The sequence below is a fragment of the Ursus americanus genome, chromosome X, assembly GCF_024610735.1.
Source record: "Ursus americanus isolate L20-20 chromosome X, mUrsAme1.1.p, whole genome shotgun sequence".
NCBI classification, from domain to species: domain Eukaryota; kingdom Metazoa; phylum Chordata; class Mammalia; order Carnivora; family Ursidae; genus Ursus; species Ursus americanus.
The window spans coordinates 18,443,425-18,587,603 of NC_142164.1; the positions used below are offsets into that span (position 1 = coordinate 18,443,425).

General features: G+C 41.6%; 2 protein-coding genes across 2 annotated transcripts; one reads left to right on the forward strand and one right to left on the reverse strand.

Moving 5' to 3' along the window:
* Positions 1 to 41,633: 41,633 nt before the first annotated feature.
* Positions 41,634 to 66,353, forward strand: FRMD7 (FERM domain containing 7). The gene is made up of 12 exons (XM_045795968.2): positions 41,634 to 41,678; positions 42,071 to 42,175; positions 42,977 to 43,019; positions 45,653 to 45,731; positions 48,442 to 48,539; positions 56,596 to 56,710; positions 56,895 to 57,042; positions 59,849 to 59,944; positions 61,323 to 61,486; positions 63,082 to 63,150; positions 63,274 to 63,349; positions 64,424 to 66,353. The coding sequence occupies exons 4-12, from the start codon at positions 45,679 to 45,681 to the stop codon at positions 65,504 to 65,506; spliced, it is 1,902 nt and encodes a 633-aa protein (XP_045651924.2). The 5' UTR covers positions 41,634 to 41,678; positions 42,071 to 42,175; positions 42,977 to 43,019; positions 45,653 to 45,678; the 3' UTR covers positions 65,507 to 66,353.
* Positions 66,354 to 67,583: 1,230 nt separating this feature from the next.
* STK26 (serine/threonine kinase 26) lies at positions 67,584 to 119,186 on the reverse strand. The gene is made up of 12 exons (XM_045795966.2): positions 119,029 to 119,186; positions 118,779 to 118,929; positions 88,318 to 88,548; positions 80,453 to 80,509; positions 76,080 to 76,188; positions 75,841 to 75,998; positions 73,632 to 73,817; positions 72,334 to 72,482; positions 71,192 to 71,285; positions 70,685 to 70,747; positions 70,466 to 70,602; positions 67,584 to 69,368 (listed from the first exon to the last, which is right to left on the reverse strand). The coding sequence occupies exons 2-12, from the start codon at positions 118,818 to 118,820 to the stop codon at positions 69,344 to 69,346; spliced, it is 1,251 nt and encodes a 416-aa protein (XP_045651922.1). The 5' UTR covers positions 118,821 to 118,929; positions 119,029 to 119,186; the 3' UTR covers positions 67,584 to 69,343.
* Positions 119,187 to 144,179: the final 24,993 nt, after the last annotated feature.

Here is a 144,179-nt window from a genome sequence, read left to right on the forward strand (position 1 = left end):
CCTTCTCTTCCCTACTGGTCAGAACAGAAAATGGTAGCTGGAGGTCTAACTGTCATCTTGGACCATTAGATAACTCAGAATGGAAGCTACATGTGGCAGAGCAACAAGAAAGAACTTGGGCTCCAACTCCTAGGGTTTGGGTTACCATCTCTATGATGGTGACTTTCCACTTGGTATAACTAGCCCTGACCTCTGACCTAAATGCCAGACTTGTATTTCTTGCTCCCTGATTGACATCTTCATCCACAGCCCCTGTCACCACGAAACATTATGCCCCCATCCTGCGCTGATAACCTTAGGATTTATTGAACATGGAAGAGAAATGAACTTCTGTTATTTGGGGATTTTCTATCGCTTATAATAAACTAATCCTGATAATCTGGCATTATTCAGCTTTTCTCTGCCTTGTCTTAAAGACAAGATCTTCCTAAATCTCTGTTGGACTTTTAGAAATGTACTTTTCAGTGTGTGAGACAAAGCGAGTTGAGCCCAAAGGATTCTGTGGCTGGCCCGGCAGAGGACAATTCTACTCGGACAGACCCCTCTAAGCAGAGATTGCCAACAAATGTGTGCTTATTTCCGTATGGCTTCCAGTTTTACTTACGAAAGGCTATTTCTGAGGTCCACGAAGAGGAGTGCTTTTGATCATCACTGGGGAATATATTAGAGATGGATCTTTTCATTTCATTCATTTCCATTCATGTATTAGGCTCAGGGACAGATGTAGCAGTTAACAATGTGCACTCTGAAGCCCTGTTACTTGAGTTCAAATCCCAGCTCTATAACTTCCCAGCCACCTGACCTTAGGCAAGCTACTGAACCTCCCCATGCTTCAATGTCCTTGCCTCTCAAACAGTGGCAATAATAGCGACCACCTTATAGGATTGTTGCGAGGATTAATTGAATTAATATACACAAAGCACACACAGGAGCACATAGACCAATGTCTGGTGCCTGTAAGTGCTTGTTATTAGTGAATATTATGATTATTAACTTTATTACCTCCTAGGGATACAGTGGTGAACAAAACAGACGCTTCCCCTGTCCTCGTGGATCGCACAGTCCAGGACAGAGGATAGACATTATGCCATATTTAAATAATTGTTAATTGAGAGTTGTGATTAGTGCTACAAAGGGGCTTATAAGCATGTTTAGGAGGGACATCTGTTCTAGTCCAGGGCATCAGGCAAGAAATCTCTGCTGCAGTGGTGACATTTAAGCTGTGGCATGAAGAGTGAGTGAACTGGCCCGGGAAGAGGACCAAGAGAAAGGAGAAGAGGGTGAGCGAACCCACGGTGCTGTGGTGGGCTCTGGGATGTCTGGGGCACTCAGCCTGCTGGACCACACTGCATGTGCTCTAGAATTGAGAAAGAAGGGCCTCGGGGGCTGGGAAAAGAGAGTACCAGTGGCTTGACCTCGGGAGACAAATCCTCTACTCTCAGGAAATTGCAAGGCAGAGGGGCACGGACCAGGGGGAAGCTGACTGCCGGGGGATCCATTTTTTCAAGGTAGATGAAAGGATCCAAGAAGGCAATCTGCAAGGAAAAGTCAAGGCAGGGAAGTGCACAAAAATGGCCAAATGGCCTTTGCTGCTGAATTTTAAAAGAAGGCCCTTGAACACTTAAGAAATCATATTTACTGTACGTATGTGAAGGGTTGAGTCAAGAGACCTCAAATGCTCAAATGTATTCCTGGCATGCACAACCTTAAATTAGAGGCGCTAAATAAAGCTGTGGCCTGCCCTTCCTGAAAGTTCGCCAACCACTGATATAGATCATGTGGGACATGGGGCCTCATCTGGGCTGATCTTAGGACAGACGCTAGAACTTGCTTTCTCGCTGAAATGTCTGACATCAGCTCTAATTTTTAGTCATGTATCTTGTCCTCCAAGACAGAAAGTACCAGGGGCCCTCCAGGGGCGGGGGTGCAGGCTCAGTCCTCAGTAGGCTAAAGGGTTCCAAAAACATTGGTTGGTTTTTTTGTTTTTTGTTTTTGGGTTTTTTTTTTGCCTCTGCATAGACCCACCATCTTCATGGTTTTCGGAGATGCCCTCTGACTTTTGAGCAACACGTGAAGCCTTCTTGTAGTCTGGCGTTGGTAGACAGCGCAGACCTCCCAGGCGGCTCCACGTCACGCCCCACGTCACCTTGTTTGGAAACATCACCATCTGCTGGATTTCAGTGTAGCTGCTCTCAGCGACCTGGCTGCGTTCTGCCAATGGAGGGCATCCATTACTTACTGATCGCAGCTGCACACTGACTCTGGGTTGGTATTTGAGGAAGCCAGAGCTGAGGGGCAAATAAAGAAGAATGTACTATGCTTCGTGCTTCTAAGCTGAACCCTTGGCACACAGTCAGCTGGATACGCACTGCTTTCTTGACTTTTCTCAGCAACACAATATGCCCCCGTGTCCCTTCCCTTCAAGGGTTTCGTTGCGTCTCCATGAAGCTCGATTGTCTTTGCAGGGATCACAGGAAATTTTCAAGGAGTGAAAAGGAACTAATTAATGGCTGTCCTTTCCTTCGTAGCTGATTGAAATTCAATCCCTGGAATCTGACAGGAGGCAAGACTGCCTTCCTTCAAATACAGGCCCTCCCGGGCATGGTCAGTCCTAGGGGCCTTGGGCCCAAGGACCCGCGGAAAAGCCCACCTGAGACACATACGGTGGCATCCACACTGCTCTTCCTTTATTAGCCAAAGCTTTGGTGAAGTCTCTCGAATGCTGTCTTTCATTATCATCAGTGTAAGGAGCAGAAACACAGGTACATTTGGGCTTAAAGGAGAGGATCTACTCAAGTGAAAAATGTCTGGGCTTTACAGTTAAACACACTTCGATTCAAATCCCAGCTCTTCCACAGACGGGCTGTGTGGATGAAACACAGACACGTCTCCACCCAAGGCTGTTACTTCTGCTTCCTAGCAGCGAGTAACTCAATCTCGCTGAGCGTTCGTTTCCTTATCTGCTAAACGTGGTAATCATCGCAGCTACTTTATTCAGTGGCAATGAAAATTAAATGACAGGGCAATGTTGCTGTAATTAACCCTCACTCGGTAATTTTAAAATACAAGATTGTAATTTATTTGGGGTTTTGTTGCAGTTTTGACAATAAAAGAGTTCAAATTTTTTTCTCGCTAAGACAAAAAAAGCCTTTACTCAGAACTGATTCATACTTGGAATGATGTTCTCTGAAAAGAGCATCCATTTTCTTCCCAACAGAAGGAGTTTCTAAAGATCTAAAGGATGGTGTTTAAATTATGGATCTACTTTAGCTTTAATTATCTCATTTGTTTAGAGTGGCCTTGCTCAAACTTCATTTTTTTTTTTTTAAAGATTTTATTTATTTATTCGACAGAGATAGAGACAGCCAGCGAGAGAGGGAACACAAGCAGGGGGAGTGGGAGAGGAAGAAGCAGGCTCACAGCGGAGGAGCCTGATGTGGGGCTCGATCCCACAACGCCGGGATCACGCCCTGAGCCGAAGGCAGGCGCTTAACCGCTGTGCCACCCAGGCGCCCCCAAACTTCATTTTTTTAATCTAGGCAGCAAGGTCCCTTTTTCAAATGACTTCTCACCTGCAACCCAATATATTAAATAAATAAAAACAAAGATGGGGGGATTGGAGCTGGGGCTGGAGCGGGGCAAAGAAAGACAAGATTCTGTCTGGTTTCCACTGGAATGTAAGCTCTAGAACAGCAGATATTTGCCTGGTTTGCTCCCTGATGCATTTCCAGTGTCTACAACAATGCCTGACATTAACAGTGCTCAACAGATATTTTGGAATGAATGATGGACGAATAGCATATGAAGAAGTCTCTCACATAACAGGCAGCTGAGGAAATCTTAGTGCATCTTACCTAACTAACACCCTGAAAGAAACTGAGTGACATGTTGGTGTGACAATAAGAACTTCCAGCTGGGATAAGAAACATGTCCTCCTTTGTCACCCACCTACCCTGTCAGCCCTCTCGCCGTTCTTCTCCTAGGACAGGCAGCCTGATGGAAAAAGAACAAATTCAAACTTCGGAGTCAACAGGCTCCAAATTCCAGGCTTGCCAATTATTGCTTGGGTGATCTTTGGGTAAGACCTCCCTGGTTCTTATTTTTTTCATTTGCAAAACAATCTTTATTCCTTATGTGATAAAAATAGTACCCTTATGATAGGTTTGTGTGGAAATTAAATGAGCTGATTAGCTGATTAGCAAAGTATCTGACTCATAATGAACACTCAACAAAAGCTCATTTTCCTAGAAGTCTCAGAACAATCATTTAAAGATAAACTGTTTTATACAGAAGTCTCAAAGCAAAGATCAAGGATGATCAAAAATTCAGAGACTTGATCGGGGGAGAATGTCAGGATCTAAGGGAGGCATATTTTAAGTGATGAGATTCTGGGGAGGAAAAACAGGATTCCTGAGTTTCCTGAGCGAAAGGTAGGTGAAAAGTGAGAGACAGTATGTGTAACAATCAAGAGTTGGGCACTGAAGTCATGAATGTATGACCTGAGTTAACATCCCAGTATTGGTATTTGCTGACACTTATTTTTCTGAACCTCCATTTTCTCATCTATAAAATGGAAGTAATAAGAAGAATTCCTATTTTAGAGGCTGTTGTGAGAATAAAATGTGATAACATATTCAAACCTTCTGAATATGGTAAGAGCTCGATATGTATAAGTTATAACCATTAGTATTCTTGGGATTAAAATGCCTGGAAAGAGGGGGCACCTGAGTGGCTCGTTGAGCATCTGACTCTTGGTTTCAGCTCAGGTCATGATCTCAGGGTTGTGGGATTGAGCCTGGCGTCAGGCTCCACACTCAGCACAGAGTCTGCTTGAGATTCTCTCCCTCTCCCTCTCCTTTTGCCCCTTCCCCCCCAAAAGAACAAATAAATCTTTAAAAATAGATAAATTAATAAAATGCCTGGAAAGAAAGAATGGGTTAGAAAAAGTGGTCGTTTCTACAACTCGAAGCAGAGGCAAAGATTCAGTTCTAGAGAGGTAGTTCTGCATGGATCCTGAGAGTCAGTCCCCGTGTAGAATTCATCCTTGAAGAGGAAAGCAGAAAGGATGGTCACGGGAGCACCCGTGACCTGGCAAGGTCACTTTCACTTTCTTGAGTTATTTTAACAACAACCTATGAGGTAAGTAACTGGAGTGTTTTAGATTGGGTTCTCCACAAGAAGACAATGAGATGAAGTTTCTCATGCACGTCGTTTATTTAAAAATATCTCCTGTAAGAACCAGAAAGAATGGGGAAAATGGGACACAAAAGAAGCCAAAAATGGTGCAATTTTGGACTAAGTCCCAGCCTTAGCTTTATCCTTCAGGGGAGCTCTGGCATGTAAACTACCCATCGGAGGTGGACTTTTATACTTCTGCACTAGCCATTGGCTAATGGCTGCCCCGGGGGGATGCAAATGCCTAGACTTTTCTCATTTTCTGCACGTTTTAGGAAAAGTGGCTTTAGTCACCCAAGGGCCATCCTCTTAAAAAGTATTGCAAGTGCTGGCCTTTAAAAGCAAAATGCATAGAAGCTAGGAAGATGGGTACACAAAAGTAATAAAAGGTATCTGAGGGGATCTGTGCAAAGCACTGACACACTGTTATTGTTTGCTACCCAGTGTGTGTTATTCCTATCTTATAGGTGAGGAAACAGGTTCAGGGAATATCAAATGTCACCTAGTTGGCAAATGATAGTACCAGGACTGCTACCATATTTTTTTCAAGGTGGTTACTAAGATGTTAATGGTGTTTAATTAAATTCAGGTGACTCCAATTTCTTCTTTGTTTATGCTGCTTAACTTGGAAAAAAATGAACATTTATTTTTTATATGTTCATAAAAAACTATTTTCATGAGAGATACAGGAAATGAATAAATCAATACACCTAAGAAAGCTCCTTTCAGCCCTGACATTCTATTAAATCCATTGTAATAAAGTCAATTAACATCAAAAACTACTGCCACTTTTATAAGGAACTTCTGAATAAGGGAAATACAAAACAGCCAGAAAACAATTAATAAGAAGGCATTCATACGTTCTTACCTATCAACAATTACTCTAAATGTAAATAGATTAAATTTTCCATTCAAAAGTCATATAGTGGCTGAATGGATTAAAAAAAACAAGATCCAACAATATACTGTCTATAAGAAACTCACTTCGGCCATAAGGACACACATAGGCTCAAAGTGAAGGGATGGAAAAAGATATTTCATGCAAATGGAAATCAAAAGAGAGCAGGGATGGCTATCCTTCCATCAGAAAAAATAGACTTCAAGCAAAAAAACCTATAAGAGACAAAGAAGGTCACTATATAATGATAAAAGGGTCAATTCATGAAGAGTATATAATAATTATAAATATATATGCACTCAATCTCATATTAAGCAAACACTAACTTATCTGAAGGGAGAAATAGACAACAATGCAACAACAGTGAAGGATTTCGATACCTCACTTTCAACAGTAGATAGATCACCCAGATAGAAAACCAGTAAGGAAACGCTGGACATAAACTATACCCTAAACCAAATGGACCTAAAAGGCATACACAGGACAGTCGATCCAACAGCACCAGTACATTCTTCTCAAGTTCATGTGGAATATTCTCCAGGATAGATCATATCATAGGTCACAAAACAAGTCTTAGCAAATATAAGAAGACTGAAATCATACTGAGTATCTTTTCCAACCACAATGCTAGGAAACCAAAAATCAATAATGGGGAGAAAACTGGAAAATCCACAAATATGTCAAAATTCAACACACTCCTGAACAATCAACGGGTCAAAGAAGAAATCAAAAGAAAAAATACTTAAAAAAAAACAAAAATGGAAACATTATATTCCAAAAGTTATGGGATGTTACAAAAACACTTCTAAGAAAGAGTCAAAGCAATAAATACTTACATTAAGAAAAAAGAAAGATCTCAAACAACCTAACTTTACATCTCGAGTAACTAGAGAAAGAATAAACTAAGAATGAAGGAAATAAGGACCATAGCAGAAATAAATGAAACAGAGACCAGAAAAACAATAGAAAAGATCAATGAAACTAAAAGCTCTTTTTAAAAAAATATAAACAGGGGTACCTGGGTGGCTCAGTTGGTTAAGCGTCTGCCTTAGGCTCAGGTCATGATCCCAGGGTCCTGGGATCAAGCCCTGCATCAGGCTCCTTGCTCCGGGAGCCTGCTTCTCCCTCTCTTTCTGCCTGCTGCTCCCCCTGCTTGTGCGCTCTCTCTCTGTGTCGAATAAATAAAATCTTAAAAAAAAAATAAATAATGGGGCACCTGGGTGGCTCAGTCATTAAGTGTCTGCCTTTGGCTCAGGGCATGATCCCGGCATTCTGGGATCGAGCCCCACATCAGGCTTCTCCACCGGGAGCCTGCTTCTTCCTCTCCCACTCCCCCAGCTTGTGTTCCCTCTCTCACTGGCTGTCTCTCTCTATCAAATAAATAAATAAAATCTTTAAAAATAAATAAATAAATAAAATAAACAAAATTGACAAACCTTAGTGAGACTAAATAAGAAAAGAGAGGACACTCAAAAAACTAAAATCAGGGGCGCCTGGGTGGCGAAGTCGGTTAAGCATCTGCCTTTGGCTTGAGTCATGATCTCGGGGTCCTTGGATCGAGCCCCACATTGGGCTCCCTGCTCAGAAGGGAGTCTACTTCTCCCTCTCTCTCTGCCCCTCTCCCCTGCTCTTGCACATGCTCTCTCTCTGTGTCAAATAAATAAATAAAATCCTTAAAAAAACCCTAAAATCAGAAATAAAAGAGGAGACATTACACAGAAATACAAAGGATCATAGGAGATTACTAGGAATAATTACACAGCAACAAATAAGATAAGCTTGAAGAAATGGTTAATTCCTAGAAACATACAACCTCCCAAGGCAAAAACGTGAAGAAATAGAAAATCTGAACAGACCAATAACAAGTAACTAGATTCAATCCATAATTGAAAATCTCCCAACAAAAACTCAGGACCAGGTGGTTTCCCAGGAAATTTTACCAAACTTCTAAAGAAAAATTAAAGGCCATCCTTCCAAACACTTCAAAAAATTGAAGAGAAGAGGGGTGCCTGGGTGTCTCAGTCAGTTAAGCTTCTGGCTCTTGATTTCAGATCAGGTCATGATCTCGGGGTTCTGAGATCCAGCCCCGTATCTGGCTCCATGCTCAGTAGGGAATCTGCTTGGGGATGTCCCCCCTCCCCCTCTGCCCCTCCCCCTGTTCATACTCTTTCTCTCTTTCTCTCTCTCCCTCTCAAATAAACAGATCTTTAAAAAAATTGAAGAGGAGAGAACACTCCCAGCATTACCCTGTTACCAAAGGCAGATAGCAACCACAAAAAACTACAGGTTAATATCCCTGATGAATATAGGTACAAAATGTCTCAATAAAGTGTTAGCAAAATGAGTTCAACAGCACAATAAAAGGATCATATACCACGCACAAGTGGAATTTATCCCTGGGATGCAAGGATAATTCAACATAAACAAATCAATAGCTGTTATACAGCACATTAATAGAATGAAAGATAATAATTATCTGATCATCTCAATAGATGCAGAAAAAGCATTTGACAAAATAGATCATCCTTTCATGATAAAAACTCTCAACTAATTGGCCATAGAAGGACCATAACAACATATTAATGGCCATATATGACAAGCCCACAGCTAGTGTCATACTCAATCATGAATGAAAGTTTTTCCTCTAAGATTGGGAACAAGACAAGTGGTCCACTCTCATACTCCTAGAACACCATACTGGAAGAGTCAGCCAGAAACAATCAGGCAAGAAAAAGGAATAAAGCATCTAAATCAGAATGGAAAAAGTAAAATTGTCACTGTTTACAGATGATATGATCTTATATAGAGAAATCCTAAAGACTCCAAAAAACCATTCAAACTAATCAACAAATTCAGTAAAGTTGCAGAATATGAACTCAACATACAAAAAAAAGTTGCATTTCAATACAATAAAATATCTAAAAGAATAAAGAGAATAGTCACATTCACAATAGCACCTAAAACAATAAAATACTTAGGAATAAATTCAACTATGGATGTGAATGCTCTGTAAATTTAAAACTATCAAGACATTGAATAAAGAAATTGAAGAGGATGTAAATTAATGAAAACATATCCCATGTTCATGGAATAGAAGAATTAATATTGTTAAAATATCCATACTACCCAAAGCCATCTATAGATTCCATGCAATCCCTATCAAAATTCCAATGGTATTTTTCCCAGAAAGAGAAAAAATAATCCTAAAATTTATATGGAACTACAAAAGACCCTAAATAACACAAAGCAAGAGGCATCCCACTTCTTGACTTTAACTATACTACAAAGTTATAGTAATGAAAACAGTGTGATACTGGCATTAAAAACAGACACATAAACCAATAAAATAGAATCAAAAGCCTAGAAATAATCCTTTGCCTGTACAGTCAACTAATATTTGACAGGGGAGTTAAGAATACTCAATGGGGAAAGGATAGCTTCTTTGATGGTGTTGGGAAAATTGGACAATCACGTGCACAAGCATGAAATAGACCTTTATCTTACACCACTTATGAAAATCAACTTTATATGGATTCGGGAATCGGGGGCGCCTGGCTGCCTCAATTGGTTGAGCATCGAACTCTTGATTTCTGCTCAGGTCATGATCTCAGGGTCCTGGGATTGAGCCCCACTCTGGGCTCCATGCTCAGTGGCGAGCCTGGGATTCTCTCTCATCCTCTTTCTCTGCCCCTCCCCCAACTCGTGTTCTTTCTCTCTCTCTCTAAAATAAATAAGTAAAATCTTTAAAAAAATAACAATGCATGGATTCAGGAATAAAAGATAAGATTGAAACCATAAAACTCCTAGTAAAAAACATAGGGAAAAGCTATTTGACATTGATCTTAGCAATGATTTTTTGCATATGACACCAAAAGCACAAACAACAAAACAAAAATAAATGAGTGAAACTACATCAAACTAAAAAATTTATGCAGAGCAAAAGAAACAATTAACAAAACAAACAGACAACCTATGGAATGGAAGAAAATATTTACAAATCATATATCTGGGGGCGCCTGGGTGGCTCAGTCATTAAGCGGGTGTCTTCAACTCAGGTCATGACACCAGGGTCCTGGGATCGAGCCCCGTGTTGGGCTCCCTGCTCAGCACAGAACTTGCTTCTCCCTCTTCCTTTGCCTGCTACTTGCCCTACTTGTGCTCTCTCACTCTCTGTCAAATAAATAAATAAAATCTAAAAAAACTATATCTGATAAGGGTTTAAAATATAAACTATATAAGGAATTCATACAACTCAATAGCAGAATCCCTACACACACACACACACACACACACACACACACACACCCCTCAAAACAATTCAATTAAAAAATAGGCAAAGGAACTGAGCAAGCATATTTCCAAATAAGATTTATGAACAGTCAACAGGTACATGAAAATATGCTTAATATCACTAGTCATCAGGGAAATGCCCATCAAAACCACAGTGAGATATTATCTCACACCTATTAGAATGGCTATTATCAAAAAGGCAAGAGGTAACAAGTGTTGGTGGAAATGGGGGGAAAAGGGAATCCTGGTGCACCAGTGGTGAAAATGTAAATTGGTACAGGCGCTGTGGAAGACAGTATGGTGTTTCCTCAAAAAATGAGAAGTAGAACTACCATACGGTCCAGCAATTCCATTCCTGGGTATAGATCCAAAGGAAATGAAATCAAGATTTTAAAGAGACACCGCACCCCCATGTACGCTGCAGCATTATTCATAATAGGCAAGTTACGGCTGCACCAGTCTACAGAAGGTGGGTAAGGAAGACCTGGCATGTATATATAATGGAATATTACTCAGCCGTGGGAAAGAAGGAAATCCTGCCATTTGCGACAGTTTGAATGGACATGGAGGACATTACACTAAGTGAAATAAGCCAGACAGAGAACAATGAAAACTGTATAATATTGCTTATGTGTAGAATCTAAAAAAGCCAATCTCACAGAAACAATACAGTGGTAGTTGCGAGGGGCTGGGAGGCAGGTGGAAGAGAGAGACTTTGGCCAAAGGGTACAAACTTCCAATTAGAAAATGAGTAAGTTCTGGAAATCCAATGTACAGCATGGTGATTATAGCTAACAATACTGTATTGTGTACTTGAAAGTTACTGAGAGAGTGGATCTTAAATGTTCTCATTAGAAAGAAGAAATGGTTATTAAGTGAGGTAATGGCGGTGTTAACTAGCTGCTGAGGTAATCATTTCACAATCTCTAAGTGTATCAAATCATCACGTTGTACACTTTAAACTTGCACATCGGCAGGTGTGAATTATATCTCAATAAACCTGGGAAAGAAAAAGAAAAAAGAATAACTTAACCCCAAAGAAATAAGGCATTCATGATGAAATGACAGGAACTGGGGCCATAATTTTGGTCAGAATTCTTGACTTCTATTCCTTAAGCCATGCCACAGATCACTGTTTGGACCTTCGGAGAAAACAGTTGTGTGGTGCTTTTTATTTTTGGTTTCGGTTTATTCTCTCTCTCTCTAAACGATGATGGTAAAAGCTACATGGTATAGTCTTCGATTTCTGCCCTAGCTCACAAAGCCTGGAGTCCATTCCCCAATCTCCGTTCGCTCCAATCTGGGGCCCTGCTCAGCTCTCCCTCGCCACCTCCCTACGTGTGGAGGAACAAAGTGAAGACAGGCTGGCCAGGCTAATTTTTCCAAGGGTGAGCTCAACTTTGGATTTTTACTTTAAAGTAGAATCTGAAAATTTCCTTTAGGACAGTTTCCTGTTTTGGACCACAGTCTATTAGTAACACGTTGCCAGCAAGAACTGAAGGGATCAAGCCTAGGTGGAAAAAGAGAGGAAAAGAGAGAACTCCTTCTTCATTTACCGTTTGAAACTTCAGCAAAGAGTGATTTATTCATATTTATTTCCTTAATATTCAGCCACTCAGCAAACATTTGTTGAGTGCCAACTGTGTACCAGGCACTTTCTCACAACCCTATGGATTAGAACTGTTGCCTTATTTTATAGGTTAGGAAACTGAGGTACAGGAAGCTGAAGTGACCTGTCTTGGGTCACGTTGCTGGTAAGATTTAAAATAGATTCTTTGGTCACAAAGCTACTGTTTTTTCCACCAGCCTTGCAGCTGCCTCCCCACCTGGAGCTGCTGTAGAGACTGCGCTGTGAGCTGTCAAAATATTAGCAAAGGTATATACTCTTGTCCATCAGATGATGGCATTTCATTGGTCTAATTTTACCAGCCTATTTATTTAGTAACATAGAATAAGTTAGTTCAATATAGACAAAGGGTAGTGTTTTTGGGCTTCTTGCCCAATCAGGTTGACATGGACTTTTTTAAACGTCTCCTTCAAAAGCTAGTGTCTTACCTAATGGGGAAACACTGGGAGAATTCCCACTGAAGTCAGGAGAAAGAAAAGAATGCCCACTATTGCCACTACGATTTCATGTTTCATTGGCGCTCTTAGCCAATCCAATTAGAGAAAAGAAAGAAATTAATGTTGTAAGAATTGGAAAGGAAGAGATAAACCATTTCTGTTCACATGTAATCTAATTGTCTGATACCTTTTTTTTAAAAAGATTTTATTTATTTGACAGAGATACAGAGTGTGTACAAGCAGGGGCAGGCAGAGGGAGAGGGAGAAGGAGAAGCAGACTCCCCACTGAACAGGGAGCCCAGCACGGGGCTTGACCTCAGGACCCTGGGAGCATGACCTGAGCCAAAGGCAGACACTTAACTGAGTGAGCCACCCAGGCGCCCCTAATTGTCTGATATCTGAAAACTCAAGAATCAAGTGACAAATGACTATGAACATTTAAGAAAGTTTAGTATGTTGGGTGCCTGGGTGGCTCAGTCAGTGAAGCGTCTGCCTTCAGCTCAAGTCATGATCCCAGGATCCCGGGATCGAGTCCCATATTGGGCTCCTTGCTCAGCAGGGAGCCTGCTTCTCCCTCTGCCTGCTGCTCCCCCTGCTTGTGTTCTCTCTCTCTGACAAATAAATAAATAAAATCTTTAACAACAACAACAACAACAATAATAATAATAATAATTCTTGGGAGGTAAAGAGAGAGAAAGAAATGGCAAAATCTCAATACTATTTGTAGTAGTTTTCTAGGCCTGCCATAAAAGAATACCGCAAACTAGGTGGCATAAACAATAGAAATTTATTTCTTTCACTTCCGGAGGCTAGAAATCCAAGAGCAAGGTGTCAACGAGTTTGGTTTCTTCTGAGGCCTCTCTCTTTGGCTTGCAGATGGCTGGCTGCCTCTCGCAATGTCCTACATAGTCTTTCTTCTGTGCATGCACATCTCTGGTACCTGTGTGTACCAGTTCCCCTTTTTTATAAGGACATCAGTCAGATTGGATTAGGCCCCACCCTAAAGGCCCCATTCTAACTTCACTCTCTCTTTAAAGGCCCTATCTTCAAATACAGTCACATTCTGAAGAACCAGGGTTTAGAGCTTCAATATATGAATTATGGAAGAATACAGTTCATCTCATAACAGTATTTAATCTGGAGGATGAGTGTATAGGAGTTCATTGTACTAAACTCTTTGGTTTTGTGTATGTTTGAAAATGTTCATTACGTACAACGTTCCAGAAGAGGACATGAAATTCCAGCTGAGCAAATTGACATCCATGTCCCAAGAACAAGAAGACTCACCATCTGAGACATACCGACTTTCCGTGAGTAAATTTATCATTTTAACACATTTTTAACAAGCTTGTATGGCAAAATAAGTAAACGAGAAAAGCCAGGAAAAGTCTGTAAGTGAAGACCAATGTGGTGTGGGGCAGCCTTACTAGACATGGAGACACACTCCAGAGGGGCGCCTGGCTGGCTCAGTCGGTAGAGCATGTGACTCTTGGTCTCAGAGTTGGGAGTTTGAGCCCCAAGTTGGGTGTGGAGATTACTTAAAAATAAACTAATTAATTTTAAAAATTAAAAAATAAGATAAAAAAATAAAACACACTCTAGAGCCTCAAAAATTAAAACAGGGTAATAAACATTAAAACAGTGTGGAATTGGTGCATGAATAGAAGAGAATAAAAATCCCCAAAACAGACCCAAATGCATATGGAAATTTAATATATGATAAATGCATAGGGCACCTGGGTGGCACAGTCAGTTAAACATCCGACTCTTGATTACGGCTCAGATCCTGATCTTAGGGGCTTGAGGTCGGACTCTGTGCTCAGCGCTGAGTCTGCTCCAGATTGTCTCTCCTTCTGCCTCTGCCCCTCCCCCTGCACACTCTCACTCTCAAATAAATAAATAAATCTTTAGAAAATTTATGATAAAGGCAGCTTCTAAAATCAACGGGGGTAGAAACATACTTTCTAATCAACAACATCAGAACAACTAAGTGTCCATTCGGAAAAAAGGTGAAAGTTGATCCATACATCACATCATATATCAAGATAAAATGAAACCATAAAAGTACTAAAAGAAAACCTTGAAGTGAAGAAGACCTTTCTAACTAGGACTCAAAGTCTAGAGGCCATTCAGAAAATGATAGACAAATTTCATAACACAAAAATCAAAAACTTGCTGTGGCAAACCACACACCTACACCATAAGCAAAGTCGAAAGACAACAAATAGGGAACAATATTTGTAACTCATATCACGGACAAAGGGATAGTGTTAAAATAGTTCCTCGAGATTGAAGAGAAAAGGACAATAGGGACTCCTGGGTGGCTCAGCCTTAAAGCGTCTGCCTTCGGCTCAGGTCATGATCTCAGGGTCCTGGGATCGAGCCCTGCATTGGGCTCCCTGCTTGGGGGTGGGAGCCTGCTTCTTCCATCTCGCACTCCCCTTGCTTGTGTTCCCTCTCTCACTGTCTCTCTCTGTCAAATAAATAAATAAAGTCTTTAAAAAGAAAAAGAAAGAAAGAAAGAAAGAAAGAAAGAAAGAAAGAAAGAAAGAAAGAAAGAAAAAGAAAGAAAGAGAAAGAAAGAAAGAGAAAGAAAGAAAAGGACAATAGGCAATACTTTAAAGAGGGGCTGTGGAACAACATGAACAGAGAGTTCACACAAAAAGAAATCTTATAATGGCCCTTAAGCATCTGAAAAGATGCTTGACTTCTCTCGTAAAATGAAAAATTAAAATTCCGACTTAGAGCTGCACTGAGAGGGGCATCTGGGTGGCTCAGTCAGTTGAACATCCAACTCGATCTCAGCTCGGGTCACCATCTCAGGGTTGTGAGTTCAAGCTCTGTGTTGGGCTCCAAGCTGGGCATGGATCCTACTTAGAAAACAAAACAAAACAAAAAAAGAACTGGATTGAGATTCTTTTTCTTAGTGAGAAATTTGGCAGAAACCCCAAAGTTTGACACCACACTCTGTCAGTGAGCCTGGAGAAATTTGGCAGAAACCCCAAAGTTGGACACCACACTCTGTCAGTGAGCCTGGAGAAAATAGGCCCTGTCATACATTGTTGGTGGGATTGCATCCTGGTACAACCCTTGTACTAGTTTGGTAGGGCTCCCATCTGAGATGGAGTAGCTTATAACAACAGAAATTTATTTTCTCACAATTCCTGGAGGCCTGAAGTCTGAGATCGGGGTGCCAGCAGGGTTGGTTCCTTCTGAAGCCTTTCACCTTGACTCGTAAGTGGCCATCTTCTCTTCCCCGTGTCTTTACATGGTCTTCCCCTGTGTGTGTCTGTGTCTTCATCTTCTCTACTTACAAGGACACCAGTCACACTGGATGAGGGACCACCCTAGTGACCTCATTTCAGTTCAATTATCTCTTTATAGATCTTATCTTCAAATACAGCCACATTTCAAGAAACTGGGACTTACGACTTCAACACAAGAATTTTGGGGGACACAATTCAACCAGTAACAAGCTTTATGGAGGAAAACGTTGAAATCGCTATCAAAATTACCAACATGCAACTCCTGGCCCGTAGTCCTACTTCCGGAAATCTATCCAACCGCTATAGCTGCACGCATGTAAGATGACATACGGATGAGGAGATTCATTTCAACCTTGTTTATAATAGCCAAAGGTTGGAAACAACCCGAGTCCACCAATAGGGAACCATTTGAGTAAACTATGTTTTACCTCCTCGGTGCAAAATCACAGAGCCGTCAGAAGAAATGAGGAAGCTCTCCATGCAGAGCTGAAGTGATATACGAAGAAAGGGAAGGCACGAAACGGTGTGATAGCATGCTACCTACATAGGAGAAGTATGCTTGTATGTGCTCCTACGGTATTTGCTTAAAGGAACCCTGGAGGCCAAATAACTAACAGCAACAGAACTCTAAGAAAATTGATTACTGATAGGGGTGCATGGGGAGCCCAGAAGAGAGGGGGCAGAGGGGAATATTCCATATATTCCTTTTTACATAGTTTTCATTTCTAGATCATGTAAATTCAAAACCATGAAAATCAGTCTACCTCAGCTTCCTAGTTCGGCCATGAGATTTCTACTACCATAGGAGACTAATGTGAGTACCTAATCCCTTCACTTTGGAGAAGGGCTGTTCTCAGTCTATCCGAGCTTCATCTCGGGATTTCAAACTGTGCTCTTGTGAAATAAAGAAAATCCCCAGGGGTTGTGAATGCTTTCTCTCTTTTTCTTTTCCTTTGAAGAAAGGAACTAGTTTAAGAGGGCTAGAGAGAGTCCAGTTGGATTTGACGTTGACCAAATAGGAGATAGCCCAGATGCTATTGATCACCAGCGCTGCGCAGCATAAACGCCCTGCCGGGATAGGGGGGGCTGGGTGGGGGTGGGGGCCCCCAAGCGCGCGGCATCCAGCTGGAGAAAGCCCCTCTTCCTGTCACAGCTCCCACAGCACTCCAAGCCTGCTTGCAGCCCAACGGCCTCTCCGAGAATGCTACATTTAAAAGTGCAGTTTTTGGATGATTCCCAGAAGATTTTTGTGGTTGATGTAAGTGGAAATCACATTGCTATTATTCCTTTATTATTCATTCAGTAGTGGTCATTTGTGGACAGCCCATTAGCCGGCGATGTTATGTCTTCTTTAGGACCAAATGAAGGAGGACTGTGGTTTTTAGCTTTGGAAAAAGAAATCTGTACTTAATATCACAGTGTAGCTCGTGTTTTCCCATTAACCTTTCTTCTAGAACAGGTTCTTTTTCCTCAAGGGACAACAACAGCGAGTTTGGGAGAGACGCTAAATATTTGTAAAAAGACAAAGCAGCAATAACTTATTCGTCCTACCCAGAAAGGTATTAGTGCTCATTGAAATAATTTGGGGGTCTCACCCCATGAACATTTGTGGGGAGAAAAGTATGGTTGTGAGGGAAAGGAGAAGGGGAAGGCTACCCTCCTTTTCTGAAGGAAACTGCAGGGTTCGGCAAGGGGGGTAGAATTATGCAGTCGTAATGAGAACTTCGGGAAGTAATGACAAGTATGAAGAGAAAAATAGGATAAGAGACTATTTCGTTTGATTTAGTACTTATAGTTCAGGGTTCTTAATATAATTCCTAGCTACGAGATGATTGCGCACAATTATACCTCATCTCTTCAAGGAAGAACAAATGTATTAAGCACATCATTTGGGGCTCATCTTCCAGAATCTTAAGATATGTACATTTTGATGTAAGGATTTATGTAGGAGCGTTTTGAAATGTCCTATGATTTTATTGGAACAAAAGATGCTATTTGCTCTGATATTTATATTAGCTACTAACAAGGAACAAGTAGTTCATGTTCTTTGAAATTCGTACAAAATGCTCCTTGTTTTCTTTTATACGCAAACTAACAAGGCTGTTGGGTGTGTGGGTAACCCATTTTTCAAATGAGTATTTCATTTTCATTTGAATGATGTGCTTTGTGGGTGATGACTTCATGGCCTCAGCGGCTGTTTTGCTGTCTCTTCCTTTCACTTTTATTTGCAAAAGGCATTTCTAGGTCCACGGACCTGAATGATTTGTTTTTGCAGCAAATACCTTCCATTAGAGGTATGAGGCATTTCCTATTCTTTCTTGGAACTCTATTTAAAGGGTGGAAAATATCTTTTGAGTAGTTTACCCATTTGCAGGCTGGTGCTGTGGGCTCGCAGGGCTCCAGTACCCGAATGAGTGCGCTGGGTGTTCAAAAGACACTGCTTGAGGCTAAGTTTTTAATAGAGATTTCAAGCAACTCAAAGAGAAATCTGTGACCAAAAGTGACAGAAGAGCTTTCTGAATGTGTAGCTTCAATTCAGATCCAATTAAATGGGGGGTGGGGGGAGAGTACCAGAGCCTTCTAAGATTCACCTTCTGAGGAGCCAGTAACGGCAACTTGAAGCCAGCCTGATTTCGCTTCGAGTCGGTTTGTCTCTTTCCAGCTGCAGCACATTGTGTTCCTTTGGAAGATAATGGGAGAGATTTGATACCCAGCAATTCGGGTGTCACAGCATCTGATCCCTTTTGCCCTGGGAAGGCTGCTCTGGAAGTAGCAATCGTGGTGTCACCCAGAGTGGCAAGAGCACTGACGGCAAACCCACGGGCAGCTCCGTCCCGAGGGGCGTAGAATCTTAACTTAGCATCCGTTCGTCCAACTGTATCTTTTCTCCTTAATGACAGTAGACGGACGAAGAGGAGGGTAATGATGATGAAGATGATGGTGATGAGGACAGCAATAGCAGTGAGTCACCAATGGCTAACACTTCAGAATGGACACAGCAATCTCACATCCATTCGTTCCTTTGACCCAGCATTCCCCCCTGTGAGGGAAGGTAGGGGGAAGGTTCATCTTTGCCCATTTTGCAAATTTAGAGGTAAAGGCTCGGGAGCTGAAGTGACTTGTGCAAGATGACACAGCAGATAAATGAAGATCTGGGACTTCCAATCTAGAAGTCTTCTCCACTAGTCCATGTACAATCGTATCCGGAAGACTCGTCTGTCAGTAGCCTTCTAGTCCTGCATTATTGCTCAGGCACATTATTTATTTTCTGTTGCCCTCAAAGGGCATAGAATCTGGCATACAGTGAGCCTTCGGTGACTACTGTAAACCAATTAGTAGATCCTTCCTTCCTTCCCCATATGTGAGGAGCTATGAGAGAGAGTGGTTTCTAGAGGTCAGGGAGACCCTGGTGTGAATTTTTTCATTGATTCCGAAGCTGAAAAAGGTCCCTCAGGGGGGACCTGGCTGGCTCAGTCAGTGGAGCATGCGACTCGATATTGGGGTTGTGAGTTCGAGCCCCATGTTGGATGTAGAGATTACTTAAAAATAAAATCTTAGGGGCACCTGGGTGGCTCAGTGGGTTAACCATGCACCTTCAGCTCAGGTCATGATCTCAGGGTCCTGGGATGGAGCCCCGAGTCAGGCTTCCTGCTCAGTGGGGAGTCTGCTTCTCTCTCTCCCCCTGCTCATGCTCTCTCTCTCTCTCTTGCTTGCTCTCATTCAGTCTCTCTCTCAAATAAATTTTTAAAAAATCTTTTAAAAAATAAAATAAAATCTTTAAAAAGAGGAGGTACCTCAGCCCTATTAATAATTCCTTAAAATGCACCCCAGCACCATACTTTGGGGGACTTTGAATGGGGAAATGAAAAAAAAAAGCAACCTAAACATCCTCTTCCATTGGTACTAATATCTTTTATTTTTAAGATTTTATTTATTAGTTTGAGAGAGAGCACACACGTGCTCATGTGAGTGGAGGAAGGGCCAGAGGGGGAGAGAGGGGGAGAAAAGCGGACTCCCTGCTGAGCACAGACCTCCCCCCCAAAGGAGATCATGACCTGAGCCGAAATCAAAAGTCTGATGCTTAACAGTCTGAGCCACCCAGGCGCCCCCATTACTACTAACATCTTAAACAGGATGACGAAATGCTTGGAACCATAGTGAAGCACCATTACAGTGACAGAAAGCCACACGGATGGGCTTTTGATACCAAAGTTGACCGAAGTCTCAAGAGGCATGGATCAGTCCCAGGGAGAATTGTTCTTTAAGAGAAAATTTAAGAAAAGAGCTGGCTGCACGGGGAAAAACAACGGCGTCTTGGGCATTGGTGTTGATTTTAGAGAAAGTGCAGTAGTAGAAATACAGAAAGGACACATGCTCAGATAGAATAATGTCTCCTGGGTGAGACTAATTGACATCCAGAACCCTCTGTTTTCACTCCACCCCCGGTCACATTAGCTTGATGAATTTGCTGGTGTCCAAGATCTGACTCAGGGCTCCAGACTCAGAAGGCTAATTTGTCAGCACTTCACAAGGACTGGAGTCAGAGGCTGGTATTTACAGTTGGGATGCCAGTGGCACCATTTACAGTGGGACTGGGGGGGACTGGGGTCCTCCCCTCAGTTACATTGGATGCCAAGCAACAGAAGAGTTCAATTTAAAGGAGTTAGATCCATGATGCTAATATTTGATGGGCTGATAATGCAGTCATTTCCACAAAGGCCCTGTCACTGAGACTGTCCAGTCACCCATTCATTCATTTAGTCTCTGTTCTGGGCACAGGAGACTCTACCGTACGGGGAGGTAACGTTCTTGAACAAGGGCACGCTCTCCCCTGGGCAATGCTGCCTGGGAGCTACCAACTTTGGCTTCATTGATTCCTTTCATTCCCCTTGCATGATTGACAAACTCCCTCTGTTATTGACCTGTCTTTGACTTGTTAATGCCTTCAGTTAGCTTGCTGGGAAAAGTGGCTGGCCCCGGAGACATCCCGGCTCTTGGAAGTCTCTTTGCCTATCTATACTCAGAGGCGCTGTGTGTTGATTTTATAGATGAACTCTCTGAGAATATTAGCCTTTCCTTTATGCATTTCCAAGAGTATTTGGGGGATGCAGGATAGATCTGGGACTTCAGAATTGCTGGGATGTGCCTACTAAAATGTAATCCAATGAGGAAAATGTGTTTAGTGAAAAAAAACTTCATCTTACTTTTGAAGCTTGTCATATTTATTTAATAAAATTGATCGTTGTCAAATATCAACACCATCGCTAGTGCTGCACTGATCCTGGGCTGCTTCCTTAAATCATAGAGAAGGACTCTATCCACAGAATGATTGATGGACAGGCAGGAGGAGAAATGAAATAAGGTCATTCCTTTTTAAAAATAATTGCAGATTTTAGTGTAAATTCACTTTTGCTTTTTCAACATGAGGACTGGCACTCTTAGTGAGGGAAAAAGGGAGGATGAGACCAAAGCTAAGGCCTTCTAAGTTCTCAGGAAGAGTAGAGAAGGTCAGGTGTCTAGCTTGAGGCTGAATCCTCCCAACACCCGCAGGTGCCAGGAGCAGTTACGTCCTTGGAGGGTGACCTTCCTTTAAGCCTAAACTGTGTCTCCAGGTTAGATGGCGAGTTTCAAGGCAGTAATCCCATCACCATATCTGACACAGTTCTGTCTGATATCCCCCGACCCCGACCCAACGCAGTTCTGCCTTGGTAGAAGCATGGTGAAGGGGAAGAAAAGCTATTGTTGCTGAATTTCCAAAAGCACACTTCCTTTTGATGGTTTCTAGAGCCCAAAGGCAAAAGAAGAGGTTTGAAACCTCTCCAATCTTACATTTTACCTGATTGCTAAGTGACAGCATACTAAGTACTAAGTACTGCAGTGGGAACCTCGTGGCTTACCCAATGAGAGAATGTAATGAGTCAGCTTACCTAATTCCCTTGGGAACCCCTCAAAAGGCCACCGGGCCTCGCTCTCTGGAAGAGGTAGAGGGGAGGCAATGCCAGGACTGAGCGCTATTCAAGCTAAATAAGAAAGCAAAGAACTGTCCAGGGATTTTTTTTTTTTTTTGGTAGTGGTATTTACCTTTGCATTGTTTGTCCAGGAGCTGGTTTTTCAATTTATAATGATGAGGGATCTTTTGTACGTCTGTCAACAGTGAAATAGATATCCCACCCCTTCATAAGGCAAAGCTTTTCAAACTCCAATGAGATGGAATTGTTCAGGTGTAAGTAGAATGAGGCTGGATTTAGGGCTACAAAAACTGTATCGTTTTAGCTGTGTAATCTTGGGCCGGGCACTTAACCCCTTAGCTCCCTGAGTTGTTGTGAGACATCATATCAATGATACAGTGTGCATTCGGAATCTCATAAAGCAGGGTAAATTGGACTCTGCCACTTACAAGCTGTGCAACCTTGGGCAAACCACTTGGCCTGAGACTGAGTTCTGTCAACTCTAAAAACTTGGAGTTCAGGGGGGCACCTGGGTGGCTCAGTTGGTTAAGCGGCCGCCTTCGGCTCAGGTCATGACTTCAGGGTCCTGGGATCGAGCCCCATGTTGAGCTGCCTGCCCAGCGGGGAGTCTGCTTCTCTCTCCCCGTCTGCCGTTCCCCCTGCTTGTGCTTGCTCTCTCATGCTCTCTCTCTCTCAAATAAATAAATAAGTAAATAAAATCTTTTAAAAAAGAACTTGGATTGGGGGATATCAGGAAAAACTTTTCAAAAAGTAAGCCATTTCAGGGGCGCCTGGGTGGCTCAGTCAGTTGGGCGTCTGCCTTCATCTCAGGTCATGATCCCAGGGTCCTGGGATGGAGCCCCACATTGGGGTCCCTGCTCAGTGGGGAGCCTGCTTGTTCTCTTTCTCACTGTCAAATAAATAAATAAAATCTTAAAAAAAAAAGAATAAACCATTGCAGTTGCTGAGCACGAGCGAAGGTGCTGAAGAGTGGGAAGTGTAGGGGATGTGGGGTGGGCCACGCGAAGGAAAGATTGAGGATTAATATACGAAAGAGAACATGGCCCTTTCATGGGAAAAAAAAAAAGTCAATGTGAAAATCAAGCTGAAACAGAGGTAGTCAGCATTTGGGCCAAGTGTCTATATATAAAGTTTGGGCTCTATCCTAAAGGTGGGGAGGAATCACTGGGGAGTTTAAGAAGCTCAAAGTGGGGATGTTAGCATCTGCTTACTCATTAATGTAGTCATTCATTCCCTCACTCAGCCAATAGTTCCTGAAGTGCGCGTTCTACGTGCTGGAGGTGCCAGGCAGAGTCTGGACGATAGTTTTAAGTTCAGAGGTGCCAATGTTAGATAGTCAGCCTCTGTCCTAACCCATACTCCCCACTATCAGTATTCCAGCCTGTTAGGAAATGGTGGAGACAGGAAGGATGGATACAGAGATGCTAATGAGGTAGAATTTCTAGAAGCAATTGATGTTGGTCTGAATCTGGGAGATGAGTGAGAAGGCTTCCAGATGACCTTCACATTCCTGCCTTAGGTGACCGGTTGGATGGTGGCCCCCATTCCCCAAGACAGAGAACAAAATGAAAGGAGCACGTCTAGGGTGGGCAATAATGAGTTCTGTTTGGATTTATCGATGGGGTTATGGAAAGAGTTCTGGTACCAGCCCTGGCAGTCTTAAGCAGGGGAACCTCAGGTGAGCCCCCTCAGCCCTCCGAGCCTGTGCCCTTATCACTAAAATCCGGATAATCATAGCACCTACTCTATGAAGTCGCTGAGAACATAAGAAATGACCACATTCCTGACCCAAAGTATGGAGCCAAAGGACATTAATTCCCTTCCCTCTTGCTTACAGACCCCTTTACCTCTACGCTTGGCAAATTAACACGGAATGGTCTTTCACCCTTAACTTGGAGTTTCTTTGGATCAACCCTGATTTTACAGCCCACCTCCAGGCAAAGAGCTCTTTGCCCAGGTCTGTGCTTCCTGTGGGGCTTCCTGGGGTTAATTTATCCTGTCTTTCTAGAGGTTTGCCCTTTGTTTAGTCAGCAGCCCCCAGAGGGATTTGCTCTTCCCCCTGGAGCCATTAATCCTGAGAGGGTCTATAATAACTGTCTAGAGTTACCTAAAATAATGTTGGGCTTCCTTTAAGGAAACAGATGGAAATGGCCTAACCCTTTGTGTTTACCTACATTTTAAATTAGTCTGCAGTAACTACTCATAGTAATGCTAATGTAGTTAATAACAATGGTAACAGTACCATTGACTAATAACCACAGATCAGATTTATCAACAGCTTAAGTTATAGGTGTATTTAGCTTGGACTAATGCGTGTCATTTTCACATAAATCAAAGACAAAGCACTGTCTCGGGTAGTTACAGAGCCTCTCTGTGCAGTGGGTTTTCTCGTCTGTAACATTAGTAAGGATAACATTAGTAGGATTGCTGCACAGGATTGCTACAAAGGTTGGATGAATTCGTGTACGTAAAACACTTTGGCCATCAGCAATAGGTGCTATAAGAGTGTTTGCCACACCCATGCCTTGGGGAATCTGGCTCCAAACTTAGATGGTGAATACATGTCGTGATATTTATGTCCAAGCAGCAGTAAGGCCTGGAATGCAGATGAGGCCTGGGCTATATTATTATAAAAATAATAAAAATAATAAAAATCTCGAATTTACAAGCGTGTAAAGTGAGGCGCAGAGAGGTCAACTTACCCAAGGTCACAGTGCTATTTAAGTTAATGGGTGAGCCGGGGGTTCAAGCCCTAGTCTGTGTAGCTTGAAAACCTTGGCTGGTCATTCCTTAGTGGCAGGTTTATGGCTCAAGTGGGACCTTTCTATGTGTCGTGAAGTTTCCTGGTTTTCCAGAACCTCGTGATGTACCCTCCAGTTCCGAGCAGCCTGCCCCGCACTAGGTCCTTCATCAGTGTCGAATGACAGACTTGCCCATCTCAACTCATACCACCCCCCGGCCCCCCCACCCCCACCCATACAACGAACTCTGAGAAGGATTTTCTAAAACACGTCAGAAAAACCATCCTGGAATCATCGTAAAGGCCCGGTCCAGCCAATGGAGGCCTCTTCTTTGCCAGGGATTGATTTGTCATTGCAGGGAGCCCCAGCTGCCTGACGAATGCCTTTGTTTAAACTACTGAGTTTGCTTTGCCCCCCATAGCCTAAGGTTGGTTGATTCAGAGAATAAATTGAACTGAAAACGAAGGAAAGTGCTTGTGCTTTGTCTGGCCCGGGGCCAGGCTGAGCTGCAGGCCACGTGTGGTTTAGGTGTTACCTGGCCCACTCCTTTAGGGGCCTGGACCTTCTGCTGTCACCTGGCTGCCAGGCTGCCCTCTGGGAGCTCCATCTCAGAGGAGAGGCCTGGACTCAAGCCTTCCCACCCCCACTGCTCCCCTGCCCCTCTCTCCCCATCCCTGCAGCTGAAAGGAGGAGGGAACGTGAACTCAGGAGCATTGGAGGCGCTGGGGGTGGGAACTGGGAACTGTCTCTAGAGCTGGGTGGGTGGTGGTTGGGTGTTCGTTCAAGTCTGCACTCGTGGGAATGTCTGCAAAGAGTTTCAGTGAGTTGGGGCTTTGCCACCCCTTCACCTTTCATCACGGTGCACAGCCCGGCCCACCGTCTGCCCCCCACCACCCGCATGGGGAGGACTAGCTGCCCCACAGCTAAAGCCCTCTGCAGGGCTTCTCTGAGTGCAACTGGCTAAAGGGCAAGACTCTCCTGAATTCTATAGGATTTTCTCTCTTTCTTTGAAAGGCCCTTTAGCCCTTTACCCCATAGTTGCGCATTGGCCTCTCACAAATACAAACCCGTGACATGAGTAAGAGCTTAGTCCTCGTTGGCGCTTTAAGACAAGGCAGTTGTCAGTTGCACCTCCGATTGGGAGAAATTCTTCTAACTGACTGAGCTGAGTGTCTGGGGATCAAAAGGGGATGGCCTGAGGGGCAGAACCACCTGGGAGGCGGCCCGACTGAGCCAGCAATTTCCTAAAAGGACCCGGGGCCTGCCATCCCAGCTGCTGAGAGCGGGTCTGGCCTTTGAGAGACCAGGTGCCACGAAGCACTTTTGTGCCGGACTGTCAGAACTGGAAGAACATTCGCTAGACCAGTTCTACTGCAGAGAGATCCACCCTTAACAGATCATTTGCACCTCAGGAGATAGTGGGGGATTGGCCAAGGAAGTGTCTAGCGGAGGCACCACAGGGAAGATCTGCGAAGGCTGCAAAGCTCAGGAAGAATGGAAGGTGACAGGCATTCAGGGGGGCACTTCTCTGGGGGCTGTGGAACTCTCTGATGTAGAACTTGTCTGTTCTAAACACAGCTGCTCTGCAAAAGCTGCAATTATTTACCCCCACAGAATCTTACTCCAGCCCCCTTTTCTCTATTCCCTCTCTTCTCCTTTACCCACTTCCTCCTTCTCTTTTGGGTCCAAGGTGTGGGGCCAGAGAGGGGAGGTCTGTCTGGGTGAGCTGACCCCAGGCCCTGGAAGCATTTAGGCATGGCGCCTCACCACTAATCGCTGGGCTTAGCTGTCTTAAACAAAAGGTCCTTTGTCCTCTGAGATTCGTTCTATGATGACGAAATTCACCTTTCAACAGACTTAAACAAAGACAAAGGTTTTCCAGAATTTTACACCAGAATGTTTTAAGTGATTGCAAGAGAGCCGTCACAAAGTTACTGTCAATTACCTTTAGTGCTCTGAGATAGCATTTCCTGACCTGTGTTCCAGGAATTTCCATTTACATTATGTCATTCAATTGTGAGTTAACAAGTGTGGTAAATAGGTATGATTACGCTGCTTCGTTCATTCATCAGGCAACTGACAAGTTCTTAGGAGCCGTCCCTGCGCCATTTTAGCTGTTGGGGGTGCAGAGAAAAGCGAGAACTAGCGCCTGCCCTCGAAGTCCAGTGGAGGAACCAGAAATGTAAGCAGGCACACACACTACACTGTGACATATGCAATTGACAGCCGAAAAGATAGTTTTTTAATGGCACAAGAGAAGAGAGGCAACTAACCCAGACAGAAGTGTGCATGTTGAGGGGTTGGTCAGAAAGATGTCCTTGAGGGACCTGATGTCTATCTTAAGCCCTACTCATCAGTACTAATTACTGAGCTACAGGGAGGGAGTTGGACAAGAGTTGAAGGTTGGTCCAGACAAAGGGAGAAACACAAGGAAAGGCCCGGGGAGTAGTAGCTCAGTCTGACTGGATCTTGCAGTTGAGGGCAGAGGGTTCTCTGGGAGCTGTGAGAGACAGAGATGAGATAGGAGAGACAAGCATGGGCCAAGTCATAAAAAGGGATGTTTCCTATGAAGAAACTAAGGTTCAATAAGGTTAAAAATGAGCCCAAGGGCACACAACTGCAAGTAAGTCCTTGAGCCAGGAATTGAAGTGGATGTATTGACCGCAGAGCCCCCCACCCCTGCTCCTTCCCCTACAGCCTGCTGCCTCCAGGCTTCCCAGGCCCTGCAGCAAGGCTGGGTTCACGGAGTGCTTTCGGGGCTTTACCAAGCAAGGGCCTCGTTTTCACGATTTGTATTTGTATTTTGGTATTTAATTAAAATCTGACACAGAAGTTAAACTTTTTAGTATTTAATTTAAGTCTCAGACAAAAATAAGACAAATACCCAACAATGCAACCTAAATAAGCTAAGGAACTCAACTTCTGGGGAAATGTATCCGAAGGTCATGATAAAGTTTGCATGCCAAGATGGGTGTAAGAAGATGTCTACCTTCATGTTGTTTGCAATAACTAAAAGGAGAAAACCATGTGTGTGTCCAACATGTAGGGGGTTTCCTATACAGTAACTAATGATGGTATTTTTTTAAGATTTTATTTTTAAATAATCTCTACACCCAACATGGGGCTCAGATTTACAATGCAGAGATCAAGAGTTGCCTGCTCTACTGAGCGAGCCAGCCAGGAGCTCCTACTAATGATGACATTTATAATATAATGCTAACTTTCTAAAAAGTTGCTCACCAAAAAGTGTTATTGTATCACATGCATGGAGAATTATCTGGAAAGCTTTACCCTAAGGTCCTAATACTGTCTGTCTTTTGATGGGTGAGATTATAAACACTTTATTTCTTCCTCTTGCTTTTCTGCTTTTTTACCCTGATTTTTAAATGAGCATATTTTGCTTTCTGAATGAGGGGAGAAAACCCTCAAAAACAATGAAAGAGGGGCGCCTAGGTGGCTCAGTCAGTGAAGTGTCCGACTCTTGATCTCAGCTCAGGTCTTGATTTCAGGGTGGTGAGTTCAAGCCCCATGTTGGGCCCAGCATGAAAGCTCACTTAAAAAAAAAAAGCAAAACAAAGCAATGAAAGAAACTTGATTTCTATAATAATGGTTGCTGTATAAGTTCCATTTCCTGCATAAGCAATCAAACTAGGGGACTCCTCTCAAAATGGCTGGGTCACATGTTCCGATCTGTTCACACCCACACCTGCCTCAAAATATCAACCCCATTGCCTCTAGCCCACAATTACTACTCAGTTCCTTTCTGATCTAAAAAGTAATGATAATAGCTAATACATATCACAAGAATATTTAGTACATACTAGGGGCTAGTATCAGTATTTACGTGTATTAGCTCATTGAGATCCTCAGTGAAGTAGGTGCTATTAATATCCCCATTTGACAGGTGAGCAATCTGGGCAGAGAAATATAGTGAGTGGTTGAAACAGGATTTGCACGGGGCCCTCTGGGTTAAGAACTCATTCAGTTGACCACTATATCCAGTCTCTACAGCTTGTCTTTCAATAGTCACTGTGTTGGAGTTTTCATGGTATTGACGTCCTCGGCAGTTAGGGCCTGTGTGTGTTCGGAGTGATGATGCAGAAAACCAGGTCAGCAGTTTCAGGGGAAACTGACTTGGGGTAAGCAGGACCTGACATGGCTGTCAAGGGGCTTTCAATGGGACAGATGGACAATGGAGATGGTTCAGACAAATGGACAGGGTTAGAGAGATAAGGTTTAGGGTGTCTGAGAATTGCATGAGGCCAATAAGGATAGGTCATTCTTTGGGGTCCAATGGTGTGTGTGGGGAGGTATGCATCTAAAAGGGCACAGTGAGTTCTCTTAATTTGGTGAAGTCCGGGACTATCTGTAGTATATAGTCAGCACTTACCCGGAAACCTAGTAGATGGTCAATATCTGTCTGTTGAAGCAATGGAAGAATGAATTCTCTTCCTGTTCTCAGCTGCCAGGCAGCTAATCCCTGCTCCAACGAGCTCGCCGATAAAATGTCAGTTAGCTAATAAACCATTCTAGGAAGTCAAGTCTTAAGTCAGTGGGGCTGTGACACAGACATTTTATGTATTACAGTAACAAAATCTCCCTGGACCCAACCTGCACCCATATAAAACCATGTGGTCACAGGAAACCCTCACTGGCTGCCGGAGATGAGAAATGCTGTGACTCAGGCTCCCACAAAGTTCAACAAAGGAGAGTTCGTGTCTTCTCCTGATAGCCTACATAGGCTCCCCAAGTCTGTGTGGAGATGCCACTGTGAACATGTCTGTTCGACTGAGCATTTGTAGGAGCATGGGGTACAGCCTCCTCGGCTGGGCCAAGCAAATGTCAAATTCAACATTCAGAAGAGAGGAATATTTTTGGTTTTGATTTATAAACATCAGTGAGTCAGCTTAACCAGATCCTTCTGCACAGATAATTGCACCTAAGAAATTAGGAGCAAGATACGGGAGCGTAGGATTTGGGAGTGTGCAACTACTTTTAAGACCCAAAGGTTAGTATCTCTTGGGACCCCAGTTTCCTCCTGAAGATTGCTAGTAACAATTCCTGCCACTACTTCTTTCCCAGATTCCCCCAATTCTATATTTTGCGAGTGAGACCATGCTTTGTCTTTCATTCTTGAATGCTAGAATTTTAGAGGTAAAGTATTTAAAAACACACATGAATACAAATTGTCCTGGGCTTGGCTGTGCTTGCCCCTGGGTACAGGAAGACAATCCCAGACAACCGCATTGAGTTACGATGCACATCCTAACAATAGATCTGCCATATTGAAATAGCCTGGAGGAGGGAGGATGGCAGAGGTCTGCAAACCCGGGATCAGCCCCAGACTCAGCCAGACTGAGAATACGTAACCACCAGGCTTTGGGTTGTTAGAGCCCAGGTCACCCCCAGGCCCACATGTATGAGTCAGCACTCAGGACTTGGATGGCTGTATGCAGGGTAGACTAGGAGGGAAGGGGCAGAATGCCGCAAGCAGGCCCAGGAGTTCAGTGCTACCGCTATATACGTTCAGCAAATCTCACCTGTGTGCAAGACACAGGTGAAGATCGACCAAGAGGAGAGCAGAGCCTGGTGGAATCTAGCCAGCTGCCATGGTGGGAGCCAACAGCAAACATCAGAAACTTAAGTAAAAGACTAGGTGAATAAGGGTCAGGAACTCAGACAGATGTCTATGTAGGGAAAGAGGAACAAAAGAACAGGTCCTAAGTGACTTCTTCAAGGGTGGAGCTTGGCAAGAAGCCAAGTTGGGTCTGAGTCAGGAGCCCCTTATAGGTTTCTTGCTGCAGGGCAGAGCTGGTCCCTTAGTGTAGTCCGCAGGTGTCGACAAGCCAGCACACCTGGCTAACGTGGGGGTGTTGACAGGGTGTGGGAATGAGACACTTGGTGACAGGGAAATTAGCCTGAGTGATGGCTCACATGACCTTGCGTCTTGCTAATCAGAAGCCCTTAGAAGTTCGTTATTATTTTTCAATTTTCACATCCAGCTTTAATACATGATAGGACATACATTCATTATGGAAAGATTAGAAAATTCTGGCAACAAAAAGAAAAAAGTAAAATTCAAACAAAATGCCATCATCTAGATTTTAACATTTTGGTGTATATTTTATACACTGATAAAGTATGTTCTTATGGATCCCCAAACTTCACATGTGCCTCCCCTACTCCATTTAGTTTGGCAGAGTTTTCTGAATATATTTTTAAAAGTTTTTCTGTTCAGTCAACGCAGCTTCTCCACAGAAACCCTAATATGTTGTGTTTCATGGCCTCTTATTAAGTAGATGTTTTAAAAGGCATTATTCTTTAATGGCTTCTTTATAGAGTTTCTGTGAAATTCACAACCTGTCAGAACAGAGTGGCTTCCAACCAGCTCAGAGCCCCACTGGGCTACGTACTGAGCACTCCTTCTTAAGACAATAACACTAATTCTAGGAAGGAAGAGACCGGAATGGAGAGACATTGGAGTTCTAAGCAGCAGAGAAACAGGAGTCAACAGTACGGTCAAAAGGTGAGAAAAGATAAAAGTTAGGAAAAAACGGAGTGACCATGAAAGGGAAGAGTGAGTCAAAGGAACGAGTTTTAGGTGTTTATCTCTTTCTTGTCCTTCATACACCGGGACCTCAGTTTTTTCTTTATATTCAAGGACAGCCTGGTGTAATGAAATGGGTTCAGTCCTGGCCCTGCTTTTTTTTTTAAATGATTTTATTTATTTACTTGAGAGAGTGAGCACACGGGCAGTGGGGAGGGACAGAGGGAGGAGAAGCAAACTCCCTGCTGAGCAGGGAGCCCGATGCAGGACTTGATCCCAGGACCCTGGAATCGTGACCTGAGCCGAAGGCAGAAGCTTTGCCGACTGAGCCACCCAGGCGCCCCCCAGCTCTGCTTTGAGCTTGCTGAAAGCCCTTGGGTGAGTGGCTTCTTGTTCTGGATCCAAATCTCCTCACTTATAAAATGAAGGGACAGGACTACATGACATCTCATGGTCTCTCTTGTGTCCTGAGTGTCTCGCGTTGCTAGATAACGTACAGAATGTTTTATCGGCTTCAGGCTCAAAGGAAAGCTCCAGCTCCCGTTTGGAATCTGGTGCTGCATCACACACACCGCACGGTTAGTGCTAAAGCATTACATGGAAACAAACAATTATCATTGTTTTAATTACCCAGAGTAGCTAGCAATTTCGACAAGACTTGGGAGCACTGTCTTGAGAATGCTATTATTACCCCGTCACTTTTCAGCAGCCTTTCCAATATAGGCATGGTAATTTCAGTGTCCCAGGAGTGGGGGCAAGATTGCTATTAGGGTGGTACTCTTGGGTTTTTTTTTCCTTTTTTTCCCTTTAGTATGAAGGGTGACTCTGAGCAATGAGACACCATCCAGCAAAGAGTGTGAATCTGACGCAACCTGTCGAGATCATTGCTAGGCCTCTGTAAGGCCTCAGGCAACGACACCATCAATTCCCCTTGTAGCTTCAAAAAGGTGTCTGCCAGAAAGTATCATCTATCAGGCACTAGACTAGCTCTCTGATTCCAGAGCTCTCCTCCGAACTCAGTTGGGTCAGTATCAATATGGCTGCGGGTATAGAGGGTGGCAGTCAAGCCGCTGCTCAGTTTGAGTCCCCCAGACCGCCCCCCCCCCCAGGACAGCCACGTGGGCTGGAAATCTTTCTGAGCAGTTAATCCTAAGCAACTTTAAGCCTCCCATCTATCACACACTCAGTACTTTGAACTGCTTTGGGTTTTCAGAAATAAAATAAAAACCAGTTGTAACTTGGTGTGAATTTCACACGTGCACAAGCAAATACAAGGGCTGCTCTCTCTGCTTAGCCCCACCAGGAAATCGTAAGTACCCAGTTAAACTGTGCTTCCCTCCAGGGTTATTGCTGAGCCTATGCACTCCTTGGAAAGGGCCTTGGTTGACTTCCTACTTACTCTTTGTTCTTTGAAGTGTCTAACTGCACCTTGCTCTCCACCAGATGCTAAAAGCCCAGACTGCCTGCAGAGAGGGCTTCATTTTAGAATGAACTGCTGCTACCTGGTAATCAGACTCTCAGGGGTTCTTTCTTTTCACCGGGAGGAGTTCAGCCCCCCAGAAGGGTTACAGCTTAGCCAATAATTTCTTCCACCTTGCCCCGAAAGAGCTTCATTTCCTAGATCCCCGGGTGGTTTACACAGTGCGTACTCTGAAATCGTGCTCAATTTCTTTCTGAGAAAACTGGTTGCGTCTGACTCCATTGGTAAATGTGTGAGACATGGGCCTATTTATTTATTTATTTATTTTTGCAATGTCAGGATATTTGCATTTCTTAAAAAGATTTTATTTGACAGAGAGAGAGCACAAGCAGGAGAGTGGCAGGCAGAGGAAGAGGGAGCCTGACAAAGGGGAGGACTCGATCCCAAGACCCCGAGATCATGACCTGAGCTGAAGGCAGACGCTTAACCTACAGAGCCACCCAGGCGCCCCAGGATATTTGCATTTTTAATGAAAAGTGAATCAGTCTTTTAAAAGGGGCAGTCCCAGGGTTTAATCCCTAAGGGGTTCTGAGATTTCTGGATGTAGCCTATGAGTGACAGGGAAGCAAAAAGACTTACCTCTCTGTAAATGAGGTGTATGCCTGTTGCTGTTTATAAACAGAGAGCTAGACTGAGGTAAAGGAGGATAGACTAAGATGCAGAACAAGATTTTCCTACATGATTGAAATTAAATCAGCGTCACTGAAAGCATTCAAACCCTGGAATAGTACTGAATGGTACCAAATGCAGAAATATCTGCAGACTCTATTCTACTCAGTACAAATCACATACTCTCACTAGAGTGCCTTGCATGGTTCTGGGTTCTGAAATGCCACTCGGAGTTCACTACAAGAAGAGGAAAAGGAGAGTTGGAGATTAGCCATCAGGTTGGCCAGAAGGGACTAGCTCACAGTTGTCTACATAAAGATGCTGAGTGGCGATGTGCTTAAACTATTCCTGGACAGAACTGATTCTTGGCCTGCTCCAGAGTGGGTGATTGGGCTAAGTTACAAATGGGATAATACCCAGGAAAGCTCTCACGTGCACTGTAAAAGATCAGAAAGAAAATTCCAAGTGGGCGACTTCAGAAGGAACCGGTGAACACATCAGAGACAGAGTGTCAGGGGCCTCTGGGGGGCTCAGTCAGTTAGAAGCCTGCCTTCGGCTCAGGTCGTGATCCCAGGATCCTGGGATGGAGTTCCTCGTTGGGCTCCCTGCTCAGCGGGGAGCCTGCTTCTCCCTCTGCTTGCTGCTCCTCCTGCTTGTGCTTGCTCTCTCTCTCTGTCAAATAAATAAATAAATAAATAAATAAATAAATAAATAAATAAATAAATAAAATCTTAAAGAAAAAGAGAGAGACAGAGTGTCAAGAAGATATTTTGTAAGTGTACGTCGGCAGAAAGCTTTTGATATGACAAACCATGATTTTCTTTCCAGACTGGTGCAAAGGGTAGGGAGTGTCCCAGGAGGGGCTCAAGTATGTGCAGGCATTGGTGAGGAATGTTCCAAGCATCCCCGCTCTCAGATAGGTGGGTATGGGAAGAATTCAGTAGCGAGGAGTGGTGAGAAGTGAGGGAGGCAAGCGGCTGGGATAGCCCCTTGTTGTTCATGTGGTCGGTGGGCCAACTGGTAAAGAAACAGATGTCAGGGATGAGCAGGGCGATGCAGAAGGGTGAATAAAAGGCAGCAGAATGTAGCCTAGGCTCCGCCATGGTGGATGCAAACCCCGGCCCTGGCCGAAAGGAAAAGGTGGCAAGCGAAGGGAACACCAGGACCTCCAGGCCTCTCACTCTCCCTTACCTCCCCCAGCCCGATTGCACTGGCTGTGGAGATGTGTTTCACCCCTCACCTCCTTGTCGCCTATTTTGCCCCCTGGCAGACCAGCAGCCAGACCAGTCTCACCTGGAAGCTTGGGAGAAATGCAGATTCTCAGGTCCCACCTTCCATCCCTCGAATCGGAATCTGTATTTTAACAAGCTCCCAGGGGATTCACAGGCACCTTACAGTTTGGGGGCCTCTGCCCTAAGCACGGCCTGGATGGCGCTCCTGAAACCCACTCCGACCATGTCAATTTCCACTTAAGATCATTCCGCAACCCCCACCTCAAACCCTGCCTTCAGGCTTATGGCCTCCCCGGCACAAAAGGCCCGTCTTGGTAAGGCTCCCGCCCACTTTTCCAGTCCCCGTATCTCATTTGCTCCCTTAGGAACACCTCGCTGCTGGCAGTTTCGTTCACGCCAGGCTTTCTAATCTCTGCCTCTGACATCCTTCCCTTATCCTCCTCTTCACCGGGCTAACTCCCAACTCTTGCTTCCTGTCTCGGGTTAGGTGTCCCCTCCAGTAGGAATCCGTTGCGCTATGCCCTTTTCCATCTTTCTGGGTTAGGGACCTGTTATATGTGGTCTCGTATAACCCCTGCTCACATGCTTCCACAAGGCCCCTTAGGCCCAGCTACTGCGATTACCTGTTGATGGGCCTGCCTAACCTGCCAGCCTGTTATGTATTCCTTCATGGTAATTCCTGTGTCCAGTTCCCCCCAGTATCCCCGGAGCCCGGGAAAGTACCTGGCACAGAGTAGGTGCTCAGTAATGTGCATTGCATCGAAAAGATGGGAGAAAGGTCACAAAAGAGTAAAGGTGTGCGTACATAGAAGGACGAAGGCAAGGGCATCAGAAGTAAGCCTGGAGTTTGGGCTAGGGAAAGAGTGGGGCAGGAATTAGAATAGAAAAACAAAAAGAATTGGGTAAAGAGAATAAAGAATGGAGGAAAACTTGCTAAAGGGGAGGTGAGGGATTAGCTTTTGAAGGGTTTATTAAAGAGAAGGCTAAGACTGATGAAGGCGTTCTCCTCCTGTTTTTTTGTGTGGCTGTTATGTGGAGCTTGACCTGTGAAAATGTGGAGTCAGAGTGTTAACTTGCCCCAAAGGCAACTCATTTACTTGCCAATGAAGGAATGATCCACAGGCACTGGTTTCTATGAGGGGACACTTACAGTTACGTGTGTGATCTTTAATATTCCAGATCCTGAATATTCAAATGAAAGCTATCCTCATCAAAACAGACCCTTTGGGTGATCCAGATGCTAACGGCTAGATGACCACACATCAGGGTTTGTCCAGGACGGTCCTGCTTTACACCTGCCGTGACAAGATAATAATTATTAGTACCCCTGTCGACCCTCGAAAGTGTGCCAGTTTGGATGATGGTCAGCCTACAGTCAACACTTCTTTTTGAGCTCTTCCTATAGCCCCGACACTATGTAAAGCCCTCAACATCAATATTCTCATTAGATGCTCTCTATGAATTTTTAAAAATTGAGACACTATTCACATACTGTAAGATTCATCCTTTTAAAGTGTAAATTCGGTGGTTTTTAGTATACTCACTGTGCTGTGCAAACATCACAACTATCTAATTCTGGAATATTTCCATCCTTCCCAAAAGAAGCCCCATCCTAATTAGCAGTCACTCCCCATTCCACACCCCCAAGTCTCTATGGATTTGCCTGTTCTGGACATTTCCTATAAGTGGAATCATAGAACATATGACCTTTTGTGTTTGGCTTCTGACAATCTTATTTTACAATTAAGGAACCTGAAACTCAGATGAAATAGCCCGTCCAAGATCACCCCTCCAGCAGGTAGAGGGCAGACCCTGGCTGTGTCCCGCTCCAGGGCCCTCATTCTTCGCCACGTCCTCATATTTATTACAGGTATTCGGCACAGTCTTGGAACTCTGTTTTGGCCTTCTGTAACTGGGCACATTCTTTCCAAAATGCCTCATAAATCTTCATTATTTGAGACTGGATTTAATGTTTGGAAAGCTCCAAAGTCATAAAGACCAGATATGGTAACTAAAGTGGGTCATCCAGCTGGGTCAATGCTGTGGACCGAATCGTGTCCCACCCAAATTTGTCTGTTGAGTCTCTAACCCCCAATGGGACTGCTGTGGTTGTGTTTGGAGATAGGGCTTTTAGGAAGTAATCAAGGTTAAATGGGATCATAAGGGTGGAGCCTCGATCCAATAGGTCTGGTGGTCGAAGAGAGATCTCACAGAACCCGACCGTGCTGGTACCCTGATCTCAAACTTCCAGCCTTCAGAACCAAGTGAGAAATAAATGTTTGTGGTTGAAGCCACACAGTCTATGGCATTTTGTGATGGCAGCCGGAGCTTATCCAGTCATATTTTGGGATAAAAATAAGACATAACCATAAAGTCAGGAGAACAAGTGATAACCATCTGTGACTTCAAGAACAATTTCCTGCAGGGAACATAAGAAATATTTTGAATGCGGGAATCAGCACTGGCAACAGGAAAAGCATCTGTTAGACTTTTCGTATGGCGCTACGCTTTTAGATTATATAGAGTCTATTGCATTTCTCTGAAAAATATAACAACTAGAAGGAAAAGGTGAAAATAATCAATTATGCTATTGTTAATAATGTGCTGTATTTGGCTCCAGTTCATCCTTTTCCGAAACCTTAATGACACAGTCTATATTTTTTTTAAGTACACAATCAAGGTGTAAATACATTAAAATCTCCTTTCTCTAATGTGGTCAAAGGTGGTTGTTGGTCAGTTAATCAATAATATTTGTTAAAGCAGAAAATCATGGAGCGCCTGGGTGGCTCAGTCTGTTGAGCGTCTGCCCTTGGCTCAGGTCGTGGTCCCAGGGTCCTGGGATGGAGCCCCATGTTGGGTTCCCTGCTCACGGGGAGCCTGCTTCTCCCTCTCTTCCCTGCTCATGCTCTCTCTCACTGTCTCTCTCTCTTTCTAATGAATAAATAAATTTTTTTTAAAAAGGCAGAAAATTATAATAAGTACACACACACAGACAGCTTAAACTTCTATTTTTTTAAGATTTTATTTTTTTAAAGTAATCTCTACATACAACGTGGGGCTCGAACCCATAACCCTGAGATCAAGAGTCTCATGTTCTACCTATCAAGCCAGCTAGGTGCCCCTTAAACTTCTAATTTTGACATAAAACATATACATTGTTATTCATATGCCAATCTTTTTCTATAGGGTCAAAGCTTTTTTGAGTAAGGACTTCTGATTCCTTTTGTCTTTCTTCCATAAGCCACACCATAAAATACATCCTCTGTGATTTCTAGCATTTGCTTACTTAATGTGGATGCTTGCAAAGCAATTTGAGTACAGAATCCTTCCGGAGTTTTCTCCCCCCCCCCGCACATATTTTACTGCTGTCATATCCAAAACTAATTTGACAGCACAGTTTTGGGGACTCCCCCCTACTGAGTTTTCACCAACTGATGAACTTAGTTTTCATAGAAAAAATTCTTGCTTTTAGCGTTTATGATTCTTTGGTATACATACAATTTAATTGTGCGATTACAGTAACAAGAATTATCAAAAAAATGTTCAAGAAAGTAATTATTACTGAACATGGAACTCAATTGATGGGTGTAGAAGTACACAACCATTAGAGTAGCCCACTGGTCATGAGCTTTCATCGTGATATTGGCTCCTGCCAGGGTTTTAAAGAGAGAATGTAGGAGCGCCTGGCTGGCTCAGTCAGTGGAGCGTGGGACTCTTGATCTCAGAGTCATGGGCTCGAGCCCCATGTTGAATGTAGAGATGACTCAAAAATAAAAGCTTAAAAATGAACAAATAAAGAAGGAATGTAAAGCATCCTCTGTGCATCGAGTGGAATTTGGTTAAGAGAGTTTCTACTGTCCTTGCTCATTAAAAACATATCCAGATATTCACAAAGTAAAAAGTTAAAGTTCCCCCTTAATCTATCCTCCCTCCAGAATGCTGTTAACATTTGCCGTGTATCTTTCTAGACTCTTCTACGCGTTTATGTATATATGTGCATTGCGTAAGTCATATGATGTGCCAGGCACTGTACTAAAGGCTTTGATGCTAATTATCTTGTTTAATTCTCACAACTCTTGAGATAATACTACTATTATCTCCATTTTCCAGATGAGTAAACTGAGGCTCAGAAAGATTCAGTAATTTGCCCTAGGTCACATAGCGACTAATTTGTTCTTCCTCCTGAGAGAACAGTCTTACTAACGCACAGGAATCAAGTCAATTGTTTGGCTCCATCCATTTATTTATTCAGCAAACATTTATTGTATGTCCACTCTTTATCGGGCACTGTACATACTGCCAGGTATTCAAATACATGGTCTCTGTCTTCAGGTACTTGGAAAAGACGCAGGTCAATCTGTGAGCTAAAAGATTTTCCCCAATTCACCTAGTTAGTAAGGGGCTAGAGCAGGATTACAATTCAGGTTTGATTTAACAAATTGTTGTATGACAGCTTTAGCTGCCTAGAGGCTTGTTATGTACAGGTAACCACCTTGACTATTTGTTGTTCCCATGAGAGAGGAGTTTGGAGCCCCCAGAAATCAATGTTATGATTAAAACACAGTTTGTGAATTGGAGATTATAAATAGAAGTTCTAAGAAGTTCTAAATTATATGTGTGTGTGTATATATATATATATAGTCTTTGAACAACACAAGAGTTAAGGGTGCTGATCCTTTCCATGGTCAAAAAGCCATGTTTAACTTTTGACTCCTCCAAAACTTAACGACTAATAGTCTACTGTTGACTGGAAGCCTTACCAATAACACAATTGATTAATACGTATTTTGTATGTTCTGTGTATTCTATACCGTGTTCTTACAATAAAGCTGGCGAAAAGAAAATGTTTTTAAGAAAATCATAAAAAAGAGACAATACATGTGTAGTGAGATACTGCAGTACTAGACTGTATTTGTCAAAACAAATCCACATGTAAGTGTTTCCATGTAGTTCAAACCCGTGTTGCTCGAGGGTCAACTGTGTATGTGTGTGTAGATAAATATTTTTTTCAGGCAAACGCTGTTCTACCGTAATCCAAGGGAGAAGGTAAGACAAGATTCAGGATTGTAGTTCCAGTTCCTTGAGTCGTAAAGAATTTAGATCCACTAAAGAGCTTGATTAGAAAGCTCAAAGTGTCAGCTTGAACAAGAACTTGCAATGGAAAAGAGAATCAAAAGTCCAGAAAGGGGAAAAAAAAGTCTAGAAAAGTTGCATGTAAAGAGTTATTATGAGAAAAATAATTGCAACGTAAAAATCGCGGAATTGGATTATAATGGTTAAAAAACATGAAAGCCTGCACACTGAGACAGAACCAAGACCTTGCCTATTATGCAACACGTTCCACAAGGCTGGCCAATTTCGACGTACATTATGGAGGGCTGAAGGGAAATGCCTCTCCCGAGATGGGGGTGGAGAGCCCCAGCCACGTGAGCGCCTGACCTCCAAATGCATAAATGCCAAAGGCTGTTAGAGCCAGTTGGCAACATGTGCAGGGATAGAAGAATCAGGAGATTATTCTTATAAACATGGTATGGGGTCTTACAGAAGGGAGCAAAAAGGAACCCTTGATTGGAATCCTTACAAGAACGGCTATATATTCTTTGTGACAGCAGAAACCTTTAAATATACAAACACATGGAATGTGGCAGCCTTGATGGGGAGGATTAAATACTCCGATGGAAAAAAAGAATCCAAAAATGAGGAGGAGAAAGGAAAATCTTGAGTTTCTTAAATTGTTTGCAAAGAAACTGGAGTCTATGACGGAATTTGGTCCTCATGACTGAAATGTTTCTTTGGTGTCGGAAAAAGTACTGCTGTCGTATCTCTCTTTAGAAATTCTTCTCTTTTTTTTTTTTCTCATAATAAAAATCCCGTGGCAGCTCCTTGTCTGGAGGACTTTAAAAATAGGAGCGATTTCATCTGTCTGGAATGGTCTGTGTCAGCACTTGCCCTAGGCAAGGTTGCCACATAGGCAAAAACTCCCCCTTCCCTCCTCCCTCCCAGACGCCCCCTCCTCCACTGCCTCCCAATGCCCTTCATGTCCTTGTGCACCCACCCCCAACTCTGTGTGGGCTGACCCCCTTCTCCAGGACCACAGCTTCAATGTGACCTCGCACATAAAATCCAAACCCCTTTCCCCTGGCTCTCTCCAGGTACTGGGGATGCAGTAGGTGTCACCCTAGCGGCCTATTTGCATTTTAAAATAGGACCCTGGTTAACCCGTGTGCATCTCGAGTTGGTAGAGCTTTGGACGGTGTAACCAAGTGGATCGGGGTCCAGGGAAGAGGAGAGGATTTTTGGTCGCTGGGGGAAGGGGGTGGGGTAGGCCGCCTTCCTGGAAGCTATTAAATCCCAGATGTGGGCCCCCGTTCGGCGTGCCACTGCCTTGAGGGAGAGGGTAGGGGGTGGGAGGAGGGTGGCTGGACTCTCTGACCTCTCAAGGTGGCCGTAAATTCTATGGGTCGGTGATTTCCAGCTCCAGTTCCCCTCGCCCGGCTTCCTGAGCCGCACCATGGGCACCGTGTGACTTGGCTTTAACTAGGGGTTTTCAGCGGCGTGTCTCTGGGCCTATCCGCCAGGGCCCAATTTTCCCATCACAGTCCTGCCTGTAGCCACCCTCGGGCTCAGCCATGGTGGCGGCTGGAGAGCAGCCCCAGCCGCGCTCCGCTCGAAGAGGTTTCCAGAGAGATCTTCAAAGCTCTTCCTCTTCTCAGAGAAGCCTAAGAAAGGGGCTGTCTTGTGCTCACCGTGTACGTGGGCTTTAGGGGGAAAAAATGATGTGTGGCCTTATGTGAACGAATGATGCCGTGCACAGATTTGGTGGGAAGGGCTGCAAAGTGAAGTCTACTCAAGGAGCTCGTGTGAGTCATTGGGCCAGTTTCATGTCAGCGCAACAGACTTTCAAGAGTCCCTGCTAGGTGCCCGGCTCTGAGTTAGACGTGGTGAGTCACAAGAAAAATGAAGCGAGGTCCCTGCTATGAAGGGACTCGGTCGAATGGGCAAGACAGACATCCCGGGTTAAGAGTACCAAGTGTGAGGTAAGCGAGGCTGCTTGGGAGCACCGAGGTTGCCCTTGACTCAACCTGTCGCTGATAGGGATCAGGGAAAGCTCTCCAGGGAAGACGGCATCTGAACTGAGTAGGAGTAAGCCAAACCAAAGAAAAGTGGGAAGGGCGGTCTGTGGAGAAGGAATGACAGGAGCAGAAGCAAGAGGCTTGAAACCACTTGACAGGTGTGAGGAACTGTGAGAGGGCTGCGATTATTAGAAAGGAAAATGCCAGCAAGGGGGAGGGGCAAGAGAAGAGGCTGGAGGGGCAGGCAGGGCCACGTGAGGGAGAGAGGGCCCAGCCTCCCGACCGAGAGTGTAGACTTTATCCTGAGGGGAGCCACAGAAGGATTTTTAAGCAGGTCAGATTTGCATCTTGATTAAACTATCTGTCAATTTTGGGGAAAGCATTCAAATTGCCTGCGGGATGAACTGATTAAGGACTTCCATTGAAAGGGTAGATTTGCAGATCTCGCCATAGTTAAGTGCAAGGCTTTCTTTTTCCAAGAGGGTTTGTCGTGAGTCTGAGGCTTTGGGCGGGGGATGCCTAAAACAATCTCCAGGTAGATGCATGTATTTATCTGTAAAACGTCCACGTTTGAGAGAAGGCAGGACCACTAAACGGTGCTTACGGTGCTTATGGGAAACAGTGTTTGGGGAGAGCTGGGTGGCTCCTACCCTTTCTTCCACACTGTCTAACAATAGCAGGTTAGGAACCTTGCAAACTGTGCTCTCATCTCTCTGTTTTGTTTAGCAAAAGTCATCCGGGAAGGCGCTGTTTAACCTGAGCTGCAGCCACTTAAATCTTGCTGAAAAGGAGTATTTCGGATTAGAATTCTGTAGCCATTCTGGAAATAATGTAAGTTGGTTTCATTACAGGGTTCTTTATGTCTAGAATTGCCTCTAAAATGCAGTTTGCGGCTAGGTACGCAGGGCTCAAACCTGACTGAAAAATGAAGCATTGAAACCCTTGCAAAATGCCTGGATTTAATAACAAGTTTCCCTCCTCCCTCCTTGCCTGTCTAAAATCACCTCAGTTTACCAAACAAACCCTTCTCTCCTCTGCTCCTCTTTTGTCACCCCAAGAACAGCAACCTCTGCGTTATCTGTTCCGATTTTCCGGAGGCTGGACCTCAGCCTCCACAATGAAGACTCCTAACCTCACCAATGATTCGGGGGACTCCTCTTTCCCCTCTCTCAGCTCCCAACATTCTCTATGCTCTTCCTTCTGTGTCCTGCTTTGGCATATCTGTTATCTGGCACCTTCCCAGAAAGGCTCATTAGATCTATTAAGCTGGCATTTGGGGGCTGTAGGGTTCAAATGCACAGCCAAATGCCTTCATTAGTCTTTGTAGTAACGAACGAGCTTTGGATGTGACACCTTTGCCACCGTACTTAGGCAGAGGAGCAGTGATTCAAATGTCAACAAGGAGTTGATAGATCAACGTTCACTGTCCCTGGAAAAATACAAGGGGGCTGATTGAGTGTGGTGGAGGTACGTCACCTCTTTGGCACTGCTGTTTCTAACTGTCTTTAGAAGGGGGTCCACGTAGTCTTGGTATTTGTTTATTTTGTGTTGACTTTTATCTGTTACCAAAAAAAAAAAAAGCTGTACTCAATGCCATGTTCTACCAAGTTTTTTTCATTAATGTTATCACAGGTCTGGTTGGAACTGCTGAAGCCCATTACAAAGCAAGTAAAAAGTAAGTATGGAAAATCACTGAAGAGATGTAATTCCCAGTTACAACTTGAAAAGGTTTCAATGACACCATGCTATTCCTCACCAAATATAAGGGGAGAAAAGGGCTTCGATGTATTATTTTAAACCTTCACAGGTCCAGTGAATTTAGTGATTAAAAATCATTTTAATTTTGCCCAAGATGAGAAAAAAACATGCTGCTGGTTCTTCGTGTAGAATGAAGAACACTGGTAATGACAGCACTCTGGGGATTGGCTCAAGTCTCGGAGAATCCTTGATATTCCCGGGGAAGGAAGAACTTCCTCTGCCCTTCAGGGTCCTTCTAGCCAGACTAAGAATCAAATGGACACGAGACAGAGGAACAGGGAAAATTCAAATTGAATCTTGTAAGTATGGGGAGGCCACACAGACATGGAAATTACGAAGACAGTCAGACAAAATGAGGCTTATGTGTCATCCTGAACGAGGGAGAAGGGAGTAGAGGTCTGGGACTTCAAAGGGAAAGAAAGCAATTCACAGAAAGAAGAAAAAGTAAATGTTTGGTAAACAAATGTTTGCTGGGCCACTCAGAAACAATGGGACATAGAGGACTTTGATCAAACAGGCCTTGGGAGGTCCCTCCCTGTCTACCACACCTAGTTCATATTATAATGTAGTTATCTAAGATGATAGCTCTCTTCCTGGTACAGACTCTCCTTTCCAATGTTGAGTTTAGCCAGTTGAGGGGGAGGTAAAGCGCATTTCCTGAATTGACTGGGATCTGATTGCTTTTAATTCAAACTAATCTTTTTTTTAAAAAATTTATTTATTTATTTGAGAGGGAGAGAGAGAATGAGCAGGAAGGGGGAGCAGAGGGAAATGGACAAGCTGACTTCCCACGGAGCAGGGAGCCGGGAGCCGGGAGCCTGGAGCCTGACGCGGGGCTCGAGCCCAGGACCCCGAGATTATGACCTGAGCCAAAGACAGGCACTTAAGTGACCGAGCCACCCAGGCGCCCCTTAACTCAAAATAATCTTAATGCCCAACTGGCCCATCTTAGGCAGCCTGACCTTGTTACTTATAATGCCCTTCACCTTCTGCCTGATGATGTTTTAGTTTTGTCATGTGACAGACACTGTCCATTTGTTTCGGTTCACATTTGAGTGACTGCTACGAACAGAATCCCCCCCCCCCCCCGTATTTCGCCACCTAGTATGGCGGTTCTGAAATTGCAGTGTGTATTAGGATCACTTGTTCAAATGCAGATAATGGAGCCTCATTCCCTGGTTGGGGCGCCAGCAGCCTGCGTGTTAAATTCCAGAGGTATTTCTGATGCAGGGGGATTTCAGCCAACACTTTGAGAAACGCTGTCTTATGGTGTGTCTTCGCTCACCTGCCCTCTCTGCGCTGATTTTGTCTGCTCCCACCGTATTTTAATCATCTGTCACATTATTTCAACGGCTTCCTAGCTGATTCCCGTAACTGATTCCGTCATCTACCCTACTTCTAAAGGGAACTACTGAAAATACAAAGGAGACCACATCACGCTCCAGCTTAACATGCCTGCATGGCTCCCTATCACGCTCCAGCTTAACATGCCTCTGTGGCTCCTTATCACGCTCCAGCTTAACGTGCCTCCGTGGCTCCTTATTGCCCTTGGAATGAAGTCCGACCTCGTTAGCACGATCCGCGAAGCACACCTGCCTGTCTAGTTTTCCCTCTGCCACTGACCCCTTCATATTCCTCTCTCTCCTGACTGTGGCAGAAGTAACTTCAAGTGTAGGGCTCTCCAAGAAAAGAAAAGATGTGCACCTAAATCAGAATTTCAAATTAAGAAAGAAATACTTTCTTTGTGTAAGTCTTTCCTTGTGTTATTGTCGTTTATCTACAATTCCGATCTAACCGGAGCCCTCTGTCCTCCCTCTTGTGCATCCCCGGCACTCAGGGCTCGCAAGCAGCCGTAGTGCTGCCTCTTCTACCGGGCTATGAGCGCTTAATTGTCTTTCCATTCCCTGGACTCTAGTCCAGTACAATGCTTGGCCTATAATAGGCACTTGACAAATATTTGCTGAACGAATGGTGCACGGATGTGTTTGCTTTTGATGCAAAGAGTTTCTTTTTTTCTTTTCAAATGCAAGTAGGAGTGAAGGCAAGTAGATGTGTTTTCTTAAAGCAGATTTTAAGCAACAAAGAAGCAGCAGTCCATCCACTTCTAGTTCCCCTTATGAGATGCTTGATGCCAGATGATAATTGCTTGCTTCTAAAGCTGGGCTCTTCTCACAGCCAGGAATGCAGAATCCCAAGTGGCAAATGGTATATATTTTTTTAAATGGGATACTTCTTAGAGGACCCAGTAGGGCCCAGAAAGAGGCACAGCTTTACAAAAAGAAACTCAGAGGGAGAGAGGGTAGAAAGAGGGGCAGGAGAACTTTCCCGATTGCTGTCCACATAAAGACACAATCCAGATGTAGCACCATCTTAGAAATATGAAAAATTGAAATTTGAAAGAAACGTCTGAGGGAGGGAGTGTTGGAGAGAGGGGGGAAGAGGACAGGGGGAAGTGTGTGTGTGTGTGTGTGTGTGTGTGTGTGTGTGTAAAGACCTGTAACTGTTGTGATGGACATTTAAATAAAACTTATGGAGATATTATGTTTTAAGATCCTAAGGAGGTTGTTTTCAAATTTATGGTGAAATTTTTCCCAGTGGACCCGGGACATCTTCGAGAAGAGCTTACAAGGTAGAGTAACTTCCCTGTATGTCTGCTGCATGATGTTACTTAAGAATCATTACTCTCCGTTTATCAGAGAATGGGCTTCTAGCCTCCTTTGGCAAGCGTGGCTCTCAGTCACTCTCTGGGAGATGGTGAGGAGCTAGAGAGAAGGTGGGCCTGGCTGGTCCCCAAAGTGTTAATCTTCCAAAGGGTGGGGACCTCAGGGAGAAGGAAGGGTGGCATTCTAGCAGGGCAGCCAGCCTGGGTGCCCACTTGGGGGTTCTGCCATTAACTGCTACAGCAATAAGAGCACTTGCCTTCGTTGCATCTGTGTTCCAATCAGAGGGCTGCTTGATGGCCCAAGTGTGGTACCAGCTAATTTCTGTGGATATTGAAAACCGAGCGTGTGTGTGTGTGTGTGTGTGTGTGTGCGCGCATCCCATAGGTAGAGAGTGATGATGACGTATGCTTATAAAAAATTTAAAAAGTAAAAAAATAAAAAGTCTAAAAAATGATTTAAATAAATTATTTATCATGTATAATATAAATCATTGATAATTTTATTATAATTCTTTAATAATTATAAATTATTCATAATTTTATATAATTTTAACAACCATTTATAATTATACATTATTCATAATTTTAGATAGGTAAAATATTTTATACTCATAAAAATAAAAAAGTTAAAAAGTCACCAGTATAAAACATTTTTTAAAAAGTATATTTATACTTATATACAATGCCCTTAAAAATTACAACGTAAACCTACTTCTCCAAAAATGCATTGTCAACCTAACACTCCTCCAAACGCGAGCATGCTTGCTAGACCCGAGAATCTCACCCTACAGGGGCTATGTGTGATCATCCAGCCCAGCCCTCCTGGCTTACAGCGGAGGAAACGGTCCAGGGAGCTAGAGTGACTTGGCCCGGCCTTCCCCCACAATGACACAGCTTGCAGCCAGTTCTTCTTCACTCCTTTGGTACAGGGGGCCTTGTTTGCTTGAGAGGTCTCTGCAGACAGACGTCACTTTTCACAAGTCTGTCACTGGCTCTCCCCCTCTCTCCACATTTGTGAGTTGTAGGCCACTTTCCCAGATAACCCGATATCTTGGTATCTGTATCAGTTTGCACTTGCTAACCCATTTCAGTTGAGTCTCAAATTGTGACCAATTTTAATGGAGATAAACTTTCTCTCCCCACCGCCAAAAAAAAGAATGAAAAAATCAATGTGATGATAAATGATTCATCAGCTGCTCAGAGTGAGGATTTGGTATTTGTAGCAGGCAGCTGTCCTCTTAATAGCAAGGAACGTGTCAAATGACAAGAAGTTTCCTTTCTTGCTTGCTAGGAGCAAAATGAGATTCTCTTTCCCTTCAGCACTTGAGGTCTATTGCTCTCATTTACATCTATATTTGAAAGCAGGCAATGGCGAAGTTCAGACTTCCTTTCTTTTTTCCTCAGTGGTCTGTTGAAGATACTTAACCATAGTTGACTTCACAAAGATGCCTTGTTTGGGGGCCAATCCATGAGTTTCTAAGAGTGGTATGCAAATACAAATTTTCTAATTGAGTCATTTCTAGCCCATTAGGAGAGCTCATAATTTGAAGGATTATAATGATGAATGCGTTTATAAATTGAATAATCACTTACTAATTTTACCTGTTTTTTCTAATCTAGATTTTTATCTATCACCTGCAATTAATTTTGATTTACCACATTGCCTTCAAGGCTTAATTGATTTAAATAAAAAAGTCCAGATAAAATGTTATTTAGAAAGGCACATCTTATATTGGGAAATGCCAACAGTAGATACTTAATGAATATGAATGTTTGAGTGTATAAAATAAAATACTGGAACCAATTTTGGACCATGGAAGAAAGCAGTCAATGATAGAATCCTCTTTATACACATCTTTTCAAAAGTTGATTCTCTTCTGATAAGGGCTTGAAAGTATAGGACAAATGCTGTCTCTTTGGCAAAGCTCTGGATACCTACCTGCACTTTCTGGGTCCCTGACGAGCCTTTGGTGGGTAAAAGGGTAGTGTGGTTTTGTTCCATTCAGGACATAAGAATTTCCTACCTGCTCTGTGCCAAGTGCTGGGCCGGGCTCTGATGATACAGAGAAGGTGGTCCGGGTGAAGCATGGCCTCACGTTCTTGGTTTCTGCAACACAATCTTTTAGATAGGAGAAGGCCTCAATTCAGTGGGTGACCTGACGTGTAGCCACAGTTTCACTATCTTTGGGCAAAATGACCTTGCCAAAATCACCTAAACTCTGCCTTTCTGTAATTGTAAAATGGGGGTGATTGTTCCTGCCCCACCAACCTAAGTTGTTTTGATAGGGAGTGCTTGATAGCATTTGGCAAACAGAGCGGCCCGAGTGGGCTTGGTCTTGCTGAATCTCCCTTTCTCTCGGGCTGGGTATGTGGCTTTGCTACGTGGCAGAAACCACGAGAGGATGATTGGCCAACTCCCTCAAGTTGGCGGGAGGATTTCACCGGGGTGATTCCTAATGGCTGTGAGGCCTGCCAAAATGCTGGATCAGCCGAGCTGTGGTCTGGTGCTGGCTTGGGGCTGAAGCAAAGCCTATGCCTTAGTCACCATTCCAAAAAGGCATCTCACTGTCTGGGGGCGCCGTTTCTTTCTTGAAACTTCTTGGATCGGGGAGAAGGGAAATGATTCTCTCTTGTTCCTGTTGCTTTCTCAAGAGATTTTCCCCCAACTTCTTTTCAGGTATCTTTTTACTCTTCAAATAAAGAAGGATTTGGCTGTAGGAAGGCTTCCATGCAGTGAGAACTGTACAGCGTTGATGGTATCTCACATCCTACAATGTAAGTAGCAGACATCGGCTTCGGGGCCTGTTAGGCAGATAGAGAACCGAGCAAAGGAGCAGAGCACCCCCCCACCCCCGCTTGTGCCCATCCTGTGTTAGGACTTCCAGAGGAGAGAAAGCCTGCTTAAGGTGTATGGAATCCTCATGGGCCAGTAGAAAGAGGCTGGACATTATAGTCTCTCAGCTTTGGATTCCAAATACAGTCCCTGCTATGTTCTAGCTGTTGTAGGCTTGCGTCCCATCACCTGTCTGTGCTTCAGTTTCCTAGTCTTTAGAATAGTGACAAGAGTACCTTTTCACGGAGTGGTTATGTAGACTAAAAGTAAATGCCGATTTTCTTCTATCATCGTGTGAATGTGCCCCCCCTCCCCCCCTCCCGCTAGGGGCTTGCTGTCCAGGGGCTGGGTTGGACTCATTTGTCCAGGCATGGATTTTGCGGGGCCAGCTCCATTCTCTGCTTGCCGCAGGATATATTTCTGGTACGGGCTTTCTGCAGCACACTGTCATGTTTGATGGGATTATTGCATTGCTCTTTATCATGAGTTTGGAGAACAAAACACAGAGTACAGCAGGTGAAAGAGGCTAAAAGGGAAAAAGGCCCCAGGCGTCTATTAGAGTTCCCCATTTGCTGACAGCCAAGTAGTTGGACTAGGCTGAATCATGAAGGCAGGGAGAAGGAGACCCCGGGAATGGTGGGAGCCTGCTTGGGAGGGGGTGAAGCTGGGCAGGCCAGGCTTCTCCTGCACCCCTAAGGCCGGGGTCCAGGCAGCTGGAGATAGTATTTCGTCTCCTATGGCCAGTGGACTCTCTCTCTCTTTTCTAGAGGGGTCTTCCAAGAATAGGCTGTTATTTACCACTTTTGCGGGATTATAACGTCATTTTTTAGCTTGTTTCACAAGTTCGGTGTTGACCTCTGTCCCTGACCTTCCTGACAGGCCAGAGCTGGTCGATTTCTGATTTCACTGGGAACACCAGAATGAAGTGCTTGGATAGGGACAGTGTCTCAATCAGTGTTTACCAATGGACACCTGACTGGGACAGGTGATGACAGCCCCTGGGATATCACGAATGCAGCGGGGAGTGAGAGCAATAGTAATCGGAAAAGGCTTCTGGAGGTGGCTTTTGTGCTGGACCTTAAAGGGGCACATAGGAATTGGATAGGCAGTGATAGGCAGAGATGCAGCTCAAGCATAGGGTCTGTTTAGAAGAGGGGCAGAAAGCTACACATCATACTGATGGGATTTGAATGCTTGGCTGGTGGGGGGCACGGGGGAAGGCGGATAGACGAAACAATGTGGGAAGACTTATCCTTTTTTATTATCAGCCTGTTAATGACGGGGGCTCCCCAACAGCCTCTCATGCCTGTTGGGGAGCCCAGTGTCATTGCTAACAGCTGAGCATTATGGATTTGGGCATTCCCTAGTGGCCGTTTCAGGCATAGCACAGAGGACTTGAGCTTTTCTAGAGGCTCTTTTGTCAATACAAGTTCTCTCCGTAGGGAAAAATCTAAAGTTTCAGTGAGTCCCACGCCTCACCATGCCCGTCACTGGGTGCTAAGGCAGTGTGCAGAGCACCAGCAGGCGGCTCGTTCGTTTGCTCATGTATTCATTCATCCGCTATTTATGTCGTAGGCACTCAAGAATCTCCATACGCTGACCTCATCTGCCTGTCTCTCCTACACATCCCTTTTATGAACGCTCTTAGTAACTTCTTTGTCATTCGCCCTACCACATGGCAGGTGCTGTTAGAGGCACAGGGAACGTGGCAGCGAACTGAACAGACACAATGCCTTGCTCTCCTGCAGCTCACATGTTGGCGGTGGAGGACAATCAGATAATAACCGAAATAAGGAAATTTATAACGTATGTTAGAAGGTGATAAGTGCATCAGAGAAAATCACATATGGAAGGAAGATGGGGAATCCTGGGGGGGGGTACTGAATTTTTCAATAAGGTAGTCAGGGTAGGCTTCACTGTGAACATGACAGGTGAACAAAGACTTGGAGGAGGCGAGAGGGCAAGCCTTGCAGAAATCTGCTGTAAGGTTGTTCCAGGTAGAGAGAACATCCTGTGCAAAGGGCCTGTGGTGGGAGTGTGCCAGGAGTATTCAAGAAACATTTAAGCAGGCTTTGTGGCTGGCTGGAACTGGGAGGTGGGGGACAGTAATCGTGGAGGTCCTTAGAAGCCTATTAAAGGCCTAGAACATTACATGAAATGGGAGACCATTGACGCATTTTAAGCAGAGACATGAGATGATCCGAATTGGGTTTTTTGTTTTTGTTTTTGTTTTTTTTTTTTTGTTAAAGGTTTTATTTATTTATTTGAAAGAGAGAGAGACAGCCAGTGAGAGAGGGAACACAAGCAGGGGGAGTGGAGAGGTAGAAGCAGGCTCCCAGTAGGGCAGGGAGCCCTATGCGGGGCTCGATCCTGGGACCCTGGGATCAGGCCCTGAGCCGGAGGCAGACGCTTAGCGACTAAGCCACCCGGGCGCCCCGATCTGAATTAGGTTTTAATGGGAACATGTTGGCTGCCAGGGTGAAAACCTAATGAGGGGACACCAGAGATGAGGCTGTTACAGTAGAGAGAGATGTTGGTAATTTGAGCCAGCGTGGTAACAGTGAAGATGCTCATAACATTTGCTACCTTCTTTTACTGCTGATATTTACTCATTTGTGTTTTGTAGGTCTCTTCCTAAATTGTCATAGTCTTGCATGGAGTGAAAAACCAGCACAGTCTTATGTGTTCTTGTGTTTTCTTAGAGTCAACATAGGGTCAGGGTCTTGTGCTTAATAAACAGTAGGGTTGATGTGTGTGTGTGTGTGTGTATGTGTCTATTTTTTTAAAGATTTTATTTAATTGAGAGAGAGAGGGGGAGAGGGCATGAGTGGGGGCAGGGAGGGGTAGAGGAAGAGGGAGAGGGAGAAGCAGACTCCCAGCTTAGCAGGGAGCCCAATGCAGGGCTGGATCTCAGGACCCTGAGATCATGACCTGAGCCAAAATCAAGAGTCAGATACTTAACCGATTGCATCACTCAGGTGCCCCTCTAATTTATTTTTAAAAACAGTTCTATTGAGGTATAATTTACTTATAAAATTCACCCTTTTAAAGACTACAACTCAACAGTTTTTTTGTAAATTTACAGAATTGTGCAACCATTACCACAATCCAGTTTTAGAACATTCCCATCACGCCAAGAGACTTCTTGGGCCCATTTGCAGTGACTCTCTGTTCCCACACTCAGCCCCAGTAACCACTAATTTACTTTCTGTTTCTATAGATTTGCCCTTTCTAGACATTTCGGTCAGAATGATAAAATGCATAGTCTTTTGCATCTGTGTGGCTTCGTTTCACTCAGCATAATAGTTTTGACATTCATGCATGTTCTAGCATGAATCGCAGCAGTTTGTTCCTTTCTCTTGCTGGGTAACATTCCATTTTATGGACATACCACAGTTGGTTCATCTATGTACTTGATTGTGGACATTTGGATTGTTTCCAGCTTAGCTAATATGAATGATGTTATGAACATTCATGTACAAGTCTTTGTTTGGACATGTTCTAGTATCTATTGAATAGATTCCTAGGAGGGTAATTGCCTCATCTTAAGGTAAATTTATGTTGAAAATGTTAAGAAACTGCCCAACTGTTTTCCAAATTGTAACAATAAAACCAGAAATGTATCACATTTCCAGTTTCTCCACATCTTCACCAATAGTTGGTATTATCTTTTTTTTTTTTTTTTTTTTTTTTGGTCGTGGCCATTCTAGTGGGTATAAAGAGCTGTCTCACGGCAATTGTAATTTGCACTTAGTAATGATGTGGTGCACCTTCTCATCTCTCTATTAACAGTCCCTACGTTTTTGTTGGCAAAATGCCTTTCAGCTGTTTTGCCCATTTTCAAATGGATTGTTGTCTTCTTATTGAATTTTGAGATATTTTTTATATATTCTTTTTTGAAGTTTGTTTATTTATTTATTTATTTATTTATTTATTTATTTATTTATTTATTTAAGTAATCTCTACGTGGGGCTCAAACTCACGACCCTGAGATCGAGTTGCATTCTGTTCCAACGGAGCCAGCCAGGCGCTTCAGATTTTTATATATTCTGATTAAAAATCATTTATGAGATATGTAATTTGAAAAATTTCCCCCCAGCTTGGTGGCCTGACTTTCTGTTTCTTAATCCTGGCTTTCGGAGTGGAACAGTCTTTAATTTTGGCAGAATTCCCCTTTCTCAATATGTTTTAGTGGATCGTGCTTTCGGTGTACCTAAGAACTCTTTGCCTAACCTAAGGTCACAAAGATTTTCTCCTGTTTTCTTCTAGAGCCTTTGCATGTTTGCCTCTTAGATTTAGTTATATGACCCATTTTGAGTTACTTTTTTGTCTGCTCATATGGTGTATGTTGTGAAGTATGGACCCGACTTCATCTTTTTTCCCATGTGGTTGTCCATTTTCCCCATGATTTGAAAAGACTATCATTTCCCCCATTGAATTGTCTTGGCTTCTTTTTAAAAAAACAATTGACCATTAATGTAAGGGCTTATTTCTGGATTCTTAATTATGTTCCATTGATCTATATGCCCTTATGCAATTATTACACTGTCTTATTTATTGTGGCTTTGTATTAAGTTTTGAAATAGGGAAGTATGTATTTTCCAACTTCATTCTTCTTTTTCAAATTCGCTTTGGTTATTTCCTGTGTGTTTCCATGTCAGTTTTCAGATCATCTATCAATTTCTAGTAAAAGATGTGGTGGGAATTGCATTGAATTTATAGAACAATTTTGGCAGAACTACGAGCTTAACAATATTGAGTCTTATAATGCGTGAACCCAAAATGTCTCTCCATTTATACAGATCTGTAAAAAATTTCTGTCAGCAATGTTTTGTAATCATCAGTATACACGCCTTATACATCTTTTTGTTAAATTTATTCCTGAGCATTTTATGTTTTTTTAGATGCTATTGTAAATGGAACTTTCTTAGTTTCATTTTTGAATTGTTCATTGCTAGTGTATGCAGATACAAGTACTTTTGGTATATTGATCTTCTATTTTGCTACCTTGAAGAACTCCTATATTTTAGGAGGTTTTTGTGGATTCCTTAGGATTTTCCACACACACCATCATGTTGACTACAAGACAGTTTTTTCTCTTCCTTTTCAGTGCGAATTTCTGATATTTTTTTCTTGTTGACTAATTGCACTGACTAGGACTACCAGTACAATGGTGGATAGAAGTGGCAAGAACAGACATCCTTGTCTTGTTTCTGGTCATAAGAGAAAGTATTCAGTTTCTCACCATTTAGTATGATTATGATGTTAGCTGTCGGTTTTTCTTTTTCTTTTTTTTTTAAGATTTTATTTATTTATTTGACAGAGAGAGACAGCCAGAGAGAGAGGGAACACAAGTAGGGGGAGTGGGAGAGGAAGAAGCAGGCTCCCAGCGGAGGAGCCTGATGTGGGGCTCGATACCAGAACGCCGGGATCACACCCTGAGCCGAAGGCAGACACTTAACGACTGAGCCACCCAGGCGCCCCAGCTGTCGGTTTTTCATAGATAACCTTTATCAGGTTGAAGAAGTTCCCCTCTATTCCTTGTTTCTTGGATTAAAAAAAAATTTTTATTATTATATTTTTGTTGAAAGAGAGAAAGAGAGAGAGAGAGAGAGCAGGGGGATAGGTGAGGGACAGAGAGAGAGAGATGAGGAAAGAGAGAATCTTAAACAGGCTCCACGCCCAGTGTGGAGCTGGACGAGGCTCGATCTCATGACCCTGAAATCATGACCTGAGCTGAAATCAAGAGTCAGACACTTAACCGACTGAGCCACCCAGGTGCCCCTGCATGTTTATTTTTTTTAAATCATGAAATGGTGTTGGATTTTTTCCAAAGTTTTTCTGCATCATTTGAAATGATAATGTTTTTTGTTGTCCCTTATTCTATTGACATAGTATATCACATTAATTAATCTTCACGTGTTGAACTGATCTTGCAATCGTGGGATAAATCCTGCTATGTCATGATGTATAATCCTTTTTTTATGTTGCTGGATTCAGTTTACTAGTATTTTGTTGAGGATTTTTGCCTCTGTATTCATGAGGTGTATTGATCTGTAATTTCCTTGTGATGAATTTGTCTGGTTTGGGTATCAGAGTAATACTGGCCTCATAGAATGAATTGGTAAGTATTTCTTCTATTTTCTGGAAGAGTTTGTGAAGAATTTGTCTTCATATCTTTGAATATTTGATAGAATTAATCAGTGAAATCATATGGGCCTGATTGTGTTTTAATGAGATTTGTATGTTTATCAATTTTAGCGAAAAATAAGTTAAAAAGCCATTGATTTGGCCTTTTTTTAAAAAAAAAAGCTTGTTTTTTTAAAAGATTTTATTTATTTGATAGAGAGAGACACAGTGAGAGAGGGAACAGAAGCAGGGGGAGTGGGAGAGGGAGAAGCAGGCTTCCTGCTGAGCAGGGAGCCCGATGCAGGGCTCGATGCAGGGCTCCATCCCAGGACCCTGGGATCATGACCTGAGCTGAAGGCAAATGCTTAACGACTGAGCCACCCAGGCGCCCCTAAAAAAAAGCTTGTTGTATGAGGATTTTCATTATAATGTGACTTTTTAAAAATATATGTACATACCTCATCTGTCATGAGCATGTCAATGAGCATGTTATCTGTCTAAAATGTAATAGAAAAATCAAGAGAAAAGAGGAAGTAAGTTTCCAGCACTCAAAATCAGTGTCTCATGTCCATATATTTTAGTCACAGGATTCCATGGAGAATGTATTTACTATTACAATACATAAAATGCTAATAGTTTTGGCTATCTAGGTTCTCAGTTAGAAGTCATAATTACAACCAAGTGGGGAGACCTTTTCAGGAGAAGTCAGTAACCAGGAAGTGATTCATATCAATCTGACAGAGAGGAAAAGGGCGTAAAAATTATAAAGAAGACACAATAATTCAAAACTCAAGACATTTTGAAGCCATTAACTGCAGGGGCAGATAATCCTGTATACCCCAATCACCTCTGCGACATCGTGCTATGACAGATGTTATAACAGTAAACTGGAGACATCTAGAAAAGAGCAGATTATGATCAGGGCTAAGCTGCCAGTGATTCGGAAAAGCCAGAATGATTTCCAGAGTGATTCATTTACTGGGGATTCCAGATAGCTGGGGTTTTACACTCGTTTCGTCCAGAGTGATGAATGGCTGTGGCTGGCTTGCATTGTCCTTGGCGCTTACAGTCTCCTTTTCTGATAATGTACAATCTGGGTGGAGTGAGATTAGGGGCCCACCTGAGTTTGCTAGTTTGCTCTACCAAAATACAGGAAACTAGGTGGCTTAAATGGCAGCAATGCATTTTCTCACAGTTCTGCAGGCTGGAAATCCAAGACTGAAGTGTCGGCAGCTTCGGTTTCTTCTGAGGCCTCTCTGCTTGGCTTGCAGATTGTTGCCCTCCGGTTGCTTCCTCACCTGCTCTTTCCTCTGCGTGCCTGCAATCCTGGTGTCCCTTTGCAGGGTCAAATTTCCTCTTCTTAGAAGGACACTAGTCAGATTGGATTGGGACCCACCCTACTGACTCATTTTAACTCAATCCCTTCTTTATAGGCCCTATCTCTAAATACAGTCACATTCTGAGGTACAGGGTTTGGGACTTCCACATACGAATTTGAGCGGGGTGTGGGGGGACACCCAATTCAACCCATCATAGGGACTGGTGAGAAGAAAAAGATCATAAACAGAGTGTGAAAGAAGGAACTAATGAAATATTCCTCGGTGATCTTGGAGTCTTTAAGACCTACACTGTGCCTGTGATTTACTATACTGAGGCTTTATAGCAACCCACTGGTTCTGATTTGATAAAAGACCCAGTTAGTTCCCCCATCCTGAAACATACATACATATAAAGCATGGAGTGGGGGGCCTAGGGCCACACTGGCTGCAAAGAAAGGGCTGTGTGGGGGAGGTCAGAGGGTCTGCTGAGTGCTTCATTGCTAAAACTCCTCAATGCTGATGTGAAAAATGTCACTTCTCTGCCATGCAGCAGAACTGGGAGACTTTCATGAAGAAACAGATAAGAAACATCTGGAACAGACCCGCTACTTACCGAACCAAGACTGTTTGGAGAGCAAGATCATGCACTTTCATCAGAAGCACGTGTGAGTACCTCAGCTAGCACCTGCTTCCACCAGCAGGGAACGCGAAAGCTGGGGACAGGCTCTTAAAAGCAAGTCCTTAAGTCAGAGAAGCTTTGGGCTCAGGAAAACGCTGAGCTCCTTATGGAGCCCTTAGGTTGGAGGTGTCATTCTTTCTGCATTTATTAGGCTCATAAATTCTTTGCAGTGGCAGGAGCCCAGCTGAATCTGACATTCTGCTACTGGATATAGCGAGGAAGCTGGATATGTACGGCATCAGGCCTCACCCCGCCAGTGACGGCGAAGGCACGCAGATCCACCTGGCTGTCGCTCACATGGGAGTACTGGTGTTACGGGTAACAACTCTTTCCTTTCACGTCCTGCAGCTTTGGGCGTTATCTTGGCTCAAACTTGGTGTCGGTTCCTGATGTGACCTCGCCCCTCAGTCTCACCACCAGCCAGAAAGGGAGGGTCAGTCTTCTCCCCTCAATGTGCTTTGCTTCCTTCCATTTGTGGTCTCTGACTGACTGTTTTGACTCTGAGGAGCTCACACATTCAATCGGGCCGGCATGGTGGAAAGAGAAAGTCAAGAGGCCCTTTGGAACTTTTAGACCCTAAATACGAATATGGATTTTGGCATCCTAAAAGCTTAGGCTGTGACACCAAGTGCACTCACCTTGTCCAAATCCACCAGAAACAACCCAAAAGGACCAAATTAGAACACTGAAGTTAAGTCATAAACAGGTCAGGTGTAGAGTTGCCTCGAAGAATCTCGGCCTTCTCATGTTTCGGGTTGTAAACTTTGCAACACGAGTCACACAGGTGGGCAAAAGACCCAATGGGTCACAGGCATAGGTCTTCCCCCAGGAAGCAATTTAACCCATTCCACTCTAACCACTGCCCCCCCCAGCCCCCATCGGTCCTTGCCATTTCCTACTGCGTGGGAGAAAATGGGGAAGGAGAGGGGAGCAAGGCCATCGCATGAGTTGTGAGCTCTTCCAGGGTGAGTACTTCTGTGGACTGTGTGGAATGACGTAGCCAGTCTATTTTGTCCCTCCCCAAACCCAGTCGAATAATACTTGCATACTGAGTACTTTGTATGGGGTTCAGTATTGCATTATTCTTTTTTTAAAAAAAACAAAACCAGCTTTATTGAGATATGATTTGCATACTATGCAATTCATCTGGCTTACCTGTTCAGTTCATTGGGTTTCAGCGTATTTACAGAGTCGGGCAGCAACTATTCATTCACGTGTCCTTCCGTCAGTGTAGTTACTGTACAGCCACCCTGTGCCAGACGCTAGAGCTGCACAGGGAGGCAGGAGGGATCCTGACTTCACGGACCTTGTATTCTACAAAGTCTTTCCTTTTTTTAAAAAAAGATTTATTTATTTATTTGAGAGAGAGAGAACACAGGCAGGGGGAGAGGCAGAGGCAGAGGGAGAGGAAGAGAGAATCCTCAAGCAGACTCCCTGCTGAGTGCAGAGCCTGATGCAGGGCTCCATCTCAGCACCCTGAGATCATGACCTGAGCCGAAATCAAGAGTCGGACGTTCAACTGGCTGAGCCACCCGGGTGCCCCACAGACCTTGCATTCTAATAGGGGGAAGACAGACAATGAAACAAGTAATTTTAAACAAATGCCATGTATTTGTGCTCTAAGAAATATGGGGTGCTAAGGTAACATGTGTGAAAGGGGTTTAACATTTAAGCTAAGGGGGTGCCTGGCTGGCTCAGCTGGAAGAGCTTACAACTTTTGATCTCAGGGTCATGAATTCTGGCCCCATGCTGGGTGTAGAGATTACTAAAAATAAGTAAATAAATAAAGTTAAAAAATTTAAGCCAAGACCTGAGGAAGTTGTCCAGATCAAAAAGATAGGGTTAAAAATAAAATAAAATAAAATAAAGGGGTCTCAAAAAAAAAACCCCAAAAACAAAGAGATAGGGTTGGCAGGTGAGGGAAGGGATTCCAGACAAAGGGCACACAGATGAAACAATCAACAAACTAACATTAAGGGCTGCCTGGGTGGCGCAGTCGTTAAGCATCTGCCTTTGGCTCAGGGCGTGATCCCGGCACTCTGGGATCGAGCCCTACATCAGGCTCCTCCGCTAGGAGCCTGCTTCTTCCTCTCCCACTCCCCCTGCTTGCGTTCCCTCTCTCGCTGGCTGTCTCTGTCAAATTAAATAAAATCTTTAAAAAAAAAAAACTAACATTAAGCACAACCTATGGCTAAGGTCATTAAGATATAATTTATTTGGAGAGACCAGAGCACTAGTGATCAATATCAGTCAGTAAGTAATCAAAAGCTAATATATCCTATCTACCTGAAGTTGCGTGACAAGTATACATAACAAACTAATAAATGTGGGTACCCATAGAGAATGGGTAGATGGGTACAGAGGGACAGAGATAGGAGTGATGGTGTTGGGAGCGAGACCTCTCGTTGTATATATTTTTTGTATACCTTTGATTTTTGGACCATGTGAACAAACAAATATCAAGCAACCGACCGACCAACCAACCAGCCAACCACCCAAAAGAGCTAAATGGTTTGGGCAGTCCAGAAGAGCCCAAGGAGTTCAGAGGAGTTAGAAATGGATAGTTATACAGAATATTTTAGAGGGGATGCTACCAGACTGGCAAGACAGCTTGACTGTGGGGAAGGCAATTCTGGGTAAGGAGAATGAGGGAAGGTATAGGGTTGGACAGAAGGGTGTTTTCTAGAATCAGTGGGAAAGAAGGCTGGGTGTTCAATACAAGCTGAGGCAGGACACCCCAGCCAAACGTGTTTAGACTTGATGGTGCATGCAGTGAGGAGCTCTGGAGGGTGTTTGAGTAAATGGGGTGGCAGTTGAATCGGGAAACATTGGAAGGGGGTGCAATTAGAGAAGCTACAGTAGTCATCCCTTCCTCCCATGACCTCTCTATCCTGGCTGGAAACCTCTCCCAGGCATACCCCTTCTTGCTTGCATTTTGGAGCAGTCTTACGTCCCCCTGGAATACCTTCTTTGGCCGCAGCTTCTACCTAGTACGGCAGGACCAGTCTGTGCAAGAGGTAGGATGGTCCCATGCATGAAGCACATTTTCTAACAGGTTCTCATTGTCTTCCAAACCAGCTTGTGCTGACATTCACCTTGAAATCTGCCATGCGTGTCATTACAGGGAAATACAAAGATCAATACTTTCAACTGGGCAAAAATCCGCAAGTTGAGCTTTAAGAGAAAGCATTTTCTCATCAAACTTCATGCCAACATCTTGGTAAGTAGCTTTCTAATAAATTCTTTTGCTTTCTGTTCACTTGGGATTTCTTGGTTGTTTCAGCAAATGGTCTGAATGTGAGTGGTGAAAGCTATGGGTGATGTACTCCCTCTTTTGCCTCTACATAAATAAACCAGAGCGTTAGTCATATTTTTGCTCGAGGCAAAACACCAAGAAATCCTATTGGCAGTTCAGAATGAATTAACTAGTAGGAAAACGGGGTGGCTGGAATGAAAGACAAGTCTCCTTAAAAACCATTTTTTTTTCAGGGATTTGATAAGTCAAATGGAAGTGATGAGATCTAGGACTATGGATATGTTTATTTGCTGTTATCTGCCCCATTTTATATTTTCATCTCTTTTCCTTAAGCAAAAATAACTGAACACTGAGTACATGCCAAATAATCGAACACCTACTATTTGCAAAGCAGGTTGGGGGGGTCGGGGGTGGGCATAGATTAGGCAAAAGCAGCTTTTATTGGTCAAGGCTGCATTGTACAGAGTAAGACAAAGGTCCTAGAAAGGACGTTCTTTTGTGACTCTAAAGGAAGTGAAACATGTGCATCTACTCATTTTTTAACCTACAGAAGATGCAGTAGTGTGGGCTTCATTCTCTGGATCTTAGCCTTACACAAAAGTGTTCGTTTGAGCAGTTCAGGAGACTGTCTCCAGTGTGACGCTCGGGGAGCATCCCAGGGCTGCATGCAGGAACCTGGAAAGGAAGGAGGGAAGAGTGGCTCAGCAGAAAACAGGGCTGCATGCACGCATGCGCGAATGGCAGTCATAGAATGGGTGGGGGATGGGGAAAACTTGAACTTTAGGTCTGGAAGGTTAAGTAAGCTCCCCTAGAGCAGATTAGGGTATTCCAAATGAGCAATACAGAGCATCGTAGAACAAGGCAGCAGAGGGAGGACAAAGTGTTTCTAGCTGGTATGTTAGAAAGACTCCCATACATGTAATCATCCTATAAAGCCTACCATCTGTAAGGAAATCGCCTCCCACCGCCCCCCCGTCTCCTGTTGGTCATTTATAACTTCTTGTCACCTTGAAAGGATGTCCTTTGATGTTCATTTTAACCTAATTTACAACTTCATAAAAATGTTCCTGGCAGAGAAGAGGAGGTAAAAAAGCGTTTGAGGTGTGGGGGCTGCAGAGCGAGATTGGTTTCTCAGAGAAGGCTCTGTTTTTTAGCAGTGGCCCTGTCTATTCCTCGGAAGGTTGCCAATCATTTGGTTTTAGTAGGTGTGAAGTCCATAGGGAGCCAAGTGGAAAATCAGAAGCTGCATGGCCCCTGGACCAATAGTTTGGAAAGCATTGAAATTCGAAGTTCTTTGATAGTCTTGAAGGATGTTTGGTTTGATGGAAATTGGTTTACACAGGTGTTGTGCAAGGACACCTTGGAGTTCACCATGGCCAGCCGAGATGCCTGCAAGGCTTTCTGGAAGACCTGTGTGGAGTACCATGCTTTCTTCAGACTTTCTGAAGAGCCCAAATCCAAGCCCAAAACCCTACTGTGCAGCAAGGGTTCCAGTTTCCGCTATAGGTAATGAAATATTGCACGTAGGCAAACTGTACACACAACTTCTTTTCAGTAACATGGCAGGCAGTGGAAGGCGTTGAATTCTAGAAGCAATGAAGAATCCATCTCAGTCACTTAAAGGGTGATCCCCTTTACTGCTCCTTCTCTGTATGACACATGAGGTCAATATTTCCTAACAGGGAGATGCGGAGGAGGGAAGCACCCTAGTTAAGGGGCCAGATCAGAATATCAGCAAGGATGGGGGGGTCACTTATGCTGTTTGAGAAGATATATTTCATGAACCTATTGTTTTCCTTACATCGCAACTTATATGCAAGCCATGGAAAGGAAAGCTCAGCTTTGGTGGTGGTTGCGTGAGAGATAGGTGGGGAGACAGCCTTGGAGGAGCTAAGGGAGGCAGAACGCTGAGCAATACGGCAGTAGAGGCTCCTCCCGGCAGGTGACACTTTAGAGGAATGGAAGCAAGGTCAAAATAAGATCTCGTTTTTACGGGAACACACCAGCCTAGGAATTTCTTGGAAGAAGGCTTCAAAACTCTTAGCTAAGATTTAAAAAACAAAAACAAAAACAAAAAACACCTTCTAAATGTTTCCCATAGGGGATTTTCAAATAGTGGAAGCCCGCCTCAGTAAGCACTGAGATTGTAAAAACATATATATTTTTGATGGACTTTTTCCAAAATGTATTTTACAAATCCCCGCCTTCTTAAACAGATGATACTGAGCATATTTTGCCCTTTTCTTGATGACTGGAGCTATTATAAACATCACTTACCCTCTGCAGGCAGCTGTGGTACAGTGATGGCCTGGGGGGAGGGCGAGGCATGGCCTGGGTGAGGGAGGGGGAGGCACGTCAGTCCCTGCACCTCAGTGATAAATGGCTCAGACTTTTTGGGTTTTATTATTTTTCCTGATTTCTTTTTTGGCTCTTGTGTTTCTCCCAGCCGTCAGCTGGCTTTCTTTGCTGGTGTCTGTCTGGCTGGAGCAAACCCCTTCTACTGTTTAGTTAGTTGTTTTTCTTCTGTCAGGAATTGGGAAACCAGATAAATAGCCTTATTAGAAATTGTGTGTAGGGGCACCTGGGTGGCACAGCGGTTAAACGTCTGCCTTCGGCTCAGGGCGTGATCCCGGCGTTATGGAATCGAGCCCCACATCAGGCTCCTCCACTATGAGCCTGCTTCTTCTTCTCCCACTCCCCCTGCTTGTGTTCCCTCTCTCGCTGGCTGTCTCTATCTCTGTCAAATAAATAAATAAAATCTTTAAAAAAAAAAGAAATTGTGTGTAAATTTGCAGGTGGGGAAAAGGCCTTTATAGGAAAAAACTTTATAGGAAAGTTCTTTTTCAAGGCCAGAATTTTTAACTGTGATATAGTCCTGTTCCGAAGCTTTTAAAAATCTTCTGGGTTCTGAGTAGTGGAGGTTGCTCTAGTCCTGATAGTTGGAAAAGCGGGTAGTATCATTACTGTGATGGTCAAAGATTCATGGCGGATGCCATTCATTGGGACTCTTGACTTCAACAGTAAATGTAGCTTTGGAGTTTTAGTAGCCTACTGGCTTATGAGTGGTGTTAATAAAATGTTTGTATCATTCTTTATCACAGCGGAAGAACCCAACGGCAGCTTTTGGAATATGGAAAGAAAGGGAGGTTGAGGAGCTTGCCATTTGAGAGGTACACAGTTCTCTCTCTCTCTCTCTCTCACTCATGTTGGTTTTAAGCTGAATGTAGAGATTTCTGTGTATTCTGTATGTGCCTGCAGGCCATTTCAATTCCTTCTCTGTTTGTGGATTGCAGGAAACATTACCCATCTCAGTACCATGAGCGACAATGCAGGTCCTCACCGGACCTCCTCTCTGATGTGTCAAAACAAGTAAGATTCCTGAAAATCCCTTCTTCTTAGATAAGTGGACTGCATCTGCATGTCAAATGCTTTTAAGCATTGATTCTGCCAGCGTCTCCCAGTGTGTAAAAAGGCGACTCTGAGTAGGCTAGCCTCCCCAGGAGGTCTGTCAACTCAGTCTTTCCAGCCAATAGAAGACCATTTAATAAATTACCACTCGTGTGTACCTTATGGACTGAAAGGATCTGGCACATCTCTAAATTGCAACTTGTATTGCTAACATCATGCAAAATGAGGCTCCAAATGCATTTCTATGGCTTTGAATTTTTAAAACTAAAAGCTCTTCTTTTTTTTTTTACCTAATGAAAAATTTTAAGGCTTAGAGGAAACTCTAAGGTCTTGGGTTAACGTTTTAAAGTACTCTTGCTGTGTAATTTTGTCACTTAATTTAAGAACAAAGTGCTGTTCTCCTGGAACCGTGAGAGATAATGGCTTCATTTGAGTTTTATAAGCATTAACCACGTTAATTATTTTTCTTTTGCTCTCCCTAAAAAAAATAATTATAGGTCTCACAAACTCTCACGTCTTCATTCAAATCATAGGCAGTTTTTATCTCAAAGGCTTCACGGAGGTATAATGATAGAAGGTGCCATCTAACATATGACCCTCTCGTGCCATTCATACGCTCCTTCCCACCATTTTACAGAGAATAGGGAGGAGGCCGGAGCGGGGAGGTGAGGAGACCTGCCTTAAGATCACACAGCAGAGCCAGGGCCAGAAGGCAGAACCCCTGGCTCATTTATAAATGAGCCACTAAACCATCCTGCCTGAAGTACCACGTCAGCTGAAGTGCATGGGGAACTCAGAGGCAGGGAGTGGAATGGCAGTGAGAAAGACTGTCGTGTATACTTTTTAGCACATGGATTGGGACATGGTACAAGGTATTTCCCTTTCTGTATACATTCATCAACCTTGGAATAGAACATGGATCGAAATGACCTTGTGAAAAATACCTTTGTGAAATTCAAGGCGAGTTTAGGTCCCTACCCCCACCCCAACCAAATGGCTTTTCTCTTCTTTCACCAACATATCCTCTCTCTCAAGGTGGAAGATTTGAGACTGGCGTACGGCGGTGGGTATTACCGAAATGTGAATGGAGTGCACGCATCAGAGCCGGTGCTAGACAGTAGGAGGAGAAACTCAGCAGTGGAGGTGACGTTTGCAGCTGAGCTGGAGCGTTCCAAACCAGAGGCAGATCCCACACTGTTACATCAGTCCCAAAGCAGTTCCTCTTTCCCTTTTATTTATACAGACCCTGTCTTTAGTACTGACCCGGATCCCAGAGACTACTTTGAGGAAAGGAGTCCTCTGAGCTCCTTCCAACCGAGCTGTAAGTTTGCTGACAATCACAGGAGCACATCTTCTGGCCTTGCAAGCAAAGTGAGTCCAGCAAGGCAGCTAACTTACACAGATGTGCCCTATATTCCTTGTACTGGTCAGCAGGTCGATATTATGCCTCCCCAAGTCTTTTTTTATGTGGACAGACCAACCCAGGTGCCCAAACGGTCTCCAGTCATGGCAGAGGAAAGGGAAAGGCCAGACAGCTGTCTAGAGCCCACTGCAATGAAGCCAGCCAAAAGAAGCCCAAGGAATGTCAGAATGAAGAGCTTTCAGCAAGAGTGTCAAGAACTCCAAGAAGCTATGGCCAGGACTAGTGGTAGGAGCAACATCAACATAGATCTGGAAGCGGAAGACCCAAATTTAGAAGATGCGTTTGCATATAGCATTCAAGAGCACACCCCGAAACGATCCCAGAGCCAATCAGACATGAAAACGATCCGTTTTCCTTTTGGGTCCGAATTTAGACCTTTAGGGCCTTGTCCTACTCTGAGTCGTAAAGCTGACCTTTTTACATATATGTTTGCAGAGCAGGAGTTTCCAACAGTTTTGATGGATCAGGGAGCGGCAGAAAGGTACGTAGCTAGTGAATCCAGTGATTCGGAATCAGAAATTCTTAAACCAGACTACTACTCTTTGTATGGCAAAGGAATAAGGTCACCCATGGCCAGAATCCGCTTATCTTCTGGTAGTCTGCAGCTTGATGAAGAGGATGAAGGTGTTTCTTTCAATACGCCAACTGCTGAAGACAGGACTTTGCTAAAACCATGTAATTACTTTTTAGCTTAAAAGTGTGAACTCACTGAACATTTCTGGGCCAGGTCCATGTTGCCAACTTAGGTAAAAAATAAGGAATCTTCTGCACAAACCATTTTCTTAGTTACCATTCATTGCTATTAAGGGGATTGCCTACATTTGGGCACCTAGCTTATGAAAGATCCAGCGGCTGCCTCGTTCCTCAAGCTCCCCTCTTCAGTTTCCTCTGAAGGGACTCTGGAATATACCCTCTCCTCACCAGAGCCATGGTGGGGCGAGGTGGCTATTTGTCATCTCTGCTTTACATTTCCCCACAGAGACATTATCGATAAAGTTCAGGCTCTTCAACACTGAATAATGGTGACAGTATGGGCTGGCATATCATTGGCCCCTGATGTCCTTTAGTGATTTAGTAGATTGTGACTGTGTTGGTCATTTTGTTCCTAAGCCATACTATGACTAAAGGTTCTAGTAAAAATGGTCCCGTTATGTGTTAAAGACTTCAATTTTTATAACATATATTAGGGGGAGCATGGCCCTCCTGTACCTCAGGAACAAGATGGTGGCATAGATCCTCTCATCAGAATACAAGCTTATAACGCATCTAGGATTTGGAAGAATTCTAAACCCTGGAAATTCATGAATTAATCTATTTCTAAAGCCAGTATATGCCCGATGAAGATATTATGACGTTTGACCTCTAACTTCTCTACTCTACTATTATATGTCATGACAGATAAAAGTTAACATGTTGGTTTATCTACTTTCTCCTGCAAGACTTTATTTTTTGCCATCTCTTATTGCATGTATGTAGGTAAGGAAATGAGATGGATGGTATTTTAATAAAGAGTGATGGAAATCCATTTATTAAAAAAAAATAAGTTGCAAGTATGATCTTCATTTTGTTTTAGTCAGTTTCAGAAATGATTGGTTCTGGTCTATTACTAAGGGAAGCGACAGAGAACAAGAAAAAGGAAGGAGGCTGGTGAAAATGTAGAGTCAGGGAGGGAGAAGTGGTAGAATTGGGGTGGCTGATGAGAAAAAGGATAGTGCTAAAACCAGACTGTGTTCATGAACCAAGATTCTACTCTTGACCCATTCAGAATTTCCCCACTATTCCCCCTGGAAGGTACTGTATTCCATTTGAGCACTTTGTTTATTGATTTTAATGTTAAGTACAACATATTTACAAGATAATGGTAGCTACTGACTTCAAAGAAATGATGCAATTATATAAGCAAGCTATTTTTTTAAAGATTTTATTTATTTGAGAGAGAGAATGAGTGAGAGAGCAGGAGCAGAGGGGGAAGGGCAGAGGGAGAGGGAGAAGCAGATTCCCCATTGAGCAGGGAGCCCAATGACAGGGGGCTTGATCCCAGGACTCTGGGATCATGACTTGAGCCAAAGGCAGACACTTAACTGACTGAGCCACCCAGGCACCCCATAAGCAAGCTATACATACATATATAAAATGTATAAATGTATATATAGCTTGCATCGTTCTTATTTTCCTAGTCCTTACATCAGAAAAATTCCTTTTAATATACCTTTCTATAGCCCTTTCCCACATTCTAGCACATTCTTCCCTGCTCCTAGAATCCTACCCAATAACATGAATGTAAAAAAGCAATTTAATAATAAGAATATATTGAAGCCCAGTGACCTATATGTTAATCCTATAGATCCTCAGAGCTATACTAAGTTCATCCTTGACCTTTTCTCTAGGAAAATCTCAAAATCCTTTAGGCTTATATGCTCTTTCTCATCTCGATTTCTGGAAGTCTTTGTGAAATTTATTTTCCCCAGAGAACTACAGGGTTCAAATCTGTATATGATTTCCTAATAAAACTATAGTTAGGATGACCACACAACATACTGTCTAACCTACGGCATTTCTGAATGAAAGAGGACTCTATCAGTAATTTTGTTGGGACGGGCACAGATATGCACTGTAGCTATAATCAATGCTTAAATCTGAAGAATACCTTTTAGTTTCCAATGGAGACGTTGGTGTTAAAGTTCCAACAACAAATTAAAGGGCAGAGGAGACAAAATCTGAAACAATTAAAATTCCGCCCCATACCCCCACCTCAAGAAAACAAATGCTGAGGACCATGAAATTTAAATATTTATTTTTAAACCCCCCACAACACTGGAGTATGCTAGAAACAGTTTACAGGACTAATAACTCTAATGAATAAGCAATATAATTCCTACCAATGATACAGCTGTGTTGTAAAGTTCCAAATAACCCATTTATAAATTCGTTGCTTTTGCTTTTACAAAAATACTCATTCAAACCATGATATGAGTTGCAAAATTAGTTCTAGACCTCTACAGATTATAAACTGTAATTGCGTTTCAGTCACATAGCAGGAGAAAATTTCAACTGAACCATTACTTCAAAATACAATGCGTTAAAAGTAATTGTTACAGTATAGGCACCAATGAAAAGAACTTTCTTGGCATATGACATGACCACAACTTATTCAAGTGTCTGTATTATTACAGAAAGAGAAGAGGTAATGGCCACTTTGACTAAAAACTGTATTCTTTACTTGAAGAACACCTTTCTTCTAATATTTGGCAATTATTCCGATTTTTAGAAATGACTTCTGTGCAAAAACCAAACTGTGCAGATCCAAACAATAAAACGTTAACTACCAAAACTAATTAATATCAATAATTCTACAACTACTGAAATATAGCCTCAGTTCAGAACTTAGGCAGGCATAATATATATACTGGGCTTAAAAGAAAAAAGGTATTACCCATGTAACAGTACCATAAATATAACTGAAAATTAACTGTACAGTCTAACTTAACTTTTGTACGGACACAGATCATCCTGTACTATGGTTATTTTCATAGGAACTAGAAAATGCTTACTTAAATACCCTTTCAAAAATGAACATATGATGTTTATGTACTGGATAATTATGAAGAACAAAAATGTATAAATAGTTTATAGGACATCTCACTACCATGACAAAAATATGCTGGTGTAAGTTATATTCATACCTGTTGATCAGGTACTTAATCACATGATTATCAGCTTTTACTTAAGCTCCCCAAATCCAAGCATATAATATGCGCTATGAGTTGAAGATTTTAAAAACGAAGCCTGACTAATTCCTCCAGTATCACCAAAAACCCATACTTGGCTAGTTAGTATTGCTTTAAATTTCCAACCATGTTAAATAAGGGTTAACTGCCTCTTCTGCAAGAGAAGGTCAATACTGCACACCAAGAGGTACCTCTGTTGCTACATGTTGCCTATAAATGCTTCAAACACAGGGCTCTCAAATGAGATCGTCATTGAGCTACCCGGAAAATCATCCCAACTCGGTAGAGGGAGTCAATACTTTTCAGGTTTCGTTTCCAAGAGCTTATTAAAAACTTCCCTTTTAAGAAGATATGACTTGTTTTCACCTCCCCACCAATAGTCATTTTTAGAATATGCTCGTGTTTTTTTTTTTTAAAGTGTTTTGAGTACGTTGAGTACTTAGGATGACTTTGAAAGACCTGTATGTTTCATGAGTGTACATTTAACTAAAGATCAAAACATGAGAGGTATTCATCCCAGTAACTTAAGTAATAATGATACCTAAAAGCAAAACTGTATCTCAACATTTAGTAGAATACAGGTGAAACTATAGTATTAAAAGATATTCCTTACAAAATAATCTCTTTAAAATATAAAATGATAAACACCATCACAAAATAGTTGAAGAGCTTCTTCCAAATCTTCAATGTTGCAAAGATCCAAAAGGCACATGGAGCTCATGAGTTAAGCATCGTTAAGCTTGAAGTAGCTTTGGTGGGTTTCTCTGGGTCCGTATGAAACAGAAGCCAATAATAAGGAGTTGCTTAGGGAGATTCATCTGCTGAACACCTATAAAATGAAGAAAAACTTAAACCGATATACAACTACACATATTTATATTCCTCATCTGTATGAACTCTGCAGTAAAGGTACTGATTCAGCAAACTAAACTCTTTTACTGAATCTCATCAGGTAGACGTTAAAATATAAAGAAGTTCAAAAATCTCTTCTGTAGGGGCGCCTGGGTGGCTCAGTCGGTTAAGTGTCTGACTCTTGATCTCAGCTCAGGTCTTGATCTCAGGGTGGTGAGTTCAGGCTCCGTGTGGGGCCCACTTAAAAACAAAATCCCTTCCATATCTGATTTGACAACCTCCAATTGATTTGTTTGCAAATTGGAAAAGAGCGGGAAGTTGTCCATGAAAATCTAAGGGATTTTGAAGAGGAGCTTTAGTGTATGAGGACAAATAGGCTTCATCAGATAGAAGAGTGTGTAGTTTGCTCCAACTTGATCCCAGTGCCATCACAAATACAAACAAGTAGAAAGATGCACCGAGAAGCGATATAATGGGATTGAGACTAGAATTAGTATTGCTTTATTCCGCTGGAGCTAAGGAGTTGTGTGTATGCTTGTGCACGCATACAAAAGTCTGGTTTCAAAAGAGAACTTAAACATTAACTGTATGACTTAACAAAGTTAAACCAACAATTTGAGACAGTGTGGAAACTGAAGTCAATCATAAGGACCTACCTAAAATCCCTCCCTTAACTTTTCTTACAGGGGCTAAATGTAAGAACTTTAGCAATGGAAACTATGTGAACAGTGGTGTGATGAGGGTAGTGGCAAGAATGAAAGCATTCCTAAATGGTATTTACAAGGGCCCAAATAAAAATAAACTCCGAGACCTTTCGTCTATACCCCTACTAGCAGGCAAAGGAGAAATAAACAAAACAGGCCATTTCTTGCAGCGGGAAAAGTACTTTGTAATGCTCGAAGATAACAATTCCAAAAGCTCGTGTTTAAAGATGGGCAACAAACAAAACAGTTTTAAACATACAACTATTAAGAAGTGAATAGTTGAAATGACTGAATCAAGGTGATCACATTGTATCATAAACATCCCACAGAAAATGTCAAAATAATTTCTTACATGACATTTCAAGCTTACTTTTGAAATTTTTCAATTAATTTCTTCACCATTTTATCCGTGATGCCAGGACAGGCGGCTTCGGCCACAGCAATACTTTTCTCAAGTTCTTCAATTGCCTGATTCCTGCTAGCGTTATTCTCATCCTGCTGTTTAAGCTGAGAAAGATCAATAGCAATAACATTTAAAATTACTAGACTTCTTAACATAGATACTGAAAGCTAATGAATCCATACTTACTTCAGCAAACGCAGGTGTGATTATCATAGACAAACAGCTCAGGGTTTGCACAAGATCTTGCTCCTTGGAACAAATAATACAGATTATGCACATGAAATTAACACAGTAAGTCATGGTTTTCTTATTCTGTAACAAGCGAGCACTAATTTGAAACCTCCCTCCCAAAAGAGCCAATATAAGGCACGTCTCCATGCTTCCTTCCCACCCATCCATTATCCAGAAGGTCTCTAACCTCTAGGATTACAACAGATAGATATCCACAATTACACTGGGTTTATGCATGTCTAGGTAACTTGCATTTAAAAACATGCCGATGGCCACTTAAACGACCTCCATAGACCTTTACTTAATTGGCTCAAAATTAATGACTAATGAAGCATACTGTGGATACAGTGAGGTAGGTGGGCATTTAGGGGTATTAAATTCTAATAATTTTTGGCCATCATAATCTCACTACATTAGTCTGAAGAGTCTATTGAGAGGAAGTGATCATTGCCATGCACATACTGCCCCATTCTGTAGTTTCTTTGGATCAGGCTTCTTTCGCACGGTGGTAAAGCTCCATTCAGGATGAGTATTATTTTCTCTGCTGGTGGGTTCCCTAAAGAGATGGTTCAAAATACATTCCTAAGTAATTAAGCTTGGTGAAAATACCAAATCAATGCAGCCAGACTCTGAAGAGTTATTCCAATATATAAAAAATCATAGTATAAAAAAGCATTCGATCTCAGTTTCAGGTGGATACTACAATCTACTGAAGAAGAAGAGCAGTGGTCCTCAAGTCCTAAGTGTGCATCAGAATCGCATGTGGAGACCTCTTACCACATAAATAAAGGCCTGCCCCCACCCTCCCCACTGACCGCATCAGGATCTCCTCAAGTGTGGCTTTTGATTCTTTTTTTTAAAGTTCCACGGGCTACTTTCACGGGCAGCCATGGCCAACAAACCATTACAACAGGGCACAAAAATCATCCTGGTATTTTTGATTCTTTTCAAAAGTGGGGCAATTTCTCATAAATGCAGGACTCTGAGAGTATTAGTGAAAGAAATTTCGTGTTGCCTTTGTGCCAATTCGGCCAGTGGAAGAGTAAATTCTGGTGTAACCTACAGACTTCCTTGGTCTACATTAAGTTATGGACTTAGAATCTAAGATGTAAAGGCGAATGCTGCAGTTAGAAAAACAGTGGAACTTTTTTAGGGGGGTGGAAATCATACATAGATGAATATTTAAATCTATCAGTCTGATCCCAGTTTAGTACGTGGCCAAGGGGTAGGAAAGACCTGGAGGTCAGTTCTCCAGAAGGATTTTGCAGGTTTTCCCCAAAGTATGAGAAGACATAGCCCCTTACCACTCTGGGCAAACTAACTTTTAACTGAATCTTGTTCCAAAATTTTGTAATATACTCAAGTATCCACTAGGGGTTAGACCGAGACCATCTACAACTAGAGCAATTCACTTCTAAGAAAAACCGTTTCCAAATTCATTATACTCCACAAACTGTGATTTTAAAAGACTTCCACGGTTTTTACAGTAAAATTTTAAAATGAGGTTTATATTTTATGCTAGAGAAAGCATAGTGGATAGTAGTTAAAAGACAGGCAACATTAGAATGGGCTGCCTACATAAAAATTAAATGATTTGTACGTACGAATCAGAGCCCTCGGAATCAGATTCATCATCACTGTGCCCTTCTGCCTTCCATCTCTTAAATCGATCTATCAGTTCGGTCAGATAAGAAGTCTTCTTTGAATTTTTTACAATGAATTTGTGTTTCAGAAGTTCTTTAGCTGTAGGACGCTAGGGAGAAATATGAAGAACGCATGAATACTTCTAGGCTCTTTATGATTGCAAGGGGTGGTAAAAAATTATTTCAATTATTAAGCAGAAAAGGTACATCTGAAAAGTAGGTCTACAAACATGAGGACAACTAAAATGCTGTAGGGCAACACACAGCTAATTCTACTTTTTAAAGTGGCTCAAGGCAACCCAGTTAAATTTACTACCTTGGTACCAATTTGTTCAAGCCCAGTGGGCAAAAAGGTGGCCTACCTACCCCAAACTGGCAGGCAGGACCCTCACAAAAGCAGAGAAACACATGGCAGGATTTTGAAAATCAGTTAAAAATTTAAAAACATTTCAACATAGTGCTTTCAAATACTCTTCTTATATTTACTGTAAGTTGAAAAAATGGATGACAACTAGCAAGGCTGTAGCTTTACTATCATCTGCACACATCATATGATCCCCACATTAATCCTTTCTTCATCACACATTAATTCATGGTGCATCTAAATGCAAACACCAGGTGCTGTGGGGGGCTATTTCTCCCCTAGGGTTTGATTAATATCAGAATATTCATTCTCAGTTTAAAAACAGTTACATTAAAGCTTAGTTCTTGTATACTTCTAGCTTCTAGAAGTCACCAGGCAGCTTTATTTTAGAAACAGTAAAGCAACTGTGATCAAATCTGTCAGGTAAATGAGTGGAGTTCACTAGACTTCAGTAAAAGCATACAACTTCATATGCTGGAATTTCTCAACATTAAATTTTAAAAAAGTGAAACACACACATCACTTTTCATGAAAAATGAAAACACAGTTGAATAAAAATCCCTGTGGATAGTTACACATGTTCTTTAATAATGACTTCCTATAGCAGGAACTTTATTTCTCACATTCTTGCCCTCTGAAATAAGAAATGATCAACAGAATAAGGAAGGAGCTAGCGACCACGAGAAAGAGAAAAAGATACAGGGGAAGGAGAAAAGGAAGTAAGGATCTTGTTAAGAACTGAACAGAATTAGCAAGAGAGAAGGAAGAACCAAGTTCCTAGACGGATCTTAGACAATTTTCACATGCACTGTATTCCTCACTGTAGAAAAACCACATTCGCTTATACAGACTTAATAATCAAAACCAAACAGTAGTAATAGCAATATATACTCACAAATGATGGATCTTTGTTCAGGCAAGCGTCAATAAACTCCTTAAAGGACTTAGTAAAGTCTCCAACAAGAGTTGGAGGATTGTTTTTTGGAATAAGGAACAGAACTCTCATCGGATGCATATCAGAGTTAGGTGGCTCTCCTTTGGCTAGCTCAATAGCAGTGATTCCCAATGACCAAATGTCAGCCTGACATAAGACAGAGGAAAAAGTATTAGCTCGAAATTCCATTCCAACAGACTGCCATGAAATAGCCTGTGGGTCACATGATATTCAAGTGTCTCAAGAGGGGTGCCTGGCTCAGACGAGCATGTGACTCTTGATCTTGGGCTCACAAGTTCAAGCCCACATTGGGGGTAGAGAGGAAATCAATCAATCAATCAATCAATCTTAAAAAAAATAAAGTGCCTCAAGAAATGTTATGTGAATGTAATAAATTTTTATTAATTGAATTCATTTATTTAAAAAAAAACTATCAAATTCCCTAACATTTTGCCAGGCACCACATTCTAGGCACTGAGGATTCAGGTGGTGAATAAAGCAGACAAAAATTCCTGCTCTCAAGGGGCTTGTGCTCCAACAAAAGAGACAGGTAAGTAAATAAATAATATGATGTCAGATGGTGCTAAGTTCTGTGAAGAAAAGAATAAAATCAGGATGAGGGAATAATGACTGATGGGGGGCTGCAAATTTACACAGGATGGCTAGGGAAGACTACTCTGTGAGGTAATGTTTTTCTTTTTTTAAGATTTATTTATTTATTTTAGGCTTATGACCCAGCAATTGCACTACTGGGTATTTACCCCAAAGATATAGATGTAGTGAAAAGAAGGGGCACATGTACCCCAATGTTCACAGCAGCATTGTCCACAATAGCCAAACTGGAAGGAGCCGAAATGCCCTTCGACAGACGAATGGATAAAGAAGATGTGGTCCATATATACGATGGAATATTACTCAGCCATCAGAAAGAACGATTACCCAACATTTGCAGCAACATGGATGGGACTGGAGGAGATAATGCTAAGCGAAATAAGTCAAGCAGAGAAAGACAACTATTATATGGTTTCACTCATTTATGGAACATAAGAAATAGCAGGGAGATCGGTAGGAGAAGGAAGGGAAAACTGAAGGGGGCGGAAATCAGAGGGGGAGACGAACCATGAGAGACTATGGACTCCGGGAAACAAACTGAGGGTTTTAGAGGGGAGGGGGGTGGGGGGGATGGGCTAGCTCGGTGATGGGTATTAAGGAGGGCACGTATTGCATGGTGCACTGGGTGTTATGCGCAAACAATGAAGCATGGAGCACTACATCAAAAACTAATGATGTGCTGTATGGTCACTAATGTAACATTATAAAATAAAAAAATAAAATAAAATAAAATAATAAAAAATAGGCAGAAAATCAGAATAGACATTTTTCCAAGGAGAACAAAAACACTCACTTGAAAAGAGAGCTGACCCCATCTCTATTGCAGCATTATTTATAATAGCAAGACATGAAAACAACTTAAGTCTCTTTCTCTCTCTCTCTCACTTATTTATTTATTTATTTATTTATTTATTTATTTATTTATTTGTTTATTTATTTATTTATTTATTTATTTTAGGGGGGGAGGGACAGAGAGAGAGGGAGAGAATCTCAAGCAGACTCCACGCCGAGCACCGAGCCCGACATGAGGCTGATCCCACAACCCCAAGATCATGACCTGAGTCGAAACCCAGAGTTGGATGCCTCACTGACTGTGCCACCCAAGCACCCCTACGCTGAGGTAATGTTTAAGCAGAGACCTGATTGGAAGAAAGGTTATTCCAGATAGAGGGAAGGGTGAGTGCAAACGTCCTGAGGCCAGAGGGGTCCTTGATATGTTTGAGGAACAGCAGTGAGGCCCCTGTGGTCCAAGGAGACAGAATACAGAGGAGAGTAAAAGGAGATGAGGCTGGAGGCCAGATCATGGACAGCTGTGTAGGTGATAGTAAGGACCTTGGATTTTATTCTAAGTGGGAGGGAAGGCTACTGAAGGGAATAGGGTCCGAATATTATCAGCATCCTGAGAACTTACGATTTAGCAGCAACACTTGACATAACACTAGCTTTCGAAATACTTTTAAAAGAAGGAAAATCAGGGCAGTTTTTTTTCACAGAAAATAGCATGCTATATAAAACCTATTATTAAAAACAGAACAGTTTTGTACAGGTAACACTTTACTTTTGAGTCATAAGCTGACTGTTGAATAACTTCAGGAGCCATCCAGAATGGTGTTCCCACAAAGGTATTTCTTTTGATTTGTGTGTCTGTCAGCTGGCCAGCAACTCCAAAGTCAGCCAGTTTAACATCTCCTTGTTCTGACAGCAAGACGTTGGCAGCTGGGGAAAAAAGAAACAAAACCCCTCAGCTTCCTCAGAATGCAGCTATGTTTCTCAGGTTCATATAAGATTTTTGTATACCTTTTATGTCTCGGTGAATTTTCTTTTCTGAATGCAGATAGTCCAGACCTTTCAAAATTTCCTTTAGCATAGTAGCGATCTGGAACTCATCAAATGGACCAGCTCGAAGCTGAGGGGGGAAAACACACACACTTTTATACACATCCAAACAATCTAGTTCAAACTTGATATTACCTTTGAAATAAGGAATCACTTAGATATACGAAGCAATTCTGCTTATGAAGACAATATTGAAACAAAGGGGAAAACAATTTAAAAGGTGAGGGAAGAGAGTAAACAAGTTAAGTCAAAGGGCTGAAAGAGTTTTTAAATGATTAGATTTAATCTCGACAGATAATACAAGCAGTGTGACCTCTGTACCAGTTCCAAGTCTGGAGGTTCCTAAATATTTACGTCCAAGATTTAAGAAATATGCTTAAACAATGACAGAACTAGCTTTCTTTTCTTTTTTGGCTAGGAAAAAAAGAAATCAGCTACTTAAATTTTGGTGTTGGCTATTTAAATGATTAACTATTTACACTAAACTGATTTTGAGATCAGTCAGCCCACAGCACAGTTCTTAGCATTTGGGTCTCTCAATCACTTTGGAAAGCCGAGAGCCTTTTTGAGACTGAATTTTACAAGTTAGCCAGGAATATGATAATTAATCTATTCAGACTTACATTGTAAAAAAAGAAAAAAAAAGATAAATCGTGAAGGGATACAGTTTTCAAATAAATATAACACATTTCCTTTTCTTTCCCCATCCCTGTACCAAAGCCAATAGTTCCAACTGGAATACAAGGAAAGCAATGATTAGGTTTCAGGAGAACTTGTAATGGAATATCTGAAAATCTCTCTTTAAAATAAATGGTTATTTTAAAATTCTGGTACCTCATAAAGCACAAACAGTGGACTGTACAGTATTATTACAGGAAAGGGTGGGAATCTAAAGTCAGCGCTGAGGTAGAGTTCTGTTTGCTGGAAGGAGGGAAGAGGTGGTGAAAATCAAACATCGCCCACTCTGCCTCACACTGGGAGGGATTCACAGCTCTTTGGCACCTTGTGTATTTCATCTTTCATGAATGCCATATTTATTCTGAATAAAGGGCACTTTCATGTTGAAATTTAACAGCTTAAAATAGAACCCGTACTTCAGTCTCACCATTGAATATTAACTGCGGTCTGGATATATAGTATACTCCGGGGATGTCCATAGTTCAATAGGTGCCTTTCCTAGGTAACATTATCTATTTACTTATAAATCTATCAACTTCCATCCCAAAAGCTTCTATTTAAACAGGAGTGATTAAAGTTATTCTCAGAGACGAAAATGGCATTTTATTGATTGCTGGCAATGAAATTCTGAGGGACTAACAAATAACTGAGAGACAAAGGTCATACTAAGGATTCGTAGTTAGTATCACTGATCGTAACATGTTGACAGGGGCAGAGGCGGTATAGCCTCAGTTACTTAAGAAATAGGGCAAGGTCTGTAAGAGATACTACTTGTCATTCTCAAGGACTTCCAAAAGTGGTCTGGATAAGCCAGTGAATTACGTAATACAGAATTTTTTAAAAAATACATTTTCATAAAAACAAACAAAAAAGGGGTCTTATAGACCCACTAGCTTATCGGGTATATTTAGGTCCAGTTTAAAATTCAGGAGAAGTACAATCTCAATGAAGGGGGTACTGGGGGAGGCTGGGAGGGGCAGACTCCATGGCAGGGCAATGGGAATGGGGTGCTACAGCTGGGTTTTTCTGGTTCATTATCAGACAGAAAACTATTTCAAGGCTTGTGGTTAAAATGTTTCCTTAGCCATGTTGACAACAATGAGTAAAGGAGGAAAAAAGGGAGTTGGAATGAGAATGAAGGTAAAGTCGATGGAACAGAGACTGGTTTTTTATTTGCAGTACAACCTTGGGAGAGATAATGCTGAAATCTTGGTCCACTGGCCTTGGAGTGCATAATTGAACTTCTCCTCAATGACTGAAGACCACTCCAATGTCTCTAATAGCTAATATCTCTGCCTCCGGCGCCGCATACTGGCCTTGGGTAATCTGCCTCTATTGTCCACTGAGCGCATGCAAGAGAGGGACATCTGCTCTTTCACAGACTATACTTGTGGGCCTAGGGCTGTCCCCCACTCCTTTGACTTTCAGCTGGTCCTAATGCAGCACATTACGTTATGCCTTCTCTTATTAGCAAATTGTTTCCAACTTTTTTCTTTGGTGCTCCTATTTTATTCTATTAGCTTTATTGTATGAGTTTTTGTTGTAAGCTATCGCAATTCTTCCTGGAAGGAAGTCAGGTATGATCAATTCCATAAAATAACCTACAATATGCACAAAGTCTGTTCATATACAACTAAGTTTTTTTTCAAGAATGGGAGAGAATCTTGAGGTATACACTCTAAAATGCTGATGTCAGTTACAAGTAATAATCACACTCCTTTAGCTGGGCACCAGTTTAAAGTGAGAAATATTTTCTTCCCAGCATCCCTCTTGTTTTCTCTTGTCCCTAATAGCAGTGCCCTCCCTCCAACCTAATCCTTTCTTAAATTCCCCAAATGCTAGCATTCATTTGTACCGCACATTTTCTCATCATTGGCCCTCCTTACAAAGGCCAGTTACATGAACTTTATCATTCAATCACAGTGTTCTTGAATCTGCGAGCTGGAGAAACAAACCTTGAACAATTATTAATCAAATTTCTTTATTCAACATTTGAGGAAATCAAGGCATGGAGGTTCAATGGCTTGTCCAATATTAGCCAGCTAGTCAATGGCAGAACCAGGACTAGGACTTAGGTCTCTTGATTTTTAGGGAAGGGATATGGTGAGCACCTTGGGGGACCAGGTAAGGTAATTGATCAATTTGGAACGGGCTCTTAATATTTAAAAAGTAGAAAAAGGAGGATCGTGGAGCAATTGGCAGGCTTCTTGTGGAGCTAATGAAAACACTGTTGTGGAATAAAACTATGTGACAAGACAAATGGAAATGGGGTCATTTAACTTCAAGAGAAGAATGAGATCTGACTCCATAAGCATGAAAGATTATTATACAAAGAAACACCAGTTGTGTTCTATCACTAGAGAGGAAAGAGAAAGAAAAAATGAAGTCAAGTTTTAGGATATAAGAATTAGATTAGACACAAGGAAGGATTACATAACTCAGCAATTGATTAAAATGAGATGAATTCCTAGAAGGAGATGAGACTCTCCATCAAGTTTAATTACCATTTCTTTAGAATGTTTTAAATATGGTTCTGTTTAAAGGAAAGAAAATCTCTTACAGTCATTTCTGTTCATAGGATTATTTGAAACTTTGGAGTCATTGGCAGGGAGGATTAAATCTTTTTAGAAATATTTAATCACTCACGGTTGGGAAAACTCATCTCCACTTGAAAATAAGAGTTAAAATATTACTTGATGATCTTAATCATCAAAACACTTTGTTTTTAGAAACAGCATACTCTCTAATTTCAAAAGCAGAAGCATGCTAAGGAAATATAAGTCATATAATATTAAAGACAGAAGAGAACTTAGAAATAATTTCTTTGTTTTATAGAATATCCAAGTCTAAGGAATTTATGTGTCTGGTTCACAGCCACAGATTTAGTTATGAAGACAGCTAGCCCCATAACCTCAAACTCCTATAGGCCAGCCCACTGGCCATCCTACTACACAAAGTTGCCTCTAGTAATGCATACTGAATTTTAAATACAATGTCATATTAATAAAGACGTAAAAGGGGGAAAAAACAGCAATGATAGAACCACACCAACTTGAGGAAAACAACCTGTGTTTCTCAAACGGATTTTGTGTGTAATCACAGCTTCATTGGGTGAAACTTCTGCTCAGGACAGGATTTTAGCATCCTGGTCTTTGCCCACTAAAATGCCCTTAGCACTTCCAAGTCATTATGACAACCAAAAATGCCATCACATTTCCAAATGGCCTAGAGAGGGGCAGAGAGAATTCTGTAGGGAACTGGGTCTGTAGGCCTATTTGGTGAGAACCCAAGAACCAGTTTTCGTGACAGTTACCTGAATCACATATTTTTAAAAATCCAAGAACACTCTGTCTTTGCAGGGGAATTCTTGCAAAGTAAAACTCTAAACTGATGGCAGTTGTCAGATACAGTCCTAATTTGCAGAGCTTTATTTCATTAAGCTATTCACATTTCATACACTCTCTAAGAATGTCAGTAATATGCCCAATCCTGCAATCTAGCTCAATCTACATAAGGGTAGTGGTCCTGAATAAAGTGTTTAATTTGAACATAACTGAGCAACCACTCAGCTTGCCCAAAAGCCATTGCTTACTCCAGTTAAAAGAAAAAAGTTAAAGTATAGACGTGCATGTGTGTAATTATTTAAAAATACTTACAAGATCCAGTGCTGAACCACCACCCAGGTATTCCATTATAATCCATAATTTTGAACCCTGTAAAAGCCATGAAACAACTTAATAATCACAAACCTAAGCCAAATAACAAACTAGCATAAAATGTTAAATCTGACATACTAATGTACTGGTTCTAAAATACAAGTTTAAAATTACTTGTTTGAAGCCCAGCATATACTTTTCCATAGAACATTATAAATGAAAGTAAAGTTCTGAGTCTTGACCTTCCTTCCAACCTATTTAGTCTGTGATAGAGCTAAGTGAAGAACAAATTATTATTTTTTTTTACTGTTGAACTATTAGCAGTTTTTATAAAACCCAGAAAAAAGAAACCATAGCCTTAAATTATTATTTCGGATGATTTTGAAAGGAAAAGATAGTTACATTAAAGAATGAGGAGGTATATGGAGACTTGTAGAAATTTTAAATGGGGCTTCTGGGCACTTCCCATGTAATTTTAGAGTTTGAGTACACTGGATAGTTTGCCTTATTACAGTTTTTGGCTTTGGTTCTCATGTACCATATCACTTTTATCAGCCATGATTAATGGATATTTTGGTACACATGTGGAGCCTAGAAAGGATATTATCTCTCCTCGCCCCCAACCCCTACTGCTGAGGTACATGGCTAAGAGAAAGGGAGTGTGTAGCTTGAAAAGCATAGGATTACTTGATTACTCCAGGTAGAATTAACTTCACTGTAAGTTGTACAAGAAGAAATTGGGTAAGTACATGTATATACATTTCAAATCAGGCACACACACATATGCACACAAAAAATTGGAATAAACCATTAAATCTTTTCTTCTTTCAGCTGTAGTTTGAAATACAAGGGACACTTCTCTCCCCAAATCATTTCATGAATGGTATTCTCCGCATTTTTGTGGGACCACAAATTTGACTGTAAGTGGATCGGTTGATTTTACTATCTTGGCAAGGAGCCAAGCTGTGAATGGCTTGTGTTCTAAAAGTCCATTTTTCAGTAAGGTGTTTCAAATTTGGAAAGCAAGCGTTTTTCCCATAAAAATAAAGTTGAGGTTCCTGGGGTAGTCCCCCCACAAAAGATAACTGAACACGAAGGCATCCACAGTGTAGCAGGAAGAATGCCAGAGAGACGAACTACTATTTACACCCTCACAACGTTTCCAGGGGATAAACGCACTCAGTGTTATGGTTCAACTTGGGATGCCAGGGACGCATTTCTTACCTTTACAGCCCCGGCTGTGGGATGAAGATTCTCCAGTTACTGCCAGGAGCCATCAAACTCTACACTCCCTGGGAAGTACTCAGGAGTTCCAATCAAAATGTCCATGTGTCTCCATGAGGCTGGGACATTAGCATGGCAAGAGAATGGACCCCAGTAACATGACGATGGGTGACACTGTCATGTAGGGACTGGGAGGTGGCCTAGTGTTCGGGCCCAGGGAGGAAGGGCTTGGTTAAATTAAGATGAAAGGATTCCTCCTTTCTTTCTGGATGATGACACTATGCAGGATGAATGAGAGGGGAGGGGGATAATGTACCTTTCCCCCAGTCTTAACATCCACTCCCCTATCACAGCCTGAACTAAAGAAAGGAAGAGCCGAGAGTCTCTGCCAGTGGTGGTGTCTAGGACAGGAAAGAGAGGAAATACGTCCTCGTAACAGTGGGGAGGGGAAAGAGTTCTGGGAGTGCTTCAGGTAACTTGTTTTTATGTCTAGAAATCAGGCCCTCAGAACCTGAGAATTGTCAACCTGAGGCATCTTTATACTTTTTTTCAAGAGAAGAAAAAAGTGTTTCTCACAACGCCGCATAGCCTGAGAATTTTTTCTTTTGCCACAAGTTTGTTTCTAGTAAGTCCTATGTACTACCTTATGAATTCAGAATGCTTCCCATTCCCCTAATATTTAAAAGCAAATGAAAAGATCTTATTAAACACGTTTATCTGTTTTCTAGTTCTGCGTGAATGAAAGCATCTGTTTCCCGAGTTTGAAACAACGTGTGTCCTTTTTTGGGGGGCTAGCGACTCAAAACAGCAACTTACCAACTGTCTGTTCTCCACTAAAGCATATTTATGGAAAGCTTAAAATGTTATTAAAGTTATGCGTAAGCAACTTCCAGATCTGAGAAAGGCAGCTTCCTCCTTGCAAGCAAGCTGTTGGGTGGGACCGGGACTCTTCAGAAACAGGGCAGGGAAGGAACCAGAGCTGCAGGTCAGATTTTCTGCCTGCTTCCTTCTGATCGCCACTTCTGCAGACAAGCCTCACTGGAAAATGGCCACAGGTCTGGACCTTCAAAAGAAGGCTACGCAGGTGTGGGGGCTGAAGCGAGGCTGGTGGAGCTCTTCCCTGCTCAAGGAAGCTTCACCCACAGAGACTCTTCTTACAGGTTCCTTGTCCACAGCAGGTCTCAGGGAAAACACCAATTGCAAACAAAACAAAACCGAAGAGCCTAGACTCTATGTTTATGTTCTTTTGGAGGACTACAACTTCTACCTTTGATTTTGGTGCAAAGATGTTTGTGTTGGAGAATGCAAATAAGTATGTTTGGCTTGCTTTTAAATAATTTAAAAGGCTGAGATGATATCTATATACCGGTTTAAAATTCCAGAAGAGCCACTGACTGCAAACCGTAACCGTACATCCGGCACATTGAAGCAGAGGAAGTCCCTTAAGGAAAAACTCCACTTCTCCACTTACAAAGTGACCTACACAATTTAACAACGGCTTAGAGGAGTAAGTTTAAAGTCCTGCATCAACATGGGTGGTCAGGGGTTAGGAAATGGCTCTCCGTTCCAAAATTCAGAAGGCCTCAAGAGTAAGGACTCTAGATTGTACTATTTACTGGGGAGAACTTGGAGCCTTGTGCCAACAAATTACTGGTGTCTGTAGTGTCACCTCTGTCACCCCACAAGAAGGCCACTGAACCCCACTGTTTGCTGCTAAACAGACGCTTGGCCAAAGCGGGGAGAAAGGCTACTGTGGAATTTGGAATTCATTTGTTCATTTTTAAAATACCCATTATATGTATTTGAGAGAAGATTATTGTACTATATATTAAATACATGTTGAATTAAATGGGCTGGCCTATGAATCTCCTAGCCAATCATGACATTGACCATATATTCCAACATGCACAACTAAAGTCAACCAGTTACCAAAGGACAAATGCTCTCTGATTCCACCTATATAAGGAACCCAGAGTCATCAAATTCATAGCGACAAGAAGTAGAATGGGAGTTACCAAGGACTGTGGAGAGGAGACAATGGGGAATCACAGTTTAATGGGTACAGAGTTTCAGTTGAGGAAGATGCCAAAGTTCTGGAGATGGATGGTGGTGATGGTTGCACAAAAACATGAATGTACTTACTGCCACAGAACTGTACACTTAAAATGGTTAAAATGGTAAATTTTATGATGTATATTTTACCACAATAAAAAGGAAACAGCACGTAAAATTTTATAGAACCACAAGGACAGGAGAGATCACCTTGCCACATGCTTTACTACTCTTGAGTCATTTTCTTCCAAACTAGAATACCTTCTCCACACTTGACCCTCACCAAAATTATGCTCAAATTCTTGTTCAAATGCTACTCCTCCTTGTTAGGGTTATTGTACTTGATGTACCCACAGATAAGCGGGTAATATGAAGCAAGTTAGATATATCTATGTGGGGCTAAGGAGAGAGGCTAGAACCAGAGACATGAATTTAGAAGTTGTCACGATAGGGGCGCCTGGGTGGCTCAGTCAGCTAAGCGTCCAACTCGTGATTTCAGCTCAGGTCATGTCTCAGGGTTGTGGGATTGAGCCCCATGTGGGGCTGGCGTTCAGCATGGAGTCTGCTGGAGATTCTCTCCCTCCCCCCTCCCCCCTTTCAAATCAATCAGTCAACCTTAAAAAAAAAAGAGAAGCTGTCATGAGAAAGAGGATAAGACTGACCAGGGCAAATATGTAGAATGAAAAGGAATATACATAGTAGGGCACTCAATAAATAAATGTCTGCTAAACTGAATCTAATATGGGGCTCTGTAGAGGTGTGTTATCTCAAGTTTAAAGCTGTATTTGTTTTGAGGAAAAAACACTGTAAGGAGGAGAAAATTTTTCCCTCTTCAATTTCCTTGAAGTTTTATAAGAAAACTCCAAAACACGATTTTTAACTAAGGAACGTTCCAGAAACATTCACCATACGCTGGGAGTAAACACACACAAAAGTCTCAGGAAAAACAGTGAGAAGGTCACAGAACTTTACAGACCCTATTCTGGAATATTTTACTCCTATCATTCAATTCTTTTTTTTTTTTTTGATAAATATCAAGGTGGTGGTATGTGGGGGGGCATATTTTCTTAACATAAACAGAAATATAAAGGCGATTTTCAGCAGCAAATAAAGGCATGATTCAAATTCTATTCAATGCCTGAGCAAGCTTCATTTCAAGATTTACATCGAACTAGAAAAATATTTAAAGATTATAAAAGATTTTTCCAATATTATGAGATCAGAAGGGAAGGGTTTGCTTATTTTAGCACTCTTCATAAAGACTAACTTTGTCTCTCAAGAAAATCTGCAGTGAACTAAAATTAAAGGAAAATACTGTGGTCATACTGATGTTTGTCTGGTTTTTACTCTTGTTTTTAAAAATGAAGTTATACAGTAAGCTCAGTCAAAATGAATACCTTGTACATTTTTGCATGTTTCAAGGAAATCACTACAACTGCATACAGTTTCAGAGAGCATATAATTTTCTCTCAAGTGCAGTAACATTTCCTACAGCTTACAGTGAGCTCTTCGTATGTATGATATCCTGTGTAAAGACAACCTGAGAAAAACCCATATCCTACCATACTCAATTAACTTTACTCACAAAATCCCCCATGTCATCTGAAATGGAAGGATGCGCCACAATAAAAACATAAGTCGATTGATAATGCAGGTCTCTGATGGTTCTTAGAGGATGGAGCCTTGAGTTATATTGACTGCATTAAACAGAACCCTGTTATATTTGATGCGATTTTAGTTTAAAAAAAAAAAAAGCAAGCCTACAGAGTCTCACTGTTTTAATATAAATGGAAAATAAACAAGTTGGTCAATTTAAGTTGGTAATTTAAATAAATGATATTAAAAGCTTATAATATCATAAGCTATTTCTGTGTGTATATATGCACATGTATATAGAGATAATACACATACATTTATTTACTCTAATGTAAATAGATTCAGGATACAAATAATCAATATCAGCCAGCTGTGAATTTCTACAATTTTATCAAGAAGTGACATGTTTTTCAAAGTAGTCTTTCATATCGTGGACTTTAATTAATGATGGCAGAGGGGATAAAAATACTTCAGTTTAATCCTTTAAGAAGACATCATGGACAATGGCCCTGATTCACTGACAAGTCTGAGAACATTCTATAATCAAGATTTGGACAAGACAATCTATTTTATTTATTTAAATGTTAAATATTTATTGGGTGACTGGTACAAGTACACTGTGAGGGGAATTTTTTTAAAAACATGCAATCTTTGGAATAAATAATACAGTTATAATTTATTTTCCATGAGTACCGAGTCTGAGTTAACAAAGGCTATAAGCAACCAATGAAACACTCAATACCATGTTGGTACCCATTTTCAATATAATACAGAATAACCCATTTGGAATAGGGCTTATTTAATATTTTTAGTCAGTTACCGAAAAGAGCTTATGTGTTACAGGCGCCTAAGAATAGCAAAGGTTAAGGTTTGCTCTAGAGTAGGTCTGGAATTACCAGGATTCAATCCAGAAAGAGTTAACCAGATGACTAAACAACACACACACACAACAACAACAACATCAACAACAAATTCCTGAGGCTGCCTCAAACCAAGCCTGCTATGGGAAGCAGGAGGGAGACCTAAATGTATTGAGACTGAATGATCTCTCAGGATTCCTTAAAAAGAGTCTGACCCGCTAAATAAGTTTTGTAGAAAAGAATTCAAAAGCAACATATGCCACACAGAATCAATTGTGTGTACAATTAAAGACAGTAACGGCTAACATTCAATTCCAACTGAATAGGAACTACCATCTCCTCTTGGAAGCCTTTCCTTCACACCACCACCCTCCCCTCAAAACGACAGAAGTGACTACTTGCTTATTTGTGCCCCAGCCATACCTTGTACATACTTAATCACAAAATCTGCACCCTTCTAGTGCAATGTGGGACTGTGAGCTCCTTTACGGCAGGGGTGAGTTATTCATTTTTTAAAAAGATTTATTTATTTATTCCTGAGAGGGGAGAAGGAAGGGGCACAGGAAGAGAATCACCAAGCAGACTCCTGCTGAGCGTGGAGCCGGACGGACGTGGGGCTCGATCCTACGACCCATAAGATCATGACCTGAGCCGAAACCAAGAGCCAGAGGCTCAACCGACTGAGCCACCCAGGTTATTCATTTTTATATCTCCAGCACCTAATACAGTGTATGACACATAGTGACAGGCTGTTTAAGGATTTAGTCTACTACGCATTCATTCCACATTCATCTAATTCATGTAATATTAGAATAAACAGGCTTTGTAAAAAGGCAGTGAAAATTATGATTTCTAAATCAGTGGTAATGCATATAGATAGATTATCCTAGGGTTTATTTGGTCAGCAGAATATAAAAAGATAGCATTAATTCTTACACAGGCCAATAGCTTGGTGAGTTATAAACACATCCTTTTTGGCCTAGAGATAGATGAACGAAAAACCAACCAACCAACCAACCAACCAACCAACCAACCAACCAACCAAAACTCTTTCCCTCCTTGTAAACCCTGAAAAGCAAAGCTCTAACTTAAATTGTCTTCCTTTGAAAAATTTCAACATGGGGCTAAAAGTTTTTAATTTTAAAATAATTGTAACTGTAACCTAAGCTGGATTTTTCTATTTATTCTTCACATTTCAGTAGACACAGATCCTGACTTTTTTTTTCAAGATTTTATTTATTTATTTGAGACAGAGAGAGAGCAAAAGCAGGGGGAGCAGCAGAGGGAGAGGGAGAAGCAGACTCCCCACTGAGCAGGGAGCCTGATGTGGGACTCAATCCCAGAACCCTGAGATCATGACCTGAGGAGAAGGCAGACGCTTAACCGATTGAGCCACCCAGGTGCCCCCAGAACCTGACTTCTAACTCTGGAACCCAAGAACTCTTGGGTTTTACTAACCAAAGAGTATTGTGTTATGCAATCACATCTCCATCTGCCATGACCTCAGGTGTCTGGTAATTCCATGATCCTGGAAACAAAAATCCCAACTTCTGTTGGGGGAGGGGAGAGGACAGATAATATTCCATTTGACTCCACTTCAACAGATATTTATCACGGGCTTAAGATGTACCATGTCCTGTGCTAAGTGATGTAAAAACCAAGACTGGTTGAGCTATAAACTCCCTGCCATCAATTTGCTCATAATCAGGAGGGAGAGAAAGGTGTGTAAATAACCACCGTAACTCAATGGAATAAATGACATACTTATATATCCCATCAATTCTGAGGTTGAGACAGACTGGGCCACTGAGAATAATGTGTGAAAGCCCAGGGGGAAAGCTCTTTCCTGACAAAGGATATGTCTCAAGGACCAGCTGCATTTCTGCTCCCCCATCAACCCAAAGTTCAGGTGTGGAATAACGGTGCGGCCGAGTGCTGGGATGCATTCAGGATACAGCTGCTAAATCTAAAAACAGTTTATTTGGCACTATAAATGGAGCTAGATTCTGCCTGGAGGCCAAAGACTGCCAAATCCTAATTTAAGACATTGCCTTTCAAAAAATAGAATTAAAAAAAAGAAAGAAAAACTTATAATGAAAATACTTTATGACTTAAATACAACACACACATTACCTTTAAATATGATCCATAGTATTTTGTTACATACGAGCTGTCACACTGACTCAAAACAGTTATTTCTTGCTGAATGTCTTCAATTTCATCTTCGGCTTCCTCGAGGTCTATGATTTTAATAGCAACCACTTGCTGTGTACGGTTATCAATTCCTTTGAAAACTTCTCCAAAGGAGCCTTTCCCAATGCGTTCTAATTTTGTAAACAGTTCTTCTGGATCAGCTATGTTATTCTAAGGGGGGGCCGGGGAGAGAGACAAAGAAAAGAACACAAATGTTTTGCATCAAATTTTTTTTATGTGAAAGGAAAATAAATTACGTAAGACAATAACACATTTTTAAAAGCATACAAACTCCCTTGACTCTCCACATGCACTTTGTTAGAGCAACTATAATCCCGAACAGCCAGCTAGTCCATATTCTACCGGATAACCATACTAACTGGGCTTAGCTGATCTTGTTACCACAAACAATCCCATATAGCAAATGTTGTCTCTGTTGCCTGTCAAAGGGCCAGGTACTTTTTACTTTGACAACGGCCTTAGCAACATTTTTTTCTAGATATATTTCCTCAGGCAAGGGAAACAAAAACAAAAATCAACTATTGGGACTACACCAACATAAAAAGCTTTTGCACAGTGAAAGAAACCATCAACAAAACGAAAAGGCAACCTATTGAACAGGAGAAGATATTTGCAAATGATATGCCTAATAAGGGGTTAATACATGATTTATATTTAAAAAACTCACATAAATAACTCAACACCAAAAAACCAAATAATCTGATTAAAAAATAGGCAAAAGCCCTGAGTAGACATTTTTCTTTTTTAAGATTTATTTATCAAAGAGAGAGAGACCATGCACGCACATGCACGCAAGCAGGTAGGAGGGGCAGAGGGAGAGGTAGAGAATCTCAAGCAGACTCCCCGCTGAGCTTGGGGCCCAATATGGGCTCCGATCCCAGGACCCTGAGATGTTGACTCAAGTCAAAATCAAGAGTCTGATGCTTAACCGACTGAGTCACCCAGGTGACCCCCAAATAGACATTTTTCTAAAGGCATCCAGATGGCCAACAGACACATGAAAAGATGCTCAACATCACTCATCATCAGGGAAATGCAAATCAAAACCGTAATGAGATATTACCTTACACCTATCAGAACGGCTGACCAAAAAAATAACAAGTGTTGGCGAGGATGTGGAGAAAAAGGAACCCTTGTGCTCTGTTGGTGGGAATGGAAATTGGTGTAGCCACTGTAGAAAACATACGGAGGTTCCTCAAAAAGTTAAAAATAGAAATATTATATGATCCAGTAATTCTGCTACTGGTTATTTACCCAAAGAAAACGAAAACGTTAATTCTAAAAGATATATGCACCCCTATGTTTATTGCAGCATTACTTACAATAGCCAAAATATGGAAGCAGCCCAAGTGTTCACTGATAGATGAATGGATAAAGAACATGCGGTATATATATGATATAATATTACTCAGCCATAAAAAAGCAAGATCTTGCCATTTGTGATGACATGGATGAAACTAGAGGGTATAATGCTAAGTGATATTAAGTCAGACAGAGAAAGACAAATACCATGTGATTTCATTTATATGTGGAATCTAAACAAAACAAAACAAAAAACAGACTCTTAAATACAGAGAACAAACTGATAGCTGCCAGAGAAGAGGGGGCTTGGGGAGCAGGTGAAATAGATAAAGGGGACTGAGAGATACAAACATCCAGTTATTTAAGTCATAGAGATGAAATGTCAGCATAAGGAATATAGTCAACAATATTACAGTAACATTGTTTGCTGACTGATGGTGACTACACTTATTGTGGTAAGTACTAAGTAACATATGAATCATTACGTTGTAAGCCTGAAACTAATATAACATTGTATGTGAATTATACTCCAAAAAAGGGGGGGCAGGCACTTTTTAGAATAAAGCAGGTGACTAGACAGAGTTTGCATATTAATGCAAGGGTAGTGATGGTGAGAGAACGCCTAACCTAAGCTGTAAGTAGGTGAACTGTTTAAAGTTCTAACATTCTGCCAGCAAAACATTACCTTTTCACTCTCCTTCTCTTTCCAATTCTGACATTCCAATCACCCCATCTGTACTAAACCACCAGGTAAACACAGAATGCAAAAGACTCAGGAATCTATGAGTCTTGTTTTTCTTTCCTTGGGATCCTATCTATATGTAATGTTCTCCTCAATGGCTGAAACAAGATCCTCCGCCTTGATCATAATTGCTAGTGCTCATCTGGGAATGGTAATATGCTGAGCTTCCACAACTCATCTCGCAGTAGGAATCCAGAATAAGTCAACATTTTGCTACAACAAAATCTGGAATAAAGCATAGGTTTTTAGGTTAACAAAAGCTTCGGATATTCATAAATTCACTGTCCCTTCCTGATTCAGAAATATCCTTTGTCTTAGCACAATTTTGAATTCAAACTTTCCTCCCACGAGACAATATTTATATCCTTACTTGAAACTCATATTGCTGAATATGTACTACTGATCAAAAAGAAACACAAGATTTCCAAACCTCCCCCCAAAAGGCACGTTATTAGTTTGTACCTGAATGCTTAAAAAAATAGAAGGATGCTATCTACGGCTGGTGAGCTGTATATGTTTAATCTGTCAAATGGACCTACATTATCTGTTCATTTACTACAATTTTACCTAATCAACAATTTCAGGAGACAATTATAGAGTTAGCATGTTCCCTTAGATTTTCTGTTATTAGACAACAAGATCGTTAAAGTTTATTTTTGTTTCTCATCAAGCTGTTTGCAACAGCAGCAGCATCAAATAGATCCACTAACAATTCCATTAAACCGCCTGCCTTTGAGCAACTAAAAGCTTATGACCGATTTTGAAGAATTTCACCAACTTTTCTTTTTTCAAGTTGCCCAAAATTCAGTTTGTACACGACCTGCTTAATTTATAAGCTTCCCCATTTTCCTTGATTGATTTTTTTTCTTTGATGCTGCAAGTTCCTTGTTAGCCGCACCCATCTCCAGTACCCACACTGAACAAATACTATCTTGAGCTACCCATACGGGCTTTTAAAAACAATTTAGATTTCCAGGAGGCTGCAAATGGGTCTTTAATGCTTACATTTTATTATATACCTTCTCTAAAACTTGAGTACCATCATTATTGATTTCGTTGGGGTTTCCTTAGCAAGACACTATACTTTGTTGTGATTAATATCACATAGTAGCTAACTCACTAGTTACTTCTTCCTACTTTTGGTGATGGTTCTTGTCTTCCTAATACCTTGTGGCAAAAATACTTGCCAAAGCTCGGTGATAGGTTCACCTCTCTGTAAGTTGCTAAATTCAGTGGGTTTGGGAAAATGAAAGGAACAAATCTTTCCATTTTTCTGATATAACCACAAAACAAATCTGAAAGTTGTAAGTATACCATTGATTAAAAAATACATAGTATGTACTCTCTGATAACACATTCTGGACTAGGAAGTGTATTCCTTAACTTTATAACAAGATTTTTTGTTGTTGTAAGCAACAAAGATTAAATCCTAATCTCTTTAATTCATGTTTTAAAACGATTTCACTGAAACAATCAACCCCTGGGAGAACACAGCTGTTCTATAATAAAATGGGTTCCTGAAAGTATGTAAACAAAGATTTAAACATCAAGTCACATTTCGCATTTTAAACAAGCTCTGAAGTGAATCCTAACTCATGATAACTTCTGATTTTAAATCAAGAAATACCATATTGGAGAAAGGAAAAAAGAAAGCTTTTACACAATGTTTGCACTTCCCACTCCTTTATTTTGGGACGAAAACTTGTCACTGAAAACCCCAATGTCTAGAGTGGGGGGAATCATGAAAACAACTTTTCCCGAGTAGAACCTCACCTCCCTCACTTCCGGAAGGATAGAGATCTCTGCCCTGTTTACCAAGTCCTGAATCTTGGGTAGATAATATCGAAGTTCTATCTTTCCCTTCACTGTCTCACTAGCTTCTTAAGCCAATGTATACCAAATCTTTATTAGGACAGGTATTCTTTCTGGTTTTTTGTGCAAGGGCAAAATCAAGCAAATACATGGTAAGCATCTCAAGCACTGCAATAGGAAACCACCTATATGAAGAAACTGATTTGCCCACTTGTTCACATCACTCTTCTTCAGTCTAAGAAAATCAAGTCAGCTCCCTCTACATCCCGATCAAATTTTAAGAATATTAAAATATTAGAGAATATTAAGAATTTCCAAAGAAAATTAAAATCTCCTAATCTTCCTACCTCTAATGCAAAATCCCAGTTTACTACTAGATCTGTATTTGCATTGCCTTCTCAAAGCCATGGCGCAGGACGGAGCTCTAAGTTCAATAGCAGCAAATGGGAGGAATGGCTACATTAACTTCAAATGGATTTACAACTAAAGATAGATGATTTATACATGCCCCACAAAAACAGGTCTATGCACATGGGGACCTCACAGGTCCACCTCAGGACGTTCATTGGACTGTGCTTGGATTTGAACTCTTTGGCTCTAAGTACACCGATACAAATTTAAGTCTTAGAAGTTATCATTACTACTAAAACAGTAACGGCAGCAACAAGCTTTCAGTATGGAAATACTCTTAGCATATCCAAAAGAGACATCTTACTGTAGAAAGTTGGGGGCAGAGGGAAGAAGGCTTCCTGCACACTTAAATCACAGAATCAGAGGGCTGGAAGGATTCTTAAGGGTTCTCTAAGGGCTCTCCAGTCCTGGCTACCCATTGGAGTCACCAGGACAACTTTTAAAATGCAGATACTTATGCCTCATCCCCATAGTACTGATTCGGGATCTCTGAAATTAGGACCCAGCGGTAAGTTTTTGTTTTAAAGTACTCTAAACTATTTCCTATGTAGTCATTTTGGCACCAGACTTGACATCGGCATCGGGAACCACCAAGCAGACATCTGAAATTTGTATCCTTGATTATAGGGAACTCATCACCCCTATTTTTCCCAGGCAAGCCTGTGGCTCTCTTCTAACTGTGCACACTAAAAGTAGACAACTCGGAGATTAAAAGTAAACCAAAGGGACTTTGGTATTTATATATACATAGCTGTATTTAAAAAATTTAGTCTGCAATACTTCTAAGGACACGTCTCTAAAATTAGCGCCTACCCTCAAATAAGACCAGAAAAGTAATATTTACCAAAACACAATGTATCCTGTACTCTCTCTCTCTCTCTTTTTTTTTTTTTGGTAATTACTTCAGTTTATTCCTTCACTATCCGGAGGCCAAGACCCCAGGAAGTGCCACAAAACCGAGGCACGATAGCCCAGAGTGCAATCTCCCATACTCTTTGTGTATGTATTTTTGAACACATTTTTTAACACAATATGGTGTATGTAATAGCAGGGTACATAATAGGTTCAGATCTAATTGATGACACTTTTGAGTTAACAGCCAACATTGGCAAAGAGTAAAAGTTTTTAGCTAGTAGAAAATGGGTACAAATTGTGGAGGCGGGTGGAGGGAAGGAAAAAGTTTTCCTTGACCCTCTTAAGGTCCCTAGTTGGGTCTGAAAATAAAACTCACAAAGATGGATTAACAGAAGAAAGGCATATACATTTATTTAATATAAGTTTTGCATGATACTGGACCCTCCATAAGGAAGTGAAGACTCAAAAAAATTGTTAAACTGGTGGGCTTTTAAAAAGGATTTTATTAATTAATTAATTAATTTATTTATTTATTTAAGAGAGAGAGAGAGAGAGAGAGAGCATGAGCAGGAGAGGAGCAGAGGGGAGCCCAACACGTGGCTCAATCCCATGACCCTGAGATCAAGACCTGAGCCAAAACCAAGTGTTGGACGCTCAACCAACTGAGCCACCCAGGCACCCCTAAACTGGTGTGTTTTAATGCTAGGTTTGACAAAGAGCAAAAGATTGTGGAAAAGGGCAAAGACTGTGAGCTAAATTTAGTAAACTGGGGGAAACACAGCAAGGCCTGTTTGTTCAGATTCTTCTTGGCATCCTTTTGTCTTTGGAGATAAGGATGCTCCTTTCTTTCCAGTACTATGAGAACACCTCCCACATGAGGGTCTTATGACCTGCTTCGGGGGAGAGGGGCAGGGAGGAAGGGAGAGAGTCAGTCAGAGTGACCTTCCAGCTTCTATTTCCTCAACCTCCTTTAGCTTAAAATATTCAATATGCCAAGGTGCTATATTTTGGGGTAGCATATCCTGAGCCCCATCAGGAGCATTAGGAATAACTGAATCAGGAGAAACTAGAAAATTGTAGACAGAATTAGAATTAGCCTTGAGGTTTTAACAGAACGGAGACCTGGAAAGCCCAAGGTGGTAAAAAAAAACAAAGGTACAAAATCTGCTTCTTTGAATCTGAGGTAGTCAAAGTAAAACCTCCAGTCTAGAGCTGAGAGTAAAAACATAATAGATTTAGGGAAGAGAAGGTAGATTTCTCAAAGAATTTGACCAGAAAGGGTTGAGCTCAAGTGAAAGAACCTTCAAGAACTAAGAACCCAGCTGAGCAAAGCTGACCTCAAGACAGGTTTTACACTTGCCTCCCTACATTAATAAAATCCATACTGTGGAGGCTCTTGGCTATATGATACTTTTTGTACTTTACAAAGACTGATCTGTATAGAGGCCTGCCAGTGACTCACTCATGAAGAGGTGTATACAGGAAATGATGAGCAAAGAATGCGCTAATGATATCGGGCTTAGAAAGGAAGACCTCTTACTCTCTTCAAAGTCTCAAGTGGTAACACCAGGAGTGACCTGCAGTGAACTCAGGATGCCTGGACAGTCACAGAGAATAACTAAAAACTGTAGCCTAACAATATATGAAAGACTAGAGATATGCCCACTTAACTAACTATTGAAATTGCTCAGATTAGTTCTCCGAAGCTAGAGAGGAAAAGCTTTTCTGGATTACTTCCATATCTACACTATTACCTGTCATCTAACAAGTAGAATGCATAGAAATCATTTTCTAGGGGCTCCATGAGCCTCAAATGCAATTAGTTCCATTATGACTGCCTGTGTTAAGATTTGTCAACTGCTCTATAAACACTTGCCTCAAAAGTTTGTTGAGTGTTTCCTAATCAAGATACTGCCAGAAAAAAATACATAATTTTAAATCAACAGCCATATACCTCTTAGCACTGCTTATGTTTAAGACCACAGGACACTATCCATCTTTTTAAAGTGCTATACATGATCCAAGCTCAACTGACTTCTCCCTGGATAGAACTATAACAGTCACAGTCTTTTCCAGCTGGGAGGAAACGTGTAGGTCATTTACACCAACTCCTTATCACCTCCATCAGTAACAAGCATTTATTATATGCCCACTGTGTCCCAGGCTAATACCACCAAATGGAAGCTATGAAATTTAAGGCTGTTTATGTCAAAATAATGGCAGAGGTAGGGAAAGGTTAAGAAGGGAAACAGAAATCCTGAAATTAAAAGAATTATAGGATCTTTGAGATGGACAGGAACTTAGCAAACATCTGATCCAAAATCCATTTTTATAGGGGAAAAAAACCCCATAGGTTATAGAGGTTATAAATTGTTCAAGGATATAAGGTAGTTAACTAGTGGCAAAGCTCACACTTGAACCCAGGTCCCCTGACTCCTAAGTATAAGGTTCTTTCACTACAGCTTGGATCAATTTGTAACTTAAATTATACTCTTTTGCTATAAAACCAAAATTATTTTCCATCACGAACAGAGCACATAACTGTCCAACGTCTACTTAGGAATATCCCTACACTTAAAGAATCTGAAAACTTTGAAACCTAAAAATTTGAAAAATGTAAAATAGAATTTTCCTCTCCTCCAAATGATATGATTTCTTACAAGTTTGGAATCACTATGCAATTGACTAATCCCTGCAGATATGCGTGATTACCAAATATTTTATACTTCAATTCCACAGAGAAGTGACCTGTAGGGAGTCTTGACTTTCTGGCAAGGTTACTATTTTGGCCCATTTTTTCCATGTCAGTAACTAAACTGCAATGGCCTAGCCTCTGGAGTGTGGGAGGCAAGGTAGTGATGGTATTCCATACTGTGATTCCCATAGGATCCAACGTCTGGAAACCAACAGCTCCAATTCCAGCTTTATCAGTGATTTATTGTAACCCTTAACACTTCCATAACCCTTAATGCTAAGGCTTTCAGTTCTGCTCATTTAAAAAGACCCTCAAGTTGATGAAATTGTCCAAGAATAAAAATAATATTTTTGTGCTAGGTTTTATATGGGCAGAGAATTGTTCACATGACTACGTGAACACTCAGATTACTTTAACAACGAGAAGAATAAAACAAACTCATAATTTTTTCTAAACTTTTGAAGGATGTGATGTTAGAGTATTTTTCTCCTCTGTACAACCTCAGGTTCATATTACAAGTATCTGATACAAGCTGATGGAATTCTTCAGAGACCTCTGTGATTTAGACTTCTGAAGTAAAATATTTAGCCTCACTATATTTTGTGTATGACAGAGTAAGAACTAAGGTAAAAGCTGGTATGTCTGTATGTGTTTCAAATTAAACGTGGAGAGTTGGGCTTGAGCTCAATTTCCTTCAGGTGGTCAGTTGTCTGAGTTTGTATTTCCATGTTTGAGAGCTCAAACTATCAAAGTGCAAAGAAAATGTTCCTAGTTTGCCTATTTTTATGCCACACTCACATTTTTCTCTCTCTCTCAAAGGTTATTATAATTTGCTTTTGCAACATACAGCAAAAATGTCAAATCGCCCAGTTTCACGTACACGCAATGAAATAAATGAACTGTAGTCAAAAATGTAGTTACGACAACCCTGGTCTTCCTTGTGGTCATGACATAGCATTTTATCAACTCACAGTGGAGTCCCCGTCTTTACTTACCACTTAAAAGGCAGTTTTGAGATGGATGAGGCAGCTCTGATCTTACTGGCAGAGCATGAAGTCAAAGGTCTCATACAGTATTATTTTGTACTCTTAAGCAACGATTTAAACTCCAGCAATTTTGTGCCCAGCAACAAGAAGAAAAATGTGTTCATAAGGCAGAAATAAAATTAAATTTATAAGTACTTTCTCATCTTTCCTTTAGTTTATTATTCCTATTTTTAAATGTACCTCATTAGCAAAAATACTTGGAAAATATTGTTGCAAAAGATAACTTCATTGAAATTATTACAAAAGGTTTTGACGTAGCAGCATGAATAACATAGCAGTTTGAGGAGTTTCTCCTGATTAATAATTTTGAGTCTACTTCACCTTTAAGAACAAAAGAATAATTGAAAATATTCCTTCATCTGAATTCCTCCTACTCAAGAGAGGATAAGAGAAGAGCTTCCTCTGCCTTCCTAATGTGCTTTCTTCTCTGTACCCAAACTCAGAGCAGAGGGAAAGAACAATGGAGTGAGCGGGACACATTCTGGGATGTGAAGAAGGCAGCTCTTCATACACGTTGGTAAGACAGTTCAATTTACAATCGGGTAAAGAAGAATGGAACATCTCTTTGATTCTATTGTCGCTTTTCCATGTGCCATGTTTTTCTAAAGAAAAATTAAATGCAGAAAGCACGAGAAGAAATTTAACCATAACCTCCCCTCTCTTAGAAATCCCTAAGAAACAGAATGCTAGCTGGCAGCACCTTTTTAAGCTCTATTTCCTAGATGGATCTTGAAATTCCTGCCATTTTAATTGGAAGTAGAAATGTCAGATTTTCTTGGTCAGCCAGGTAAATCATCTTCAGGTCTAAGGCCTCTTAAATGAAAGGAAATAACTAATTTTGTCTTTTTGACTAACTTTCTAGATTTGAAGTTCCCTTAAACCTTTAATTATAGCCATGGGTAAAGGGGAAGGAGACATCCTGCAAACAATCACATTCTTCTCTCAATAAACCAAAAAGTCTAAGGCTATCATCACAATAAATGCTGGATGCAAATGCCATTGCATCATTTAGCTCATTTCTGTCTGACCTTACAGCCATTCCAGAGGAAGAAGGAGGTCTGGTTTCTTATAAGTATTACAGAGGTAAAGAAAGCAGAGAGGTCAGGCAAAATTGCCTTCATTTTGCTTATCCCGGAAATTACAAGAACTCAGGGATTAGATGTCGGCTTCACCATCTGTAAAATGAGGGAAAGAGGTGGGCTCAATGATCTCTAAATCCCTTCCTGTTTTGACACTGTGAATTTGTGAGGTATTAGAAGCCAAGTTGCTTTGTTCCCCTCCTTGTATCCCTGGCAGTTGCCAACTCTAGTTTTGAAGCATTAAGGTAGGGGATGAATTGGCACTGGCCACATGGCCAATTCTGTAGTGGTATAAAATGGCTCAGATGGAAAGCTTACGCTATCCCATTGTTGCAGCAAGCAATTCAGAATCACTAGTAGACTGCACTGTAGTCCCAACTCCCTGATCCTATAATGCAGCAGGCTCGGACGCCAAGGACGGATAAAGAGCAACAGGGTGAGTTACTGTCCAGCCTGCCCTCTCGCCCCTCACACTGGCCATGTCCCATTGTATACAAGTGACTGCTCTAAGAAAGTCAAGGGGAGCCAGAAGTTCAGCTCATACAGGACCTAAGGTTCTATTCGTCTTCCTCTCCTTTCATTGTAAATTTATTCATAAAGTAATGTAATTATACTTGCCCATATACAGAACTAGAACACCCAACAAAACTAAGTGCCCAAAGGGAAAACTTCAGGGATATCTTATCATATATCAAACACAATACTTCAGTGAGTAGTGGCTTGGACATACAAACTTGAATGCAATGCTCCACTGGGAACAATTTTACTTTCTTATTTTTGAGCCTTTGAGTCATGCCATTTTCTCTGTCAACAAAACCCTCACTCTCCCCCATCTCTGGAAATACCAGATCTCTTAAAAACAAGCAAGCAAGCAAACAAACAAACAAACAAACAAACAAAACACCTTCCCAACTCCCCAGGGTAACCTGATCACCTAAAAGAATCAATTGCTTTATCCCCTGCCCTCCCATAGCTCTTTGCTGGAGCCTCCAGCACAGCAAACATTTTATTACCTTTGCACTCTCTTTCATTGCCATAATCGTTCTTTTCTCAAATGAATAAGCTCATTAAGGATGGGGCTCTGTCTCAGTAAGCACCTAGTGCAATGCATTGTATATACTGTATGTAGTCCTTGGGATGTTTGCAGGGTGTTTACAACTTACCCGCAATCTTCACTCTGAGGTTATCCTTTCATTTGTAGTTTGATTTCTGACTTTTGGTGCAAGGGAGATTACATTCAATAAACTGAAGGATGTTAAAATAGGTTGGAAATTCTAAGTCAATCCCTATCCTCGCATGTGATTCACATAACAGAAACTTTCCAAAGTGAACACTTTGAGAGTTTTTTCTTTCTACTTGGAGAGCTCTTTAGGTTGCAAAATAGCAGTTCTTAACGTGATATGGAGCTAAACCCAAAGGGGAGTTGGTAGTAGCCATACCCACAAGGATGTATATCACTAATCTATGCAAATATGATTATTGGAAGCACATCTGCAATCACTATTAACCAGAGCCACATGACTACTGTGTGTCCTGGAGAGTCTAGGACAATTTCATACTCTAATGCAAAGATTAAAGGTCTCAACGAGTGGCAATTGGTGTATCATTCTGCTGTACACTTCTTTTAATTTACTTGGGCTAAACACATATAGAAATACACAATTCAATCAAGGATCAGGTTTAACCATAAGCATTAGTGTTAAAAAAAAGGGATTATTACTGACTAGACAGGATGTTACATAAATATGGCCTGGGATTGATAACAAGCTCTAACTATAAAATATTCATTTGGAAAGGGGGATGATGCTATACAGTGAAAGGAAGAAAAGATTCTGCTAATATAGAAATGATAAAACAGATACCCTAATTTATTCAGGCCATTATTTAATCAAACCCACACACAGGGCGCTTTAACATGATGGACGCTGAGAGCCTCATTTTATGTTATCCATCCTGGAGGTAAAATAAAAGGATGCCATTCAAGTACCTTTAGAAATAAACATCTTTGGATAGAATGTAAGGCAGAGACATCTATAGCAAATATCGAGCCATCGCAGATAATGTTACCGTGAATCTTCAGCACACTTATTAAAATGCATCAGATTAAAACAAAATTGATTTGCTCGCTGCCTATCTTCCTTCTAGATGGGGAACTCCAATTAAAATCAATAGGTTTGAAGCTTGTAAGCACAGCACTAAATTATTAACACCATGAGTTCTTTTAGAAAATTAACACTGATTGAAACAGTGGAATTTTACATAGACTTACCTTTTCATTCTTAATGAGAACGTGGCTGCAGTATAATTTCCCTCCAACATTTTTCTCTTTAATCAAATCTATACTTTGAACGGATTTAATCAAATTGTATTTGCAAGGAGTTACCCAATGGAATCTTAGGACTAAGGAAAATTACCTCTTAGGTCCTGCTGGCTTTAATTCTATGATCCCAAGAAAATGATACTGATGGCATGATGGTGTCAACAGCAAAGAATTTTAATCTTGGCAAATACAAAGACTAGAGAAGAGATTCTAGAATACTCTAAAAGAATGGTCTCTAATATTTTCAACAATCGACTCTGTAGTTCCCCGAAGTGAAAAATATCATCAGAGTGTGTGTGTGTGTGTGTGCAGAGCTAAAATAATGCTTGTTATTTTTATGTCCTATCTACTTTTTTAAAAGTTTTGAAGCAGTGTATTAATAAACAAGAATACACTCAGGAATCAAGTAAAATGGGGTATCTCTGTGGGTAATAGTTGTACCTGAAAACCTAAGGTGAGAACAACTACTACAAGAACATAAAAGTTAGCTCTGCGCTCAGCACCATGGTGCACCCAACATGTGTGAGAAATTAGCTTACAGGAACAAATTTGTTACACTAACAAAACAGGGGCTAGATTTCAACATCCTCACTGATGATTTTATTACTGTTATTCCTTTCCCGTTGCATAGGGCGTACCACTTTATTTGGGAAAAAAAGGCCCTGAATATGATCATATTTCCATTTCCCCAAATAATTCCAGCTTTTGTTGTAAATTAATCTCCTCTTGGGTTTACCAACTTTTCCTGAACTGAAATTTCTCAAACCTATCTCCGTCCTACCCTACACTCCACTGTCAACAGCACATGTGAATATCCTAATCCCTATCCCTAAAAGTACAGATTTACCAGTTTGAACCCCCATTGATTTGTGCTGACATTGCTGAAATCTGTTTATGTTACCAAAGCACAACGTTTGACAAATTCAACATTCAAATAAAGGGGGGAAATGTTACTGACATTATGAGATGTCTACTAATACGAGTTCAATCTTTTAATTTTTAACAAACACCATTATAAACATAAGGTTGTTCATGTGTTCTCGACACAGCTGTGGCTAGGATATTTTCTTAGTTAAAATTTATAGTCTTTGTTCATTTACCAATCAACAAAACTGCAATTCTCCAATAAGGATAATCAACATCCAGTACCAAATTTTAATACATGTACAAAATGTTAATTTTTTCCTCCGAAAAATATGCTATATAGTCTCTTTAGGAATGTTAAGGGGTCATTTTATTTTAGAACTGGGAGTAACCCTTAAAAATATTTGTTTTTTTTTAATTTTATAAGGAGTGATTTCTAGCTGGGGGTGGGGTGGGGAGGGGCAATAACAAACATATAACCTCAGGATGGAGACAAATGACAAAGTTCCTTAATTAGTTCTTGAATTGCCATAGCTAAAACAAGCTTGATGAGCAATTCAAAGTAATTAAAATGCTTTGAACAGTGTGCTACCCAAAAAGATCTGTGATCTACAACTTGAGCTGACTCGTACCCTATCATTTTACAGCCCTAACCAGAGAGAAAGTACCACTCACCAAACAAATCCTCACTGCCCACCCCGAAAGGACCCAGAAAACACTCTGAAAAACACAACCTTAGAAATCCCTTTGTCCTTTCTTTTTCTTGCCTTGGTGAATTCTTTCCCTTCCTCCCACCCAGTCTTAAAGCCGGCTCAGCTACCCAGTGATGTCTTTCCTGACCATCCCAGCAGGCTGGCTTGACTCATCTTTCCTAGGAATTTCTGGACAGGCTACGAGGGAGCCACTGAAAGCTTTCAGCAGACGAGTGGAAAAATCAAGTGTGTGTTTCAGGTAGCTCCCTCCTGTCGGCACCTAGCCCTGAGCCTACTTAGTGACAAAGGCTAGAATGCCATGATAAAAGAAGAGATGATGTCTGACACTTTCCGGGGGAAAAAAAAAGAACCCTCATAGATCTTCATGATTAACTGAATATGGAGATAAAAGAAATCAGCGGCAAATTACAAATAATGCCTGCTAGTCTTTTTCTTCCTTGATAATTTTGTGATTTACCAATATATATCTTATGGCTGATAGCACCTCCCCCACTAAATCAAGTAGTTAAGCAGCATTTGGTAGAGCCTGATTATTTCATATGCTATGATCTAATAATTTTAATGCATTTTTGATTAAGTACTATTCTCTTTACTGCTGACAAACCTGAGACATTAATTGTAGGGTGAAGGCACTCGTTCAGTACAAGGAGGAAACAAATGTGATTATGTCTGACACTAGCACTCTATTCACTTTCCTTCTCTAATAGGCATCACCCTTTAATTTAAAATAGTGATAGAAGCAATCAGTGCCTTCTACTGTGTTCCTATATAAAATTCTCCCACTTTTATTTTCTTGCTTTAGAAGCTAAGAAAAATATTAAAATGTATCTTTATACACACACATACACATAATTTACCATTGTATCATTACCAATACAACTTTCCATATAATTCAACCACTAAAATTTCTGTCTAGAAAACAAAAATGTCTACCTATTTAGCATCACAGTAATGGGACCAATATATAAGTCAGTTACTTTCAAAAAGAGCAACTTTCCTATTATCTTACTGTATCCCTAACCTCAGAGCAAATACTATTAAACGTTTCCTTTATTTAGATCAGCAGTTCTCAGTGTAGTCCCATACCTTAAGATAGTGGTCAGCAAATTATTCTGTAAAGGGCCACATAGTAAATGTCTTAAGCTTTGTGGGCCAGGTACATTTTGTGGCCCCTGTCATATATTCCTCTTCTTGTTCAATGACTCTTTTAAAAACATAAAAAATATTTTTTAGCTTGCAGGCTCCATGCAAACAGGCTGCAGGCAGGGCTTGGCCCTTGGCTATAGTGTGCTGATGGCTGCTTTAAGGAATCCATTGTATATAATAAATAAATTCTGCTCTAATATATCTAGAATGATCTTAGTTTGAGAAAACATTAACTTAAATCCTTTTCTATGTTTTATGGCTCAGATCATAACTGCGGTTGAGAAAGGCTGCATTAGATTAACAAAGGTCCAAAAACGCTACTGGAAGAAGGTGATCATTATTATTTTGAAAAAACACAGGCATTCAGAAATATTTACTACGGAGAAGTTAAAATCCAAAATTTCCAGAAACTTTTGTCCAAAGCATAAGCCAAACATTACAGCCTCACTATAATTACACACAGTACAGAAGTAATTACACATTAATTGCCTCAGTAGAAAATTAATTACATCTAATTCAAAATTTGTTTGGAACAGGGACCTGATCCCTTCCATATATACATAGTCATACGTGCTTTACCTTTTATAAATAATAACCTAGTCCAGAGCCCTGAGCAGAATCCCCTACATTCACAGTTTCAGAGCTTACGAGTTACCCTCTACAATCTCCTCACTTTACATTTGAGGAGACGCATGTAGGCATGATTTCATAGTATAGAGGAACAGAATACACTACATTCTTCGTTCTAGTAGCTAGGAAGAAATGATTTAGTGTCCTACCAGGAAAAAAAAAATTATTAAAATTCTCAAGTTCTGGAACCACTTGTCCATATTAAATAAAAATATTCTTTCATAATATACAGATCATCTTTCTGATTAGAGGAGTTTTTAAAAATTGTCTAAAACTGTGCTTCGTCTTTCAATCAGGATCGTACTTACACTATCACTGCATGACACACTGTGCTCAAAAAATACACACAAGAGAAATGAAAATGCTTCTAGATATACAGATCGACTCTCCCAAAGAACCCTGGCATGTGGGTGAACAAGGGTACATGAGATGGGGGCTGTAATCCCTGAGCAGAAAACAATCTTTGTTGATTTTTCAAGTATGAAGACAGTTATACCTTTTAAACTCCTGAAAAGTTAAAAGCCAACAACAGAAACACATAGTATTTAGTACCCATAAGTGTTCTTAGAAAAAACCAATTGGACTACATACCACTTAGAACTCTTCTCTCAGCCAGGACATAAATCAAGTGGTGCTAAAAAGTCATTAAGCAAACTTATTTTAAAGTAAATCTGAGATGCTACTCAGCCTTGCAATGCTCCAAAGAACTGTTTTAATCATTCCCTGAAGGAGACTTTTAAGGCCAGCACCTACTGGAAAAGTAACAATATTAAACCCAGTCATTTGAAAGAAGATTCCTTCTCTTTAACCTCGCTCCCCTGCCCCCACCCAAACAACAGTCCAAATTAGCCAAATAAAATCCAGTGATAATCTAGTGCTTTTCCTTGTTAATGAAAGGTAATCATTTCGCCTATAGAAGGAAAAAAATTAAAGGCCACGCAAAATGACTCCAAGTGTCTAGAAACAATTTACTGGCCCAGTACACACGCCATCAAAATTGCACATCTTAAACAGAAAAGCAGCTGAAATCACCATCACTATGATGTCAGCTCTTCCCCCCAGATCTTTCACAAGCTTTCTCCCGACCCAAAAGACTCTTTACATAGGGTCCCTTGCCACAGCAAATCAATTATGTAAATGCTACTTTTATCACAGAAGTCACAAGCAACAAGAAAGAAATGAATGACAATTACCTCCCCAATTTCCTTTTCTGTTAGCTTTTTCTCTTCTCTGCAGAAAGTAGAGAAATTTCCCATTCTAAAAAATAGAGACAGAATTCTCAATCTTTAAAGCAGGAGGCTACTTTTTTTCCCCCTTCCTTGGAAATACTGTCTCTTCTTCCAGAGTCCAACACCTTTTCCCTCACCTACATTTTCGGTTTGCTCATGAGGCAGCAGTAATCCTCTGGTATTATGAAATTCTACCTTCCCTAAGCAGGGTTTACACTGCAGCCTCCAAAACGATGCCCGAACCTCAGCAGACACAAGAGCCATAGCAACAGCGGTGATAGTTTTTTTCACTTGCTATTACCAGAAATCACAGTCCAACAAGACGACCATGGAGATGTCACCTATGCTAAAGCCTCGAAATTGATTCATTATTTAACTAGTCAAATCCCACGTTTTCATTTTATGTGCCCTTTGGAAAGCTTGTGACAGAGGAAAAAAAGATCTTTCAGGGACAGTCACATTTTTCATGAAGAGATAAATAGTTTAAAAAAAAGAAAGAAAAGCAGCTCTCTGGGTATGAGATTTTGTCTGTCACTGAAACAATCCGATGCCGACTCCTCCATTCCCTATCACCTCCGAATGTCTAGTGCAAAGGACCTATAGCAATTTGAGCTTCAAAATAAGAGCTTACACACCGTGCTCACAAGTTTCTGTTAACCAGAAGTCATTTGTGTAACTACCCACATGCCTCTGATTTTACTCACAGGTGAACCAATGTATATTTCTCCCAAGCAATGCCTTTGATGCAATGATGCTTTGTCAAACTACTCTATGGGAGAAATTAAGCAGACAATTGAGAATCTTGATAAATAGAATCCTTTATAATGTTCAATTCAATTCTAATTCACTAAAACAGCTTAACACTGGCATTGGATTTCATGAAAAGTCATTTCCCATGATCTGTAGTCTGTATGGAATAGACTGCTGTGAGCCCAATTTCTTCAGGAATAATAATAGTTGAAGAAGGCAGAAAGAAGAACCGGCCATGATAAAAATCCTGATAACCCTGTTATGTATTTAGACGCAGGCACATATATACATACATATTTACCTTAAATATTTTTAAAGATGGTAAAGAATCCTGTATATTTTCTGTCTAAAAAAATATTTAGCAAATCCATGGATATCATGTTTACTGAGCACGTAATTTTTACATATATTTTACTGAACTCCCCTTATACACAGACCTTCTTTTTTCTTTTTCTTCTTTCTAAAAATAAAAATATTTAAGTAATCTCTACACCCAACGTGGGGCTCGAACTCACAACCCTCAGATCAAGAGTTGTGCACTCTACCAACTGAGCCAGCCCGCTGCCCCATACACAGACCTTCTTAAATGATATTGCCAAATAATAATTTCCTGCTTCTTGAACTTAGTGACCATCCTGTCATTTACCCATTTTTATTTCAACAGCATACTTTTTTTACTTTTTAAAATTTATTATTTATTTTTTAAAAAAGATTTCATTTATTTATATGAGAGAGCAGGGGAGGGGCCGAGGGAGAGGGAGTGGGACAAGCAGATCTTCCGCTGAGCAGGGAGTCTGACAGAGGGCTTGATCCCAGGACCCTTAGATCGTGACCTGAGCCAAAGGCAGATGCTTCACCCACTGAGCCACCTAGGTGCCCCACTTTTCTACTTTCTAAAAACAGTACATCTAAAATTGATACCACTGATTAAAAATTCCATGGCAAACGTTGAGCCTTATCTTCTTGAATAGAATAAAAGTGTTTTTGAACACAAAATATACTTTGTGCACCACACACATTGTGAATGCATATTTACCCCCTATCAATTTTCTTCAACAAAAAGTAAATCTACCAAACAGAATAATGAAGAAAATGGGTCACAAGAGTAACTGAGTATTCTGGAAAAGAGACAGCTACCACATAAGAGGTGAAGTATAAGGTAAAAATATCAGAATTTTTACACCCAAACAAACTGAATTCCCTCAAGGGGGAGCAAGTTACCTAGGGACCCAAGGAATTTACCCTCATAATTATTTCTTTAAATGTGTTCCGAGGTACACTTCTGTACATGCTTTTGAACAGGCTTGTTGGGGGCAAATCTTTGATTCTGAAGGATAATTTTGTTTCTGTTGGTTTTGTGTTCATTTTAAAAATTGAAAAGTGATTTAGATCCAAGGCCGGTGAATGAGGTGAACAATCAAGTTTGCTCACGTTGTTTGGTGTTGGCAAACTCATTAAGTAGGCCCTATTTGCTTCTCTTATTTTCATTCCTAATCCTTTGTTTGAACTAAGCTCTGAGCTTTTCTACATGGTACCTGTTGGCAAATGGGAATATATTAATCTGACAGGTACAGAGAACAATCTAGAGAGCAATAGCTGGACCCAGAAAGGCCATTTAGGAATTGATATTTCCTTAAGGATTCAGAAGTACCTTCCTCTCCCCTCCAGGAATTTACATATGTAAACACAAGTTGGCTTTGGACTGCCATGACCACAAATGGGCATTTTTTGACACAACAGCCACCCAGAGTTATTAAGTCCAGCAGGGTTTTTCGGGGGAGGGGGTAATAGCGGGGTGGAAAACAAAAAAGGGATTCTGAACAATAAAAGTTGATATGATGCATCAAATTTTTTTAAAGATTTTATTTATTTATTATTTGACAGAGAGAGAGACAGCCAGCAAGAGAGAGAACACAAGCAGTGGGAGAGGAAGAAGCAGGCTCCCAGGTGCCCCGATGCATCAAAATTTTTAAGAATATCAATATTTGGGGGGAAATATTGCCATTTGCTGGCATTTAGGATACTGGCATTTTATTTCACTTCGGCCAAGTTGCATTTTCACAACTATAGGCATAAACAGGTTTCATGTTCTTGGTAAACGTATTTGCATTTGAAGATAAGAGCATTTACTGAGTTGTCAAACCTATCTGGATTAAGGGAAACAGAAGTGATGGGTGATGGTGAGATTTTGGAAGTTGTAGCACTTTCAACACAAAGTTGCATTCGGCTTCTCCCATCATGTTTCTCTCCTTTCTACACCAAATTACTCACCAAGGTCTGTTAGTCTTCCTTGAGTGGTGCTTAGAGTGGTCCCCAGATCAACAGAGCAACTAGGAATGCATCAGAAATGCAAATACACAGGCCCTAGTGCAGACCTACGGAATCAGAAATTCTGGCGATGGGGCCTGGCACACTAGCAAACCCTCCAGGTGGTTCTGATGCATGCTCAAGTTGGACCATCACTGCCCTAAATCGAAAGCCTGGGCTACTTCAACATCTGCTTATTATATCCAGCCTTCCCCTTCTCCAACCCATCCTGTTGGGTTGGAAGCTTCATGAAACTTTCCAAGAACAAAGAACAAACAAAATAACCACTGCTTTCATCAGTTCACTTCCTTGCTGAAAAAGTCCTCGCTGTAGACTGAGTTAAAAAAAAAAAAAAGTAACTGCCTCAGTCTGGCATTCAAGGCCTTTCACAATTTGGCCCTAAGAGTTCATGCCAGTGAGCACCTACATCAAATCTCTGTGATAGAGGGAATCTGGTACATCTCCCTTTATACCTTTTCCCTTGCACGTCTCCCATTCTCCTTTAATGGTATCCTATAAATGACCGTTCCCTTCCTTAGTCTGCTCTGCCACGGAATGCTCCTGTGTCCGTTTCTATCTCATTTGTGATTCCTTGCCACTGCTCTGCATTGCTAGATTTCTACATCTGTAGGTGTCTAGTCTCTCCAGGTATAGCAAAAACTTCTTGAGGCCAGGGACTCTTTTATACTTTTTGTACCTCAAAGATAGGCTTCAAGTACCATGTCCTATGCAAAGGAGGTCTTCTAAACTTTGTTGCTGATAGTTTATGAATTTAAATCACACCCAGTTGTTTCATGACAACTAAGGGTGGAAAAACACTGAACCTGGATCGCCAGTGTCCAACGTGGGAAGGTCTATCTACTATGTTACCATTTACTGACTAGCACACAGGAAAGCTCAGCGTTAAGTTAGAACAAAGGATTTGAAGTAAAACTACAGAGGCAAACAGGACCCTAATTAATGAGCTTGCTAACTGTTCTTCCCATGGGGTCGGTAGCACTTTAAAAGCATACATTTGAAAAATGCTTCTTTCCCTGAGGCTGCCAGACACACTGACTGTAGTCTCCTTAACCACAAGAGGTCAAAGTTCTATTTTCTGTCACCATACTTAGTAGCATATGTGCATGCTTTGCTGATTGGTTTCCTTTGTGTTTCTGCTCAGAGTGAAGGCAGGCAGCAGGAAATTGAGACCAGGGAGTCTAGAAACTTTCCCAGGTCTAGTGGGCAGTGATACCGAGGAGGCAGAGGCTTTGGGAAGAAAGAATGACTTTACGGGTTCTATTGGCTTGGCTCCCCCAAATTTTCTTGCATTTATAAAAACAACTTATGCCCCACCTGATGATCTGTATCGTTCACCTCTTCCCTGTCACGCACTGCTGTTATTTATACTATACTGCATCAAGCAGTTAAGTCCTAGCTTAATATAACATACTGTAAAGTGATATGTTGCAAAGCCAAAGGTTTAATGGAAAGCTGGGGGGAGGGGGATAAAAAGGCACTAACAGAGCAACTCAAAAATGCATTTTCAAAGAAAAATCTGGATGCGTCTAGATGTCCTTGAAGTATTTCCTCCACCTGCCAAAAATCCACTCCTAGGATTGTGTTACCAGGCACTACTGAAACCTGGTAGAGTAATTCACTAGTATGCTTAGAAATTCCCTAACATATCTAGTGTGGTGTGGATTTCAAATGCAGTAAAACTTCATTAAGTTGATACTGGTAAGCTGTTTCTAGAATTCAAAGCAACTGTTACTCTTCAGCTAGACACTCTATTGCTCTGTAATGAACAAACTGAAAACTCCAATGGTGGTTGATTTGAACACTACTTTTCTCTGTTCTTTACATTTTCAATTGATAGGGTTTTACAGATTTCTTTTCCCTACTTATTTTTTAAACAGGTGAAAGGAGGAGAGGACAGAAAAACACCGCAAAGAACACACAGTCTGTTACTAGGATCATAAAGAAAGATTGAAAAGTTTTTCTGTAAACATTTTTCTTGAGAAAAAGACAAAAACATGTCTTCCATTTTCTTAGCAGCACATTTTCGTAGTGACTTGACCGAAGAGGAGGAAAGTAACTACTTAAAAAAAAAAGAATCTTTTGGGGTGCCTGGGTGGCTCAGATGGTTGAGCATCTGCCTTTGGCTCAGGTCATGATCTCCAGGTCCCAGGATGGAGACCTGCGTTGGGCTCCCAGCTCAGCAGGGCGTCTGCTTCTCCTTCTCCCTCTGCCTCTCCCCCCGCTTGTGCTCTCTCTCTCTTTCTCAAATGAATAAATAAAATCTTTTTTAAAAAAAGGATATTTTCAACTCTTTCACCTAAAGCTGTCTACAATTTTGCTTACACTAGTTCTCAGGAAGTATGAACCAAAATTCTGTTCTGATTCTGTTAGAAGAGCCGAAGCTATGCCATACCAATGACTAATCTGATATTTTAGGACACACATCATTCTAATCCATGATGGTATGATAAATGAAGAAAAGAAAGCCAGCAGGGTGCAGTCAGGGAAATGCTGGAACAAGTCCAGAACAGGCTGAGGGGGTGTGTAGCTCCATCTCCAATTAGGTAAATGCTGGTGACAGGTGGTGGGGACAGACAGGCAGGAATAGAGGAGAAGGATGGGAACCGGCTGCACTAGGTTTCCTGGCTTCTCTGAATGGGCATGTCAAGTAAACCGCCTGAATTAGATGGGATTTGGGGGAGTGACATCAAAGAGGATGATGGGTAGATTTGGCTAGCAATGTGTTTTGTTTTAAAATCCAAATGTAAAGGCATTTTCCAATTGGATAGCTCTTCCCAGTTCACAGGACTGTTGAGAGGAATTAGTCTCTCTCTCTCTATGTGTATATATATTAATATATATTAATGAATTATTATTAATATATATTAATATATATAATTCATTAATATATATTAAATCTTTTTAAAGATTTTATTTATTTATTTGAGAGAGAGACAGAGAGAGCACAAGCGGGGGTGCGGGGGGAAAGCAGAGGGAGAGGGAGAAGTAGACACCCCACTGAGTAGGGAGCCAGACGCAGGGCTCTATCCCAGGACCCTGAGATCATGATCTGAGCTGAAGGCAGACACTTAACTGACTGAGCCACCCAGGCGCCCCAAATTAGTCAATATTTTTTTAAAAATGTTTGATTTCACAAGACTTAATTCAAAGATGTGATCCCTCCTGACCATGTAACACCATAGTCTAAAATGGCAGATGACAAAATGAGAAACATAAGATGGCAGTCCAAATTTTGGTTGCACCTATTTTATTGATTTTTGTACTCTTAAAAAAGAGTTGTCTCATGGCATTCTTCCAGAGACATTGCTTTACATGTACCTATGGTGAAAACTGTTTGGGTCTTAATGACAAGAAATGAAAAGGAGTTTGTTGCTGTTAATTTTATTCTCCTAACTCCATTTCCTAAAAACAAATAAAATTAGTAAAACCACCACTCATTCAGAAGACACATTTCAGTCAAAAGCAATCATCAAGCCATCTAAAGTTCCACTACCGGATTTCCTTTTTTTGTTTTTTAGACATTATTCCCTGTAAAATGTGAACATCCGTGGGAGAGGTCACTCACTGAGCCATTAATCAAAAACACCTTAATATGAATCAAATTTATCAGATTCTTTCTAATGTGACAGCTGGGACAGAGAAGTAAAACAGTTTCTTTTATTTATTTGTTTGGCTTTTGGGGGGGTGGGGATGGGAACAGAGGGAAGGGACAAGAGGTTATTTCTCACAAAGACACAAATTTGTCTGCAATCAGCCCTAGTTACAAGGAAAGCAACGAGTCCCCTTTTTCTCTCAAAGGCCCTGGAAGGTAAAGAGAATGAGAGCTTCCTTGTGTGGACAGCTGATTAGTTACAAGTATAGATTGTTAGACATGTTACATATAATGTATTAAAATCATTTTAGTAAGTATAAAAAGTCTACATTATGCACACATAAATCAACCTCCATGATCTGTAAGAATTCAAGCATTACACAATATATTTAAAGAAACAGAATGGAAAAAAAAGTTAGAAAAGTCTAGTCTATATGGGACTCATTAGCCAACACTTTTATATATAATTCATGCCTAGTGATATAAGAAAAGTAAAATACATGGTTCCCACCTTCAAGAAATTTACAACCTCATTTGGAAGACAAGTATGTTAGAGAAAATCTAAGGCAGCGTATGAATCAAGGACTGGACTGTCTATTCCTGACAAGAGATATAATATGCACTTGGAAATAACAGAGATTTCTGTAGCCTGGACCACTCAGGGAAAGTTCGCAGAGAAAGTATGTTTTTAGACCTTGAAAATCAGGTAGGATCTGGTCAGCCAGTGATTGCCAAATTGTAACTGGCATGGTAGAACAAAAGGAATTTCTTGCTGGGAAATAGTGATAATGCAAAGTTTGCATCCGTAGACTGGAGCCAGATAACAGAAAAGTCTGGAAAGCTGAGTAGAGGACTTTGGGTATGGTACTGGTAGTGTGGGGAAGAGGAGAGGAAGACAGGATTTCAATAGAAAAACGTAGTTTATCAAGCAGGAGAGAGATGAGATAATGAGAGTGTTTTCACGTGATTAGCCTAGCATTGTTTTGAGGGATGAACTGCCCATATACATCATAACACCTTTTATAAAGGGGCTCAAAATATACTCCACAGATGATGGTTAATTCATCCTAATAACATCTCATTGAAGCAAAGGAAATGCAGCTTTTATTATTCCCCATTTTGGAGATGATTTGCTTAAGGTCACTGAATAAATGAAAGGCAGAATAAAAAACCACACTATCATGATGTTCATCGGTTCCTAAGTACCAGCTAAATTATGTTCTCTTATTTTCTATGACTCAAGCAAGGGAGGTACATGATGGACCTTTGTCCTCAAGTGCCATTTCCAGACCCTCATTAGTGTTCAAGGCACACGTCCTACCATGCCCCATTCTTGTTTACTCTCCCTATACCCCCCAGCCCTCTAACCCCATACCTTTCAATTACCTCCAACTCTCCCAGCTAACAGTTTGTTTCTGATGATTCTGCTCACCCTGGTCTTTTGCCATTATCATTAGCATATTCAGCATCCTGTATCAACCACTCACCAATAAGGACAATGGTTCGGCTTTATCAACGCATGGCAATGCTTTCAAACCTCTTTCCACCTCAAATTGCAAAGCTCAAATTACACCCTCGGAAGATGTGAGGGAGGTAAGAACTCCACATACTAGATTGTGGCACCAAACTGAATTCCCTCTCCAATTTTTTTCATGATCAGCAATTTTTTTTCATGATCAGAGTTAGTTAAAGGACTGTCCCCAGTTTACCCCTTCTTGGTGCTGACACATTTTCTCATTCTCCCATGCATCTAGAAGTCACCCCTCCTTTTCTTACAAGCTAGTCCTTCACTTACACTTCCTATCTCCTGAGGGCCCACACCTCCACATTAGCAACTTCTCCCTTCTTGGTGGCTCCTCTTCAGTTTCAAGTAAATGCTCAAAAAATGCCTGATGAATGGCTAAAGCTCCAGATCTATATCTTCAAATATTTTTTGGACATTTAAAACAAAAGATTTATTTATTTATTTATTTTGAGGGGGGGAGCAGAGGGAGAGGGAGAGAGAACATCTCAAGCAGACTCCCCGCTGAGCATGGAGCTGCAGATGGGGTTCAATTGCAGGACCCCGAGATCATGACCTGAGCTGAAATCAAGAGTCGGCTGCTTAGGGGCGCCTGGGTGGCTCAGTCGTTAGGTGTCTGCCTTTGGCTCAGGTCGTGATCCCAGCATTCTGGGATCGAGCCCTGCATTAGGCTCCTGGCTCAACGGCAAGCCTCTCCCACTCCCCCTGCTTGTGTTTCCTCTCTCACTGCCTCTCTCTCTGTGTCAAATAAATAAAACCTTAAAAAAAAAAAAGAGTTGGCTGCTTAACCAACTGAGCCACTCAGGCGCCCCTGGACACTTTTTAAAACAGCCTTATTGAGGCATATTGTTCTACAAAAAAATTATACATGTTTAATGCATACAATTTGATGAGTTTGGACATATATATACACCTGTGAAATCATCACCACAATCAAGGTAATAGACTACTGTTCCACATTTTCACCTCATCATCTCACTGTTAACCTCAAACTTCACAATTCTAGAACAGAAGGCATTAACTTCCTACCAGATCTGGCTCTTCCCTCGATATTCCAATTTCTTTCATATGTACCATAACTCCCAGTTTCCCATATTCAACACCACAAAACCTTTGATTCTTCCTTCCGTAATTAGCTAATTATTAAGTCTAGCAATATTTTTTTTCTTCACAGTACTGGGCATATGGAAAGCAATTAGTCAATGCAAGGTCCACTGCCTCTGTACAGATATGATTATCCCATTGAAATAGCCTCAGTAGATCCAACTGCCTCAAGACTCTCAATCCTCCGGGTCGTTGGTTCATCCAATCTTGAGATTTCTCTTCCTATATGTAACTGTACATTGAGCCTCCTTTACTCAGAAATGTTTCATGGCTAGTCCAAAGGCCAAAGTCGTTCGTTAGCATTCAAGAACCACCAAGATCTAGACCCAATCGTGTTTTCCAATCTTAACTACTATTACTACAGAGGAATTCATCATAATCCAAATGATTTCATCTCACTCTCCAAGATTGTGTGTGCATGTGCACTTGTGGAGGGTGTGCCTTTCCTCGTGTCTTTGCTCAGGGTAGGTACATCCCTGCCTGGAAATGCCCTCCCCAGTATGGACCCAAATAATCCTTAGGGGTTAGTTTACCTTCTGTAAGTCTTCAACTCCTCCAATCAGAAAGTTCTATTCTAGAATAAGCCTTACAGAGTTTTGCATTATTTTACATTTCATGTACTCAATTTAATTCCCCAACATTTTAAGACCTTTAAGGGCTAGAGATCATGTAGTAGAATTCTGTATGCTTCCCAGAATCCAATAATGAGGTTCACCAATGCAAGGCAATGTTTTCCATCTCTTTAGATGAAAGTCTTTAATAAAGTGTTCATTAGATAAAAGTCTTTAATAAAGTGTTCATTAATTCTTAAACTTCATTTCCATTTCACATCTCAAATAACAAACACTTAAAAACCGTACCACCTAGGGGTGCCTGGGTGGCTCAGTCAGTTAAGCATCTGACTCTTGATCTCGGCTCAGTTCTTGATCTCAGGGTCGTGAGTTCAAGCTTCGCACTGGGCTCCACGCTGGGTGTGGAGATGACTTAAAACAAAAAACTCCCCAAAACAAAAAAACAAAACCCAAAACTGTACCACCTTCATCATATTTAAGGATACATAATGGCTACTTTTTAAATTCTTTAATAGAAACTTAAAAAAACTTTCACAAGAGACCTAACATAAAGCATAACATAATACCACTTAGTACTCCAATTCAACATTTAACTTTATTCTCCCACCTACATTTTATGAAAGATTTAACAACCAATTTAGAGTACTTGTCTTAATAATACTAATGCAGGTTCTAAGGGAAAATATCTTAAACTTAAGTATAACTTATAACTGAAAACTTCAAAGAAAAAATATGTTTTAAATCATTAAAGAGTAAATATTTGAGTGGAAAGAAACAGGTTTATAGGTTTATTATTTCTTTTAAAGTTGTGCTTTAAACATTTTTCAAGAGTTTAGCTCCTGGTATGGAAAATTCCTTTAGATACACACTAACAAAGTAAGCACAAATTAAGTACAAAACAAATTCATACCCTCAACATCTGGTGTAATAGGGCAAAAATGTTCATTCCCACAATATTAAGAAACATCAACAATATGAGTTTGAATAACTAATTCATAGGGAAGAGTTTGAACTGGACCAAATCCTGGGTTTTCTTTCGTCACTACAAGTTTCTTTTCTATTTTAAACTAGTGGCAACAGAAATTTCTTTGTTTGAAAGTCAGGAATGCTGGAAGTCTTAAGTGATAGAACAGGTAGCTCGGCTTCTACTTCACGTCTCTCCTCAGGGGGAGAAAAACACTGTGGATAAAGTAATTTTGTTTTTATTTCTGGAAAAATCATTTTTTTCCATCAATCTTCATAATTCTCTAAAATAAACTGTTAAAAAGTTATAGGCCGGTCGACCACTTCACCCTGATTTGTGGAAATACTATACATTAATTTCAAGAACACATGGTTAACTCAAGTTTTCTTACTACTCTAAGGGTTTAAAAGTTGCTCCTAACTCTTGAACAAAAGTCTAGGAGAATTTTACAAGCTCATGATATATTTCTGCATCTCATCTGCAATATTTTTGAACAAAAGAATAGTAAAAGTAGTCTAGGCTCAAGAGTCACACTGCATGCCATCAAATTTATTTTTAGGGTACTGGACAATTTTAACAGTGGAAAACTTTTGTGTTGCATCAAATGCTTAAGAACCACATCTACAAATAAAGTGGAAATAAGCAGTTAAGAACTTACCATTTCATTAAGATGGTGAAAGTGACAAATAAATATCCCTCTCTTCTTTGCTAATATGGAGCTGATTGCCCTCCCCAAATTATGTGGGACAAAGTAACCACAACTTTGGGAAGGCATACACTGCAAGGCAGAACTTGTAAATTAAAAGATGTGATTCACATTCTAAACCACCTTAATTAAGATTTTAAAAATTCAAGAAATAGGGAACTCCGATAATTAAACAAAGCAGGGAGCAACAAGAAATACTGAACAGCAAGCAGGTCCTAAACCATATAAATCAAATAAAGACAAATCAAATAAAGACCAGAAACCATATAAATCAAATAAAGACAAATCACATAAGGACCAGAAACCATTTTCTCCTCAGCACACAAGAGTTCCCCAGAATCACAAACTTGATGAACGCGAGGCACTCTCTCTGCCGAGGCACGCGCACACAATGGAGACAGAAGCATGGAGACCCTCAGAGACAAACTTTCCATCTGTACCATTCTACTCTCCACATAATGAAAAGGAGAGCACGGTGAGAAGTTTTTCACACTTCTCCCACAACAGACGGAGCAAAATTGGAGTTAGTATTGCAAACTACTAATCTCTTGCTACAATCAAAGGCAGACTGAATGAATGGGGGTGGATGGGGTAGTGGGTGAGGGAGGGAGGGGGGTGGTCTGAGAAAAAAGTTTGAGGCATTCTGTAAAGCCTGAATGGATTAACCTTTTAAAAAGTCCTAATATTTCTCATTTCCCTTTTTCTTCCTCTCTTTTTTTAAATTAAATACACACCGACTTCCTGGGACTCAACACAGACGTGCCCTATATTCAGCTACAAGGCCTGATGCTTAGTACACACGGGAGTCCTAGGATTGATATATGTCCCACACAAATGGTCCTTTTGTGGGAAAGTACTTTTAAAATTACTTTTTTGTGACCGTGCATAAAATATGACCAACTGCTTAAAAAAAAAAAGGATGAATTCCATGCATCAATTGTAAATTGAGGCCCCAATCCACAGCGCTTTTTTTTTTTACTAGAAACAAGCTATTTACTACTCTAAACGTTTTTTCTGAACTTGAAAAAGTCTGCTTTCACATTTTTAGAAGATAATGAGGGACTGAGGCTTTAGTGTTTCTAGTCTCTGATCTGTTCATAAATGGGTTGTTTAGACTAGCAAAGGAAAACAAAAAGTGAATGCTAAAAAGTTAGTAGACCTGTATAACATTTAGTAGATAGCTGGAAATGCACCGATTTAAAAACGTAACCGCTTAAAAAGTGTAGGGACACATCGCTTATTTCTTCTTGAATAAAATGAAAATATAACGGGGGGGAGGGGTCTGGGTAAATCTGGAGTAAGAAGATGGGTCCCAATCAGTAGTCCCTTGTCCAGGACAAAAAGCTTCCTTTAACCACATGCAACAGTCGTCCTGTGGCAGGGGGAGGGGGCTGGGGAGTCATCACCTCCGCCACTCTGACACAGGACCCTGCATTTCTCACGCCACACTATGGGCTGGGCCAGGTGGGGGGAGCGAGACAGAACTTCGCCCTTAAGAAGCAACACCAAAAGGGGAAAAGAAGCCACCTCGCTCTTCGCTCTACGCACACAGGAAGAGCCCAATTCAATGCCGCCGCCACCGACACCCCCTTGTCTTGCTCCGCCCCAACTTGTGTGTGTGCGGGGGGGGGGCGACTTGAGCTTTACCCCACAAATTCCGGGACACCTCCATCTCTCCCAAGTTAAGACCTCCCACCTCCAATCCCCACGAGGACCACGCTCGGCAGGCGCAGGTGTCTGGATCTGGCCTATTTTTACGTTCCCCCGCCCCCTCCCCCCGCACCTCGCCGCGCGCCGGGTCTCTCCCCGCCCTCCCCGCGCAGCGCACCAGCTAGCCTAAACGCCGGGAGACGCTTCGAGCCCGACTCCCGGGTCACCTGGCCCCTGCGCCCAGCCCTGCCTTCAGGGGAGTCCCGGGGCCGCCACTGGTCGCGGGGGACCACACTCCGGACTCCGGGGCAGTCACGTGGTCGGCGGAGACGGCCTGGGCTTCCTCACCTGCATCCCGGGAACTTGGACAGCCACCGGTGAGTGGGCCATGAAGGCGACTGCTGCTCCGCACTGCTCCTGCGGCGGTGGCGCCTTGGGCTCGGACTGGCTCCTCCTCCGGGGGTAGCTCGGCGGCCCTCCCAGGCTTTTCGACCGGGGCCTGGAAGGACATACAGAAGTGGGGTGACGGGACTGGTGGCGCGTCGCCCCAGGCTGGGGGTGGGCGGTTGGCAGCGCCGCTGCCTGGGACTCAGTCTACCTTTCTGGCGCCCGCCCGCCGCTGTTGCCGCCGCCTCCGCCGCCTCCGCCGCCGCTCCTCCTCCCGAACGCGGGGCACAGCGTGTGGCGGTGGTTGGGACCTGGGCTCGAGTGATGCCGCTTGTCTGCGCCTCGCCGCTTTAGGAAGAGGAGGTGGAGGCGCCCCAGCAACCCGCCCGCCCGCCGGGCCCGGGAGGCGGTTGGGGGCGGTTCCGCCGTTGGCCCTGCCCCCGCCCTGCCGCCGGGCGGTGTCAGGAGGTCTGAGGCTTCTCGCGGTGCAGGGCTGTGGCTGGGCTCGCCCAAGCCGGCGAAGGGGCGGACTCCCCCCGCACGCGGAGAGGAGAAGCCGGGGGCTGGGGGACCCGGTACACGGCTCGGCCTGGGGAGGGAACGGAGGAGTTTGGGTGACCCTGGGGGTAGGAGGGAGTCCCAGACGCGGCCACGTTGCAGGCAGGCGTTCGAAGCTGGGGCAGCTTCAGAGACGACTTGAGTTGAAACTTGGGAAGTGTTGGAAGTCCCTCTCGGTTTCCCGACCTAGTCGAGGGTGGGGCACAGGGAGCCGCCGAGTTAGTGGACCCCGACTCATTCCCGCGGTCTGCTCCCCCCTGGGTGGGGCCGCGCCTCTGGGCGGATCCGTAGCGGCTTGCCTGCTTTCCGGATTCCCCGCCCCCAGACATGCTTCAGGTGATTGAACCTGAAGCTACCCCTGTCTCTTGTGCTGTCACTTGGTGGAGAGCGGCCAGACTGGGGCTTCCCTTTCCAAGTTTGCACGTGGAAGAGAGAGAGAGGGAAATTGGAAAACAGTACATCAGCAGAAAAATTAATGAGGATGATAGAGCCATGGAAAACGAGACTGGATCATTAGCAGTAAGCCTTATTGAACTGGCATATACGCAGTAGTGGTTTCAGCAATTCCCTGCCTCCGCTCTCTGTTAAGTTCCACTCCAGCAGGGAAACAAGTCCTTTTGAGAATATCCTAATGATGACAACAGTAACAATGATAATCGTAACAATTACAGAAAATCTCATCATGAAGGCACCTTTGGGGACCAACAGGGGTTAATTACATTTAAAAATGTCATATCCAAGTGCCAGTTTAAGATAAGGATGAAGTTCATTACATTGCAGGTTGTTACAGGTCTGTACTCAACACAGTTTTGGGGCTCTGGTAGACACTCATTAAAAGTTTCTTTTGTTGCTTTTGAATCTTTCTCAAAAGATAGCATTTTGTAGTTATCGATATAATTATTAATGGGTGTCATTTTCTTCGTGCCAGGGGCTGCCAAGTGCTAGATATGTTACCTGATTGAATCTTTGCAAGGGCCCGCTGAGGTCATATTGCTTTCCCCCACCCCCCATTTTACAGGTGATGAAAAAGACTCTGTGGGGTTAAATTTGACCCAAATATCACACAATTAAGAAGCGGTAGAGCTGGAAATCCAAACCCAAGTCCTTCTAACTTTAAAGATCTACTCTCTTAGCAACTGTCAAGGATACAATGCAGTATTGTGAACTATAGCCACCATGCTGTACATTACATCCCCAGAACTTACTCATCTTCTTTTTTTTTTAATTTTATTTATTTATTTGACAGAGATAGAGACAGCCAGTGAGAGAGGGAGCACAAGCAGGGGAAGTGGAAGAGGAAGAAGCAGGCTCATAGCAGAAGAGCCTGATGTGGGGCTCGATCCCATAACGCCGGGATCACGCCCTGAGCCGAAGGCAGACGCTTAACCGCTGTGCCACCCAGGCGCCCCATGAACTTACTCATCTTCTAACTGGAAGTTTATACCCTTTGACCACCTTCACCTATGTCCCCTCTCACCTGCCCCTGCCAACCACCAGTCTACTCTCTGTTTCTGTAAGTTCGGTAATTTTTAGATCATACGGTATTTAGTCTCTCTCTCTGACTTCTTTCCCTCAGCACAGTGTCCTCAAGGTCCATCCATATTGTCACAAATGGGAGGAGTTCTTTCTTTTTCATGGTTGAATAATATTCCATTGCATGTGTATCCATCACATTTCATTATCCATTCAGATGATAAAGGATATAGTTGCATTCTCCTTACTCCTAGTTCCCCACGTCCAGGCCCTCACAACCCCTAACCTGATGATAGGCCCCAATCCAGTCTTTATTTCCCACCAGCCCAGCTCATACTTAATGCGTGCCTGGCCAGAAACCTGCAGTACCACCTAAACTTTAATGTCCTTAGACGTTCCCTAGAATTCTGGGGCGCCTGGGTGGCTCAGTCAGTTAAGCATCTGTCTTTGGCTCAGGTCATGATTTCAGGGTCCTGGGATCGAGCCCCTGCATCCATCCGCTCCCTGCTCAGCGGGGAGTCTGCTTCTCCCTCTTCCTCTGCGCCCCCCCCCCCAGCTTGTGTTCTCTCTCTTTGTCTCAAATAAATAAATAAAATCGTAAAGAAAAAAAGGTTCCGTAGGATTCTTTTCAAAGTGCAGAGTTTGATTTAGCAAGTCTGGAATGGGCCCAAGATTCTGTATTGCTAACAGTTTCCCAGGTGGTGCCAATACTCGTGATTCTCAGATGACACTTTGAATAGCAAGGGTCTAAATCTCAAGTCCCAGCCCCACTGAACCTTCCTCATTGCTCTAAACCCTCCTTCGATACTCCTCCTCTTGAATGTTGGTGGAAGTAGTGCTCAACATTGTAGTTCTTTCTTCTTATTTCATTTGTTCGGTCTGCCGAACAAGATGATTAACTCTCTGAGGCCAGCGATCCAGCTTCTCTTACATAGGAATTATTCAGGTAGAACGCCAGCTTTCTGAGGGCAGGATTTTTGTCTGGTTTGTTCACTGCTGTATCCTTGGAGCCTAAAAGAGTGTGTGGCACATAATAAACCCTCAATAGGTATTTGTTGAATGAATGAATGAATGAATGAATGAATGAATTTCCTTTGAGTTGCTCACTGAGGTTAGTATAGTGCTAGGCAACTAATGGGTACATTGTATGTTTTACTGATGCCTGGCTAAACTCCTGGGCACTGCTCTTGTTGAATTTTAAATTGTTCACTTTACTATATGTTATACTGTTAATCTTTTTGTGTTCTAAATTCTTTCCAGTTACTTTAATTTCCCAACTAAGAGTGAGTTGTGTAATTTTAATAAATAAGTAAATTATGCCTATCTGAGAAGTGACTTTCCCTGACATCCTTCTGAGCCAGAGCTATGTAAGAATGTGGAAGACTGAATGCTAAATTTTGAGACCTGAACTATTGAGACATTTCCTTAAAAACACCACTTTTGAGATCTTAGTAAACTTTCTGACCCTTATTTTGGTCTGCTGATATTAAATAAACTATCTGTTGTAATTATACTTGATAGAGATCACTTGAGTTGTGACATGGAGTTCCTTGTGGCTTGATTATGCTTTTTCATATATACATATATATATTTCTTAATTTAAATAAAGTGACAAATTCATGTGGGCTTTTGTTACTGCCCACCAAAAAGGACACTTGAATATTTTACTTCAAAACGTCAGCCCAGAGTCCAATAATATGTTACCACATATTCCCACAACTTGATGGAAGAAGTTCCTTGAGAGGAGATACCACATCTTATACTCTTTGGTGGCCCGATTGAGTGCAACATTGTGCCTCAGATCGGATTTGGTACCTGCTTGATTGATGTGACCTGAGTGGCTATGAATATTTAATAACCATATTAAAAAAGTAAGATCACATACAGATTAAGCAAAGTCTGTGAATTCCAAGTTAGACATTGTCTTTGAGCCCAAGAAAACTTAATAATTTAAATGTACAGTCTGTGGTTTCAATTTCTTGACATGTGTCATACCCTCCATATTAAACATTTAACTTTACCCATGTTTATAAATATTTACTGAGTGGACTGGTTCATAGCTAAAGTGTAGGTAGATAGAAATGGCCAGACAAACTTTGATGAAGGCCATAGTGAGGTAATGATGTAATAGGGTCCTGGTTCTCAAACAGGGGCAATTTTGCCTCCTGGAGATATTTTGGTTGTCACAAATGGGGAAGAAAGGATGCTATCGGGAGTTGGTAGAGGCCAGAGATGCTGCTACCCATACTCCAGTGCACAAGACAGCCCTCACAACAAAGGGCTGTCCAGTCCAAAATGTCAATGGTGCCTAGGTTTGAGAAACCATGCCCCGTACTCTTTGCATTAAGGGTTACTAACTAAGAAACAGACTTGGGAAACACTGTTCCCTGAGGATTTCAGTTCAGTGTAGTGGTCGGGGCAAAAAACAAAAACAAAAGCAAAAAAACCAACCCAAAAAGCCACCACCAACAAAAAATACTCCAAAAGATATTGGGCCACATCAGGGGAATACTGGAAACAAGGCAGTTATTTTTCTGTTACCTTGGTATGAAACCATAGATCATGTTCCTCCAAAGAGTGACTACTACCTAATGAAAAATAATATTGAACAGAGAATAACTTTAAGAAAAATTTAATGATTGGCTTAAAAATATTTAATCATGGAGCAGGTTGTAATGTACTAGGTATTACCTAGGAGCCTTCAAATATGTGACCTTGTCAAGGTAAATTTGACCTCTTACCTCGCTTGACAAAATTTAGACGTAGGGTTTCACATTTTGGACTTTTTACAATTTGAGCCTTATTTAATAACTACATTGAAATGTTTAATGTGTATAAATGTATGAAGTACAAGGACAAGTTGATCCGGTTATCTGAATTTCTTTCAATTATCTGAATATTGGGAACAAAAGGGAATTATTTTGGTAATTCCAGAAGCTCACCATCCAGGGACAGGAAGATTTTGATTCAAGGTGCTAGACTCTGTACTGATATTTGGAAGCACGACGTGCAAGGGTCCTTTTTAAAAATATGTAAAAACATATGCAATACCTCAGATCTCCTCTTTACTCTCTGTGGGTATCAAATTGGAAACCACGACATAATAGTTCTTGCAGATGTTGCATCCTCGCTATTGTTCCAGCAAAGTGTCCTGAGAAAAACCTATAGACTCAGTTCTCGGTCAAGGAGCGTTAAGCCTTTGGGGGCTTGCACAGGATTCTACCACAGTATCATTTTTAACAAAAACTAGTGTCTAAGACTCAGCCCGGCCGAATTTTCTTGCTAGCTTTGCTTCCTGATGCTGCTGAGGGGAATAGAGTCACAGAGGACGTGGGTGAAGCAGATGCTGCTTAAAGTGGTTTCCTGCTTATAAGATTTCTTTACACATATGCTTACTCACTTCGAAATATTTGCATTTACGTAGCAAAAGAATTGAGCTCATTGCCTCTTTGCCCTCACCGATGAGTTAGAGAACTGAGAGCAGTAAATGCGGCCCAGATAATGTCATGCCTGTGTCGAGGCAGGAGTCAAAAGATGGAAGGGTAGGAGGTTTCCTCCTAGTTTCTGTTGTGCTGCCTGCCTAAATTCTCACAGAATTCCCCTGGGGATCTTTACAGGCCTTGGACCTAAGGCGAAGGCCCTCAGAACCCTGCAGGCCTTCCCTCCCAACCTCCTCAGTGGTGACAGGGCCACTGCTTTCCACACCAGTCATCCCATAATGATAGTTTTGTGTTGCCATTGGGAACGTGAAGACTGGGGAGTTCCTTAGGAGAGATTCTTTGGGAGATTGGGCTCTTTGTAATGAAGTCAGGTAACTTCTTTATGCCCTCCAGAGTGCAGGTTTTAGCCACAGGAGAACCCTTCATGTGTTACTGTGAAACGATGCTGAACAACCAATCAGGGTGATTCTTTCCCCCTCTGAATTAACTTTTTAGGATGGTTTGAATTGACCACTTGTTCTTTAATTTGTAGGCTCCTCAAGAAAACAGTTCTAGTCAAAGGTGGCAGTTAAAAACAGGAAAAAAACTGGCAGTTGAGACCAAATAGGAAGTGACTATGCCATCAGCTCACACTGAGGAAAAGGAAGTTGTTGCCAGGACCTCTAAGAAAGGCAGTTGTGTAAAATTACCACCCTTCAACTTGCTTGCTGGGGTTCTGTCACCCTGTGGTAAAAGCTCCCATAGTTTTGTTACTGCTGTTCTCAAGAGGACATGAACAGAGCAGGAGAATAACAGGCAGCCCTTGCAGGACTATTATCAGGGACTACCAGAAGTTTCTGGGGGCAGAAACTCAACATTGTAGAGAAGCAAAGCTTCCACCCTACTCATTTTTTTTTTCCTGTGCCAAATTGAAAGTTTAAGATTAGTAAAAAGTCAGAATTTTATCCCATGAGGCCCACCACAAGGGTCCAAGTGTAGACTGTAACAGGGGGGTTTTGCTGAGAAATAGAAGACAGAATGTCTTTTTATACTTGCACTTGGGGTCCAGAGACAGCCGAGGCCACACCACCTTTCCCTTTTCCCTTTGCTTTCTCCTCCATTCTTTTCTTTCTCACATATTTCTTGAGCACAGTGCTAGGAACTGTGCTAAGAGCTGGGAATACAAAGAAATGCAAGGAGTTTGCTTTCTTGCAGGAGAACACCATAAAAAACAAGGAGTACTCAAAGCACTACATTATAATAGTAGCACTCCATTTAAACATGCTACAACAGACACCAGAGAGAAATATATTTTACCTGTGTAGATCCTGGAAGGTTTCACAAAAGAGGTGACATATGAACTAAGCCTTGAAAAATGGATAGGAGATAGCCAGGAAAAGTCTCGGGGCGAGGGAGTAGAGAGAGCATTCCAGATGGAAAGAACAGCACAAACAAATGCCTAAGCCGGGCATGCGTATCCCCCATCACCTGATGATCTAATTAAAATCTACATACTGTGCTCCATTTGTAGAGATTCTGATTTTGTAGATCTGAGGTAGAGAAAGGGCATGTGTATTTTATTAAAAAAACAAAAGAACAAAAACCGGGCACCTGGGTAGCTCAGTAGGTTGAACGTACAACTCTTGGTTTCGGCTCAGGTCATGATCTCGTGGGCTGTGGGCTGGAGCCCCACGACGAGTCTGCTTGAAAGATTCTCTCCCTCTGCCCCTCACCCCCATAAGTAAATAAATCTTAAAAAAAAGCACAACTCCTTGGGTGATTATGATGTGTCCTCTTGGTTGTGAATCACTAGCTTAGAGAAATGACAAGCTTTCTTTGAGGACGAGCTAGCTTTGGTTTAACAGGCAAAATACAGAGTACGTGAAGCATCCTAGTAATGAGGTAGGAAGGAAGTGAGGGGCAGACGGTGAGCTTTGTGTGCCATGCGAAAGACTTTGGGCTTGATCCTGTAAGCTCCTAGGAGTACTGAGTGGTTTTAAGGAAGAGAGGAATTTGCTCCAGATTTGTATGTTCAAAAAACAAAAACAAAACGCCCCTCTGGTTAGTACATAAAGGATAGATTCGATATGGGAGAGGCTGGAAGCAGAGGGACCTATTAAGAGGCCATTAGGAGGCCATTGTAACAGTACAGGAGAAGGACTGAGTTAAATTTATGGCTATGAGAATGAAGAGGAGGGGATAGATTCCAGAAACAATTTGGGGGTGGAATCAACAGCATTCAATTGATTGGAAGTGGCCAAGACCAGAGGGAGACGTTTAAAATGCCAGAGACATCTAGCTTAGGGAAATGGGTAAAATGTTGATGCCTGGAGCTGAGCCAGGGAATATGGGAGGAGGACCAGCTTTGGGGAAAAGATAAGGAGTTCAGTTTGGGTGCAGAGTTTGAAGTGCTTGTACGATATCCAAGCGCAGATGTCCAGAAGGTAGTTAAAAATAACAAGAGGTCAGATTGCAAATATAGATTGAGAATTGCAGAGAGGAATCCTTTGTAAGCTGATGGCAAGTCGTCAATAAAGGACATGAAAAATAGAAACCAAGTTGGAACTGTTCACTTCCCATTTAGAGAGTCACTTCTTGAATAATTGTCCGATACTTTGGTCCAGTGAGATGCTGCCTGTGCCTACTGACATCATATCTATCTGCAGAAAGCATACTATTTTTGTCAAAGTAATTATTATTAATTTCATCTCTATAAGATTATATTACTAAATAGTTCTGCTGTGTCCCTGCATACATAGATTACCCTTTGAATGCGTGATAATGACAGCCAAGTAAAGAGTGGAGTAAAGGACAGGAGTGACGTGAAGAGATCTGAATGCTATGTTGCCAGGTTTTCTGGGATGGTTTTCTTGAATGCAACTGTAAAATAGATTATTGTGCGCCAGGGCAGTTTGTATTATATTTCCCCTCCTACACTCAAAAGAAAATGAGGTGGGAGATGACATGCATGCCTGGTTGCATGAAGCCAAGTTAGTGTCTTCTACAGTGGAAAGAAAAACAGGAAGAATTTATTGCAATCTAAAGCACAGATTACTGGCAAAACTATGCTATTTGCCTGCTGTGAAAGTGCACAGCAACTTTAGTTAATATTTCCCCAATTTTTCAGAATCATTCATACTATGCTGGTTCTTCCATTCTTTCTGTGCTATTGACCTTTTCTGAAACTTCACACATCCCTATAGTTTACCATATGTGAACGTAAGCGTTCAAGTGGCTAAATGCCAACTTGAAATTAACATAGATAAATCATGCTTTTCATATAAATTGGGAAAATAGTGGTAGACATTTACAATCTGAAATCATGAAAGCAGATACAAATAGATTATATTCTAAATGTTTTGTACAGTGCATTTTATTATGTGTTTGGGTTTTTCTCAGGTGCTACAAGAAACTGAAGCATACCAGCTCTTAAATTTTAATGTTACTTTTGCATCTGACAATATACAGATTCCTGTTATGCAAATATAGAGAAATGAGTACTTACTATGTTGTAAAGGATGGATTTAGTTAATGAAATAGATACTAAAAAAAAAAGATACTTTCTTATTTTTTTTCCAGACTCTAAAAGCATAAAAAGGTTATTGCTGTATGGAAAGGTCGTTTATATGAACAATAACAGAAGAAACAGTGTCTGGGTTGTAAAGTGCTGAGTTATTGAATATGTTTCCTAGTAAAAAAGTAAGGTATTCAATGTGAGTATGCATAACAATACAGTTCAGTATTGCTCTTCCACTTTGGTTCTGCACCTAGTAAATGAGATATAAAACAATTCTTGCATTGTCCTTTTTAAGCAGGAGCCCAAGCCCAACTTGTATTAATGTAACTAGAAAATTAGGTAATTATAAGAGCTATCATTCATATAATGCTTGCTCTGTGTCAGGCATGGTTTCAATTTACATATATTTCCATGTCCTTCTCACCACAACTCCATGGGCTTGGTACTACTATCGTAATATCATTCCCATTTTATAGGTGACAAAACTGAGGCACAGAGAGATGAAGTAACTCACCTAAGGTAGGATTGCCAGATAAAATACACAATGCCCAGTTAAACTTGAATTTTATTTTATTTTTTTAAAGATTTTATTTATTTATTTATTTGACAGAACACAAGCAGGGGGAGAAGCAGGCTTCCCGCTGAGCAGGGAGCCCAATGTGGGGCTCGATCCCAGGACCCTGGGATCATGACCTGAGCCAAAGGCAGATGCTCAACCGACTGAGCCACCCAGGCACCCCCTAAACTTGAATTTTAGGTAAGTGTTGAATAATCCTGCATGAGACATACTTATACTGAAAGACATCATTATTTATCTAAAATTCCAATTTAACTGGTCATCCTGTATTTTTACTTACTCAATCTGACAACTCTTTAAGCCAAGGTCATATAGTTCTTTTTTTTTTTTTAAAGATTTTATTTATTTATTTGACAGAGAGACAGCCAGTGAGAGAGGGAACACAAGCAGGGGGAGTGGGAGAGGAAGAAGCAGGCTCCCAGAGTAGCAGGGAGCCCGATGCGGGGCTCGATCCCAGGACTCCAGGATCACGCCCTGAGCCAAATGCAGATGCTTAAAGACTGAGCCAGCCAGGCGCCCCCAAGGTCATATAGTTCTTAAGGGATAGAGCTGGAATTTGAACCAAGGGAGTGTGACATCAGAATTTATGCTTTTAACTGCTATGCTTCTACTAATTATAAGAAATGGAAGGTAGAGAGCTTCATTTTCTCTATGTGGAATATTGAAAAAAAAATCATGACTAATGAATACCTCATGGGCAAGATCACAGGTCTACAAGTTTGAATTTCTTTTAACTTACTCTGGTTGTTAATATCATTTGGATGCAGCATTTTTAGTGAGAACTTTTGTTCTAAAGGTGATAAGATCTATAACATTTTGAACTAATTTTTCCTTCCTTGTTCTCCAATAGGAGAGGTTAAAGAAAAAGTGTGCTTCACTATAACGAACGGAATTAACTGATAAGTACTGTTGTTCAAAACACATTTTTCTTCCTTCACAAAGCAGCTTTGTGCTGTTTATAAAGAGTAAGGGCTTTCTTTCAGTAAGAGCTTTCTAAAAGAAAAATATAGGATATACTCACACCATTTTCTTCTTACTTTGAAATTTTTACTCTAAAACAGGCTAAGGGGCATCTACTTTTTGAAAAGTAGTACAATTTAATGGGGAAAAAAAAACTTGGGCTTTGGAGCCAGACAGACCTTATTAGCTTCGTGAACTTGATGTCTGAGCCTCCTTTTCTCTATCTGCAAAATGGGAGTTGTTAATGCCTCATCCGAATGCTGACATGAGGATTAAATGAGATGATGAACATAAACTGCTCTGCTGTGCTATCTGGTACAGAACTGACCGTTGGTGAATAGTGGTATTTCCTGTTCCCCCGTCCATTTGCCTCTTCCCCAGAGCCTCCACTGTGCTCAACAACCCCTGTGAATCTTTGGAAATCTAATGCTTATTTACAAAAGCATCTTCACTTGCTCCGAAGTTACATAGCAATCAGGGGTTGCATCAGTTGGAATCCAGAGTGCCTAAAATGTTTTCCTTCATTCCGTGATTTTTTTTTTGAATCCCTAAAATGTTTAGGTTACAACAAAAAATTATAGTGTGATTTTTAAAAAGATTTTAGTTATTTATTTAGAAAGACAGAGAGAGACAGAGGGCACAAGCTGTGGGAGGGGCAGAGGGAGATGGAGAGAATCTCAAGCCATCTCAGTGCCCAAAGAAGGTCTCCATTCCACAACCCTGAGATCACGACCTGAGCCAAAATCGAGAGTCTGACACCCAACTGACTGAGCCACCCAGGCGTCCCTACAGTGTGATTTCTGCCCTTAGAGATTAATTGTAAGAATTTTTAGGGTTTTTTTTTCTTTAACAATGAGAATATTTTTAATTTCAGATTAGGGTTTATGTACTTTAGTCCATGGGGAAACTTACCATGGACATCTCTGAGGCACACAAAGGGGCAGAAAAAGAGATGGCATGGGCAGGGAAATTATGTCATTAAAGCATTTTCCTGTGTATACATGCGTGCGTGTGCATATGCATTGGAGCAAGGGATGGTAATAAATAATGAGGGGAAAATACAAAAATAAGTGCAGTTAGGATCAAATACAAAGTTGCCATCAGATTAGGAAAGAGCTAACATTGCTATTGAAAACACTCAATTCTGACAGGTGGCATATAGTGTGCTTAGTCAGAACATGGGCTGTGGAGGGGCTTCTGGATGGTGCAGTTTGTTAAGCGATGGACTCTTGGTTTTGGCTTCAGTCGTGAGATCGAGCCCCACATGTGATCTAGCCCCAAACATATTAGCATGAGCCAAAATAAGAATTTTACTCGAATTGTTAAGAGACCAAGAAATGGAAAATGCATTTGGCAGAAGCTTTTTTAGGCCTCAGTTTCCTCGTTGTAAAAGGAAGAGAATTGAGCCATCTGTAAGGTTCTTTAAAGCACTGACATTTAATGATTATATTTAAAAATTCTTAAAAAACAAAATCTGGAACTCTCTGAACAATTTTTTATAGCCAAATAATAAATCTAAAGTCAGAGTCAAACATGACCTTTCAGAAGGAAGACAGCAGGGTTTCTGTGAGGGAAAATCATGTCTGACTAATCTATTAACGCTCCTCAAGAGAGTAAATAACAGACGGACGAGGAGGAACCAGAGGATAGCATTTACATAGACTTAAAAAAAAAAAAACCTTGACAAGCTTCCATACTGTTGATTTTTTTTTTGTTGTTAAATGAGTCCCTGTGGGATCTGGGGAAACATTTTGTCATGGAAGGCAAGCGAACTTACAGAATGAAATGGAGGGTGGTAAGAGGGCGCCTGGGTGGCTCAGTCGGTTAAGTGTCTGCCTTTAGCTCAGGTTATGATCCCAGGGTCCTGGGATTGAGTCCTGCATTGGGCTCCCTGCTCAGCGGGGAGTCTGCTTCTCCCTCTGCCTGCTGCTCCCCCCCTTGTGCTCATGCTCTGACAAATAAATAAAATCTTCAAAAAAAAAAGAAATGGAGGGTAAGAAAAAGTGGGTGCTTCTGTGGATGGAGAAATGTCAGCATTAATACTCTATGGTCCCAGATTTATATAAGTGTTACAAGTGGTGTAAAATAAGGTATACACAGTGGTATTTCTGTGTTTGTAGCTGGCACTAAGCTCTTCTCAGTAGTGAAATGCCAAACTGACATAGCATAGATGGCAAGAAAGTCTTTCAAAATTGGGAGAGTGGGAAAAATGAACAGTAGATTATCTCAGTAAGGTAAAGCACCTACAGAAAAAAAAACCCTAACTGTATCGTAGAAATGATAAGATTGTTGTCATTTATGGCTCAGGAAAGAGATCTAGGAGTTGCAGATATTTCTGGAACAATTTCAGCTCACTGCACCGTTTGGGCCATAAAGGTCAACAAAATTCTGTGCATTCATAGAAAACAGACTAGAAACAGAATGATACATTATCCTGTTTTTGAAAAAAAAAAAAAAACTTGGGGCAGGAGCACAATGTTTAATTCAGGGGGCCATAAATCAAGAAAGGCAAAACGGAACCCAAGATGGTATAGAGATGGGCAGCCAGAACAAAGGAATGAGAAGACACAAAGTATTAGTAGTTTTTAATCCAAAAAGAAAAAGATTTGAGGCAATGGCCAATGTCCATACTAATATTGGTGCTACTAATAACCGTTTATTTAGAATTACTCTGTGACTTGACATGTCCTGAGTCATTCAATACCTATTACCCCTATAAGGTGGGTCCCCGTATTATCTACACTATAAAAGCATCATGAAGGATATGTACAGAGTAAATAATGATCAAATGTGTTTATTGGCTAGAACTCACCACAGACCTTAAAACTCAAAAGAATCAAGTTCAAGACAAAGGAAAAGAAGTGAGACTCCATGCAGTGGGCAGTAAAACCTAGGGAACTCACCCCCTCAAGCAACAAGTTGAGGTGAAAACAGATTCAGGAAGGATTTAGGCTATATTTGTAGAAGATAAACCATGATAGCTTACTAAGAGAATCTTGTGAAATGTCTTTAACCTTTCAGGTTGTCATTAAAGAGGCCAACCACACCCTCTCCGCTCCTACTGCCAACATGTCTCTGAGTCGTCCTATAAAAATTCAGGGCTGGATGGACCAGAAATTTGGTCAAGTGTGGCTTTTCCTTTTTAATTATGACCTAAGTAGGGAATGGCATGTGAATTCCTTGTGGGTATTTCAAGATGGTTGTACTTTATCCCATGCTTGAGCCTGTTGTTTTCATTGATAGCCTAACATGCACAGAATCTTGTTGAAAGCAGCTTTGCCATGTAGAAATGGAATCTTTAAAAAAAATTACTTGCAGAAGAATAATTTGCCCCAAAGAGAGTAGGTAGAGAGTTTTCCTTTAACACCCATTCTCCAGTCAGCATTCATTTGGGGTTATTTCATGCCCATATTTCTTTAAGAAATTCCATTTCAAAGAAAATATATTTCATGCAAGGAAAAAACAGAAAAATAGCTTTAAAGAATATCCCTGTATAAAAACCCTCCTGTAGGGGCACCTGGTTAGCTCAGTCGGAGGAGTGTACTATATTCTTGATCGCGGGGTTGTGAGTTCAAGCCACATGTTGGGTGTAGAGATTACTTAAAAAAAAAAAAACCTCCCATGAAAACATACATAGTATCTCCTCTGTCACATCAGTGCTCACAAAACCCAACAATGGAGACATCCAGGGTTGCTCGGGGCTTCTTCTGTCTTCATGGTGTAACATGGTTAGTTTCCACAAAATGCACCCACGTCCTCCGTTGGCTTGGTGACCTCTTCCTTATTGAAACACTAGGTGTGCTACAGACACACCATGAAAAAGAAATGGGGAAGAGAAGAAAGCCTAAGAGTGAACGTCTGGTTCACAGAGAACTCACCTCATCTGTGGGAAAGAAGTATGAAAAGAACAATGAAAACAACTGGAAAGCTGAGAAACACAGAAAGGGAAAAGGACAAATGAAAAGATAGGATTGCTCTGAAGGCAATGGAAATCATGTAAAAAGTGAGAGAGGATGAAATGTGGATTTCTTTTTTTTAAAAACGGATTTTATTTATTTATTTGACACAGAGAGACAGCGAGAGAGGAAACACAAGCAGGGGGAGTGGGAGATGGAGAAGCAGGCTTCCCGCTGAGCAGGGAGCCTGACGTGGGGCTCGATCCCAGGACCCTGGGATCATGACCTGAGCAGAAGGCAGCCACTTAATGACTGAGCCACCCAGGCACCCCTGAAATGTGGATTTCGATGCTAATATGGATAATTGGGCCATAAGCAAAATGATAAAGTGTGTGATCCTTTGCGCTCTCCTACTTCTCCCAGCCGAGTCTCTGCTCTCTGTCCACTCCCCTGACCCTGTGTCCCCTGGCTGCCCAAAGCCCATTTTGGCAGCTAGTGGCTGAGCCAGTACTCTCCCAGGCTGTGCCCTGGTTCTAGGCTTTTCTCACCTCTCTGGATCCAAATGTATCTGTGTTTTGCCCATTTCGTTACCCTGGCCTGAGAACATCTTCATCTTAATAGAGACTACTTATTAAATATGGCTCTCTACTTGTAAGTGCAAGTAGAGGGAGCTTCGGGGAGCAGAGCCCTCCTCACAACCTCAAATAACAGGTGGAAAGCCTGTGTCTCCCAGGTAACCACACTGACCATAGGTTTCCTCATCTGTAGAGAGGAGATAATTAGGTCTTTTATTTCTGTTATAATTGACAATACTTCACATACATTTACCTATTGGATCCTCATCCGCCCTCTGAGGTAAAGATTATTTCTCCATTTGACGGACAAGGGAACTGAAGCTCAGTGAGGTTAAGTAGCTTGTCCTGGGATAATATGTGAAGGGTCAGTGCATAAGGAGAAGACTCAGGGGGCCAAGAGAGTGAGTTGACACACAGTTACGTAAGCTGCCCAGACAGTGGTGCCTGACACAGGAACCACGTGGCCATGTGGAGGCAGTGTGATATCAAGGTTGTGCGGATGGGCTTTGGAGTCATAGATACCTAGGTAAGAATCCTGGCCCTGTCCCTTATGACCTGGCATCCCTTTGGCAACTCCCTTCTCTGACTCCACATTTCCTCATTTGGAAGATGCAGATAAGAATGTTACGAGTATTAAATGTAACACCGAGTGTAATACACTTAGGAGAGGGTAGAGCACGTGAGCAACAGGCAAAAGATGTGGAAGCTCCTGGAATGATGGTTAGTAGTAGTAATACTTGGCTCATATGCTACCCCAGAACATGGAGTCCACTGGCCCAAATGTAGAGTTAGCCACTAGAGACCAGGCTGTAGGCAAACAGAACCAAACATGGCTGACGCCATGGAGAGAAGGAGGAGGCTGTGTACTCTACAGAGGGGGCTGGTTGAGGCTACCCAGGACTAGGTTGTGGTTTCCTTAGAACAGTGGTTCTCAAACTTGAGCCTGGGTTAGAATCACCTGAAGGCTTTCTTAAACGACAGATGGCTGGGCCTCACTCCCAGAGTTGATTCAGAAGGTCTGGGATGGGGCCTGAGAATGTGCATTTCTATTGAGTTCCTTGGTGTTGCTGATAGACCCAGCGAGCCCACTTTGAGAATCATTGTCTTAAAGAATCCTGTCCAGTTCTAGGCATCAGTGTTTCCTTGCTTTTGTCTCCTCTTTTCTCCTCAGTAAAAATCCATGTGAAAAATGCTTCCCCTGTTCTGGCAGAAGAAAGGGAGTGGCCCATCACCAGTCGAGGAGGACCGCTGGAAAGCAGGCATGACGGTGTCAGTGGGGGCCTGGGCTAGAAGGCTGGGAGCAGCCTTAGAGTAGAACAAAGGTCAAAACTCTGATGGGAAAGAGTCAGAGACAGCTGTGATTACGAAGCCTTTCCCAGCTTGGATTTTCCCTCACAAGCTTTTTCTTACTTGAGCTTTTTATCCCTTTTATAACTACTACTATATTTGGGCCAGGGGTGGGGGGGTGGGGGGCGGTGGGAGAAGGATTCACTATAGTTTCTTCTTGCACTTTTCCTACTTCCTTGTTTTACTCTTTGTCAACCACAAGGCCAGTGTGAACTTCTTGCAGAGCCTAAAGCAGCGTGCACAGATGATGGCAGCCTGAGTACAAACTTGAACAAAATTAGACTTCTCTCTTAAAGCAAAATATGTGCTCTGTGCTCTGTATCATGTTACAGCAAATTCGAAAACCAAGGGCTGGATTCCAAGTCACCGCCTGGCAGTTGTCAGTAACTAAGCCTCCGCTACCTGTTAAACACAGTTAATGAAGCAGTCTGTGTTTATAGATTAGAGGATTTGTCTTTGAAAATAGTAACCCAATAGAATAAGAAAGATGGATAGCCTTGCATTTAGATTTCAGGATTAGAAATCATCTGTCCCATGAATTCCAAGGGGGCGAAAGAGCTTGTGGCCTCACTTACTGAGAATGTCTATTTCTAGTGCAAATCTTCGGAAACTGAAACACAAATAGGAAACTCTGCTATAATTATAAGAATGTAAGTTTCTTTAGCTCTTGAGGCAGAGATACTTTAGATTTGGGATTCCATATAAGGTGTCTGGGCCTGTTCAGTGCCTTTAAGCTATCAGGTATTTGCCTGTACCAACCTGCCCACGTTACATGAAAACAGGCCTCCCTCATTCTTTCAGAATTCATGGCTTCTGTCCTGAACCATTCACCCCAGCTTATCTCACACTCATTCCTAACCCTTCCTCAGTCTGTTCTCATTTCTAACCTTGTGACTCATTTTTCCTCTTACCGCCTTGCCTCACCCTAGGACCTGGCACTTGCTATTACTTCTTTGACTTGAGCCTTTTGCAGTCCTCTTTGGCCAATGATCAGATTCTCCACTTGGCTAGACTGCAGGTGGCATCCGTGGATGAGTGCCCTGAACTGGGACCAACCCACTTCCTGGGACTTTTACACAGGCCCCCGTGGAAGATATCCCTGCCCCATATGCTGAGTCCTGGGAGCAGAACTCAGACTTGAGAGATTTGTGGCTCCTTGATAATGCTCTCAGAAGGAACAGAAAACAAATGGAAAGGAAGGAATTTGATTGCCCAACCGCTATCTACCAACGAGCCAACTGAATTTCTATATTGCCTAAAGTAAATGAGGAAGTAAAGTGATGGTTTATAGCAGCTACTCTTTAGTAGTTCTTGCTTCTCAGATGTGAAGAATTCTTATTTATTTTTTCCTCTCCTCCATATCCACCTGCCCCCAATGGCCCACCCATTGATTGATTGCCAAGACTCATTAAGTCTACCCTCTATAACATCTCTTGAATTCATCCTCTCTTGCCTGAGCTGTTTGCAATAGTGTCCTAATAATTGGTCTCCTTATGGACAGTGTCTCTTTTTCCCCATCCCACTTTTCCATGCTTCTCATCCCCTGCCTATCCATTCCTCACACCTCTGCCAAAGTAATCTTTCTAAAGCAGATTTGATCGTGTTACTCTTCCTCTTAATACTTTTCATTTCCATGTATGTATCAGATTGTTACTATATATATGATTCTGGTTTTCTAGAATACAGACTCTTCTAATTATGACAATAGTATTGATCTACTATATCTCTAATGTGTTTTAGAGTGTTTCCACAGCTATTATATAATTATAAAACATTAATCCTGTGACTCAGCTATTATTTTTTCTCTATATTTACAGAGAGAATATAACTTTTATGTATAGTGAATGGTACATTGTATGGGGTAGATATTTACAAATTATGTATTGGATCTATTTGGCTAAGTGAGTAGGTTAAGTCCTCCTGAAAAAAGTTGAACTTTCAGTTCCAGAGAATGAATTTCTTAAATCTTATTCGGATACTGGCAAATCTCAGTTGTTTAGAGCATGTAATTACTGAGGTCAATTCCCATTTGTTTAAGTTAGCCTCATTCGGTTTCAAGGAGATAGTTTGTAACCCTAACCTCAGCCAGCTATTTCACAATTGCACGTCCCAATGGAACATGGGTAACAGAATATGGATAAATCTACACCATGACTCTATCCCTGTTACTTGAAAACTTGAATATAATGCTAACTCCTTAGTGTTATATAGAGTTTTGTATATTCAGTTACACAAAGAAGTTTTAGTAATAATCATCTAGACAAAGAGACAATATGATTCTCCTAAATGGTACTTCGAGGACCCCAAAGAACGCTTAGCAAATATCTCATTCCAATAGTAGTTTCCTAATTATACAATTCCTGTCCAATAATGCTAATGCTACCTCTAATGATGACTTGGGTAATAATTGTTAACATAGCTTCAGATAAATCCTGTAGTAATCCCACATACGATTTTCTACATTTTCTCTTGCATGAATAACAAAATAGTGTACAGCTTACACTAGCTTTCTCATTCCGAGATGTGATGAGCAGCACGCTTACCCTGTGTCCAGATGGCATGACAAATATGGTAGCACTGAGAAGACCCTGACTTGAAATTTTTAGGTCCCCTCTTACTGACTCTGGGTTAAGGCAAGATTCCATTGTGAAAATGCAGATACCTCTGAAAGGAATAATCAATCATTCTCAGTCATTAGCCTCCAGGTATAAATTAATTTTATCAGATCCTTTCCATTGAACACTTAACCGAAGAAGATGCTTTAAGAAAGATATCCGACTGGTATATATCAATGGGAATATAGTGGAGGCTAAGGTTCATACTCCCAAAGAACAGACTTAGGTGAGATGCTGAGGCACTATAAGGACACAGGATGGGACATGTGGGGATGAAGTAGGGAAGTTCCTAGAAGAGAGAAGCAGAACAGTACCAGAAGACAAGCTTCTCTTGCATCCCTTTTGGCTTTCAGCCAGCAGTAATAAGAGTACATGAAATGGTATCGTATAAAGACCATTCTATAACAGTTAAGAAACCAAGTTCTGGCATCAGACAGACTTGGGTTCAAATGATAGATCTGCCACTTTCTTGCCTATGTGGACTTGGGCAAATTTCTAACTGTTCTGAGCCTGGATTTGCTGATCTTTAAAGGTAATAATAGTACATACCATGCAAGGTTGTCTTGAATTAAATGGAATGATTCATGTAAAGCCTTTAGTCGAATATCTGGGACACCATAAATGATCAAGAAATGTTAGCTATTACTATATAAATAAAAATTTAAGGTTGTGTGTTTATTCCCAAATATATATAATATATTCTTAGTGGACTCCTACTTCAGTGAATTCAGATTTATGCCATCTCAACATCAAAACTCTAACAAATGTCTTTGGTGCTGGAAAGAAATAAACCTGAAATAACCTAAGAAATAAGCCCAACAACTACACAAGGACAGGAAGGTCCCTGTGTTCCAACAGAGACCCAGAAGCCATACTTCGGGAAGATGAGGTCTAATCAAATGTGTGTAGTTGACAACTGAATAAGTACCCTGAGAATTCAGAGCAGTGTGGAAGGTCAACGGGTGAAACAGAGCTAGAGGCAGAAGCGCATGTTACCTGTTCACGTAGAAACTGTGTGTGTGATCTCTGGTCAACCTGTACAAACAAGCTGTGGTTTCCTTCACAAAAACCATTTAGAGGAAGGCAATGAAAGTGCAACCCCTTTTCAAGATAGGAGTTTAGGGGCCAGACGTCACTGGTGACCAGCTCTGAGGTCATGTTTATTATTATTCATCTAGACTTTTAATTGACAGTTCAGAGAAAATAACATTTGTGTTGGTGTCCTCCTTGGGCCTGAGGACATTCTTCTTGTTCAGAATCCACTGATTAGCTGGTATAAACAAATCTCAAATCACCAAGTTACAACTGTTGCTTTTTCAGGACATAAACAATGAGTTCTTACCTATGTGACTAAAAGCAGGCCAAAGCACTAGGTTTGATGGAATGTTAAAAGTATGGCTGTTAACTGTCACCTGCGCAATAACCCCTGACAGCCATTTCCTGCTTGGCAGCATAGGGGAGAGGGCTGGGGAGTGTGTGTGATTGACTTGTCATCTTGACTCGTCATTATGACTTGAATAAGCCCTTCTGCTTACCTGTCCTGCACAAGCAACATTTTCTTTAATTATGAGAGACATAGTGTCAGTAACTAGTTCTAGGGAAAAAGGTCAGAGTTTGGTTCTGCTGGATTCAAAGAGTTTTCAAGTCAATAGGATAACAATTAACATTTGTATGTAGCCCCTTCCAGCATGTAAAGCACTTTTTCCTGCATGATTTCACTGAACTCCTACAACAGATCTGTGAGGTAAGTCATAGCTATTTTTACTTCTCCTGTGAGGAAACCGAGTTTTCCTTATAGCTAAGTGATGAACATTCCAGCATTGACTCCAAATTCTGGGCTCTTGACTTTACAGCTAATCTCGATGAACACTATCACTATCTACCGGGGTTCCCCGTCTGATCTCTCCTTCAAACTCTTTCTTCTACTAGTCATGAGATGGTGTTCATTTTACCCCCATAGTACTTCTCAAATCTATGCACTATTGAGTTCCCGTCCCCACTGCCATGGCCCTCGCCTAAGGCATCATTGTTACTCACCTGGATGGTGGCAGTAGTCTCCTAACTGGTCTGCTCATGATTGTCTGGTCTGTCCTACCTGTTGCTGCTAAAGTGGGCTGTGTAACAAGTGCAAATCTGAACACAACACTCACCCATCGATGGCTCCTCAGCACCTTCAGAATGAGATCCTAATTCCTTAGCATGGCCCTGCCTCATCTCTTCCCTCTTTTCTTTCTTATACACTGTATGCTCTGGCTAGAACTAGCTCTCTTCTCCTCCTTGAACCTCTCAGGACCTATCTTGTTTCTGTGCTTTTCATTCTATTGGAAAAATTTCTTTCTTCTGTTGTCTACCTTATTATGTAGGGGCAGCCTTGACCAAATGTCTTCAGTGGTATATGCCAACTCTGATGTAGTGCTCCCATTCATCTTCGTTTAAACTCTTGTTATGGCATTTAACAAGTTTGGCTATAATTATTGATTTACATTTACATTTCTGATGCACTGGACTCTGCGATAAGGGCCAAAGACTGGTCTGATGAAATGTATCCCCAGCCTTTTTTGCCTATGACAGCATTTTCAACATAGTAGGGAGTAAAAGCTGTTTATGATGTGAAACTCATAAGCAGGGATTCATTATCTGCCATCTGCCCAACTCTGTGACATGTAGAGAGGTACTAGGTCCAAGCCTTACTGAAAGGAGAATTTTGCAATTCATTTTGCTAAGGAGTAACATAAGACATTTTATAATTGAGATATTGTGTTGTAACGACTGAAAGTCTATAGCAGTTCAGGAGAAGATTTGAAACTAGGGAGGCACCTTTTTTCTTTAGAAACGATGATTACTTATGAAGGGCCAACAGCAATTGAATATTTGCCATCTGGCAACTGTCACAGTACTCATTGTAAATCAGATTTAATAAACCCAAGTCCTTTTAAAGGTGAAGGTGTTTTCTGTTATTTAGGGAGAAATATCATCCCCCAGGAGACTGACTTAAGGAAACTACTTAGAAACTGAAACTAAATTCTTCCAAGTGTTAGGAGGCAGAATTCTACCTGGCTGGGATGTCACATAGTTGGAATACCTTCTTAAAGGGAATTCATATCCATTATTTTCATTGAGGAGAAGAAAGCACACTTGCTTTTCATTTAACCTGTCAAAGTTTGAATAAATCAAAGTGGACATTTGGTGCTGCCCATTGGGCTGCCTTTCCCAGGTCAGCACTGCTAAGTCTCCCCTTACACTTAAACAGAATGTGATGCCAGTGGTTTTCCTGCTTATGGCTTAGACTCTCTGTGATAATATAGCGCAACCTGTAGAAATGTTCCTCTCCACTCTCAGCTAGCTGACTGGGAAGCTACGTGTCTTCCCTCAAAAGTGATTTTGAACTGCTACCCAACCACCACTCCAGAGAGCTGGAAGTAGTTGTTTTCATTTATAAATGTGGGGCCTTAAGTATTTTTCCAGTAAAGTTGAAGTAATTCCGAATTGTCTTTTCAACACGGATGTGCTATGGGGGCTGCTAAGTGGGGGATGTCATTCGAGAAAACTGAATCAACAAATCTTTATTGAGTGTTGGCTATGTACAAAGCCCTGTGCTTGTTGTGGTGTGGGACATGTGGAAGCATAAGCCATGGTCCTTGCTCTTAAATTGTTTAATTAGGTGGCAGAGGGGTCCCTTTACATGGATAGGGATGGGAGGAGAAAGAAGTTGACCCTCAGTTGACAAGTGATGAGGAATTAACTGAGGCATTTTCAGAAAACTTAAAGAGCAGGCAAGCTATAGAAGGAAAATGTAGGCTGGGGGCAGGGATTGGCTGAAGAGTTAAGAAAGGAAAGAAGGAAGATCCAAAGCAAAGGATTCTAGATGCATGGTATAGTGGGTAATGCCAGGCAGAGCCTCCTGAGACAGAGAAGTACATAGGAAAGTTCATGGAGAGAGCAAGGCCTATATCATCGGCTGTGGGAGGGAGGTAAAAAGAAGCATAATTCATAGTACAGAGCAGTCAGAACACACCAGTTGTGTTGGTAACTAGGATGCAGGCTGCATACGTAGAAATGGGTTCTTCCGGGAGCAAATGGGTTCCACCTAGGGTTCAAACAAAAGAGAACCTTACTCCTCCAGAAACCAGAATGATTACCAAAGATAATAGATCCACTCTGGACTGGAGAGCGGAGGTAAAGTGAACGAATTAGAATCCCCTCACTCTGAGAAAAGACCTGTGGATTAATAAGGAATGCCAGCAGATGGATCCTGCATGGAATCCACCCATGGCTTCCATCCAAGCAAAATGCATCACGTGAACTGTACACGGAGAAACTTTACTGGTACATAGTACATAGCTTGGAATTTCTTTACATTAGAGAGAGACTTAGTTATAACTTGAATTACTTGTTGTGTTGGTCCTCAGTGGATAAGGTGGAAGGAGAGGAATGCTGCTGGAAAATCTGGACAGTCTGGTGAAAATGGGGAACCTCCAACTCTGAAAAAGAGATCTCTAGCCTCATCACACATAGGGTCTTAAAAACCTGAGATATATGTCCAAATGGGGTAACCATACCTCAGGGTCTGAAATTCCCACCGTGAGATTCTATCTTTCATGGCCTTGTGGAAACATATGCTTTAATTGAACTAAGATATTGTTACCTGGGAGGAATAACACCTTATCTGATTTGTTAACTTTTGTCTCCGTTTATTTAACAAATATTGAGGGCCTGGTGCAAAGCTGGTGGATGCAGACATGTATAAAACCGAATCCCTTCCTTCAATAAGCTCGCAGTTCAGCTGAGCCGGGGCTTTACGTGACAATGGCGTAGGAACGTCAGCCTTAGGGGGAGGTGTAAGTGGAATGATGTTACACAGGAGAGAGAGAGAAAGAGAGAGAATTTGCAGGAGGCTAGAAAAAGTTCAGAGCCTGGAGCTCTGTGGGGGATGACAACCTAAACTGAGGAGGTGGGAAGAGGCCGCTAGCAAGAGAAAGGCTAGCACGGGAGTATGGCTGGTTCTGTGGATTGGAAGACAGATAACAAAGCCTGTAAGGAAGAGAGAGGAAGAAGCCAAAACTAGAGGAAACTAAGTTTTCTGAGTCTACGTTTATGATGGAAAGAATGTCTGTTGTTTCAGTGCCTCTAGGGTGTGTGTGTGTGTGTGTGTGTGTGTGTGTGTGTCTGCGTGCAAGACAGACAGAGACAGAGTGAAACAGAGGCAAAGAGTGACAGAGAGAGGGAGAGAAAGAGAGTGAGAAAGAGTGGGAGAGCAAGAGAGCAAGTGAGAGAGAGAGAGAGAGAAAGAGAGAACTTGAGTCTGTCAACCTTTTTAACCATTGGTAACAGGGTGGAGACTGTAACCACTAAAACAAAAGCAACTAGATCAGTGAGTCTAAATTGAACTTTAAAAAAGAGGAAGTGAGGAAAGTTTGTTTGTGAGCTCTGGTGGCAGGAAATCCTGTGACTAACCTTATTTCACACATCTCAGATTATTCAAAAGGATCTTAACTTTCTTAAGAACAGTAACTTAAAATGGAAGGGGTTGTCTCAGAGGCACTGATGTCTGAGAAGAGCTGACACCCTTGCTAAATAAACTAATCCAATTTGGGTTGCCCTTTACTGTGTGAAGACTGCTTTAGGGAGCGTGACCCCCTGGTATTTCCAATCAATAGAGTAAATAGCATTAACAAATGGATTCAACTCTTTTGGGAAAAATATGCTAACACGTTGGAAACAAAATCAACAGGCGATCCTCTTTTTACTGGTAGAAATGTTTTCATAGAGCTGAAAGCAACCATTATATATGTGCTCTAATAATTTTAACTAGCATGGGTGGAAGTATGGGGATGATGAGGACTTGCAGGGGGTTGAAGAGCTGGTGAGGAGGGGAAGGGATGGTGGTCAGGGTCGGGTAATTACAAAGCACACGTCCAGGCAAGTGGGGACCTGTGCTCCCGCACGGCACGGTAATGGGAAGGAACCTCTGTGCTGGGCGAGGCTGGCCCATTAGCAGGGACAGTTAGGGTTCCAACCACCTGGAGCTTTCATTTCCAGCTGAGGGTGCAAGTGTGGCAAGAAGGGGGGGGTGTCTCAGACTTCTCTTTCACAACCTTGCGTGAAAATGTATCTCAGGCAAACACAGGAGTGCTTTGCTTTTCTGTTATTCCAGAAATGTATCTAAAGCATGCTCAGTTGTCTAAAGGCAATAAAGGAAGAAAGTAGAGAACTTGTTTACAATGTGTGCTGAGGGCTGGCACGGTTCAGGCCAAGTGACTGGATTTCCTAAATGGCCAGGGAGACCCTCATTAACAACACATCACATCACTGCTCTCCTTGATGGAGTCAACGGGACTCTGAGCCTAGTGTCCCTTTCAAATAAAATCCTCGATCTAAAGGTGCACAAACCATGTCAGTATTCATCTTACCACCTCCCATCTGGG

What these genes read in the sequence shown, in the direction of transcription:
- FRMD7 (XM_045795968.2), top strand. Translation starts at nt 45,679, where the DNA reads ATGGTGAAATTTTTCCCAGTGGACCCGGGACATCTTCGAGAAGAGCTT. An exon ending in GGTTCCAGTTTCCGCTATAG is followed by an intron (nt 61,487 to 63,081) that starts GTAATGAAATAT and finishes TCTTTATCACAG; the next exon opens with CGGAAGAACCCAACGGCAGC. An exon ending in TCTCTGATGTGTCAAAACAA is followed by an intron (nt 63,350 to 64,423) that starts GTAAGATTCCTG and finishes CTCTCTCTCAAG; the next exon opens with GTGGAAGATTTGAGACTGGC.
- STK26 (XM_045795966.2), bottom strand. Translation starts at nt 118,820, where the DNA reads ATGGCCCACTCACCGGTGGCTGTCCAAGTTCCCGGGATGCAG. An exon ending in GTGGTTCAGCACTGGATCTT is followed by an intron (nt 76,189 to 80,452) that starts GTAAGTATTTTT and finishes TTCCCCCCTCAG; the next exon opens with CTTCGAGCTGGTCCATTTGA. An exon ending in AGTCAGCTTATGACTCAAAA is followed by an intron (nt 73,818 to 75,840) that starts GTAAAGTGTTAC and finishes GTCTTATGTCAG; the next exon opens with GCTGACATTTGGTCATTGGG.